The 117,539-nt window shown below is 41.2% G+C and overlaps 1 protein-coding gene across 1 annotated transcript; it reads right to left on the bottom strand.

The window, feature by feature from the left end:
• Positions 1 to 28,221: 28,221 nt before the first annotated feature.
• Positions 28,222 to 113,712, bottom strand: dchs1b (dachsous cadherin-related 1b). Its single transcript, XM_026180996.1, has 29 exons — positions 113,094 to 113,712; positions 99,207 to 100,052; positions 98,925 to 99,122; positions 96,738 to 97,511; positions 51,631 to 51,819; positions 49,652 to 49,883; positions 49,290 to 49,526; positions 47,676 to 48,737; positions 47,275 to 47,462; positions 46,956 to 47,052; positions 46,695 to 46,852; positions 44,083 to 44,523; positions 42,077 to 42,372; positions 41,870 to 41,985; positions 38,862 to 39,101; positions 37,204 to 37,329; positions 36,859 to 37,068; positions 36,106 to 36,362; positions 35,818 to 36,024; positions 35,333 to 35,729; positions 35,103 to 35,216; positions 34,764 to 34,975; positions 34,483 to 34,634; positions 34,176 to 34,306; positions 33,723 to 34,009; positions 33,072 to 33,213; positions 32,792 to 32,963; positions 32,296 to 32,705; positions 28,222 to 32,193 (listed from the first exon to the last, which is right to left on the bottom strand). The coding sequence occupies exons 2-29, from the start codon at positions 100,032 to 100,034 to the stop codon at positions 30,146 to 30,148; spliced, it is 9,921 nt and encodes a 3,306-aa protein (XP_026036781.1). The 5' UTR covers positions 100,035 to 100,052; positions 113,094 to 113,712; the 3' UTR covers positions 28,222 to 30,145.
• Between the last annotated feature and the right edge of the window lie 3,827 nt (positions 113,713 to 117,539).

Below are 117,539 nucleotides of genomic sequence, written 5' to 3'. Positions count from 1 at the left end.
TTTTCATTTAATCTCTAATATTAACTGCCCCTCACTGGATATTTTTCCTTTACTTGATCATTCTCTGTAAACCCCAGAAATGGCTTTGTGGAAAAATCCCAGTAGATCAGCATTTTCTGAAATAGTCAGACCAGCCAGTCTGGCACCAGCAACTGTGACACATTCAAAGTCACTTAAATCACCTTTATTCCCCATTCTGATGCTCAATTTGAACTTCAGCGGGTCATCTTGACTCTGTCTCCAAGCCTAAAAGCACTGAGTTTTCTGTTATGTGATTGGCCGATTAGTTATTTGTGTGAAAAAGCAAACAACCAAGTGTAACTAGCTGAGTAGCCACTGTCGATTAACCCCTCCTGGTTTTCCTCTCATTGGTAGTTAAATCAGTAGGAAAACTTGTCAATATGCAAACAACATGAGGTCAATGAACACATGTGGAAAAATGGAGATGGCGTGAGCACTGGTAGGGTGAATACCACCACGCTTTCCTGCTACCAGAAAAGAAGAATTAGCCATGTGAAACACAGAGGAGGTAAGAACACATTTTTACTGTTGTAGAAAGTGAGAGAGAAAGTTTTGATCTCTTGGTTAGTCAGCGGCCACATGTGAGTGTGAGTCTGGCTGTACCGCCACTGTTTACTGGAATCAGGAGATGTTTTTTACTTACTCATTCATTATTTTGCAGACTCACCTGTTGACTCACATACAGATTCACGCACATTTAAAGTCTATCGTACACAAGATGTTTTTCCCCACTCATACTGCACATAAGAAATTAGAAATCAGCACATTTGACATGTGCGACCTGTGCAAAGTTTGACAAATATCATAAATCGGTTTATCAAACTGAATATCATCACTTCCATGGCAAAATGTTCATTATTTTCATTATGTACAGCACTTTGGTTCAACCCGTGTTGTTTTTAAATGTGCTTATAAATAAATTTGATTCATGATTTGAAAATACTGAATTAGTTTTAACTTTTTGTATACCTGATATGTCCTCATGGTGGCACCAAATCCCAAACCTAACCAAGTTTAATGTTTCCAGTAAAGAATGCGCCACGGCGTTAAAATCACTGACAGGTTACTTGTAGATTATTGATCATCTCATCAACATTGAATGTTCTTGGCTTGGGGGCAAACGATCCAATCCACTGACCTGCTTAATATCAAGCAGGTTTTCATCTTGTTGCTGATCTCTACAAATACACAAAAAAACAGACATCATATAAAAACTTCTGCAAGCTTCCTTTGCTCTCATTACGCTCTTTAAAAACTCCTCAAGTCCTCTTTGATATCATCTCTTCTAAGAGATATGATGAGACCACATGATAATAACCATGGCAGCTTTTATGTTTATTTAATGATCTAAAACCTGCTTGAAATCATCTGCTGACTCCATGTAGTCTCCTCTGCTTATTGCAAACAGGACCTGTAATGAACACGCCAGTCACCACCAAGCCCTGAGCAAATGGCACTGATGTATTTTCTCTAAGAGACCACAGCAGCCTTGATTGCTTTGTTCATCAGCTAATGAGAAACGCTGCTAATAGACTGATGTTCTCTTTGAAGTGTTTACATTGTAGATAGACACCCCACCCTCTTCTTAAACAAAGAGGGTTTGACCTCACAGGGGTTGTTTAACACCCAAGCTGAATGCTCTCCATTAAAAGATACTTGATTAATGTGTTTCCTTTGAAGCAGGCACACGTGCTCACAAATGTCTATTTCTTGTATGCTTTTTGAGATCATGTGAGTTTAATATTTTGATTAACGCCAAAGCGTAGCAGGATAGACCAATCTTCAATTGGAGCTTCTGTCCATTCAAGGGTCAGTTAGAAAAGAATTATGCAATATTTTAGTTCACTATGAATCAATCAATCAATAAATAAATAGAATTAAAAGAAGAAGGTGGTGTTTTTGGATGTTTTTCTAGCATCGTTGTTTAGGAGCCAGTTTAAAATTCCATTAAGACAACTACTTGAGCTGGCCTTCAATTTCTTTAGGTTTAATATCTGTTACCACAACCCTGAACTGGACAAGCAAAAGAAAATGGATGGATTTCATGATTAAATTAATAAATGTCGCTTGCACATTCACAACAATGATAATAATACATTCAAGACCACTTTGCATGGAGTTGCAGAGTTGAAATGGGGTCAACACATGATGTAGGCATGTCAACTGAGCTACCTCAGTGACAACCTGAGCAAAGGTATTCAGAGAGGAATGCTCCGAAATGTGAGTGAATGCTCTGCAAAAGAAAGTGGACCTTGAGTTAAAAAGCTTACAACATAAAGAAGAACATGATGATTTAGATGTCAAAGAAAATTATTTATTCACAAAAAAAGACCAAATAAATGTAAAATAGGTAAAAAATGTAGAGGGAGAAAATTAGTAGACAAACAGAAAACATGTTTATGGGCAGCTGACATCTTTACACAGGTGCCCATGGTCTGTAATGGGAGACCTCAGAACACACAGACCAAACATAGACACACAATGGCACGTAACTTTAGGTTATCCATGTCAAGAGGCTGTCCTTGAGCCTTCAAGCGTTTGACCCCTACTTAAAGTAGCCTACGGGTAACTCTCATTAATTGGCACAAACAGCTATTACCATAGCAACAACAGTCTGGACTCTCATTTTTTTTTAGCTGTAATGTTTTACCTTTGAACCTCAACTGACAGTCTGATAATGCTTCTTACCACCACTGATTCATCACTGATAAGCATTGATGTAGATGCATGTTGAACACAGTATTAAACTCTCCCACTGAAGAATTAGTAATTCCTTGTGAGGCTTTTGCAATGCTGGAAGCATTCAGTGTTCCCCCTGTATGCCAGACATGTTATTAATGCTTCCTAAGTTTATTTTGCTTTTGAAACCAGCTACCTGCACTTGGCAGAGCACACCATAGCTTGTTAAAAACCACACAAATGTACAATGTACACTCGCATAATAGACACAGATGTGGTCAAATAAGAAGGCTGTGGCCAAAAGCATTTGCCTTAGTTGCCAAGACTGGTGTTTTACAGCTGTATTTGTTCCTGAAGCTCCAGGTTTATAGTGCACTCCACGTTACATCTAAACAGCGCCAGAGTATAAAGGGGGCTAGCACATACCCCCTCACCTCAACCATGCCACACACACAGGAGTATGAGGCCTGCCCATACACACTTAGCACGAAACAGCCCACATCAAAGCAAACACACTAATCCAGCCAGGAAACTGTGGATCCATAGATCTAATCACAAAAGTGGAGAAAAATGCAAATTAAATAAAATAAAGAGTTATCTCCTAAACATTTACAACATCTGGTTTTAATCACTTTTTAATATGAGCAATGATTCTTTACCTTAACGTTATTTATAGACCTTTAGGGATATTTCTCTCTAAAAACATTTGCCCAGTGGTACTTGGATTAGTGAGCTCATCGCCGAATTGCTTACAACCTTTCATAGACAGGATTTTAAATTCAAAGTACATTTCATCTCATTATAAATAAAGTTTTGATATGCTATTACAATTGCACAACACTATAAACCGCAGTTAGTTCGGTTCGCAGAGAAGAGCCGAGCAGCCACCTGGTGGGGCTGTGGGAGAGGGGAAGTGGACGGCAATCAAACAAGCAACCACAGAAACACCAAGCATTCATGGGTTTAAGAAGCATTCATATCCAGCCAACCACCACACAATGAAAGGAATAACACTTTTTTTTTCCATAGACATTCCACGCTGTTGTCTTCCAAAATGTGTTTTTAATGTTGGTCTTCTATTATGAAGCTGTAATAAAATGTTAGAATTACTTTTCCTCTCTCATTTGTGACATAAATTGATAGGGCCATATGAATTCAGTGGATTGAATGAGTTAAATGTGGCTTTGAGGCTTCAGAAATTGTATGTATGTAAGCCCAGGATGAGTTAAAACTGCTACACCGTTCAATTCGGTGAATTATACACTTTTGTACACAGTTCCAGCCAGTCTGTTTGGCCTCAGCCTTGTACACCATTTAAACCTTATGGAAGTGTCAGGAAGATTGCACTGTGCATTGACTCCAGTCTGGCTTGGTATGGATCTTTCTATTATACTGGTCAGCTGTCAAACCAAACAGAAGAAGGAGAGGCAGAATTTAGGGCAGATGAGCAGCGGAAAAGATAGGATACTTGGGTTTGAGAGCTGAAGTCCTGTGTGAGTCCCTCTGCAGGACTAGGCATCACAACAAAAGAGATATTCTAAATACTTCACTGACATCTGAAGCAGTTCTCACTGTAAATTCTAAAGTTGAATAATTAAAAAGGTAGAAATCCTTATTTGCCAAATGATTGATTGGAAGCAGAACCAAAAGTCAGCATTTACCACTGTAGAGGTAGTTGAAATATGCCTCTATCAGCCACAACAATAAACTCACTCCATGGATGCATAATAGGCTATGGTTAAAAGGCGGGGTCATTGCTTTGGGCTGTTTGTACTGTAGTTTTTTCATCATAGCAGGATGTATTGTTCTGCTGAATGAGACTGCTGACATGAAGGAGTGCCCTTGTGATGAAGGGGTATGCTTGGTATGCAACAATGCTTTTAGGTGGGTTGTACTTTTTAAAGTAACATCTACATGAATCACAGGACCCAGATTTTGCAAGCAGAATGCTGCATTAGAAGAAACTTATCAGTACTATTCTTTATCCTTCCATAACCCCAATCAGTCGCGGCAGATGGCCAACCCTCACTGAGCCTGGTTCTGCTGGAGGTTTCTTCCTGTTAAAATGGAGTTTTTCCTTCCCAGTGTCACCAAAGCACCTGCTTGTAGGATGTTGAATGATTGTTGGAATTTTCTGTGTCTTCTTTGTATTATTGCAGGGTCTTTACCTTACAATGTGAAGCATCTTGAGGCAATTGGTGTTGTGATTTGGCACTATATAAATAAAGTTGAATTGAAGTGAATTTATTAGCATATCAGCACAATGACTTCATACTAACTTGCAAGTACGGTGGTGGAGGCGTGGTAATTATGGCTTTAGGGCTGAAATTGAGTATGCATGCAGTAGGACAATGACCCCAAGCACACCAGCAAATCTATATCTGAGAGGCTGAAAGAGAAAAGAATCAAGGTGTTGATTCACCCAATTGAAATGCTGTGGCAGGACCTTAAAAGAACTGTGCCTAAAAAATAATACAAACCTCAAAGAACTGAAGCAAATGTGGATCACTGCTATTCTTTTCACCAGGCATTGCTTATAATGGTTTGTCTGATCCATGTATACTCATTCTTTGAAAGCATTTAATGTCATATCCAAATTTATGTCAAACGACCCACTGACAGACCCAGTGTGATTGCAGGCATTACAACTCTTAACAAGCCAGAGATGCAGCTGCACAGATACGCATACACATAAATAAAGACAAGGAATTCTACTTTTTCTTCAGAACGACAGAATGAACCACATAATATGTGCAGCTAAATCTTCAAAAATTTATTAGCTTTTTAGAAAAGCCGCACCGAAGAAAAAGCAAGAAACCACAGAACAGAAGACTCTGTAATGTGTAAGACCCCATCTTTCGCGCCAGAATATAACATCTTACCCTCTCCTCACCTCCCTTACCCCGTTGTACCCCCCAGCCGTAACATAAGAGCAGTAATCCAGATGTGCAAGACATGGAGGTGGAGAAAGAGCCTATCCAGCCCCCCAGAGATTTCCAGGTCTGTTTGGTCCTCAGGTGCCAGGCTCTGCTGACAGAAACCTGGCAGACAACAGATTGCTATCACTGGTCATGCTCAGTGGCAGCTAGTGTAAATGATTTAGAGGCTGATTCTGCCTCCCCCCCCCCTGCTATAATATATAACATATCTTGCACTATGCAACTTTGCACCATCACTTTACTGCATTGGACTCAGCATTGCAATCACACCATAAAAATACACAGTCAACATATTTGGTTTAAATGAACTGAAATCGATTGTGATGATGAAAGTAGCTGCTTGCAGTCTGCCTGCATAAAACATTGTTCCACAGTGTGATGACGCAAAGATATTATCTACAAATATTTCTAAGGTCCAAGCACTGATTTTGTTTCAAAATTTTATTAAAGTTGAAAAATATATTCGCCTAAGCTTCTGATGAGTGCATTAAAATGTAAACTGGTTTCACGGGACTATTAATACGGAGTATATCCCAGTTTGATGTCAACAAAATGGAAATTCCATTGGGATGTTTACTTTAATAATGGTATTTTTCCATGTGTGCTGGGCCATATCTGTTAGATTTCGTGCAATCAGTCACCGGACAGAATTGGTAGATCCCTCCAGGGTCACCTCCCCCCCAAAAGCACACAGAGAAAGATGGATGCTTTCAGTCCTTTTAAGCCATTAAGAAGGTGAGTAAACATCCCCTCGAAACCCTTTAAAATGACAAAACCATCTCCCTCCTCTGCAAAAAAAGCAAATAATCTTTCCTGTGCTCACCTTGTTTTCCTCGTCTTTTGTCTATTCCTATTCTTTCTTCTATCATCACAGTGTTTTGCTTCCTTCCAATAAGATGGAAGGAAGCAAAAGCTAACTGTTGACTGGGTGACTGTTTAATAGAATGAAAATAGATAAATTGACACAGGGTGCTGTGTGTTTTAAAGTCATCCATTTCAAACAATCAACAGTGAACCTGCTGTGAACCTTCCAGACACAATGAAAGCCACACAAGTTCAACTGGAAGTGAATTGCTCAAGGGGGTTAATTTATACAGCTTTACAAGGATCTTGGTTTGCAGGGGGTTGCAGCCACCCAAAACAGCCACTTCCTAAGCTTGTCTAGTATGGGTAAGGCTGCTCATCAAAATGAACTTACCCTTCAAATCTGTTGAAATAAGGCCAACAAAGGGCATACTCAAAAAACCTGCCCTTGCATTCCTGAGATCCTGCACATCCAAAATGCCCTCTGTCACTACTGTCTTGAAAAATACAGTTTTCATTCATGTGCAAAACTAGGCATACACTTACTGCTTCCATGGGAATTAAGAAGGTAAGTAGCAGCCAAGTGCTGCCCATCAAATAGACTTGATTAGCTGATCATCAGCAAGTGTGACCATGTAGTTTGCTGGTCTGAGCATTGAGGTGTGTTGACACAGTGCTGTAATCTGGAAACCCAAAAGGTCAAACTGCAATGTTCAGAGCTCAAATGAAAACAAAACAGAAAACTACATTTCAGACCCAATCCAGTCTTTAAGTGATGCTATGATGAATCCTGCTTCCGGGCCCAAACTACTCTCTGTTTATCAGGGTTGTTGGGTTTTTCACATGTTTTAATCCTTTGTATCTTGTTATATATAATCTCAACAAGGCCCTAAAAACAGTTAGTGATCACTGTTGGCCTCTCTTGGTTTTTATTACCGCTATTTATTTTAAAGTTCAGCTTTTAAAACCGTACGATGTAACTACAGCCCAGGCAATGCAGCAGTTTATTAATAATGACTAACCTTATATTATGGATGGATTATCTTAATTTATATTGGAAGTGATAGCAGAGCTGTACGTCTTAATTTTTTTTTTAGAAATCATTCAGTCAGAACATGGTGTATTATATTTAGATGGGAACTAGTGAGCTAACTCCCTGCTAACTTCTAACTCTGTTAAAGTTCATAAATTCTGTTTTCGTGGATGCCTGGATGTTAAACTTAATTGTTACACCTGGTAGAGCAGTCACACTGATCATTGTATTACAGATGAAAGAATTTAGACAGTTTTTCAACTCTCAGTGATCCCGCAGTGATTGTTTGACTCAGGGACTTGCAGCGTAGTTTGGACGCAGACACAGCTAATGACGTCAGACCGGATAGGCCACCAATAGCATGTTAAATTGAAGATGACTGGCCATACTGGCTACTTGCTTGTGCTGTTGTTGGTCCATCAGGCAGCCACAGAGAAGAACAAAGTGATAACATAGAAACACCTGAAATGAAATCAAGTACAAAAAAAGAGAAGTGTCCACTGCAGCCACTTTCTGTAGTTCTGATACTAATATATATATATATATATATATATATACTAGGGGTGCAACAATACTCGTATCGATATTGAACCGTTCGATACAGTGCTTTCGGTTCGGTACGCATATGTATGAACAATACAAAATGTTTAATTTATTTTATCAACTTTCCTTCTGAGATGCTGTCTGTGTTGAGCGCTCAGTGGATCTGCGCTCGACAGTGCAGCCTAGGCGGAGTAGTCGAACGCTGATTCACTGAGCGCAGCGCAAGCTAGCGAGACAGAAGTTAAGCTCTCCTTGCAGCATGGCAAATTGAACCTCCCCCACCCTAATTCAGATCTGGCGTTTGGAACTATTTTGGTTTTCATGTGAAGTATGACCCTGAAGGTAAGCGACATAAAACAGTATGTCGGATGTGCCACGCAATACTCAATTACATGGGTGGGAACTAGTGCGTTAGCACAGTTTGCTCGTTAACGTGTTGACGCCGTCCAACCCCACGCACGGGGCGATCCGCGGTAGCTCGTTAACGGAGATTTGCCGTGTTGTGGCGTTAAAGTCATTTCAGATTAATGCTGACAGCACTAGTGGGAACACAACGAATATGACTGCACATTTACGCCGACATCATCCTAGTGCAAAGACAAGTGGAAGCAGACAAAAACAAGCGCCCAACAAGCACGCATGCTACAAACTTTACCCGAGTCATTTAGACAGCCGTTAGCACATGATTCTCCTCATGGGGACTTGATATGTTTAATATGCTGCTGAGAATATAGCCCAGAAGAAGCGTATAGTATAGCTTTTATTTTGGAAAGAGCCATTTCTCTGTAATAAACTCTCTTTTCCAAAGATGAGTGATTTCTCGATCAGATTTTTTTATTACTTTGTTGTTTCAGCAACATTAAATTTAAAAACTGTACTTTTGAGTTAAAATATATATTTATAATTTTAATAAACAAATTAAAAAAGCATGAACATTTTTTTGTATCGAAAAAATATCGAACCGTGACACCAAAGTATCGAACCAAACCGAACCGAACCGTGAATTTTGTGTATCGTTGCACCCCTAATATATATGTATATATATATATATATATATTTTTTTGTGCTTCTCCCATTCCCGGTGAACTACACTGTTGCTCCCATCCCTATTGTGGCCCACTTGTCAGCTAGTAAACACTCAATCAGTGCATATATCATCCACATCCAACAACATGCACTTTGATTTTTGGAGGACTCCAGGGGAGCATGTTTACGGTGCTCAGTTGAGTCATGCAACGGGACAATGACCCCAAGCACACCAGCAAATCTACAACAGAAGGGCTGAACAAGAAAAGAATGAAGGTGTTGCAATGGCCCTAAGTCCAGACCTGAACCCAATTAAAACAATGCGGTAGAACTCGGCACAAATGAATGCCTGAAAACCTCAATGAACTGAAGAAATGTTGTAAAGAAGAGTGGGCCAAAATTCTGCTGCAATGATGTGAGAGACTGATAAAGTCAAACGGAAAACAGTTACTTCAAGTTATTGCTTCTAAAGGTGGTTCTGCAAACTATTGAATGGTGCATTGTGCTTGGTTTTTCACAGGATTCCACAGAGCCCTGTGAAAACGTTCTTTTTCACATGGTTTTCTGTGCGAGAGTCTGCCTCTCTCTCACTTTTACATGTGAAAGTGAGGATTGTAGCTCAGACAAGAGGCTCTCCCCACCTACTTGTTTGTCCCCCCAACTTGTAGATTTTAAAATTCAGAGATTTTGTTTACTCGTGTATCCATTCCATTTTGTAACTGGCCCTGTGTTTGATAATGTATCCCTTTTTACTGCGGTTCTTTTTATGCACACAGATGAACACTGAGGATATACCCCAATGTCTGTTTGTGAAGATGAGGCAACCTAGCAACTCGCAAATTGGAAAAAGAAAAAAAAGTTCCTTATTTTTTATTTACAGAGTGAAATACATTGTTTGGATTATTTGGATATGAGATATACCAACATCCAGCTCTGTGTGTATACTCTACTCTGCCAGAAATCAGCAGCTAAACTGCAAAAGAGTACAATCCCAACAAGTTGTAGTTTTCAAAGAAAACAACAAAACAAACACATCACAAAGATACAACACATTGTGTTGAGTTTTACTCTAGAATAACCTTAAATCTCAAGCTTTATTTTACTTCTGAATTTGCCTTCTTAAATAAGTGAATGTCAGGAAAATTGCCCTCACTCTGAAAAACCTGCAGATATAAGAGCTACTTCTAAAGCGTACACTCACACACATGCACACAGGGAGCTGTATTTTGAGATGGTAGATCAGAGACATGTTGACCTTATATGGTCATGGTCTAATTTTTCCTCACTGTGCTGCTGCCTGGACTAAATCTTGGTTTTGTTTAGAGAATATCAAAACCTGTAAACCTGGGTTAGCACTCGCAGGACTCAAAGAGTGATTTTTTTATAGCCGCTATGATGATTGCAAACCAGTGCTGATCTGTTTTTAAACTCACAGTGCGAGCCAACTTATGTCATAAATTTGAGTTGTTTTTATCACAGAGACCCATAATTACAAAACCTCTCTTTGTGGTTTTGCAACCTTTGGTTACAGCTGCTGAATCTCAGTCCATCCAACCATTCTTATGTACCTGCCACAGAGGTTTCGCTGCGACCTGAATTGTGCTTGTTTATGTTCCGCTTTACGGCGAGCAGTGAGTGAGTGAGCTGGTTTTTATGTTCCCAGCAATTTCTATCCTCTGAACATTCGCCGGATCAGCTGTGGAGATTAAACCAGTCGAAACTTGGGGTAAAAGTAAAGCGTGCCCCGCATTCTCGTACGAGTCCTGATCCTCCTAAAGGGGGAGAAAAAGTTCAGGAAAGCGGCGTTAACTTTATTCTTGGTGAGCGCAGCTTAGAACACTGCCCATCATGGCTTCTCAAAGCCTTTCATTGTGGCTTACTCTTAAAGCTGCTCATGTTAACCCCACAATTGCTTCTGATAGCACTAAGACATACATCCTTCACGGTTGAGAAATATGCAGCACAGTAGTTATTGTGCTCCTCACTCACATCCACCTCACATAAGAGTGCATACAGCATATCTAGGGTAAGACAGAAAAGGGTTTTACCATTGTATATTTCTCTGCAGAAGCTTAAGAACCAGTTAAATGCCCCCAGCTGCCTGAATCTCAGCTTGGTTTAGACTGGCAGTTTACAGAGTGTTTTTTTTTTTTAATCGTGCATTATAACTTAGATGTGGAAAGTGAACTTTAATGTCTTCTTTTTGGTAAAAAAAAAACCAAAAAAAAAAAAAAACCAAACCCCCACTATCAACTCTCTTTCTCTCACTTCTTCTACTTTCAAAAATAGGCTGAATGGCAAAAAAGGGGAATGGGGTGGGAGGTGTACTACCTTTCCACAGCTGTTTTTTGTCAGCTGTGGAAAGGTATCAAATAAAAGCATGTTGACTGCAAACGCTGTCGTGTTTCCTCTCATCTCAACAACAAATGCTCCCCTTCCACTTGTTCTTTTATGACATCATCCATCAGGTGACATTCGTTATCGTGCTTTTTGAGCAATCTTTAGTGACAGGGAAGATTTGTAATTCATTGAAATCAGCCAGTGCAAGTTTTTCTTTCCCATCTGACTAGATGTCATAAATCGTAGAAAAGGAAGGAAAAAAAACAGGTTGTGTTTTGAGCCTTCTGAGTTACACTTGCCAAGGAATTTCCTCCCAAAATAGATACACATGTTTCCTCTGATTCCTCTGTTTTTTGCTGTGAATGCACATCAGGATGGGCAGATTTTGTTTTCAGCTTACACTTGTGTCCACGCATGTGCACACACACCCGTACCACACACCAGAGGGATATTCTGAAGCTTTACTACAACTCTGATTTACTACCTCCTGTGTCTGTGACTGTTTGCTCTTTACTTCCTGCCAAGATTTTTTTTGTTGTTGTTTTCTTTTTTTGGCTTGTTCTCAAAAGTGTTTTCCTGCAAAAGTGTTCTGCTGTTAGTCGTTTCATGGAGCTGGATATGTCCAATGACGTGAGGCCAGCAAATGTTTACACAAATAAAGTCGCATAGCAACAAAGCACAACATGACACCAAAGGCAGTGTTACGTCAGCTAATATGAGCACTTTTTCTTATTAAATGAACGGGCCGTAAATAGGTGGTTACAAATACAACAGTAGAATCCGACATAAATCTGATTTTAAGTTCCAAAAATATTCTGCAGGGAGGCAGCAGGATACGTGATGGGAAAAATCAGGTGTCTGAGACCCTTTTAGTCTCACTGCATTCCCCCTTCAAAGGTGATTATTGCTCGTCTGCCCCTTTTTACATGAATTAGTTCCAAGAAGCGTCGGGTTTGTTTTCTTTTCTCTCATAGTCAATCATCCTTGAAGCCTTTCTCAGCAGTCATAAGCACTTTGAATTTTGACCTTTAACCCCTATGCCCAAATCATGCAGATCATGTTCTGCGTGGGGGGTTGGGCCCAAACTCAAGCAGAAAAGACAAACGTTCAATGGGACGCCACCTCAGCGAACAAGCAGAACAAAAATAAGCCAGCAAATCATAAATATTTCGCCTTTGCCTTCTTCTTATCTCGCAGTTACAGACCCATATTCATCATTTTGTGACCTCATCTTACACGTCTCGATGTTTTGCAAAGGGGATTTACTCGTCTGCTCCATCTGAGTGAGTTGGCCAGAGCCGAGCTCGCTGCAGCCAACTGAGAATCCAGCAGAGAAATCACCCTCCCTCACATGGGGGTTAACGTACAAACGAGTAAATCAATAGATGAATAAATTGCCCTCTTCACCACAAGAGGACCCAGAGGAGGAATAGAGGATGGGCGAATAGAAGGGCAAAGCCATATCTTTTCAAGGAAAACTGGCCCTGAAGCTTAGAAGGCTGGTTTTGCTTTAATGAAGAGTCTTTCTTCTGAATATAAATGAGCAATAAGCAAAGAGAAAGAAGGGGATACCAATGAGGAAAGTGGAGCATCACCTAAGATAAAAAAAAGATATTGGTACTTCATGACTTATTTATGTGTCCTGTGTGGCTGGTTAGAGTCCCATGGGAAGAATTAGAGGGATGGGAGGCAGTGCACTCTCGGTGTCTCCAGCACCGGGACGTCACATTTGACCTCACTACTAGGCAAAAGGTCTTGGAGGAAAGTTTGCCCTGCCCCGTGGGACTCCTCATCGGTAAGCAGAATTATCTCTTTAAGATTATATTCTTTTCTAACTTTCTCAGCCGATGCATCTTCAGATCTGTGTGGCTCTTCATTTCAGGAATTATTTATGTTGACAAAGAAGCCTTTGTTCAAGAACCAAATCACTCCTTTTAAACTCGAGACACAAAGAAAAAATGGACAGTTTCTTAAGACAAACAAAAGCAGGGAGTATCCCAGTGACTGCACTGGCTGCAGAGTTTGACAGTCCAAAGCAAACCATGCAGACAGAAGCAGCATGCTGAAATAATATTAACTCTGAATACAGACACTTAAAAGCTGATCCAAATGGCTTTTGGCCTACCTCCAGCAGTACTTGGTATTTTCTTTACTCACTGAGAATTTAATCGCACTCAGAGTCGTGTTGACTCAGTTGGGTCACCTTGGTTTAGAGTGGTAACCATTCATTATGGCGGGACCGCTTTGAGCGCTCAACAGTTCTTTGTTGCCGAATTGATTGGAACATTAAATGCTGCTGTGCTACTCTGTGGGTTTTTTTGAACTGCTGGGAAGAGTGCAAAGTGCAAAACAAATATGTCTTTGATAAATGTTTTCTTGTCTTCAGAGACAAGCCTCTTTATATGACGCAACCTCAGACTAAAGTGTAGAGCATTAGACTTAATCAACTTATGATCTTCAAGGCGTATAAATGAAAGGACTTTAAATCATGCATTGGACTAAAAATGTGTTTTCTTTTTCAGCGTGACTCAGATATCATAAACAAAAATTGATTCCGTTATTCTTTTGCCCATTTCTTTTATTGCTCTTTTTTTCTCATATTCCTTTTATCGAGTCCTCAGTAGGAAGAGAGACCCAGATGGCAAGAGCAAAACACGTATGCACAATGACTAAAAACACATGAAAATGTGTAATATTTATCGTTATCCTGCTACCAGTTATTTAATGAGCAGAATGCCCATTCTTGAAATACAGATACCAATGTTAGCACAGTTAATTTTTCGGATTTGTCAGAGGAATTGGATTTGCTGAGTTGTGACCATAACCATAGATCAAATCAGTATCTGAGTTCCAGAGGGAGGGTGCATCTATGCAGACAGACCTGTCATCCAAATGTGCTAAAATTTGACAGCTTTTTATGATAAAATGACTTTAAAGCTCTTTTTTTGACATTTTTGTGGTGGTTTAAGGTATAAGGCCAACTCCTGTAGTGTACTGGCAACACATTTGTTCCATCTGATAGAAGAACAGCTGAATTAGATATTAGCAGTACAGTTACACATTTCCAGTCGTCCGTAGATTTAGCCAAAAAATGTAAAACATGTCTGCCATCAGGTCATTTGATATAGGCCAATAACAACAAGAAGGCAGGCACAGCCCATGAGACGAAGAAGGTAAAGAAACCTGAGTGTTGCATATGAGATGGTTCAGATCTGGCTTTTACCAAGAACATTTTAACTCGTAACACCAAGGGACAGTTTTATTCACAAGCAGAGAGAAGAAGAGTAAATGTAGCCCGCTCGCACTCGAGTCAACTCTCTAAAGCTCACACAAAGTAACACTAAAGCCAATCTGTCTTAGGAATAGTAGATACAGGGAAAAGACTGGGGCAGAAAGAAGGATGGATAGAAAGCGAAGGGCAATAAAAGCGTTCAGGAGGGATCTTTATTTAGTTTAGAGTCAGACTCTAAAGTGAAAGCAGATGGGACTTCAGTCTGGAATAGTTTCCACTTGAAGTCTTGGACTCTTGTTGTTCTGCTCGTTGTTTCTGACCTCATTCCAGTTTTCTTCAACCTGTGCTCTGAGCCTTCAACGAGAGGTTTCGAACCGCAGATAGGAACACATATGCAAATTCAGCCTGCGCTTACAAGAATGTAGATCTGCATGTTTGTACACAGATGTTTGAGAAATGGCTTTAAAGAGTACACAGGCATGCAGGAAACATATGCTTTGCACCAAGCTGGTTGGCTGTGTGGGGTATTGGCAAGACCCTCCACAATGACAGGGTGAGAGTGAGAGAAACCCCAAAAACAAAAACTGTGAGATGCCTTGTTGAGCGCTGCAGCTAAACAATGCCGAGTGAGGTTCATCGGAGGTTAGCTGACAGTGTTTTTGTAGTGGCACACAATACTTTACAGTAAAAGTTTAGAAAATAGTGAGGCCGTTTATTTTGTCTTCTTCGCAAAAATGTTTGCAACACTTAACTGTAATGTGAGACAAAGGCTAGCAAATAACCAGCCACATTATTTATCCTCATATGAACACACCATCTGCATTGTTCTACACAAAGAGGGTGACCTGACTGCACTGTGCATCCTCCATCCAGACAAACCAAACTGCCACCCATTCAAAAAGCCTGAGACTGAAGAATGTGTGAAAGCTTAAGAGCACGTTAATTGGGGAAAAAAATGGACACACCTATGCATTTATATTTGACATTCACAATAAAGGTGTGTTGAGCTTTCCAAACAAACATGAGCTACCATAAGCAACAGTCCTTCTGTGAAACACATTTATTGTGTGTGTTTTGTAAAGCCAGGTGCAAAGGCAAGCGCACATAAACTATAGATGGTGATTAAGCTGCTTCCATCCCATCATCTCTGGCCGTGCTCTCTGGAGAGTCGCTGCTTTGGCCACCTTCTCCATCACTTAGTGTTGTGCTTTTGCATGTTTTATTTTTAGCAGGTGATTAATGGCAGTAGCTTATTTTGTGAACAGTCTCCCACACACCCATTATTCAATGAAACACAAAAGCATCCACACTGAAGTCATTCTTCCGTTGTGTTCGAGGACTCGCCCTGAAGAGCTGTTTTCACGCTCATTTCAGTTTGCGTGGCTGTGCAGGTTGAACGCAGCCTCTGCATCATCCTAAGGTATGTTTGACAGCTGTCTGGAGGGTTGCAAGTCCTCTAGGTTTTCTAAACCTTTTTAAGGTCCACAATTCAAAAGTATAGTGAAATTCCAGTCCTCTGCAGATGAAGCAATGTGCCTTTATGAAAGAAAAATCAGAAACAATAACTGTAAAATAAGTAAATATTTTTTACTATTAAGGGCAGCGTATGGCTTAGTAGGTAGAGCAGGTTGTCTACCAGTCAGAAAATCAGTGGTTTAATCCCAGTCTGCATGTCGAAGATGCTGAACCCCGAGTTCCCCTTGATGGATCAGAGCAAGTGTGTTTGTGAACTAGGTACAGAAAAAAAGCACTGATATGATTGGGTGAATGAGGCTCATAATAAAAAATACTATGAGTTCTCAGTGTAAAAAGTGCCAAATAAGTACCAGCACATCCATTTATTATGTACATTTAAATTATACTAATTTAATTGATTGTTTGTGCTCACACACGACTTTAATCGAAATGAATTAAAAGGAATTTTCAGCCACTCAGGAAAGCAGAAGTGAATTGCTGTGTTCTAGGTCTGCATTGCAAATTGTTAGAACACTTCTTTGAGACCTCTGGGACAGCACACTGAGGTGTAAGATGCCATGAGATGATGTAATGATACATGCAGTGATAAATTGTCTATTGCTGGCAGCTGTTTCTCTAACTGTGCCTACAAACATTAACATACAAACAAGCTTAAAAGCTCATTGCAGGCCACATTGTGCGTATAATAAGCTTAAGTAAGACCTTATTATTACCACACCTACAGTATCAAAGGCAACAGTGCTCCAAAGTGTCTGTGATTGCAACACCGTTACAACTCTGACCAACTTTGAACCTCTCTCACTTTAAAATTCTTTCACATTGATTATCTTTTGCTTGAGACTACCCAAACCCTCAGTATGTATACCAGGTTTAAAGCATTTGGAGAAAATATTAAGATACAAACGTACAGAACTGTAACTGATGCTCAAATCTTGTCTTTCTATCTTCAAAGTTGAGTGGAGAACAACAAGCAGTGATTCCTGTCAGAAAGTTATTACAGTATATCGTCTACCTCGTAGCCTGTAATTCTTCGGTGCAAAGTATGTTGTCTTTGCAAACCACATCCAACACTGGGTTGATTCAGCTATGCTTTATCAGTGCCACTTGTTTAAAATGCTGGAATCACCTGACGGCACACAGCTGCTGATTTATACCTGCACAATCTGCAGATGTGTAAAATAATTTATATTAAGCAGAAATTTTTTTACACCAAAAGTGTTTTACTCTGTTTGGCTTGAGTAATGTAATGTAATTCTCACCTCATCCATCTTATTCCAACAAACAATCTCTAGGGCTCCCCCCCCCCTCAAACCCCCACACTTTCTCCCGCCTTCAGTGATGGCTTGCTGCCCTTGACATCTTACTGTTTCTCCGAGTGACATGCCACGCTGCCAGGAATTCAGTTCATCTGAGCTATGTACAACCACAAACCGTATCCTTTACAACCTGGAAGGCTCACACAGCGGGGGCCGAGAGAGGCGTGAGAAGGAGGGGATGGAAGTTCTGCTCTAAGAGGGAGTGAACCAGGCAAAGCTAAACATGTCAAAATTAGCTCCTGTGACTCTTCTAAAATCTGAAAGGCAACTTTTTTCTTCTGGTCGACAAAAAGCGAGCTGATGTTGTTATTCTGTGCTGTGAAGCGGAGAAAGCTTGCAGCTGGAGACTAAGATTTCAAATCAGTGACCGTTAGACTAAGCAGCAGAACAGACTATTTTCCTTCTAAAATATATATTTTCACAATTTTGTGGAAGCCCCTTATTTTTTAAGCATTATAAAAATAAATCAAAAACCTGGATAAACCTTTAAATAAAAGATCCGGTAGGTCTTAGGGGGAAAAAATGAATGTTGTTGGGTTTTGGTTTTTTTTACTATATTTATGTATTGTTCCAAATTTCCCCCCATCTCTTCATGACCTAGAATATAGTTTAATTTGGTGTAAAATGGACCTCTGTGCTCTGTGTATACACTCCCCTGGCACTGAATCGTGTCTATGCTTTACTATGAAAGTTTTAGCCAAGCCCACATCCAGATCTGTTTCTTTCCAAGGGAAAAGACTTACTGTGCAGCCATCCTTCACACTGACACAGCTGGAACAGAAACCTTGAAACACAGAGCGGTGCCGTGTTTCATTGTGCAAAGCCTTAAAAATAAAATATGGCCTAGAAGGACCGAGCACTATGCAGTAATTTCACCAAATCAGAAATAGATAATAACGGATCAAAACATCACCAGCAGCACAGTGACTTGCAACAAAATATTTTTCCTTGCTTGAGTCCCCCCCCCCCCCCCCCCCCCCCCTCTCCCCCTGCCGCCATACCCTGCCAGCACTTGTTTTTCCTCAATCAGCAAGTGTTTAAGCCTGTGTTTTTCCACAGGAGATATAATTCAAAATGACAGTGCACTGTGTGATACAAAAGGGATTTTTGGAAAGGTGCAATACCCCAGAGTATCTATCTAAATCTCTATAACTATCAGAGTTTAGGGAGAAGGGAGGTAAAGGGAGTTAGCAGAAGAGGACACAGTAGAGGAGGTGACAGTGATGAGAGTGAACTCTTATGCTCAGGTTACGGGGGGAGTAAACTTACTGGACATGACAGGAAACATGGGAGCCATGGGGGACACCTCGAAGACATCCACAGCACCCCTGTAAATCTTCATCGCTCACAGCTCACTCCGCCTGATATCTCTATTATACAGTCGGTGGCTCTCATCGGTTAAGAAGCCAAACCAATTTTTCCGTTCATTAAAAGAAAACACTCAATTTTATCTCCAGCTACACCACCCACTTTGTCTGAAATAATCCTTTTACGTCTTTTGACCTTTTAAGCACCGCGAATGACTTCAGAATAAGCCCCCCCCCCCCCCAAAAAAAGTAATAAATCCGTGAAAATAATCCAGGTTTTTATTAGTCAGAAAACAATTTTTGGAAGTAGCCAAACCTTGTAAATTTATATGATTTCACATCTCTGCAGTACCACGGCTCTTCTCGCTTTCTAACTCCTTTCCGTGCGAGAGAGAAGAAATGTGGTTTCATTACTCATTTGTCCTTGTTTTCCTGATTTTTCACCACAGAAACAGCCTATGAAAGAGTCCCTGGGAGCGGTGTAGCGCCCATACACACTGGGTTATAATCAAACACAGGAGCCACAGCATCCTGAGTCAGCTACTACTTCTACTGACAGCTGTGATGACTCAGGTTTTTCAAAGACATACTTGAATGTCATTTCCAGTAATGATTTATTATATATTGGGCACACTGGATTAGTCAGTATCCCTGCTGAGTTTTTTTAAAGTTGGTCTGTCTTCATTAGCTATACCTGAATTAAGATTACAATGACATAAAGGCAGGCCCATTGTGTATGGCATACACTCCTAGGTAAGTTTGTAATATCCTGTAATAGTATGTTATTATTTAGTATGGACCCAACTGTACAGTAAGTGTAATCAGTCTGACCAACAGTGGGCAAAATGGGGATCTCCAAGCAGAATTGTATTCTGTCGATCAGACAAACACTTAAATCAGAAGGGAAACAGTCTCGGCTACATTATTTAACATAGAAAAGTTAAGAGGGATAAACAGTCGAGTGTCCCACTTGCAAAAGGGACAGAACAGCCAGCTGTGCTGCAGGTCAGTCACCTTCTCTAGTATGCTGACAACCTCCACAGGGATCTGTGGGTCAGCCCAGCCTCAGCAGGCCAGCTCTGCCTCCAGTCTGCAGCCTGTAGAAGGCCTTGGTCTACACAAAGAAACAGGAAAACAGTATTCAGCTGGATCTTAACTGTACGACTCAGAGGACCACAAATAAGTGTCTGCTATGAAAGTATTGATTTTAATCTGAACAACCAGTCTAAACTGTATAACAGAACTGCAACGGAGAACCAGGAAAACGTGAGGGAAGTGCTCGCCGTGTGGTGCATAAAAAGACCAGCCTGAGCACATCCATTCACTACTAGCAGCTGTGAAATGCATACAAAAGCACTCCAAAAATCAACACTAATTGTCTATAGCCAATGTGAAGGTGAGCTACTGGGCAGATAATGCCAATCTACACTGTTACACCAGTGCATACCTCAAACCCAATTCCAGAAGAGTTGGGAAAATCTCTCAAATGTAATCATTGATCCATATTTTATTCACAACAGAAAATTCATTAAGGTTCAAACTGAGAAAATGGACCATTTTAGGAAAAATATCAGCTAATTTTGAATTTGATGGCAGCAACATGTCTCAAAAGATTTGGGACAGGACCATGTGTACCACTGTGTAGCATCCCCTCTTCGTTTAACAACACTTGTAAATATCTTGGAACTGAGGAGACCAGTTGCCTAGAGAGGAATCTTGTCCCATTCTTTTCTGATGTTGGAATCTAGCGGCTAAACAGTCCTGAGTTTTCTTTGTCATATATTTCATTTTGATACTATGCAAGCTAATGCCATCCATCGATCTGTCCTCTTCCACTTATCAAAGTCAGGGCCACTGGAGGCTGAGAGGCAGGGAAACTGGTGATCTACCATATATTCAACTGATATTTATGTTGTTTGAGTCTCTCTCTTAACTCTAAACTCAGTCATTTTGCAAACATGATGTTGCTGTACATGTGTCTGTCATAATACGCTTTGCTTGACTTGTAGTCAATTTATTTAAGTGCAAATGGTGTGGATATAAGCCCTGCTGCTTAGCAATACGTCCCCCCTTCAGCTTAATCTAAACAAAGCGTTGAGCAAGTTTTTCTGTGCCTAGAGTACTTAAGTGTTCCTGTGCTATAAGCTGAAATGACAGGCAGTTGGCTTGTCTGAGTGATAAGTCTGATCCCCGTCTCTTCTTGGCTAAAATTCCCCCATACAACTGATCTCCCTCTTCCCATATTTTTCCTTAATTCCTTGTTTTTCTTCTCCACTTTGGACAGAATCCTCTAAAATGACATCTTGTATTAAGTGACGAGAGAAAGACGCAACGGCTCTTCTCATTCAGCCATTAAAAAGTTTGCAGTAAGTTGCATTGAATATAAAATATAGCTTTTTCTGGTTCAAGCACAGAAAGGACACTTGTGAGATGAATCTGCTAATAATCATTTTAAATTCTTTAAAAAAAAACCAGCATCTTTGCTTTTCGATTGATACATAGAAATAATTTTATTTTGGAGAAACAAAAAAGGAAGTTTACTAAAATCGTAAGTAACCTGTGTTCTGTGGAGAGAAACTAAACAATGGTCTGTCTTCCATCGAGACATGTCGTTTTGTTTTCATTGTCGAAACATTGCACTCTATTCCAGCATTAAACATAAAAATGCTTCTGCAGAATAGCTGCATATAAATGTAATTAATAGGAAGCATGTTTTGAAGAAAAGCAGGGTATTTGCTCTCACATTTCAACTCAGACTTGAATTGAAAAGAAGCAGAAATGTCAGTGAAGCCACAGCCCTGCGGATGCTTGCACTTGACTGATTGGGGATTTCATTCTATTTTCTCAATTTCAATTTTTGTTGATTAGAATTTTTTTTGTGAAAAAGTAAAGAACAATACAGCATGCAATGATTTATTAAGCAAGCTAACTTTCATTATCTTCAACATGCGTGGATATTTATCACACTTGTTAAATACGAGTACAGGATGGACAGTTCTGGCGAGCTACCTTTTTACTGCTTTTATCTAATTCCACTCATAAAATTCCACTCTGATCAGTCTCTCGGAGAGTGTCTGCTGATGGGCACATGCCCGCCAAGCAGAAAATTTACATGTTCAGAAGGACAGATGTTGTTTACAAATGCCAAGGAATAAAATTTAAATAATTGTAGGAAAGCCATAATAGACCAGGGTGAACAGAAGTTGCCACAAAAGAATTCTGAAGGCCAGTTAACTCAGTGGAAACTAATTATTTATGGCTTAAGTTCCTGAATAAATTTGTGTCAGATAATGGTCATGGGAGATTAGAATGAAAAGAGAATTTATTCAAAAGGGAACTTGCAGAAAACTCTGTGACTCTGTAAAAAAAAAAAACACCTTCTGCAATTGTTTACACCGCATATGGCCAAAATGCAAAACAGCAAATGGGTGCACTGAGATCTGCTGTCCCCACTGATTTGCTCTGCTCTAATTGAATCCATTATGAAGATTTATATGCATGAGGTTTAGCTCAAGAGTTAGTATCGAAAATGCCTGAAAAGAAAAGTTTAAAAATGAAACTAACTGTTTTGGATTTTATGGGGAAAATCTGTGGAGGACAATGCCTGACATTTCATACAAAGAGAGGAATCACTGACTGTTATACCTCCGTGCAAAATCTGGGCTATCACAGAGCAGAATAAATAGCAGGTGTTCACGTGATCTGCAAAGCCGCTGGGAAATAAACCAACAACTGTGATGTTTTAACATGCTCTAGATATTCAATGCAGCAGTATAGACTGAATTTCTCCATGTAAGAAAAGGCTTGACCTGCAGTCTATCAATCTATCAATCATAAATCAGCATACTAGCTTGTAATGTGAAACATATTTTCGCTTCAACTATAATCGCAGTTTTTTCCTTTTATGGGACGGCGCGGGGCCTTTTTTGTTTGCGATACCAGAGAGAAGTGGTTTTGTTGTCCTCTTGCTTTGCCCCGCTGCCTATGGTGTTGATTTAACCTTCATGATTGAGGGCCAAGAGTGTTTTCTTAAGTTCTGTATCTCTGTCAGACCTTTGGCTCACATCTTGCACGCAAAAAAGAAGGCAGAAAATAAATTTGAGCTGTGAGAGAGAACGAGGGAGGAAGAAGGTAGTTTGACAGTGGAATAGATAGAGGAGAAGTAGAGACTGCCACACGACAATAGACTGAATGCAAGAAAAACTTTTGATAGGAAATTATACATGCACATATATGATTTTAAGAAAGCCCTCATGGACGGATGGGGCTGTTAGCAGAAGAGCTAAAACCAGTATCAGTTCCCCTGCTGCTTTTAGGTGCTGTGGAAATATGCAGTCACGGACAGAGTGAAGACAATGAAGAGACAAGGTAGAGAGAGGTACGGAGCCCATTAGACCTTTTGCGAGAAAATAATCCCAGCAATCACTCAGCCAACCTCCCTCCCTTTTCCTCCGTGCTTTCCAACTGGAAGCCATCCACATTACCTTTGAACCCAGTCTAAGCAGATGTGGCCTTTAATTCATGTAAATAAAGAATTACTAACCAAAAATGTACTCCACCCATAATGTCTTGGCCAGTGACACCAAATCATACACATGTTCAAGTGTCCCATTCATGGTCAGACCATGAGATCTTGAATATGTACTTTATTCTTCATAATGAGTAAAAGCAGACAGAAGTCTTGGGGATAGTGTCAAATGATGAGTGTATTTTGACCTTCTGCTGTCTGGTGAGTGTCTTATTCAACCTGCATCACACCTCAGGTGGGAAAACCACAGGGAAATTTGTGAAACGTAAGTCAAAATGCAAAAGACTATTAAAAGGATGGTTATTAGCAAAATATAAAAAGGGAGAATGGTTTGAAATAGCAAATTTATTTGGGTGTATTATCTCATCACTAGGAAGTCTTGCAGTCATGCATAAGAAATGGTCAAAATCTAATTAAGCTCATTTAGGGTTTTGCAGTATGTTACTGTATACTGTAATGTTGCATTTAAATATCCATCCATATGTACAACCAATTTAAAATCACCTAACCCCATGCATATCTTTAGACTGTGGGAGGAAGCCAAAGTGCAAATAGAGAACCAGTGCACAGTCCCAGCCAGCCGATTGATTAAAACCCTGGACCCTTTTTTTGTGAGGCAACAATGCTGATTACTGCACCACCACGCTGTCCTGCTTAACTTCAACTGTGTCTGCCAAATTTTAAATGCTTAATATGTTAGTTTTCCTACTTAAAGGTAAACTTGACATCTGAAACCTTTGATATGAAAAAACATCTTTGTTGAAGTAAAGAAGGGATTTGATTGGTTCAGCTATGATGGCTCATGCTGGCAAACTTTAACTTGGTACAGATATGTGATGGAAATGGTCAATTTGCTGTCTTTATGACTACACTTTATGACGCTTTATGGCTATAAAACACTTTCTATGAGGCACTAAAACACACTGTTACTACTCTTGTGCTTTAATCACGAGAACAGTAAAATTAAAATTGCATAAACTGTAAAAAAAACAAACATCATACATCTCACACATCATACGAGGAAAAAAAAATAGACTGTTAGGTTGTATTGTCACATAAATGTAACAGACATTTGCAAAGATTTCCTAGAACAGCTTGGCATAGTTCATATATTATGCCTTGCTCAAGGTGCTTTCAGTCTTTTGAAAGCCAACAGATTGAATTACTGACCATAAAGGAAATGTTTGGACCCTCACCAGAATGTTTGACACCTGCACACTCTCACAAGGAAACATTCAGTTCAGGAGTTGGGGTGAAATGAGCTTTATTTCTCAGAAGCTCAGTGTATTTTTCATACTTTATACTTTACAGACTGATTGCTCTACACTGCAATCTAGAGAAGAGTTTATTTTTTCAGCATTTAAAATTAATTATTGCTGTGATTTTAACAATGTACAAACAACGTGCATTAAACACTCACTCAAAAATGTATTTAGAAAGGCTTGAACTGAACCCCAGTCTCTGTGGAATCATTCCCTTCAATCCTTGTAATTTCTCGCTAATTAACAGAGTAGCAGAGTTCAATCGCTGGCTTGTTATTCTGACTCTGGAACACAAACTTTCATTTGGTTTTTATGACCAAACAGGTACTGTGAGGTTTTTTGTTTTTTTGGACAGTCTCCCTTGCCATTTCCACAGCGCCCTCTCCTCCCTTCTACTTCACCCTCCTTTTTCCTGCAGTGTGAAGTGTGAGTGACACTAGTGAGGGAGTCCTGTAACACAAGGTCAGCACAAATGAGAACCAGCCTCACACTGACTCAGCTGGCTCATTTCTTCTGTCATTTTTCCTCTGCTTGACACCACAGAAAAAAAAAGTGGAAACTCACTATAAATAGCAATTTGGAGGCCAAGAGCCAAATAGCCCCAGCGACTGTTTTCCCTCCATGGATCCTGTTAGTCATGAAAGTGGCACGACATAAATAGGAGGGAGAAATGAACTCTGCATAGGCAACAGAAATGAGTTCAATGTTGGCAAATTTTGCACTTAAAGTTTCGAGAATTCTGCAACTGTTTGTGGCTAATGAAAACCAGGTGAGGCACAGCAACCGATCAAGCTGATATTTGAAAGTTGATCACATGACAATGTGCTCAGAGATGAAAAACAGGGAGACAAACATCTCAGCCTTTCAACGCATATGGGCAGGACACACATGCACAACGCTCCCTTACAGCAACAAGTGATGAACAGCATGAAACTGGATCTTGGAACCAAAGGAGCTCCTGTGAGGCTTCGAGTCACGAAACGTAGGGATGAGTGTGCGTTTACGGTAATTTCTCCAGGTCAGCCCTGACCTTGGAGTAAAAGCTGATTTAGCCAACTTCCACAAGTCCTCTTTGTAGTTCTGGGACTGTGTTCAAAGAGATCTCTGGTTAGATTGGACAGAATCAATTGAGTTATTCTTATAAAACCTTACATGGGACGATCAAATTGTTGACTCCAGTGAAGTGAAATGGAAAATGATGAGCCGATTTTATTCTGAATGCATCTCTTTCAGTTCTATAAATGTCTTTTTAAACAGGATTTCTTTTAAAGGCCATTCCAATGAGGATGAGAGGTTCCCAGTTTGGATTAAGCAGCAATAACCTTTCCCACAATGCCATTTAAAAAAAGACTGCTTCTTATATAGTGCTTTTCTGCCGTTCACGAGCACTCAAAGTGCTTATGTGCCCATTTACACACATGGGCACATAAGCACATACAAACACTTTATTCTACATCTAAGTACTTTCTATCTAACATAGATACTCTAATGAATTCACTGGCAGAAACTCAGGGCTCAGTATTTGGCCCACGCCCAAGGTACGCACACTGTACCACCAACCATCCTGCTCTACCTCCTGATCCACAGCCACACTGGAAGTGTGAAGTTTGCTTCTTTCAAAACTCATGTTTCCATTTTATAATCTGTATATTTGTAATTTGTAGTGCTAAATTGTCCATGCAGAAAAAATAAAAGCTTTGGCCTTAAAAAAAGCACAACATTACTCATTGAGACCCATGAAAGAAATCATAACTATGGTAAAATGTTTTCATAGTCCGTCTGTTCACACTCGTGTTTCATGTGAAAAGTCGGCACTGTGCTCCTTAAAATATTTGATCACCAAATATGTGCGTTGATTCACAATATAATAGGAAAACACAGTAGTTTGTTAGTTCGGGTCATAGGTTTTCATACTTTGCACTCATTTCCGAGTACAAGACAAAATAATTAATGTCTTTGAACTCTTCTCCCCCTTGGATGCCTACTTGGGGTAACCTGTGTTTTTACTATAATGCTCCAGTTGAGCCACAGATGCCTTGTTTTGGTCTTAATTTTCATTTTTAATCTTTCTTTGGTAAATAATAGTTTATACTGTAAATCCCTGAAAGAACTCAAAGCTAGTTAAAAGTTCCCCCCCCCCCCCCCCTCTCTTTCTCTCTGCACTGACCTACATTAAAGAGTAATGCATCAACTGATAGAGTGCATTTATAGTGTCTCGTACTGTATACAGTACATCATCCTTACCAGCAGCATGCATATCTTATTTTGAGGTACCAGTACATTTAGGTACATGTACCGATTCATCACTTAATGAAACCGAACTGATCAAAGTCAAAATGAGAGAGCACCTGGGTTTTAACTACAGTGTGGGCCAAGTTTAATATGATGTTTACAGGCTTGATTCCCATTGAGTGCAGCTGCAGATTACCCAGACCCACTGGAAGGAAAACAAAGTCTTTAACAGTGTGTACTTTCTTGGAATGTAATGAGTGGAGAGAATAAGATTCATCAAAGTTCCCGTTTGCCAGAGCTTCCAAACACTTGGGATCCCTTATCTGGTAATTACAGTTTTATGTCAAAAAAACAGTCCAAATTTTCCTAAAACTTTTAGGCTTAAGCTAGTCTCATTTTTCATCCATTGAATCTTAGAAGATGAGATTAGGCAAGACTGTCTTTATAGACCATTAACTCACAGCGTGCCCAGTGTTCATTGTATACCTGTGAAGTTCTGAGGGGCCTTAAATCAATTTGAAGAGTAAATGTAAAGGAGGAAGTCAAATGGACATCAGTGATGATTCTGTGCATCTTTTAATTTTTATTTTCACGAGCTACTATTTCAGTTTTGATACTCTGAGATTTCTTGGGTTACAGGGCTTTCTTTTATCTAGTTTAAAGCATATTTAAATGCTGCATGTTGTTACGGCTACAAAAAAGTCTAACAATATTTTATGACACAACAGTACTGTACCATGGATTTCAGACTTGGCTTACGTCTTGTCCTGCACTCGGCTCCGCGTAGATTTCTCCCAGATTTTGCAGCTTGAAGAACCAGCCAAGTATGTGCCTGTCGGAGCTGGATCGTAGCCAATATCAGCTGGGGCAGATTTGTTTTGGGCCATGTGTGTCACTGTGTAGTAGCCTCTAAGTACATGTGTGGTTGTGATTATTTGAAGTTGTGTGGGGTTAGTGAAGGAGTCTTGGGAGAGCAGGCTGTACACACAGCTGTGTGTGGAGGTGAACAGGCAAGCTGGGGCAGCAAGCCCCTTTATTTTTCTGGCAAGGCCACAGTTTGGGTTATATGTTTCATTTGCAAAGCAGCCAGATGAGCTACAGTTGTCTGTTTAATATCAGAAGAATGCATTTATCTGTGTGTAATTGCCCCTGTGATATGTTCAAGTGATCATGTTGAAGTGATCATCATCACCTCTCATTTGAGGCCTTGCATTTCTCTCCTACACTCAGGAGCTTCTGTCTCTGGCTCTTTCTCTTGGGCCTTGTCATAATCCATGACTAGCTCCTTCTGTACATAACAATAACAAAGAAATGCTGCGAGGCTGTGCGTGATGACCAAATGAGGCAGAAATCCCAAGCAGCTATGCAAACATGCCTATGCATCATATGAAATAAACATTTTGCAATTATTCATTCAGATCAGTCGCTTCTCAGTTCTCCTCTCGCTGTCTTGACTCCTGAAAAAGATGAAGTACGACTCCAATTTGTCAAAAGAGATCAGTAGGAATTTATTATTTGCTTTAAAAAAAGAAATACAGCTTCTTCTTTTTTTCTTTCTGTCTTCCATTGCTCCACTGATCAGTCACTGGCAGTCATCTCAAACTGAACTCCAAACTGCGGTTCTCAAACAAAGAAATGTTTCTGAAACAGCCAAAGAGCATGTAGTGCTGGAGCTGGGCTCGTGACATGAGTAACTTTAAGCTGGACCAGTGCCAGCTTTGCATGATGGGGATCTGCACGGTTGAACACAGAACAGAGGTAGAAACCAAATCTTGAAAACATCAGGACATCCAATCACTGCAATTAAAATGATGAGTTTGATGATGAGTATATATAAAGAATGAAAAACAAAAACAACATTTTAAGATTGCTAAAACTGAGTCTGAGCAGTGGGTGTGGGTGGGGGGGCTGGTGTAAAACACCTCATCATGCTACTGACATTCTCGATGTGTAAAGTCACAGACATAAAAAACAGCACTGGTGGCTAAATCCTTGTACAATCATTAGGGCTCATGTATTCAGCCTTTTGGTTGCCACTTGTCTGGCTCGTGTGCTACATCTCTCCGGGTTTTGCCATTTGAGAATCTCATCCTGTTCATCGTTGTTTTCTTTGTACTGAGATGAACAACTTCACAGTAAAACGCATTCAGGTGAATGAGTGATGTAACTGATTTTAGGAAGCACTTTCTTTGAAAGACACAGAGGTGAACAGCAAACCGAGTTGTCCCTGAATAACAAAGGGAATCTTCTGTCACGGCGTGGCGCAAGTGCAAGTGCAAGTGCATGCCACGACAGTGCTGAACAGCTGCAAAGTGGAAATACAGACTGATCACAGATTTTTCTTCATCTGATTTATATGTGTTTGATTTAGGATGATCAACAATTTGACAAAAAAAAAATCTCAACACAGCATAAAGTGAGCTGCTGATGGTTTCCAAAGCTTGTGGTTGAAAGTCCTCTTTTCTTATTATAAATAATGCTAAAAACACAAACGCCTCCCTGTCACTCAATTCTGAACAATCACAAGTCTCTATAAACCTAGGAGACACATACAGTACACATAATGTAGCCCACATACATACAAATACACATATATTCAAATACTCAAAAACAATAACCTCTTCATGTGAAATAATGGATCTGAAATCATAAATTTATATAAAAATATAAAATAAAGGTTAAATCCAAACGAGTGTTGTCCGAAAGGTGAGAAAAATAATAATCTCAATTGTTTTTTCACTATGCGATGCATTGGCAAATCAATGAATCAGTGTCTCTGTGAACACACACCGTTTGTCTGTCCATATGATCCGACGGGTGCGTCCAGAGACCATTCTCAGAGTAGCCACTAGATGGGTTTAATACTGGAGGGTAAAAAAACAGAAGTCCACAGACACAAAGAGAGGAACGAGGTCCTTAGCTCTCTGGCCAGCCAGCGAGGTAACATGAAAACTACACATTTATCTATCTACACACTAAGGGATCTCTGACTGCAGGGCATGGTAAGTGCACATTTTCTATTTGGCTCTTAACCCCGATCAGTTCGTGGAGTCCTGCGTCACTTTGTAGTGGATGGGTGGGCTGCTGCAGTCGAGCCCATCACACATATTCCTGCAAAGCTGCCGACACAATGGCAGTACAAATATTCTACCAGGAGACAGACGCTAAGTATTTTTTGTGGGTATTGCCCACCAAATGTCACTAGCGGGGAATTTGGGAAACCTTGATTTCTTTTTGTGGAATAAGACAAATGTTTTTGAGAATGACAATAAAACTGACACCATCACCGCTTGCTTTCTTTTGATCCATGCAAAAGAACATCCAAATGCTGGTCAGTCATGCTTTGTTCAGGTTGTCCGTCTTAGAGTTTCTCCCTAAATAGTAATGTCATGTTTCAAATGTTTCAATTATATTCTCATCTCATGATCGGGACTCTGTTCCAGTGAGGGCTCCCTGGTGCTGATCATGGACGCTGAGGGCCCTTGGTTGACTCCAAATGGAGAAACAGCTGGCGATCGAGCTGCCAGAGGGGACAGAGACGGGGAGAAGCTCGGTGACATCGCTGCTGATGAAATAGATCCCTCGTGACTGATGGGGGACCTGCGGAGTGAAGCCAAGTGGGGGAATGTCCGCCCAATTACTGGGACTTTGGGAGGAACTGACATGGCTCCTGGGTGGGCCACTGATGTGATGAGAGGTGGAGGGTCAATTCTAGGTTTAGGATCCATTTTGGGCTTGGGCTGGAAGGGCTGGCGAGGGTTCTGACTTTGCTGAGCAGTTTCATCTTTCAGCCTGGCAATCTCTGTGAAGACATTTGCAAGAGGCTGGAACTGAGGGCACCAGTTGAGTAGATAATCCCAGTTATAGCTTCCACGGAGCTCCTCGTCACTGGCAACAATAGCTGTGAGGGAACCATCTACGGAAGGTTTCCCATCCTCGGGAAAGGCATAATCCTTGGGGAGGGAAATATTGAGACCACGGCCCACTCCTAGGTAACCACCTCCCTCATCCCTGTAGACCGGGAGCTGTCCAGAGAGTAAGGTCCCACTGAGGCTGCCACCTAGCTTCTTTCCTTTGAACCAAGTGCTGCCCTCCAAAGCTGCAGGCTCACAGGAAATATCAGAAAGCTGGTCAGCATCCTGCTGGATTCCAGAGTCTGGTCCTCTGGCAGAGATGTGCTCCTGCATTGATGAGGTGATGGATGCAACGCGGGGATACTCATTTATCATCCTGATCTCATCATCCTCTGCTGCTTCAGCTGATCCTCTACCACTGGAGTGAGAAGGATCCAAAGACCCTCCTCTAGTGTAGGGTCCGCCACCAGCACCACCTTGGTCACCAGCATAGCCTGGCAAGGCCTGGTGGTAGATCCTTTCTCCCCCTGGCCCAGGGCTGCAATCATCCAGTTTTTGCAAGGCAGTTCCCGAGGCAACAGTTCTGTTTCCTGTCTCCTGGCCTTTCTTTCTCCTGCGTGACTTGACCAGGAACACAACCACTGCCATGACCACAAGCAATACGATAAAACCAAGAGACACAGCAACTATGCTAATAACCAGGATGTTGACGTCAGCGGCCAGGCCAAAGTTGGTGTTTGTCACATCGATGGAGACCTGGGCTGTAGTAGTGCGAGATGTATCCAGAGGGCTGTGAGCTTGCACGTCTAAAGTCATAACTCTGGTTTCCCGTTTACTCCGACCCGACCCACTGCTGCTACTGCTGCCTGAACTGTCCAGCTTGAGAAAGACCACCCCAGTGGTTTTGTTTACATCAAAATATGGAGAGCTGGCAGTAAGAGAATAAAGAACAATACCATCCACCCCTTCATCCTCATCACTTGCCTGGACCTGGCCAATGCTTTGTCCTTTCTTGGCTCCCTCTGGAACTTCAAAGGAGAAATCAGAGGATGTGAAGAGTGGGTCATACTCATCCTCACCCGTGACAAACACCTGTACAGTCACAGTGGCTGAATGGTTGCCTGAATCCGCTGCCACTGCGACAAAACTGAAGGTGTTGACCTTCTCGAAGTCAAATGGAATTTTGCTTCTGATTTCTCCTGAGTTCTGGTCCACAGCAAAGCTTTCTTTTCCTGCCCCAGACCGTTCCAACATGTAATACTTCAGCTGGCCAAAAACCCCCGTATCGTGGTCTATCGCGTGCAGAACAGTCACCGCTGAGTTGGCTGGCTGGTTTTCTCTGATACTGGCTATCAGGACATCCACAGGGAAGAACGGATGGTTATCATTCACGTCTTTGACCTCAACAATGACTGGAGCTAGGGCGAAGTGACCCTGTCCATCTGTCGCTTGAACAATGACAACATGTGTGGGCTGGTGCTCGCGATCGAGTGCTCGCTGAAGCTTTAAGGCTCCACTCCACGGGTCCACAGTAAATAAGTTCACCTCATTCCCAGAGCTGATAGAATACTGGACTTCAGCATTAGGAGTTGAGTCAGGGTCTGTTAAAAAATACAACAACAGAGTTCAAGTATATAACTGAGAGACCAAACAAGACAGCGAGAAACATTTACAGGTGACTGGATGAAAGAAGGAACACCCACCTGTAGCAGTCAGTCGTATGATCTCAGTCCCAGCGGTAGCACCCTCAATCAGTGACACGGTGTATTCTGCTCTGGTGAATGCTGGAGGATTATCATTCACATCACCGATCGTTATCACCGCAGCAACACTAGAGCTCCTCTGCGGTACGCCGCGGTCTGACACTACCACAGTGAGGTTGTACAGTGACTTGGTTTCAAAGTCAACTCCCTCGGCCAACAGCAGAGTCCCAACCGTCTGAAAGCCCCGTCCCTCCAGGAAGCGCACGCTGCTTTCGATCTGGAATGCGTTTCCTTCATTTCCGCTGGCAATGGCAAAGTCGAAGCCGCAGTTTTCTCGAGAGAGGTCGCTGTCGAAGGCTTCAAAAGTGAGAACTGTCGACCCTGGGATCGTGTCTTCAGAAACCGTAGCCCTGCAAACCAACCAAAGAGTATTATGTGAAGACGGCTGTTCGGGTTGCACCTCAATATGTCCAAATTCTAATGAGCACAGACTGACCTGTACTCCGACTGGTGAAACACAGGAGCGTTGTCGTTGACGTCGGATATTTGAACTTGGACTGTAGTAAGAGAGGAGAGCGGGGGCAGGCCTCTGTCGCGAGCTTCAATGACGATGCTGACTGATGGGCGCTCGGGGTCAAACTCAACTCTGTGATTGATGAACAGAGTTCCTGAAATCAGAAGGAAATGAGATGAACTTACTCATTGTGCCAAAAGTGTTATTAAAAATGAGCGCAGGGAAATAAAATAGAGCAGGAAGCAGCCAAGCTTATCTTTACCATTGCTCGGGTCAATGTAGAAACCCTCCTTGGTTGACGACATCACTTTATAGGTGATCCTGCCGTTCTCGCCGGAGTCCCTGTCAGTCGCTGTTACTGTGATAACTGCACTTCCTGGTGGTGTGTGCTCAGGAAGAGTAACCTAAGAGAAAAAGAGACATTAATTCTAACATTTGGATACAGGAAACAAACACCCCAGCATTGGATCATATAAACCTATAACTCACTGTGTGGAGGGCAACAGGCACTGCCTTCACAGAGGGGAAAATACTTTTTATAATGTAGTTCCTTTATCCTGTGTGTGTTTTTCTTTATACTGAGGTCATTTCCTGAGACAGAGTAGTATATTTTTTACAGGCTCATCTCCACAATGGTCCCCAAGTTAATATTAGGCAGTTAAATTTTATCACACCCACTGTGTGCAAGTCAGAAGTGTACAAATGTGTATTCAATGTGTTTCAAGCCCACAAGTGCATTTAATGTTGTCTACTAGAAATAAACTGTTTCTGAAAATAATTCACTTTCTTTTAAGATCTTATAATTTGTGAATACCTCAGACAAAAACACATTCAAGCAACTTTCTCTTTAGGTGCCTGTTGGGATTTTTAGAAAACAACAACAAACACAATAAAAATAAAATTAACGGCATACCTGATAAAGATCATGTGTAAATGCTGGTGCATTGTCATTAATATCTTCCACCAAAATTGTAATGTTGGCCTCAGTTTGGTGCTGGCTGTCAGTGGCTCTGACAGTCAGGGTGTACCACGTCTTCTCCTCAAAGTCCAGAGGGGCAGTGAGTGACACGCCTCCACTATAGCGGTGAATCCCAAACTTGCCTAGTGCTGTTGGGTCTAGCTGTAAAGAGTAGGAGAGGGCAGGACTGGAGTCGACGTCGTTGCCCGTCACGAGAGTGATTTCAGTGCCTATCAAAGTATCTAACAGAGAAAGAAAGTGGAAATGAACTTATTAGTTGCATTCAAACACACCACATATATTGCACAGGCATGATTTGTTTGATGATGATCCTTACTGTTTGTAAATGTCAGCACTGGGTGTTAACCAGAAACTCCAACAATACCTTTTAAATTCAGCAAAACTTACTCTCTGGGATGCGGATTTCCTGGTGTATGGGAATAGTGGGACTGTTGTCATTCTGGTCAACAATAATGACCGTCAGTGTGGCTGAACCTGCGAGCCGTGGACTTCCTCTGTCAGTTGCTGTAACTACCAGCCTGTGGGTGAGAAGAGAAGGTGATAATCCAAACTGTCCTCTGTTATTACACTTTGGTGCTACATGAATAGAAATGAATTTAACTGGATTGAAAATTATGTGAATTCCGTTTTTTTCCGTTTCAGACTGATCACATTTTGGTTACAAAAGCAAGAAAGTAAAAGTTGAAGTTCTTACTTAGTTTGAGTAAAGATCTCACGGTCCATGATGGCTGCTGTGGTAATGCTTCCTGTCACAGGATCAATCTTGAAGAGGCCACTCATCCTTGATGACTGGATGGAGTAGGTCACCTGACCATTTTGGCCCTGATCCACATCCTCAGCAACAACCTGGAAAGCGAGGACAGAAAGGGAAACAAAGAGGAGGAAATTTATTTGTAGCCTTTGTAGAACTCCAATAGACCAAATATCTCTGTAACTCTGTATTATTATTATTATTATTTTAACATTTATGAGCACCTGTATGATTGGCATTTCATATCCTTGTGCTTCCTTCATGTAGGCCACATAATTCTGCAGCTGGAAGCGAGGAAGGTTGTCATTGACATCCTGCAGGATCAAGTTGAAAGCCATGTAAGATGTAGAGGACACAGTTTCAGCCTTCACAACAAGACGGAGTCTTGGGGTGTCTTCAAAGTCTAGTTCATTGGAGGTCTGCACCCTTATTTCACCTGTGGAACAAACAGTAGGAAGATTTGATTAAAAAATGAAGATCACAATATCCTTATACTAATTAACCATCTTGATAACACATTGCACGAGACATACTTTAAGAAACACTTAAAGGGTGAGTGTTACCTGTCGAAGAGCTGATACTGAAGGCCTGCTTTCTGTTCCCACTGAAGAGGCTATAGCTGATACCGTTACGAGAACCATCTGGGTACTGAGCTTGAGCCTGAGCCACAGTGGTACCTGAATTTTTTCAGTGGAGCAGAGAAAAAAAATGTGTTTGTAATTGTTTTAAAAAAATGATATAGGAGAATTAAAACCTGGTGCACTACTTGCTATTCCTGATAACACTGCCCAACCTTTCTCTGCATTCTCCTGTATGCTGACATCTCTAGCATTCCTCGAGAAACGAATTCCGCTGTATTCCACCTCCTTCACATAAATGATCACAACACCCTGTGTCGACTGAGCTGGGCTGCCTTGGTCCATGGCCTCCACTATCAGGGTCCTTTGTGCCTGGGTGAGGTCCGCCAGTCGCTCAGTGGCCTGTATCTCCCCAGTTAGGGAGTTGATACTGAAGCCTTTCACTGGGGTGGCGAAACGGTAAAACACAGAACCATTTGCTCCAAAGTCCTTGTCCTCTGCTTTCATCGTAGCTAAAACCCGCTGGGAACGCCTGTTGGACACTTCAATGACCAGTGGATCTTGGATGAAGAAGGGGGTGTTGTCGTTGACATCCAGGACAGTTACTGTCACCTGTAAGGAAGATATCATGTCTGAAATTAGATTTCAGATCATAAATTCAAGCCCATTAAACACCTGAAACAGCTAACCCCTCATTTACCTGAGCAGACGAGTTCCTAGGTGCAGCCGGTGAAAGGTCAACAGCAAAAACCTGGAAGCTGTATGACGCCAGTTTTTCGCGATCCAGAGGGGCTGACGTGGTGATGCGACCATTGTGCTCAACTACACTGAATGCGCCATGCGCCTCTTGACTGAGGAAATACAGAACCTTCCCATTAAGGTCTTCATCAGTATCAGTGGCTGAAACCTAGATACATACAAAAAAAAGTCAGATTATTAAAAACATTTTTTCAAGTATTTACAATTTTTGATTTCCATTTCATCCCACCTCAAGAACCTGTGCTCCCTCTATAGCATCCTCTGAAATTTCCACCGAGTAGCTACTTTTGCTGAAGACGGGGTTGTTGTCATTGACGTCCAGCACGTTGACCTCCACTGTGACAGTAGCACTGAGAGCAGGGCTGCCTCGGTCTGTGGCCACCACCTCCAGAGTGTACTTTGCATGTGTCTCCCTGTCGAGCCCGCGAGACGTCGACAGGGCTCCTGTGCTGGCGTGGAGTTGAAAATCTCCATCAGGGTCCCCGGCTAGAAGAAGTGGATAGAAAAAAAACAAAAAACCAACCTGAATTCAATGCTGAAAGACGGAGAGGAATGGAGACATCTGTGCCAGCTCTGCACTTAGTCCAGATTTTCTCTCTAGAGAGGTAGTAGTGCTTTTGATAAGACTATATCAGGAGCAAACATTTGGCCACTCTGTGCAGGTTTTATTTGAGATATGGGAGAAACAGTGTCTAGTAAAACACAATAGGGTAAATTAGTCCAAAATCTCCTAGTCAGGACTAAACTCTTACAATAGAGTAGGTACAATATCAGCAAAAATGGGTCCAGGAGTCAATTTTAGTAACACATTAAAATCTCTAAATTCAAACTTTATGATTTTCTGGCCTCTAAAAAAACAACAAAAATGACAAAAATGTAATGTTTCTCCCAGTAAACAGCAATTACAGCAATTGTGGGAACCTAAATCACTCTTTAAAATCTAATAAAATACTTGGATTGGACACACAATGCAGTTTCTCACCAGCAATTCTGTACTCCAGCTCTCCACCAGGACCTGAGTCAGGGTCTGTGGCCTTGAGGATGCAAAGCTCTACAGGAGCCTGGTTCTCTGGCACTTCAAGTCCATAAAACGGCTTTGCAAAGATTGGAGCGTTGTCATTCACGTCCTGCACCTCCACTCGGACTACAGTCTTGGCAAAGTTAGGAGGGAGGCCTCCATCCCTGGCATATACTGATATGAGACAGAAATAAAAGAGATGTTAGAGTGAGTAAAGCAAGTTAAAATAAACTGTTCATATGAGCTGATATATGCTTAAACTAACACATTAATTAAAGCATTTAAATAAACTCATAAGGGATTTAATACCTGTAAGAGTGTAGTGATCCTGTAGCTCTGTGTCCAGTTCCTTTGTGGTGGTGATGGCTCCTGTCACAGGGTTGATTATAAAGCCTTCCTCTGATACTCCTCCGTATGTTATTTGTCCATTAGAACCTTCATGAAAAAAAACAAGACGCAAATAGAAATAAAGGCACACAATGGACTTGGCTACATTAAATGTAATAAGGCAGTAATTTCAAAGAATTACAGCTGCAAGTGCCGGTGCCGTAAACTTATAAGGCTCTGGATGAAGATTGTGACCACACATTATCGTTAGCATCTGCATGTGATTGATTTAAAAAGATTTGGTTTCTCAAAACCATTTATGTGTGTGGTTTAGTTCTATGGTTTTGGGGGCTGATCGGCTTCCTTCTTACTCATTAAACCAGCACTGAAACTTGGAACCTTTTTTTCCTTCCATATCGTGACTTTCTTGGCATTATTCCTTTGGCCAAAAATAACAACTGTCTTCAATTTGTACAATTTGCTCATCCTGAACTAAACGAGATCTTACTTTTTAAAGACGTTTTTGTCAGAGCCATGTATTAGCAATTGGAAAATGTCTCATTTTTAGGACACATTTATTTAATTTTAAAATACAATGCAAGCTGCTGCTGCACAGGTATCAAGCTACTAGCTTACATAACATTCTGTCATATGTTAGTCACTGGGAACCTTTGTTCCCATAGGTGGTCCCTTCAAATTCGCACCTCAAAGTTTAGAGTAGTTCATTTCAATACAAGCTCACTTAACATAAACACAGAGCACTTAACAAAAGGTATAAAGATACGATACTCATGAAATATAAAGAAGAAGAAAATGAAGAATTTCAGTGAATGTCTTTGTTTAGCAAGTTACTACTTCATGATTTAGTTTAGTGTTTTAAAACATGATGATATAATAACTCATATTTTACACAGTGTGTATATTCTGTCATTAGAAATTGGTTTGTTGTTGTTTTTGAGGTTTATATCAGTAAGGAAGCTGGATAAATACAAACTTATGGAGAAGTGTTGCGATTAAAGAAAACCAATCAGAATAGATGGAGCAATATTGGGTGAATTTTACCTTATTTTTGTAAAGTATTTCTTTCTTTTTTTTTTACTAAATGATTTCTTTTTACTTTTACTAAATAAAACAAACTTTTTGCAGCTAATGCTTATGTTGGCTTATTTTCACATTCCTACTAGTCTAGTTCACTTAAAACATTAAACAGCAGTGAGAAAAATGTCACCCATCAGTCATGTGACTGAGATAAAGTGGTCTTGTCAAGTCATGATTGGTCTATTTTAATCTCTTGCTCTCCAACTCAAGCACTTCTCCCACCTCTCAGCTCAGCAGTCATGACTGAGATTAAGCTGAGTCTCTTAAACTCTCATTCATTTGTTATAGCTTCATATGTTCAGTCCCAATTATTTAAAAGAAAATTCACTTTCATTTTAACCTCATATATCCTACTAGTGTTCACTGGCCATGTTTTTAGATGTCTAGCAAGTTGAGCGGACAAATTGAAGACATAAATTGCAGATATATTCTGCAGCAAACAGAACATATTTCTGCACATCCTCCCTGCCCTTTAAGCTCACTTCTTCTTATTGACTGCACATACTCTAAACTTAAAACTGTAATAAAACATTTAAACCAACCTTGGTCCCGGTCAGTGGCCGTTACTGTCAACACTGAGGCTCCTGGTCCTTGGTTTTCCATCACCTGTGCCTCGAACTCTGCCCGCAGGAACACTGGAGCCTCGTCATTCACGTCAATCACCTGCACGCACAGCACCTGAGAGGTGGAAAGCTGCGGTATTCCATGATCTTCTGCTACAATAGTGAGATTGAAGATTTCTTGCTCTTCACGGTCTAGGGATTTAAGGATGGAGAGAGAGCCTAGGAGGGAAAGAGAAGAATAATCAGAGAGTGCTGCATAACAGCTTTCGAAAACTTTCCCCCAAATACTCAAATTGAAACAGATACTCTAAAACAGATTTTTTTTTTGGCCTTTTTCTGTGTTCCTTGCTGTTTTTGTGTCTAAGTGTGTGTTTGGATTATTTTTGCGAACGTGCAATTTTCTGTACCTGTGATTTTCTGTATCTTTTATGCCTGAAGGACTTGTAAAAGCAAAAACCTTCACAGCTTTGCTTTATGAGATTTTCCACTGAAAGCCCAGAAAGTACAGCTACTTCATACCAGCTATTCAATTCTGGCACTTTGAACATGCATTGAAATGTGTATCTACTTATTATCACTTAACATGTATGATTACTGTAAACACTGTAAAACAGGCACACAGGTAAACACACGCTTCTGTTCGAGCTGCAATCCCAAATCAACTCATGGCCTTGCCTTAGGTCAATATGCTTTTTTTTAATGCAACACGATCATATGTTTGCATTTAAGTCTGCAAGCCATTAACCGAAATGGGTATTTTATGTAAATCATACCAGTTTACACAGCGTCTGTGATTCAGACTCTTACCTAGATGTCACAAACCAGTCATCACCCTGACGTTCAAGGCAAAGTAAGAGGCCATATGAAGTGTGTGTGTGTGTGTGTGTGTGTGTGTGTGTATACTTTTCGCATGAGTCTACAAGCTTAGCCGGCATGCAGAAGCCTGAGAGACGTGTGTAATTTCTAAATGTTACAGCTTGCCAAACATACATTGTGTGTAGAACTTTTTGTGAGGCTGAGGCTCTGATGTTTCTGTGAGGTCTCGCTAGCTGCCCTGTTTTAGTTAAAAGAAAACAGATGCAAACCATCTAGCGAACTATTGCATTACACACTCGAGCCTATTTTGCTTTACTGATACAGTATCGACCATATGATAAAGGCGGTGTTACCCTTTATCATCAAATGCCATATTAAATATAAGAAAATGTACATTAAAGAAAAGGCAGTGCTGTAAAAAAGCCCTCATTTCTTTATATTTTGTTAGGAAAATGTGAAACAGGTGCAGCAATTTATTGAAACGTGTCGCCACACACAGAAACATATTATATAAGTAGGGCAAAAACAGTATATAAGGCAAAGCAGTGTTTTGAACAGTTTTTATAACTCTAACAAACTTGAAAGTTAATATTTGGTCTGACCACCTTTATTCTTCAACATAGCCTGAATTCACTTGGGCAAGCCTTCTTATAATTTCTTCAATTAGTCTTGAATATTAGGCTTATTATTAGGCTTTAGAAAACACTAGTTTGATCAACTGAAGGGTCAGATGCAGGTCCTGTGTCAACTTTTTGTTGGATTTTTTCATATTGCTTTAAGACATGACTTTCATGTATTGTTCATATTCTATAAATAATTTTACAGGCCTGCCACATCTTTTTCACTGCACAGCAGCTCTTCGGGAGTCACATTGTTGTTGCAAAAATCTGATTTTATGTCTGTTAAAGTGTGTTATCTTTGGCATTTTTTGTAGATTCGACTAAAGAAATGGGGAAAAATATGTGTTATGTGACAGGCTGCTGGTAACAAAGCGCCTTAAGTTGTCTCTTATGCTTAGACAAAAAACTACTTCAATCATTCAATCTTTTGTGTGTTTGAATGATTCATAGGTCAGAGTTAAGTGTTTTAACAAAAACATTCCTTCGAAAATGCTCAGGCACAAGACTTGGACTGAAAACGAGGGGGGAAAAAGCAGCCAGTGTCCAAAGATGAACTTTGAAAGACCCTCACAAACCCTGGAGAACTATTCCTCAACGCCACTTTAAAAAGTTAGAAGAAAGTGTTGCTTCTTGGAAGCTAAATATAAACAAATCAGGGGTGGCTCAAAACTTTTGCAAAGTAAGTAAGAATATTTAATCCACAGCGCATAAATCACCCAAGTATCCATTTATCCAAGCATATTACTTAAATGATGCTCTAAATAGTCAGATATAGAACTTTATAGGCAATCAATAAAATGTAAATTGTAGTTCATAAAATAAAGTAATTGAAAATTAGAACAGCTTGCAGAGCAGATATATCACTTATAAGCAATAATAAATCTAGTGATACCCTTCACATTAGCCCAGGGGTTTGGTGCATGTCTTCACAATACATGCTAATGTGTCACTACAGCTATTAATAACCAAAAGCCTAACACCAACACGCCTGAGAAACAAACCAGAGGTGAAATCACTCCCTGTTAAGGAGCCAGACACTTGACAGTAATGGCGTAAAGACTTTCTTCCATCTGGAAGCTACATTAAGTGTCTGTGTCGTAGTTGTTAATCTCATCCCAGAAAGCGCTGAGCACGCCCACACCACCACGCTCCAACAATGAAGAGATCACATATGAAGAAAAAAAATATCAAGAGCTATCCACATCTCGAGCCCAAATAAAGATTGGTTCCCATGAACAAATCCATCAAGAAAAGGACACCAAGTATGATTCCAAAGAAATATTACACAGCAGCACTTCAGTGTCTAATTATGATCTTCTGGAAAGTTTTGTTCATCCAGGCGGCTTCCATCAATCATTAAATCCCAAAGAAAAAGGCCACAGGCTTGTCCTGCTGTGTTAGATCACTTAAAGCACAAGGAACTATGTGGTGAATTTTACTCGTTTTTTGATGGAGTGTAAATTGGATAGTCATGGAAAGTTCCCTACGTCTTGAGATATCGATTTCACATTACAGCATTTTCAAATGGTACGCCCCACCCTCAAAGCTCACCGGTGTCAGGGTTCAGGCTGAAGCGACCAGCACTGTTGCCTGCCTGAATTCTGTATGATACTCTGCCATTTTCTCCTTCGTCTGAATCTCGAGCCATGACGTACAAAATCACAAACCTGTCAACGAAGACACAAACCAAACATCATCACGGAAATGCACTTGAGAATTCCAAAGATATTTTATTACTGACACTGACGTGACACTCACCCTACAGGCTGATCCTCCATGACGCTGACTGCAGATGGAGAGCTGAAGACCGGCGCGTTGTCGTTTTCGTCTGTCACGAACACTCGGGCGGTGACCGAACTCCAGCGTCTCTGAGAGATATCCACTGCCTGGTCTGTGGCTCGCACCACGAGGTAAAGGGAGGGTGTGGACTCACGGTCTAACTTCTGCCCCAGGGTGAGGACTCCGCTTGACGGGTCAAGGATGAGGAAGTCAGGAGTTTCAGGCCAGAAGTGCTCGATGGAATAGCGCAGCTCACTGTTGGGTCCACTGCCATCCTATAAAACAAAAAGAAAGAATAGATAAATTAGACAGGAAGTGGATAGATTATTCTCCTTCTACTTTTCTTCTGCAGAAAATTTAACAACAACAACAATGATAATGAATTGATCATTAAATTAATAAAATACTTTATTAGGATAAAACGATCAATTTGAAGATGTCAGTTCTGTTTAGAGATGGCACGATACCACTTTTTTATGTCCGATACCGATACCGATATCATAAATTTGGATATCTGCCGATACCGATATGAATCCGATATAGTGTTTTTTAATCAACAAAACTGTTTTTTAAATATCTTGCTGCATTTTGTATAAGTTCATACTCAAGTTTAAAACAACAACTACACTAAAGCTATTCTGTTATACCTGTATGCAAAAAAAAATATTTCATAGTTCAGCAATACTGATCAATCTAATAAACTTAAACCTACACCATCCTCCCTATTCTGGTATTTTAAAGAGTACTTAGCGTAAATATTAAGCAACCTAACTAATAGGGTTCCAACTCCCAGCAACAACAAAAATAAATAAATAAAAAATAGGGAACCACCCCTCACGCTCCACCTCATGATGCTTAATCGACGTAATCAACCTTAATTTGATGCAGTGTGAAAAAAAAAAGCACAGAAATCAATTATTTTTCAAGAAATATTAAATAGATTCAACATCTTTCTTCAACAAAATTGCAGACTGCACAGATGGTACCTTCCCAAAGGAAAAAGTACTATAGCTTACTAGGGTATATATATTAGACTTAATAGTTACTATATACAGTAATTGACTTCTATTCATTTTACATCAAATTAAAACTTTGGGTGTCAGATAATTATTTATTAAAAGCTCGACATTTTAAATGAGAATAAGAAAGAAAAGTATGTCTTTGTGCCCCCTTTTCCCTGTTCATGCCCTATCGGCCCCCCTGGCTAAACTTTGCTAGATCCGCCCCTGCACAGTTACCAGCGTCAGCTACGTAGAAAAAGATCCTGTTGTAGAAAGTAATATTAAATAAATTCTAACAACAGCTTATCAAGCTTAAACGTGCTGCTGTTGTTCAGCCGCTGGTTTCCTCTTTCTGGTGCAAAGTGGGCCAAAAACAAACCAGAGAGACGGACTTGCGACAGAAAAGCCGATCAGCTGATCATTAAGCAGTTTCATGATTGAAGAGGCAGCAGGAGAGGCAGTCGCTCCATATATCGTTTGTTAAGCTTAACGCAGGAATGCTTTACAAACATTCAGAGATGGACTTACACACTTGCTTTACTTCTCTCGGGGATAACTTTGTCGGAGATGAAATGCCGGGTTGCTAGCGAAGCTCCACATGCTATCCAGACCACCGACAGGTCCCGCATGCCACAGCTGCTCTATCACGTGATGCATACTGCTCCGCTAATGTTCTGAGGTGAGTTACGGCGTGTTGCAAGTTTTGTGAGGTGCTTTCGTGATATTTAATGGATCGGATTACATTTTTTATTTTTCTCCGATATCCGATCCAGTAATTTAGGTCAGTATCGGACCGATACCGATACGTAATATCGGATCGGTCCATCTCTAGTTCTGTTAACAGATAACAGAATAACTGATATTTTAGGATTAAACAATGACAAAAAACAGTGAATACAAAGCTGAAAAGAACATGAATAACAACATAACTCAGATTAACTGTGCTTTATTGAAAGCATATTGATCCCATACACTCTTTCCTACCTGATCCACAGCTTGGAAGGTGTATATGGAAGCCCCTGGTTCGATGTTCTCGTGGATCACAATGGTAACGGGGTCTTCAGTGAACTGGGGCGCATGGTCATTGCTGTCCTGCACGTTGATATCTAGTTTCACTAGGTGGCTGCTGGGAAATGCCTGAGAGAAGTCCGACACCTCGATGTGCAGGGTGTATCTTGAGCCCTTCTCATAGTCCAGCTCCCGGACCACGTACACATCGCCCTTTAAGTGGTCCACCATAAAGGTCCCATCGCGATCTGTCCCTCCCACGACCAGGTAGGTCACCTGGCCTTCCAATAGAGCAGATTCATGCTGATCAGGTGGACGGACTGAACCAATGACAGAACCTGGAGCTGCCCCTTCGACTGTGTTCAGGGACATAGAGAGAATGTTGGGCTTGGGGCTGGACCTGGAAGAGCTGAGAACCTAAAGAAAAGGAAACTAGTGTCAAACAAACCAATTTCCTGAGTATTTGTGGTAAAGTCTTTCCAATAATAATTGTGATTTAAATTGCAGTGTAATTCATCCTTGGATCTGTCCCAAAACAGACTGAAACAACACTTCTCGGTAACAAAAAGGAGGAAAGCGGCAAGAAGCTGTATACGTGTGTTAAAGGATCTGATTTCCTCTGATATTCTGCAGACAATGCATCTATATGGCTCTCACCCCAACCCATCCCTAAACACAGCCTTGGGCTGTAGTCTGTTTCTGTTTTGTTGTTAATGCTATAATAACCTTCACAGGCACTCTCACTGTGCATGAAGGCATTACGTGTAATCCTTCCAGTAAATATCTTGACACTGCCGCATTCTGGCTTCAACTTGAGAGTCAGGCTTTGTGACCTGTGACAAAATAATGAAGGGTGTGATAGTAGGGAAAACTGTAAGTGTTCCAGTTCAAATAATTCAGAGCAATAAGCAACCTCCACATATGCTACAGGCTGCTCCAATGGGAAACAAATATGAGCCAGAGGGCCTTTGACACTTTGAACCACCTCAGGGTTCAACACTGCTCTGGGACGGATCAAAGAGCTCTGAGGAAATATAAGCAGATTTTCTGGTTTCATCATCATGAAATACACACACGGACACACACACTCCTTTGTCCTCAATACCTATAGCGATTAGTGGAGGTTTTTTTCCTCCATTAATTGGATTCAAACTAAAACTAAAAGAGGAGGGACATGATGTGGTTAAGTCTGACCACTTTTTGCACGTATTTGCAGGTGAAATGCGCTACTATCCACACGTTATCAAGGCCCATTTGTTACTACCTCACCCCCACTCACTCACAACTTGACCCATGAGACCTTTAATAACAACCTTTTAACTCTTACTCGTAAGAGTTAAATTCTTGGGTACTTTCCATCAGTTTTTAGAACTGAAAAAGCCTCTATCCTCTATCCTTGAAGCCTCCAGTTGCTATAACTCAAGTGCCTATAGGACTACATCACTACTTTTGATCACTTTTTATTAAAAAAAAAAAAAAAAAACAGCAGTAGAAGCAGAAGTATGTTGCAGCTTTTCCTCCGTGCTTGATTGTAGTGCCGACACAAACAATAACTGATTGCACTGAAATTCTGGGCTCAAGCTCCAAATGGATGACTACAGCTGGTGAAAGTCTGTTTTTTAAGTAATTTGCTTAAATGCACTTCCTCAGATCACATAATTTAATGAGCTGGCAGCACTAACAAATGTGCTGCACTGCACTACTTTTTCGCCTCATTTGCCTTTTCTCTGTACAGGCTAACTATCATGTGTACTGTAGTACATGTGGTGTACAACGGTATCCGTGTGTCTGATTTTACGCGCAGCTAAGGGAAATGTTATCTCAAAATCATTAACTGGAAACGTTACCTCATGCAAGTGTTTGAACGTGTCATTACAGCAAGCGTGTCTCTGTGCGTGCATGTATCACTGCTTGCTACTGTACTGCAGTGTATTCCCTTTCTCTCTGTGTGATTTGATGCAGCTGGCTTTCATCAGATCTCATCTGGGAGCATTTGATTCCAAGGTGCCTGTTTCCCCTCTGTCTAATCTCAGAGCCGCACAAGCAGTGCACAGGCGAAATCTAAGGCAAGCACTCCCATCGTAATTAGCATCCTTTTCCTTTCTGAAACCACATCGCACAAAAACACTGAGCTCCTAAGCTTTTTTTTTCCCCTGCAGTTGAATTCCTGATATTGTATGTTGATATGGAGGACTGACCCTCCTCCAGAAAGTTCACAGTATTAGCTCAGTCTTTCGCACCATGAGTTCTAGTTACCCCTCTAACCTTTGGATCAGGAAACACCCACTAGATTGGATAGAGCTCTTTGTTTATAAAGGCACAGGTTCAGTTTTTCTCTTTCTCATATTTACCTCTTTTCCAAATTCCTTTGACAGTCAAACTGCTCACTGTTGTCCTCAGATTGAGGAAATTACAGCTTGTGTTACAAAAAGAAACGCAGAAGGACTGAGGTGAAGCACAGATGTTTAGGTTCGCTCACCAGACTTTGTGTCCAATCAGGAGACGTCACAGAATATTTTGGAAATTCACTGCATATGAAGATGTTTGGCAGCTGGATGAGGATATGAAAATGTGCAGATTGTGTTTACTTGTATTCGTAGCTGGCAGGTGGAGCTGAGTGTCGGTGCGCCGTGGTCGGCAGCAGTCACAGTGAAGGCGTACTCGGCTCGCTCTGTCAATCTCAGAGGGGAAGCGCTTCTAAGCTCACCGGTGGTTGGATTGATGGAGAAACGCTCTGCTCTGGAGCCTGAAGTAAATGAAACAAACATTAACGATGTATGTTATGTGGATGCCGTGGCATGTGGAAAAATCTGTAAATTTGTGGCTATAAGATGAATTATGAGGCTCACCTGATAATGAGTAATAGATGGTGCCATTCTCTCCCTCGTCTGGATCTTTAGCTGCCAGCGTCCCTATGACTGTTCCTGATGGAAGCCCCTCAGTCACCTGCAAAGAAGTATTGTTACTCACCGGGAATGAACGCAACTGCAGATCCATTAAATCCTCACTTTTAGGGCAAGTTGCTACGATACCACCTCTCTGTGGGTTTATGTCACACCCCACTAATAAAACCCCAGCATGCATAAAAGAAAATTAGATTCATTGATAGATAAAATTTATCCCCCAAAGCTGCTTGCTGATATAACTAATCTCCCCCTCCCTTCTCACCTGAAGCACCAGCTCCCTGTCAGGTCTGGCATGAATGAAACTGGGGGCGTGGTCATTTTCATCCAGCACAGTGATATGTGCAGTCCCTGTTGCACTGCGAGGGGGCGTACCCCCGTCCTGTACAACCACAATAACCTGATAGCTGGACTGCTGCTCTCTGTCCAGTGCAAGGCGGGTGCTAATCTCACCTAAAGCAAAAAAAAGGACACGAGGGAAGCCGTTGAGTAATTACCGTGTTAATTTAATTTAATTGAGAAAGAGCAAATCATCAACTCCTCAGGGGAAATTATGCTGGTATTATCACTGCTTATGAAGTAACTACATTTCATGCTGTGCAGCACAGTTAAAAAAAAGTGTACTATTATCCCTATTTGTGTTATGGTTACGGTGTTTATTGTTACCTGTTTGCGAGTTTATCTGAAAATGCCTGTCTGTGTGCAGCAGCCTGTAGGTGAGTCGAGCATTTAGTCCTGCGTCTCTGTCCGTTGCAGAAACCCTGCCGAAGCCCGTTCCCGCGTGCAGGTTTTCTCTGACAGCCAGAAACACCCTCTCCTGGCTCAGTCGAGGGGAGTTGTCGTTTTCATCCGTCACTGTTACCCGGACGGTCGCGCTGCCGGTTCTTCCTGCACCTCCTGGGCCCGAGGTGGCAAGAACAGTCAACAGGAACATGTCTTTGACTTCTCGGTCTAAAGAGCTCCGAACAAACAGCCAACCGCTATCTGCCATGATGCCAAAACCTGCGGCATCACCATCAGGTCTGAGGCGGTAGGAAATAGAGGAGGAAGATGATGATGAGGAGGAGCTTCCACCATTTCCAGAAGCTTCTCTGTTAAGTGCACGGACCTGAAGGAAACGCGTGTTTAGAGGGGTGTTTTCACGTAGTTCCACGCGGTACGTAAGGGTATCAAAGTTTGGGCCTTGTGCGTCTTGTGCTTGGATGTGGACCACAAGGGTGAAGGTGGAGCTAAGTTGAGGGGCTCCACCATCCTTGGCAACCACCTGAAGGTCATAGCGAGGGACACTTTCATATGATAAACTCCCAATTAGACGTACCTCCCCACTGCCCCTGTCGACGCCAAATGTCCTCTGGCCACTGCTGCCTGCAGCCCCAGCAGAGACTAGATCGAAGCTGAGCTGACCGTTATGGCCGGAGTCTTTGTCGGTGGCCTGAATACGGTAGATAATCGTCCCCATTTTGGTGATCTCGGGTAAAAGAAGGGACTCTGATGAGGATGGCAGGAAGGTAGGGGCATTGTCGTTGATGTCTGCAATGGTTATGTGTACCCGGCTGATTCCATATGCCGGAGGAGAGCCAAATCGTGCCTGGATCTCCAGGTCAAGACTGGAGCAGGTCTCGTGGTCCAGAGGAAGGGCTGTGCGAATGGTACCAGAGGCGCTGTCCACTGTAAAGTAGCCATGAGGGTCTCCAGATGAAATAGAGTAGAAAATATCCTTAGAGCCACCTGATGGAAGACAGAAGATGTAAGGAAATAGTGAGAAATTATGCCACATGGGATTTTCAAATGAAAATACAATAAAACAGAAAACAACTGAGGTTGAAATATTAAGTGTTTACTAAGAAATAATAATATGAAGACCAAGAATCAGATTCACTGAGAGCCTTGTATACCACCACAGCCATCTGTCAACTACACCACTGATTATTCTGACTCAAAATTACATCCCAATTAAAATCCATCATTAACCGTGAGAGAAAATAGGAGTGCGAGTAGAAAATAATCGCCAGTAAATTGTGCACCGTGAGGCGGATGTGATTTCTTAATGGAGTGTATACAATTGTTGCTTGGTTATTTCTACAACTACTCGAGAGATAAGGCATCATGCTGCAGCCCATTAGTGCATTTTTGTCCTGGTACTTGTCAGGAAGATGAAAATGGGCAAGCCGCACAGAACTGCTTCTCACTAGGGAAGTATGCAAGTGTTAAAAGCAAGCCTGAAATAACCAAAGCAGACCCAGGAATCCAATAAAGCATGTGAGCGTACAAGGGCCTCACCTGTCTTAGCAGAAGCACGAACCACTCCCACTGCCGTCCCCCTGAGAACATCCTCCGACACGGTAAAGAAGTACTGTGCCTGTTCAAACATCGGAGACGCCACTGAGCCCCCGACGACGCTCACGTTCACTCTGGCATTTACCGGTGCTGTAAGACCGCCCCCATCCTCAGCCGATATGACCATGGAGATTACCGTGTTGGCTTTGCCATGGAGTGAGCGGGAGAGAGAGATCACACCTGCAAAAAATAGATACATACAGACAACAAGTTCATTTTTATGTGAGTCATTTTCACATGTCTTGGTTACGGTCGTAACATACATGATTGTGCTGCACATGCAATAATAATAAAACACTACACACCTGTGTCCTTATTAAGGGTAAAGAAACTAGATCCTCCTCCAGGTACAGTGCGGTAGGTTACTCTTCCGTTTTCTCCGACATCAGGGTCATTGGCTGTTACCTTGACGACAGACGTTCCTGGAGCACTATGGGTACTGAGACTGACCGTGTACAGGACTGGATAGAAGATGGGCCGGTTATCATTGATGTCCACCACCGTGACCCTCACACGGGCTACTGAACTTAGACCACCCTGTAAAGGAAATGTTAAAAAATGGTTTGGTCTACTTTATTTGACTACAGAAAACCCTAAAGTATCAGCAAGCTAAGCCACCTTACATGAGGAGGCACAAAGAAGAAAAGGACAGTGCTAGACTGGATCAGCAGGAGGAATACTGTATTGTGCTGTGTAATCTGCTTTTTTAACCTGCTTTGCTGCTATCAACAGCCCAACAGCTCTAAAAGTTTCTGAAAGTTATTTACTGTAGGTTATCAGGATTATCCACACATCAGTTGGTGACATCACAGAAGCTACATCCATGTTTTATGTGCTGTCTTTAGCAGAAACCACAACTCGAATGATATATCAGAGCTCTGCTGACTTGACTATTGACCCATAACTGGATGCTAAACCATAAGAAGTGCTAGTTAAGTTAAACCAACGTCTCCCTCCCTTCTAGCACAATGTAACAAGGAAAACAGCATTCACTCTGTGTATTACCCCCTAGTGAAAAGTAACAATGCAGGGCTTTTAAAGGTATTAGTCAATGAGTTTGCACTCATTACACTATCTCTCTTTATGAGACCATTAAAAACAGAAACAGCTGAGACAAGGGGCAGACGCGAGCTGAGTATTTGGAAATGAGCAGGTAACACTACAGGACCACGATGACTAACAATAACAAATTTACAACAATTCTTGCGTTTCTATTACCTTATGTAAGCCAACAATGATCAAGAGATTCAATGGTTTATTACATGTACTATCGAAATAGGAGTTTCAATTCCTATTTAAGTCAATCCTTTGGGAATAACTGATAGTTTAACCTTATCCCTCTTGGAGTTCCCTCTGATTGTTTTGCCCAGCTGCCGAGGAACTGGATAGTGTCCTCATTAAACGCGTCCTGTCACTTTGATCAGATTTACTCGAGTGCAGCTTTAGACTTCTTTAATTTGCTTTAACCCTGTCACTTTGATCAGAAGAAATATTACATATGCAACAGGCAACGTGTTTTGTCATGAAGCATCTTCAATCAGCTGAAATATCCCTCATCTAGCTACAGAACTAATGCCGTGACTTTCGTTGAAGTTCGAGCCTTTGACTTTTTCCGTCTCCTTCAGAAGTCTATTTCAGTTACAAATAATTAGGTTTTGATTGCAAAAACATGCAAAGCATGAGGGATTACTTCAGCATTTAATGTGCTTTTGCTTTGACTCAAAGAGGTAGCTGAAATGCTCCATATGTAACTGTGGCTGGTTAGCTTAGCTTAGCACGAGGAACACATAAAAGCGCATTTTATTTTCTCTGAAAACAGGAATTTCCAGCAGAATCTCTAAGGCTCACTAATTAACACATATGTCGTTACACTTTTTCCTCACATTTAACATGCAGTTCTCACATCAGGAATGTAATTCTCACCAGTCTTAACGCAGTTCTTAAAACACCTACTGCTTCTTCTTCTTCCATCTGCTCCCTTTAAAGGATTATCTACCTCTGTTTTAACCTATCCCTAAGTCTCACTGCCATCCTATAAACTGATGTGAACATTGCATCAAAGCAATCGAGAAAAACTGGGATCTATCCTAATATAAGAAATACATATTGCAGTTTTGCAGGATGGTGCTACTAGTTTTCCCACATTACACAGAGAGCTTTCAATCCTGTCTCTTTGCAAGAAAGTAATGAAGCATATTCCTCAAATGTCACTTGATGTTTCGAGGAATATTCTGGTAAGATCTCAACCTTGCAGAGCTTACAACGATTTTCTGTAGTTACTTACTCCATCTGTTGCTGTGACAGTCAGGTCAAACTTGTCCAGTCCCTCATCCCGGTCCAGAGCTGTGCTGGTGCAAAGTTGGCCAGTCTCCTTGTTGATGGTAAACTGGGTTGGCAATGTGTTTCCAGAGCTTGAACCCAGGTTGTAGCTTATAGTACCAAAAGAACCACGGTCCTCATCTGTGGCCGATACCTGAGGGGAAAAGAGACCAATGTAAGACAGATGCTTCGCCAGTGCCAACTAGCCTAAGAGACACATAAGGATTTCAAAAACCATCACATCCAGCAGGTCCCACAATCTGCATGAAATAAATCCTACATGTGTCATGACTATTATATACGAGCTAAGGGCCTTTCTGTTATCACAATAATGTCCCATAACACAATCACCTCATAGGCCCATACATCTGCGCTTGTCCAAATATCACACACCATAGCACTACTTGTTATGATTTCCAGACTACTATAAAAACGAGCATCTGTGAGAGCAATTCTTTTTTATATACCGCAGATTGTGGTATGTAAAAAAGTAGATCTCCCCAATGGTGTGTTTGAAAAGCTGGCAAAAGAAACCATGCATATAGAAGGGAAGAGAAGAGAAGAGAAGAGAAGAGAAGAGAAGAGAAGAGAAGAGAAGAGAAGAGAAGAGAAGAGAAGAGAAGAGAAGAGAAGAGAAGAGAAGAGAAGAGAAGAGAAGAGAAGAGAAGAGAAGAGAAGAGTATGTGGATGTTTATGGAGTCCAGCTTATGGCTTCAAACAAGACACTAATGGATGTGAAAAAGTCAAGTGGCACACGATGGCTTTCATATCACACTGAACTATGATTCAGACTGATACACACCCCGACTTGAGAACCACTTAAATACACCTCAGAAAATTTCTCTATTTCTTTCCTCTAAACAGGTCTGCATGGCCCAACCTCAGACCCATTTGCTCATATTTACCTAACATCCTTTTTGTTTTACCACACAAACTGAAAAGCACCCACCACATAAATATACATTAACCCGTATGTGCTGACAAATTCTATTAAAACATTTATAATACCACAAAGATTTCCTTGCAAAACACAAAAAAGGAAACGGCCTGTGTTCTCTGGGGTGCTGCTTCTGACTTAAGTTCTGCACGACTCCATAACTTTGTTTGGTGGCATTTATGGTCCTTGTTAAAAGTAACATTGTTGCTCAGATGTCCAAGCCTTGAAGGTGAGCCAAGATCCAGGAGGCCTCACGACATCGCTCCCTCTCAGTAGTACAGTCGCTTCTCTTACGGTAAATCAACAACAGTAACTTACAACATCTGAAATCTTGGATTTAGGTTTTTATTTTTTTCTGACAAAGGAAGCTTGTCTAAGACACAGTATTATATAGAAAAAAAAACAGCTTTTATTTTCAGACCTGGAGAATATTGGATATTTTTTGTTTAAGAATTAAGCAGTAATTTTATAAGAAAACATTTTAGAAGTTACAGCCCTGGCTAACACCTGGTCTTACCACACTCAGTGCAGCCAGCAGATTTTTGGGCTAACACTTCCTGTTCTAGTCACTGCCTACTGATGAGGACAAAAAGCTATAAGAAAAAGCTAAACCAGTGTCAGATTATAGCTGATAATTTCAAAACTTAATTATGGTGGCTGCTGTCATTCTTTTGTCTCCACACAGATCCAGAACCCAGACTACAAACAGAAAACACACAGGTTATCAAACATGGCTACAATGACCAGTCAATATACATGGTAAATGGATTGGTATTTATATAGTACCTTTCAACTCAATTGCAGCACTCAAAGCACTTTCTACTGCAAGTCCATTTCACCAGGTCCCATACATTCATACGGTGCTTTTATCTTCACCTAAGGACTTTTATCTAACACTCACACACACACAAAACTCAAGAGTTCAGTATCTTGCTCAAGGATACAGCAACACGTGGACAGGAGGATCAATCCACCAAACTTCTGACTGGTGAACAGCCTGCTCTCCCACCTGAGCCACCACCATCCACAGCCATCGATTACAAACTTCATCATATAAACATTTCTGCATTTCTTCAGATATGTATGTTTTTGTGTTGGCACAGGATTTTCCCTCCCTGCTAGCTTCTCAAAAGTCATTTCAAATCATAAAATATGCAAGTAAAAGACACGTTCCTTATGTCTGTGCTTGTTATTTAATGACTTTGTCACACATCTGAATCTTGCATTCTGGCCCAGAACCCCACAGAGGACAGGACCACCGTAGCAGACATCCGGCTCGTCTTCCTTCCAACTCAGCAACACATGTCTTCATCATTACACTTACCTATTAGCTACAGATGAACACTACCACCTTGACTCATACTGTTTCTCATATAGGAAATTAAGACATGGTAATATTAGTAGAGCTCATTTACAGTTGCTGCATTACCATGGCGAGACAGTCGTGGATTTGAGGGGTTATACTGTGCCTCTTTTTTTGGGGCTGTGTTTACACCTAAGGGGGATTTAGATCATCGCTGGGACTTCCTATTGAGTACAATGTTGAGACTATGCTATCTTCAGGATCTAGGTTCATGTCTGAATGTTCATCATATCTTCCCAGCTGTCTGTGATGGATTAGCCACCTGTGGTCACAATATTTGGGCCATTGTCCACGTGCTTGTATATATGATGAGCCCAATTTTTTCACTAATTATAATTAAACATCCATGACCGCCCACTTGGACATGTCTATATTTACCCCAAAAGGTATGTCTCCATAAAGACAGGGCAGAGGATGTTCTACCATAAGTAGGACAACACAGGAGGTGTAATTAAATTTGCTGGGCTTATATGACACACATGGGTTATGAAATACTCTCTCTTTTTTTTTTAATGGACTTGGACTGGAAAAAAACCTGCACAGGGAGTCTGGGAAGAAAAAGAAGAGCAGCACATTGATTCTCCACGCACTAAAATGTAAAAACCTAAACAGTATGGTATGGATTCTTCATGCTGGAAAAATATGCAAGACAAAAACACAAGACTGTGGTAGAAAATGGCTCGAAAGCTCACTTTCACATAAACCACGGGAGCTATAAAAAAAAGACAAAATGATTTGTGCTTTCATGCTGCTACAAACCGTATACAGTACAGTGGCTGTGTTGTTCAAAAGCCAGTGTGTGACCAAAAAAAATGCAGAGTTAAAACTTTAAGAATGGAGCACATGACAATATCTTTAAATGAGATGTGTAGCATCAAATCAACAATCCTGAAAAGACATGAGCTTACAGAGTTATCTCTGTCATCAGTCATTTTTTCCTCTGTCAATCCATCTGACAGTGCAACCCGTATGGCACCGTGTTTAGTTTAGACTGCACAGGCCGACAGGATGGATGCCATAAGATATCAGAAATTCCCCCTCCAATTTGTTGCCATAACCTACAGCTCTTATCTCGACTTACAAAAAAAGTAGCACAGGTTTAAAGCCAATAAGGTAATCTTGTAAACACACACACTCGACATGTCTTCATAAATCAAGGGGTCTGGTAGGCCAGAAAAGGGTTGCTGCCAGGGACGAATCGCTCCAACGAGGGAGCCTGCTCTGTGCTCCATGAACAGCCTGCTTCATCTCTGCTTAACTACTCCTTATCGTACATCCTGGAGGTAAACATGTAGCTACATAGTAACACAAAAACAGACACCCGTCTGTACCTTTTAACATCTAAGTCTCTCTGTGGGTTTGTGCATATTTAAAGTCAAGTTATTAGAGAATCTGTTTTGTAAACAAAAAGTCCAAAAAGATTCATTTCCTTTTTTTGTGAAGCTCTATAGCCAGACACAGAATTAAGAAGCACATATGGTGCTCGATATGACATGAAAGGACAATAATAGTGGTTTTGCAAGTTGATCTTTTACATTTTAGTGGAGCAAAGAGAAACTAATGGCTGCCTGGAAGGTGGTAAATGCCTGAACTGTGGTTCACTTTGGCAGTAATGCTAAGTATACACAATTTGCAGTTAATGGGCTAAATCTTGCAAAACCACTAATGTGGTTACTTTCTTTGGGAACGCTGATATCACACCTGACGTATGAAAAGGCAGAAATTTTTAGAGAAAAGATTGAAAAAATAAGGCAGGAATTTACTGATAGCAGCGGGTTAAGATAACATAAATCAGCCATTAGTACGAGGAACCTCATACCAGGGCTCCGTGTGCAATAAAGCCGTTTGGATGGAAATATTCAACTGAGTGAAAAAAGCAGGCAACATGGCTAAAATGTCATTTTATTGTGACTAACCTCTAGATCTTGTATGTGAAGTCCTAAATGCTTTCCTCTGAAATTCCATATTTATAACTTCCTTTCTGGCCTTTCTGGTACCAAAAGTCTTACAGAGCACTTAGCAGTGAAACACAAAATGACTTAAAAGAAACAAAAGAAACAATGCTTCACTTAAGCATCTGAATTTGAAATGCATCAAACACTGTTACACATAAAAACACAGTTTTGATTTACCTATGGTGCAGTCCATTGACTGACTGTATATCTGTTAAAAGGCACAGCTGAAGTTTGAAGTCAAAGCCTGCCGAGGGCGATGTGAAAAACAGTCGCGAAGAGCGTGCCGAGTATCAGATTCACCCAGGACTGAGGCTGGGAGCTTTTTTGTCCACAGAGAGCCATTCATCCTTGGCTGGGACAGTAGAAGAGCGATCACTCACCGGAGCATTAGCAAAGAGCCAGACCTCATCATTCATTTGCCTCACTCTTCTTCACAACTGTTCCCTTTTTTGTGTCCCTCGTCTCTCTACCTTTCCACTTAGCTTTTCTGTTATGCGCCTACTGTCACTCTAATTCTCTCTGAAAAAGACTGGATGTCTCACCAAGGGTCCACTTAGATGTCAGATACACGCCTCACGCTCTGCCATTCAGCGCAGGTCATGAGTGAAAGAGATTTATCTGTCAGTATTAGTTTGTGATGCAGAGACGGAGCGGTCTCCTGTCTGGGGTGTGGTGTAAGCTAACAGGTAATATTTAATGATACCAGTGGGTCAAAGCCTTTTTCTTTAGAACTGCCCATACTTTACTTTCACACCTCAATAGATACAAGTATTACATCAGCTGACCCCATTTCAGGTTTTATATGCTCTTACTTCTGTACTAGATTATGCTTTTCCTCTTTTCACCTTATTTTATGTCCTTTCTTTCATTATACTCATGACTTTATACCTTTTGCCATACTCTTTTTTTTTTTTTTGCACTCTTTTCCAACCCATCTTTTTTCATCTTCTCCAGATGTGGGCGCAGGTCCAGATAGATCCTGCTGTTCTCTGCAGTTTGTCTCTGTAAAACATCAGCTAATGTCAAAGGGAGCTTGCGCACAGCTTCTCGGACACAGCTGCGGTTCTGCCGCAACTCAGGTTCTTTTACGGCTTCTCATGAGAGAAACAGAGAGGGAGAGAGAGCATCTATAAGCTTTGATGGTAAAACCTGTAAAACACAGAGAGCTGTCCTGATCTAATCTACTTTTTTTCCCTTCTGACTAGTGCCAGGCCTGAATGTTTATAAAGCCATCATCAGTGGTTGAGTCAGACGGGCCAAGAAGAAGCCTAATATCGATGCTCTACGATGATATCACTACTACAGCTACAACTTATTAGCTTTGGCCACCATCTCCGTGGCATTTAACTGCCACTTATTCTTAGTCATGTTTACTTATTCTCTGACAGTTTTTTCCTCAGTTACATAAAAGAAAAACTGTTGTTCTTAGGATTTTTTTTCTAATCTTCATTTTCTAGTTTGGCAAAAGTGAGATTTTATTTATTTGAAAAAAACAAGCGGTTGACTGTTTACCATGACTTTTCATGGTCTTGCTCCTTTCCTCCATTAAACTTGTTTTAAGGATGTCACTGCACTGCCAGATTACAAAATTAGCTTTAATGAGCGCGAGCATATTATAGTCACTTTAAATAATGGCCCCCACAAAAAAAACCCTCTAAAATTATACCCGTGCTTAATAAAATGGAATTTTTCTTTACATGAACAGCAGTGACCATAAAAGAGCATACTGGATCTGGAGCTAGCTAGTGAGCAGAATGCATCACTGCTGGGTAATTGCACATACGCCGAAGCTGTTTGATTTAAAAGTTATTTAAAGGTTACGCCGTGTCAGATGGAGAGAAAGCATTCATTTAACTTGTGTTGCTCTTTTTCCACTCGTACATTCCTTTGCTCTCTAGTGAGCTGCATTCCTCATATTAGGCATTCTCGAGTCTCAGAATCAATCTCTGACTTGCTGTTGCCAATGAGCTAAGGCACTATGGGTACAATTAAGATATATGGAAGGGAAGGAGCGCAGGGAGGGGAAGGTGGGAGAGGGAAATGAAGGAGGGGAAATATCCTGGCAGAAGAACAAAAGGCTGGGCTAACGATAACACGAGACCTTGAAATGGGAAAGAGGAGGATTGAGGCCTCATCTCCCTTCTCCTTCAATATCTATTCCTCCCTTGACCTTTCCTTTTCTTTTATACAGTCTCGACTCTTTTCTGCCCTCTCTCTCGCTCTCCCTCTCTTTCACTCGTTCTTTCAGCACCCTATTACGCCAAGTACTTGTTGTCTTTCATGTGGAGTTCACGGCTGGAAATGATTAGGAACATCAAACCTCTGAAAGAAAGGGAAGGGGAGGGAGGTGAAAGAGACCGAGCAAGAGCGAGAGATTGATTTCTATATTTGGAAGAAAGAATGCTATTACTATTAATGAACATAATAAGGGGTGATGGTCACCAAAAACTCTGTTTTTCCTCTGTCTCCCACAAATGTGCATACATACTTGTATACACGCACACAGCGAGGCACATTTCTAAGATGGTCCACGCTGAAAGCTTAGCAGTAAAGTGTAGCGTGGGTAGAGCTTTAGCCTGTGGAGTTTAACATGCGGACATGTGGTGTTTGTTAGGAAGTTTATCTTTGGGATGCTTCACATGTTAAAGGACACCAGGAACGCTTTACCAGTGTTGGTTTACCAACGTGCTGTCACTCCCTGCTCATATTTAAAGCTTAGTGGCAGATGGGTCGTAGCAGAAATCTGTTCCTCTGAATGGGCGGCTCACTTCAGCACTTTGAAACAACAGAATGGTGATAGGAGTGGCCATTTGGCTTCACTGAAGTGCAATTATACATTGCTTAAAATCGTGGACAAGGCAGCGCAGCCGTAGGGTTCTGCTGACCAAAAGAGATCAAGACCACAATAAATGAAATGAGTTACGATCGAGCATATGATCACACCACTTTGTGGACATGATTACTTCAGATTTTCTTCAACTTCTCTTTCACTTAAGCTAGAAACAAAGACTACTTACTCTGATACATAAATTATCAAAACAATCGGCAGTTATTTCTGACTGCTCCGTTGACTATTTTTATATGAGGTTGTTTTTTCCCCCTAAACACACTCAGAATATTACTTTAGATTTCGATTTTTAGTACCATATGACAACGTCAGCCATCAGAATCAAACTATCAGAACATGAGTCAAGAACAACTTCGCCATCTCTTTTCTGAAAAAAGGGTTGTGAATGGAGGTTAAAAGAGAGGTCAGCAGGAGATAAAAAGCTGTTTACAGGGATGGACAGTGATAGAGGAGCACAATGTGGGATGACATCACTGTACTGGATTCTGTGGAGTGATAAGAAACGCAGGAGATTTAGATGGTAGCGATCCTATCTTGTGCAAAGCCCTGCAATCTGGCTACTCTTGTGCAATTTTACGTGCGCTGTGTACGTGTGTCTCTGTGCCTGCCTCTCCCCCTCCCTTTTTCAAAGTGAATTCGCTGGGCTCTGACTGACAGCTGGCTTTATCAGACCTATTTTTTACTTATTGTTAAATATTTATAGCCGTTTAAACCCCATCTCAGGCCTCAGTGCACCGACTCTGACTGGTGCGGCAGCTGCTAGCAAAAGACCTGCATATCTGCGAAATACCAGACATTTTATTGTGGCTAGCTGCTAACAAGAAAGCTAATGAGGAGACCGAGGTCAGATATTAAGATCAAAGAAGGAATGTTGTGTGTGCCACCCAGAGATAAAAAGTAACTTTAACTTTCAGGGATGTCACAGCCTCACACCAAAAATTCAGTAGTTAGTACCATAGAAAATATAAGAGATGGATGTAGCTACCATGACTTTACTCACTGGTTTCTAAAATCCATTATGAAGCCACTGTCGCCATCTTGGTTGCATTTTTAGCACATTTTTATACCACAGATAATCCTTAATTGTTGTTTGACTGATTGATGTTACTAGTCATTAAATTCATTTTGGCATTAAGGTACCATAACTATGAGTTCTGGTGACATCTGTTTTAACTTGTGGTCATTCAAATGAGCTTATTATGCTTTTTCTTTTTTTGTCATGTTTAAAACTGTGGACAGTGTTTTAAATAAAGAGGCTACCATATATGCAAATAACCCATGTGCGCCAAAGGTTTAGGCTTCACATAGCTCTAAACATTTGATTTCTGATGTTGTCAGGTAGAGGAGATATGCTTAAGCAGCAACCTGCTGTTAAAAAGATTCTCTGTTTTTAGATGGTGAACTGAGGGGATGCACCAATACCCGCAGTAAAGACGAAAAATAAGGATTATTGTGACCTGTGAATCATGCAACGCTACTGTAGTGGAGCCCATGAAGAAAAACATGAAGTTTAAAATAAGCATAATCATTCCTATTTAAATGGTCCTGAGCCTGTGTAGAAGCTGTATGTTCTGTAATTATCAAGAGTTTTCAATATTATAGCTGCTTTTAAGCATAATTAGGGAAATCAATATTGCACCCTTGCAAATGATCCTTATTCCGCAATCAAATTCAGATATTTGTGAACTTAATGAGGCTGAGCGCTGTTGTGCTGCTGATCAACAGTGTAACTGTTCTGTTTTATCTCAAAGTTATCACACTACTGCATGAAAGTAAGTTTTTCAGGGCACCATCTTTGATTTAAGCAGTAAGGTCTGTGATACAAAGCAACCAAAGATTGTCACTTATTGTCTTTCGGTTGCAAGTTTGCTTCAAAGATGAGAAGAAAACAGTAATTAAAAAGTAGAGCACAAAGACGGATAGGCGCTGGACGGGCTCAGATGCGGGACTGTTGTCTGAGACTGCCTGAACTGTTGGGCTTTTGAATGAATGAAAGGATGAATGATTGAGAGTGAGCGGCTCACAGTTGCCTCAGGGACACCAATCTGGGTAATTTTAAATCCTCCAGCGATCAAAAACAGCAGTATGTGTTTAAGAGGATGCATCTGTGTTTCTGCTCCAGCCTTTGTCTCAGAATGGGAGCAGACGTGTGTGTATATATATAAATTTTGGGCATTTCAGCGGTTTATCCAATAAAAACATGACAAAGAGAAAGATCTTGGAATTTCTTTCTTTCTTTTTTTTTTCCTGAATTGCCACACCACAGGATTTTATTTTCTTGGGTGCTGAAGTCAGTGCCTGGAATTTGAGGGTTAGCATCTGCTTGTTGATTACTGTTTCCAATTTGTATTTTATGTTCGTAGCGCATCTGCAAGGAAACGGAGAAATAGACAGAGACACGGTAATAAAATTTGGAACTAGTCATATTACCACTTTCTTTACCCCTTTAGGACATCTGCTATCATGTTAAAGTATATACACAGCAAAAAATAAAATGTATTATCAAGTGAAAACAGTATTTCGGTGCTTTGTGAGACTCAGTAAAATCAGTTGTCTGTTCTGCTGGTCATTATTTCATTGTGTGGTTTTTGCAAACTAGAAGATGTGTATTCCTATATACAGTATTTTTGTGTGCCTGCGTTTTGTGGAAAGGCGCAGTGCACAGTGAGCAGTTCTGATTAAGGCTATTGATTAGTCCATCTGTGACAGCAAAAAGAAAGCACAGAAACGAGAAGATCAATAGGTGTGACTTGATCGATCTATCATGAAGACAGCTGCTGAGGGAGTAGAAAAGGATTTAAATCTTCTCCGGAGATCTAAAAGCATTTCTAAATAAGACTGTCATCAACAAAGTGAAGACAAAAAATCTGAAAAAAAAATGTAGTCCTAAGTCAGCCATGCTCTCTTGGAAGACCCATCTCCATGTTTATGTACTCCTGGTGAGCTTATCCTGACAAAGCTAATGTTTTACAGACTTAAAATAAACGTCTTTACCACCATCTTTTCATTAGTCTCAGATGTTTAGACAAACTTTTCTAATCTCGGGCCAGCAGGAAAAACTCCTGCCCTCTCAATAATACGGTTCAAGTTCATTCACAAATAGATACACACAATGACCTCTAAACACGCGACACAACGGTTCAGGTTTATCCTCGTTGATTGCACAGCTTCGCTCCACTTAACCAAAATAGTGTCTATAAGCCTCTGCAACCCTCCGCCAATTTAGTCCAGCTTCCTGGATGTGATCCCTGTGGCCACTGGACAGATTCATCGTGGCCTCATCAGTCACGTGTCAACAGTCTTTCTGCAACACTAAGGACAATGGAGGTAAATTAATTAAGACCAGATGGCAGCTAAAATAAAGCACAGTTTTGATTATGGCAACTAGATTTTAATCACAAGAGCGCCTTACCGTCAACATTCATCCATCCTAATTCGGGCTGGGCCCTGATTCAATAGTGTCATGATGAATAAAACAATTTCCCATAAGCTTTCTTTACACACTGAAAAGCTTTGTCTGGTGAGAGACATCATTACAAAAGGGTTTTTTGATTGTTTAACGCTGCATGTAACTTTGCATACATCTGACTGATTGTGAGATGAGATATTAAAAAAAACATGGCGTGTTAACATTGTAATTTTTGACCACAGTGCCACAAACTTGCAAAACACTTATTTCAAAAAGTTTTTTTTTTTAAATTTTAGAGCAACTTGGGAATTTTTGGATGTATCAACTGACTGTGACCACCCTATAAAAAAAATTGTGTTGTGAGCTTTTGTTTGAAAAGAGAACCCAAACATGACTCACTGAAACGCCACGCACGTCTTTCCACTACTCCCCACTCTCCACCACAAAAAGAGTCAAAACAAGGCAGATAAAAATGGCTGGCCTCAAACAGCCACAGAGGTAAACTCCAAAAATCATTCATCACTGTCCCAGTGATTCCTAGTGTCACACGCCCACAGTGCCGCCTCATTGTCCCGCTTTGCCAGATGGAAGGCTTTAAAACAAAGGCTTACTACTACGCTATTTATCTATCACTATCTCCTGCCCGTGCGCTACGACTTGCTTAAATCTAGCCAAACTGGAGTTAAAGGATTCTATACTGACATGTTTCCAATTCAAACTAAATTGCGGGTGCGTAAAATAAAACTGATTGAACCCAAGTCCTCCCTTCGGTGGAGCAGCAGTCTTCGAATCCAGTCGAAGCCTGATTTTCTTCACATAAACATTTATGTTTCAGTGTCATTTTATTTCTCAATCTGTAAACCAACACGCAGCTATGTGGGAGGTTCGCTCTAATAAGGCGGAGTGTGTTTATCATTACAAGTGAGATGGGTTTTATTGGGGACAGACTAAACCACCTCTGTTTGCCCTCCAGGAATGGTCGCTCATAGAGCCAATGCTCATTTGACAATATTAGTTTCAGGGACGAGGGTCATTCCAAACTGTGCGCCTGTGCTCAAGTGTACGCTAAGCGCGTCTGTCTGTGATCAAATCAGCGAGCGTCTCAAGGGTCAAAGGTGAGACAGATTTCCAGCTGCGGCTCTCTTTTTTCTCTAACCTCCAGAGACCATGTGCATTCGTGTAACAGGTCAGCCGTAATGAGACTTGAATGTGTCACTGTCAAAACAGGGGAGAGAAACACCTGTTATCTTTGTACAAAAGGGGGAAAAATGGAGACTTGATTATAGGGAATCAAATTGTGTCATATTGGGCAAAATAAGTGTGTAATCAAAAACACAGATGATGTAATTCTGTACAGTTAATCTCACTTTTATTTTTCATTTCTTTCTTTTATATTAGAGCCACACAAATCGCTCAAGAGTGCACATGCGGGTTCACTTTCCCTGAACCCCTCGTCTATGTCTGTGCTTTCTCCAAGTCGCTTCGTGTTTCCCTTGTTCTTCCTGAGGTCGGGCGGTTACTGACCTCCACCTCAGGGAGGTGATAATAGTAAAAGATAGCAGGAGCACCCCCTGAGCTTTGAGCTTACATCTGGTATTGGGTTACTCTGATAGTTGTTGACAGCAGAGAGAGATAGAGAGGGAGAGAAAATCAGAGGGTTTGTGCAAATGCTGTTGTGTGATTTTATACACAATTTTATACCAAGTCTGCATAATTTATGTAGAAATCACAATAGAGAGGAAACACGTCTGTGCACAGGGTGATGTCACGGAACTGGGGACAATAAACATTGTTTAATATTATACAAAACAGCATTTAACAAAGGTGAAATCCAGGCCAGACATCAACTAACACTCCTGTATATGACAGCCACTGTAAAAGCTCACTCATGCTCTTCCTGTCTCTCTTTCACACACACTGTACGTACACCAGTATCCCTGTGCAGCCACATGCAGAAATTAATACAAATCCTTTGATTTTTTTCCCATGTTCACATCAAGTTAAGTCCTGCATGTCATGCATGATAGTAAAAATTATGATTTATAAACCTTTTATAACACTTGTAGTTGCACACTACTAAAATATAAGCAATGTTCTCAGGTCTCATAAAGGCAATCTTGGAAACAACCAACAATAGGACTTTTGGGGGGGGGGGACACTGAAATACAACCAGATGTTCTGTAGTTGACAACATTAGTCACACATTTTACTGCACAGATTAAACCTTGATGCCTTTTGTCCAATTTGGACATTTTCTGGCCACCTGGACCCAAAAACTACAAGTATTACTTCAGTTTTATTGCAATTCATCATTGCTCTTCAGGCTTCAAACAGAAATCACCACATTGTTGAATTCTTACGGTGGTCGCTTGCCCGAAAATGTTTGTATTCTGAGGTCATGCAGACATCTGTTACTTTAGAACTGATATGCAAAGAGGACGAGAACTTCACAAGCTAATAGTAAAATTGTGTAATGTGTGTGCATTCGTGCGGATCATTTCTGCAGCTAGATATCACCCTGACCTCGTGCAGTTACTGCATTTACATTTGCATCATGCTTGTCAAACAACAGGCAGCAAAGATCAACAGGTGTTAATACTGGACCTCAGACTGACAATGGAGCTAAGTTGATTGTGCAGTTAGTAGTAACAGACAGCTAGTATAACTGGATTAGCTTGTCAATGACCTAGCTTGAACCACAGCCAGCATAAGAGATGGGTCACTTGCAGGTTACTATTGAGGGAAACAGAGACGTTCTTCTATCTTTGTTAATGCTCATCAGCATCTGAGTCTAAAGCTGAAACGAATCACGGTCTGCAAATTTAATACTGAGAAGGTAGTCTAACGACTGCAGATGGTGCTTGTTGGTCATTTAGAAAGTTAGACCCACTACACACCCACACGAACACACAAACTGCTGAATGATCACCAAGCTATTACATCTTAATGAATTCTATTGATTAGCTTTTTTCTGCTGAAGGTTCAGGAGACAAACTCTGTCTGCTCTACACACACACCCACACACACAGTTGTGCGTAATTGACCTGCAGAGACACAAGAAGCCTCCATGTGTCTGAGTAGAGAGTATTAGACACCGCGATTACAAATTCATACACAGCCTGGGGGGGTGAAAAACTAGCTTATACTTGTTAAATTAATTTCCTGACTCTGCACATGTGAGGTGAATATGAGGAAGTGGTGAGAAACACAGTCCTGATTCCTAAAGCACCTGTTAAACCACAGTTCGTGCAGAACCAAAGCCTGATCCGGCAGAAATGCCGTGCTTCGATGAGGCAGCCAAGTTACTCTTGGGATAAACTGTTCTGTCCAAAGGTATTTCAGCTGCTTAAATCTTCCTCACTTTCTGTTGTTTTCCCATTGATTCAGTCCTCGTGCTTTTCATCTGTTCTCATGAGTTTCGTGAGAGGGGATTAAAGTTAATTGTTCCTTTGTGTCGGCAACTTTCTCTCTCATTTGTTTCTCTGTCCCTCTGATATTGCCGCTTACTAAAGACAGCCACTGATGACACTGATGGCTCTGTCAAGCAGCAGGGAACCTCGCAGACTGAAGCAAGCAGCAGAGGGCTTTTAATACCCAATCATACTCGGTAAACCAGGTTGTCAGTGCTGTAGAACATCTATCAAATGTGTAGAGGTGCACAAACATGCATGTGGATGATGTTCCCCACAATTATCATTTCATCCTCCACGATCAGCTCAGCCAACTCAAATTTCCAAGAAAAACAGGTTGGCTATGCATGATGCAGCCCTGGGGTCAGAGATGCAGCCAGCTCATGCTGGGAGCAAATCAGGCAAGAAAAATGGGGGGGGGGGGTTAGTACAGTACAGTAAATGGGGCTATTGCTGCAATTCTACAGGCGTGCAGAAAGAAGACTTAAATCAGCTGCCATCCGCACTTCATCAATCAGCTCTCTGGGAAATAACTTCTCAACACAAAGACAGACCTGAAGCACAACACAGCAAAGCAGTAGCTTCAAACAAAAACATTGTGGACAAGAACCGGGGAGACGGAGTCTGAGCCACAGATTACTCCATTGTCTCCAATAAAACGCTAGAAAAGCACACCACAGGTATTCAAAGGAATGCTGAATGCTTAGACAGTTACTTTATCTGAGTGTTGGGAAACTAAAAATCTTAATTGCTTGAACAGAAGTGTGGAAGCAAAGATAAGCGGGAATAAAGATTCATTTAATGCTGACTAGTCTCTATACAGAGACACTTTGGCTTCAAACAAAGAAATAATAAGTCTCCGGCGACTGATAAGTTGAGGGGCTTTGTCTGTCTTCATCACTAAATATTTCCTATTATTTGTATCTCAGCTGCTTTCATCCACAGCGCTAAATCATTTTCACGCCATCTCTGACATCATCATAAAAAAAACTTTGTCCATTACCTCATGTCTCAGGCTGAAAGTTTTAGCTAATTTACCCACACACAAGACGGGAAAAAAAAGTCCTAATCAATTGTAAGGACAATTGACTGCAAATCAAATACAGAGGAAACTAACTAATATGTCCTATGACTACTGATATGTTGTCATCTAAAAATCCCATATATCGGCCAAAAAATTTTTCTTTCAGATACATAAACATAGATTTCCCTACCACTGTTACAAGTAGCTATTTATTTGAGTCCTTAAGAAGAAAACATAACAATACAGTTTAAAAACACTCTTCATTTGTGAACTTCTAGTCTGTTAATCAGCCCTAACTGTCTCTGTATCTTGTATCCTTACAGTTTATGGAAGCAGCTTGCTAACCAAGCTTGTTAGCATTAGCTTATCACTTAGCACTCCGCTAATGCTAACCAAGCTTGTTAGCATTAGCTTATCACTTAGCACTCCTCCTTCTTGTTGACATGTGGCAACTTTTGTCTCTAAAAAGCCAACATTGTGCCGACCAGACTGGGTCATGATTTCTAAAGCAAGACATTGTGTATCTCAGATCTTTTTTGGCCTTTTTTTGGCCTACCACAAAGCGACAGCAAGACTTTTTGTTTTCTTCACACAGACAGTATGCTGTTTGAAACTAGGCGACTCACACCAATCTCAATGAATAAACAGCACTAAATGTCAGAAAAGCATGTGAACTTTTCCTTTGTGACTGTATAGAAAATGGTTTACATGGCTCATGGGTCAGGTAGGAGGGCCTCTACGCAGGAATTTGCTTAGCACTCCAGGGAGTTCGGGACAGGCTGCGATGAAGACCAAACAGAAATGTTGGACATGATCAGTTGCACTGTGCCGTATAAATCATAACACACTCATCATTGCCATCCGAGATAGGAAGAAAGGAGGTGTAAACAGAAGTCAGTCAGGAGTTAAAGGGATGGACGAGCGATTACACTAATGTGTATGATGCTGAGAGATGAGGTGATGACGTGTAGTGAAAGTGTCGGTGTCAGGATGCGTTCAGAGGAGTGGAAATTGTTACACTAAGTGTGCGTGAGGAAAAGTGCATAAGAAGGGAGGGAGAGAGAGAGATGAACTAATGTGGTGTTTTGAAGATATGAGACAGGGGGAAGAAAGACAAAGCAGCGGGGAAAGACCAGAAAGTCAAAAGAAACAGGAGAAAAGTTTGCCTAAGGAAAATGGTGGTAGGATAAACTGTTATCATTGTGTAGACTTTTATTTGAAATGTGCTTACTAAATGGGAAGACTTAACTCTTTCAGTTGTCCATTTCGGCATCAAGTTCACCCACAAAGGAGGCGATGAAGGTTAGGAGGTTTAGCTAAGAGTTAGAGGGGGGATTAGCTTCAAGTCACGGGGTAAACAGACCTCCAACACAGTGAGTCAAGGGGTTCAACGTAGGAGGCGCTGACTAAGATGCACTAAGCCACACAGTAATGGGAAATGACGGGGTCCCAGCTATCACATGGCTGGTCACACTAAAGCTGCCTAGGAGTGGGATGAGAGGGGGTGGCGGACTACGGGTGGCGCAGATTATTACCCAGATCAAAGCAAAGTTAGAGCAAATTTGGGTTTCAGTAATGAGAAAAAAGAGCCAATATGTGAGACGAAGGAAGGATGAAGATGTAGAGATACAGTAAACAAGTTAACAGCTTAAATAATAACAACCTCTAGTCATTGCTCACCTCAGACTCCCACTTTTAGGTAAAGAAAACAGGTTTAAACAGGAAATGTGCATCTGCTGTGACAGATTTGCATCCCACTGCTCCCTACTTTCCCAACCCCCACTATACCATACTCCTGCCAAAAACAGCTTCTGCTCATGCTTCCTCTCTGTTAGCTCACCCTTAAGTGTATTTACTTGACCTCCAAAAGATATCAACATGATGATATTTTTTCTCACTCCTAAACTCCCTCCCTACACACACGGCTCAGATAGCAGTATCGTGCCTTAGCCAGCAAAGCTTACCCTCGCCAGGGTCACATTTAGCTCAGCTCAGCACTTACAAAGGAGAACCACATAGGGACAACTGATACAACTGCAGAAGAGAGACAGTGGCGAGAGCAGAATAAGATATAACAGCAGAAAGGTAAAAAAAAAAAAAAGAGACAGGGATGGAGGGGCGAAGCTTACAACAAGCTAGCTTTGGGGGAAAGGGGGATCTGTGTTATCTTAAAAGGCTTATTGGTTTTTATCCTTTATTACACAGCACGCCCGCTCCCTGTATTAGCTGCAACACCTTAACCAACACATCCATGTATGAGGAATCACTAAGTGCTAGCATGCGCAAATGTATCTTTTTAGCACGTTATGTAGCAGCTACATGTCCATGGGACGTTCTACTCAGCAGCAAAAGTCCAGCATGCAGCTTTATGCCCCCATGTGACAAAAGGCCATCCCTTACAGGTATCAATGAAGCATGAAAGGAGGCTAATTTCAGTGACGGAAACGACGGCAGCTGCTTGAACATGTAGAAACAACATGCCACTGTAAATTTCCATCTCAAACACATTGCTCCCAAAGGGGCCAGTCAAAACAGACCCGTCAAACTCAGTTAGCAAGCCACTATAGACACACAATGGCGCCTTGTGTGGAGGGCCAACCAAAACTTCTCCCAGGTTCCCCCTTTCTGGCCCATCTCTTCACTGACAGGGTATTCACCTTTTAAGCTGCTTCCTTTTATACCTCAGTTTCCCCTGTATTATATCCCACTCTCCTACTCGAGTCCATTTTTCGATCCTGGTCACCCCAGTCTTACTTTCATGGTCTCTCTGTCTTCTGACTCTCTTTTATTGACAGCTTGTCTCCACTGCCTTGAGCTCTAAAGGCAGTGTGTGCAATATTCTTTGCTGCGAGTAAAACCCAGAAAGCCAGGGTAATTGCCTGTTAAACTACAAACTGATTTCTTTTCCTTCACTCCATTCTTAAATCAATTTTATTTAAAGTGAATGCAATCCATCTGTATTTTTAAATCTTTACATTTCTGTCCAAGTCATCTTTATAGAAGTGTTTCAGTTTTAACATTTTGTGCATTTTTTTTATTCTGTTTTCAGTTTTGGTTACAGTGACAGGGTGTGTCGCATTCATTTTTGGGTGTTTTTTTTTTTTTCCACTCTCATTTTGGTTTTGTCTGAGGAAGCGAACCCAAAAATATTTCTGGTTGAGTATTATTATATTTTCAGGGTGCACTGTGTTTCCTCTGCTGTACATTCATCCAGCAGCGGCTGCACCGCACTGCGGGAAAAAGTCAGCCAAGCTGTAAGGAAACCTGACAGATAAGATACTAATCATCATCACTGTCCTCCCACAAACACAGCACTTTTTATGATTTTTTGAACCCCTGTGTAGTTTCATTTTAATAAAACTTTATGTTTCTGTACTGCAACAAGCTCTGAAAGCGAAAATGGGATTGTCATCTCATTTTTTTGTCTTAAACAGACCACAAGCTAAAATTGACTCCAACTCCTGCTGTTCCCAAAGACACAGCACACAACCACCGTGCACACATACTGTAAACAATGTTAGTGATGAACAGATGGGGATGTTCAGTTGTCCCCCCTACAAAACACTAGTTAGAAAAACAGGAAAACAGCTTCAGAATTACAGTTACTTCTGAGAAGAATACTAAAATATTTAAAGCTTCTAACCATTAGATTATTCCCATGATAATTATTTTATTCTCAGGATGGCACTGATATTATCTTTCAATCAATGTCACATTAACGAGGTTGTGAAAAGTCTAAGATTTAGCTTTTATGATGCACACAACTGTGCGCTGATGCCAACACTGATATGAATATTTGCATGTGACATCATCTGGCCCTAACCCACAAAGGGACTGCCAGAAACCCTTAAAAGCAGGAAAAATCTATTAAAGCCTTCCTCGGTCGTAACCTTGCCAGGTCTTTTCAACCCCCGGTAGTTTAAATCTTTGTTTTTGCCTCTTCCATCTTCTGCATCCCACTCCCCTCCTCCTCATTTTCTGCACACTTCAGTCAGTGCCAGCCTCTGCTCCCTTTGTTCTCTACTAGGTGTGGCCGATGACAGAAGGCTAGGGGGCAGTAGACTCAGCCCCTGCTCGAACACCGCTTCACTGATTTGCTGCTTTGAAGCTTTCGCTAATCTCCAGCACTCGCTGTGGCACACACTGGCACAGAGATGTACAGCCCTGAGTACATGCACGCAGGCCTTCAAACATCTTTGTGAACGTCTCTGAACAAAGCATGCAAATGGAGTTATGCTGTGGCGTGTACAATAAGAATAAACACAGAGTTCTAAAGCAGACATCTGGAAAACCAAAATCTGCAGGTGCACAATTAGGATTCATAATTAGGATTACAACAGCTTCCATTAAAGAAATAGCCCCATCATTGTGTTTTAGAAAAATGGCAAACTGAGCAGCGTCAGGTTCAGAAAACAAAGAAGGCTGAGTGGGGTCACACACACACCCAAACTCAGCTGATTACTTCACTTAAAGGTATTCATCATTAACAGTGTCTCTGTGTCTCTGAATGGGCCACAAAAATTAGTCATAATGGTTTGCTAAAGACTTCACTTTTCTCCTACACTTAACAAATCGCATGGATGGTGTAAGAAAGTTTTCTCCCAGATAAGATGAGATTTCAGCAATTTCGAAATGTTTTCTGACAAAATTCTGAATAAAAATCTGAAGAATGGAAACTGACATCTCTTTTACTGGAACATGAGCAGAATTTACCACAGCCGAAAGCAAAATGCCAATCTGAAATAGAAACCATGAGCACCCTGTGAGTCACTGTTTCGGTATCCTTGGACACAAAAAGTGTTGCCTCGTGGCATTCTCACTTCAAAACCCGATGCTCTGATTTGCTCTTTGGCACTCGGCTGATGCAGATATCTGTCTGCAATCATCGCAGCAGTTATATATAAATACTGTTTTTGGCTGTTTTTGTCTATGCTGACAGAAATAGACACATTCAATAAAATTCATACATATTTAGATTTGTGTCATATACAGAGCTATTTTGGTATCCGACCTTCGAGTCTGATGAACCCATCCACGGTGAAGCCAACTGTTGTAATTAGAGTAAAATCATTCTACATTTCTGCTATGCCAGACTTTTTGATTATATATGATAGGAGCTAAAATGAGCCCAAAAAGTTGCACTCAATCAATGCATCATTGCTGCATGGCACTGCACGGATTTTTCCATTACATAAGTTTCCCAGGCTACGTGAAATGTATGACAAAAACAAAGTTCTGCACAACAATGAGCCATTCCAGTTTCCTCCATATCCCTGACATGAATGTGAGTGGGTGTTGCATGAATTAAAGCACTAGATTAACTTGTCACCAATGTGCAAGCAAGATGATAACTGAATCTACAGAAAAATGGCGAAGATAATAGTTTGACAGGCATAAAATTGTAGCTTTTGCATCAACAAGATTGACATTTCTTTGCATGGTGTCCAGTGTATCCTTAAAACAATGAAGCATAACAAATTGGACAAGTGGAGGACAAGAAATAACAGATCTGAAATAAATTATCTACAGCTGATAAACAATATCAGGAAAAATATCTGACACAGGACCTGAGATTCATCTGGAGGTTCAGTCGATCCATCTGCTGTTCACTGAAGCCTCATCAGAAAAGGTCTCAGTGGAAGGTTTGCTGTCAAGAAGCCATACTTAAGCAAGGGAAACAGGCAGAAATGGACTGAAAATCAGTGGCAAACATGTCCTATAGAGTGATGAATTCAAAAATGGCTGAAGATTAGAGAGAGTTCAGGGTATGTTGAACAAGTGATGTTTAGATGTGCTAGATATGCTGACTGTAATGAGCTCATGTTTTCCTGCAGGTTATTGAGTGAACTGAAAAAGAGATTTTTGGTGAATTAAATCACAAATCAAAAAGTTGGACTATCTTTCAAAGACCTTTCAGCTTTTGCCCTGGCCTTGATTCCTTGTTTGGGGTAGTGATGGATTTCCAGTTTCTTGGACCGGACACTGTGGTGTGAGACTGTCTTAGAACTGAGACAGGAAATGATGCGATAACTCAGGAACTCGCCACTATTGTTAGGACCAAAAACCGGAAGCTCTGCTCAGGACGATATGCTCAAGAACTGGACGTCTGTGCTGAAATCACACAAGAAGCACATCCACATGGAGGCACCACAGAAAGAGAACAAACACACACCCTCAAATATTCTATGTGAACATAAAGATATGCTGATGATGATATTTCCTCAAAAAATTATCAAGAATTTAATGTGTTATATTTGAGTATAAATCTGTACATTTGAGAGTCTACATATCTGACAAAGTATTAATAAGAAAGAATAAAAAGCTGTCTGCGCATGCTGAGAAAAAAAAATTGGTTAATCAAGAACCCATGAAAGAACTATTAAAAATCTGATGACGACCCAGGTGAGGTGAACCTGAGTGCATGCTTTGCAAACAGAAAGGAAGAAGTCTTTTGCCAAACTGGATTTTGCACGTTTTCATCCCCCATGCTTTTTCTGAAACCTTGTGATTGAAGACGATAACCCCAGCAGTCACTTACTCACTAGACTGACTCAACAATTGCAGTTTGCTGACATGCATTTCACACCTCTCCTGCACAGAATCAATTAAACCCTCTTACTGTATAGCCCCAGGAGAATATGCACAACCCTCCTTCTCTCATCCTTTCTGTCACACACACAATACGATTTCCAATGTCCAAGTCTCTGTGTTGCACACAGCACTGGTTTACACATCTTAAACTCTTTATCAACATCCCAGATTCTCCAAATTTTCTCATACCAACCGAACATAGACGCGTAGGAAACAGAATTGGTAGACACAGCGTAGAGCCTTGAAATGGCCTCAAGGAAGCCAATGCTTAGCTACGTTGAGCATGCTCTCTTTGTATAGCTTTCTCTTTGCTCGTACAGATCTGCCATCTCCATTCACTCGGCGAGCCTCATTATAAACGAGAACAAAAAGATGCATGTCAGTCAGAACATGATGGAAAAAATGGAATTACTTCATGCTACCCGCAGCTACAGAGACACTGTGCTCAAACGTGCGTGAAAGTATAAATATGTGTACATAATTGAGCACCCAACAGTGACAGCGAGACTATATTAGGCGTTAGGGATTACATGTGAAAACCAATCTCGCCCAGCCATGACCAGTGCTCTGTAAAATAATAAAGAATAAAATCTTTGCAGACAGAAGCTGAGGTGGAATGGACATATCGTTGGTTCATTATGGGAGTACACTCGCAGGAGGACACATCTGGATTCTTCATGCAGTCATATCAAGTGGTCTCTTTGCATTGGGACTTATATGCAGTTTGCAGTTTGTGTGTCAAAATCCATCAACTTTGAGATAGATAATAACTGACAAAGTTTTAATGGCCTTGCTGTGACATTAATAGGAATAATATTGTTATAATATTATTAGCACAAGGATTTAATATACTGCCTCCCATTGTTTGAATTAATCCATCTATCTTAATTAATGCAGCTGTTTTTCTATCCCCCGTTCCATCTTGGTCCTGTTATCCGAGTAAACAGTGGCGACAGCAGATAATATAAACCAAGCTTGTTGTTTGCTTGCGTCTATATCCCCATTGCGAAATGATTTGATTGCTCCCTTGATAAGGTAAAGCATAATATACAACAGCTCGTCGCTGTATGTGATATTCTCAGGCTCTCCAGTCACTGATTCAGAGGAGCTGGAAGGTTGCGCATAAGCTTTGAAAGTAAAACGAAAGAGCCTTGATCAACATGCTGCTCACATATGATGGCATTAGACACAAAACAGAATTGTAAGGAAACTTTGATTTGATTCTGAAATATAAAGACCAGGTTTAGGGTACGGTCTGTTTCTGTTCCATCAATACAACATCTAAAGTGTACCTCCTTCTGTCAGCTCAGGGAATGCACTGCCTGGAAGAAATGAATCGGTTGTCTTGACATTAGAGTGTAGGAGGGGAAAAAAATCTCCGAAGGAATTCAATTCCAGAAAATTATTTTCAGCATGGCAGAGTTCAGAAAGAGGGGGGATAACCCTGGTACTTGGCTTACCAAAGTTAGAGCTAGGCGTGCTGTGATGTCGGTAAAGTCTGAACAGCACAGACAGACCGTACAGCAAGTGGACATGTAGTATAAACATCTAGGGCCAACGTTTTGATGCATTCTGTCTGGTTTTGGGAAAGTGGTCCTCTAAACAGCACCTTCATACCAGCACATGATCAATAGGCCTGTAAATGTTGTAGCACTGACGCTACAAGGGGCATAAAATATTGAGGCGCAAGAGTGAAACACAATCTCCTGGGATATAGCATGGAGCAGGAGGGGGGTAACCCTAGAGAGCCAGGCAGCATTATAAACTACCCTCAGTTACTCTACACCAGCGTTTGAGGGAGGAGACAAAGACAGAGAACAGAGCCTGAGACTCTATCTCGATGATTTGATTGATCTTTAATTCAGTTTGTGATTGTTTCCCTGATATCATTTTCAGCACTTCATCAATAACACTTGTGACTGTCACAGGCAGTCGCTGGTAAAATGATCTGTCCTCACAAGACAAAATACACATAAACAGACTAAAGGAGATTATGTGTAATTTGTTTACATATAAACCATTACATAGCTCGAACACCGGCTTCCCATTCAACAACCGCTGACATGACAAATTACCTTTAAGCACTCCACTTCCACTCACCCGCATTCTTACAAACACTCTTCCCAACCCTGGCTCCACATGATTTACTTGCATGTATATACACCAAATGAAGTCGAACCCAATACGCACTGTATGCACAATACATCTAGAGCATACACTTCAGGTAACTTCAAAATGCGGCCCATTGTGCAGTAGTGGAGCTGAACTCAGGTTACTGCGGGTGTTGAATGACAACTAGGCATGAATGAGCGAAAGTTAGGCCTGAATGCGAGTCCAGCTTTACGACACGAGTAACATGATAGGCTGTATTTACGACAAAGGAAGCTGACCTCTGCTCGGTAGGAAGCTGGGTCGAGGGAGAGGAGGCAATTCAAATATGACTGTTGGAATGAAGGTTCTAGCTTGTTACAGCTTTAATCCAGTGTTTCGTATGTTTATACGACTTTTTTTGGTATGAAATAAGCACAGAAACACTGATACAACAGGCAAGTTTACATTTTTTTTAAATGGTTGAGAAGAGACAAACCCCTTCTGCCGCACATGTTCAACTCCAAATTACACCTTTCCTGATTTACGGACTTTGGAACTGCACTATTAACCCGAATGACCCCGTGAGGATCTCCAGCAAGGACACAGAAAAACATGCTAATGATCACTTTCTCAACGAAAGTGAGACCCTTCAATCAAAGTATCAAAACCTCAAAACCTATTCAACATGAGAATAGTTTACCTTGTTACCTAATTTTAACTATTTTTGCTCTGTTTAGCAATTGACAGGTGTAGCATTTAATTTATCTTCCATTTCGTCCCACTGATGAAAAATAAAAGTCAAAACCTTGTGTCTGTGGCAAATTTCACAGGTGCCAGTGTGTGACGTACTACAAAAGAAGTTTATGCAGGCCATCTAACCCAATCTAACAGTAAATTTTAGCATTATGTGACAGGGGTTTTCGCTCAAGGCTTGAGTAGTTTCACTTCCCCTCTACATCTTCTTGGACATTGTGCGAGAGAGATGGAGCTGACAGATGGCTTAAGGTCCCAACTCACCACCTTGCATGAGCAGCAGGTCCCAGGCTCAGCTCTTATCCCCCTCCCCAATCTTTATATCAGCCCCCACTCTTAACCTAATCAGCGAGATGTATAAACCAGACAAGCATATGTGAATATTTACATACGACTTCTACGTCTATCCCTAATGGTAAAAACGGCTAAGAGAAGGAGGCAGAGACAATAAGAGTGAACTTAGTTGTGTAACACAGACAAAGAAACCGAGATAACAAAGCTCTCAATATTCTACCATCCTTTAGCCTAGTCAAAGTCTTCCTTGTGCCTTCTTTTATGCTACCAAGCCACTGCCATTGCAAATTCAAATCAGCAATTAGACTAATTTCCTCACAGCTGACTCACCCTGGAGGAGGTCAGCATTAAACTGTATGCCAGATGGAGAATACAGAGCTACAGTGCTGAGATCATTGTTGATAATTCACTCTTTCCCACCATTCAATATCTGAGGGGCAACACGAGGCGACGAAACATGTGACAGTGTTCATGTGGCTGTGCCAGATGACTTCCAAGTGTGTGTGAGGGGAGAAAATGAAGAAGATGTGACAAAAGTCAGAAATTAGTTTTCAGTTAAAGAAATAAATCGAGCCTCTGATGCGTAGAAAATGATTTTAATTTAAAGTGTGACGAGTGGAATCTGGATGCTATGCATGAAATACCAAACAGAAAAGTGATCATTGCGAAACCAGTGCACTGCAGATAGGCAGAGCCCCTACTTGATATGCTGCCTGTGTTAGGCTACACTTCTGTCCAGGCCCTCCATCACAGAAAAATTAGGCAAGCAACTGCGCTTTACCATGACTAAAACGATTTAGGCAATGAGGTGAGAAGGGAACATAGTGGAGCTGAGGAAAGGAGGCGCCTCGCGTATAGCTGTAAATGATCAGTACTCTGGAGTTAGACTGAGAGGGTGCTGAAGTTTAAAACTGGGAGGGGTGGGTTACATGAGATTCTGACCTTAACCTCAGAGACCCTTAGGGGAAGTACTAGAGAAACCCATTTGTGTACACACATAGACTCAGAGGTTTATTGAATGTATAAACACGGCACATTCTCTGCTCTATATGGTGGGTTAAGTATTGAACTCCTCCATGTGTGTCTGGCTCACTTCACAAGTAGAAAAAGCCAAAGTGAAGAAGAGCAAAAAAAGAGGAAAAAGAACAGAGCCAAAGACACAGGCGGAGAGCTTGGACTATTTGAGAGCTGTCCACAGTAAATCACCGTAATAGTTCTCTTTGAAAATTCCCATAAGAGCAGACCAGCAGAGCGACGCCACCAGCCAACTTAATAGTGCAGATTAAATCTCTATAGCTGGACTATAAAATGACTTTTCTCTGTTTCCATAGGTCTTCTATAGCCTGCATCTCACATTACCTCTGTCCTGACTCTGTGGTCTGCTGACTAACCAAACCTGACTCCTTACTCCCAAACCTGACTCCTGTCTCTCTCAGGTGTCATTAAGCCTAATGCAGTGGTTTCCAAACTGGAGACAAGGCACCATAAGCTAGCTAGAGGGGCCACTAAGGGTCTAAAGTAATATAAAAATGGTCTGGCACTCAGGTGCTGGAAATCATATTAATGATTCAATATGTCTACAAGAATTACTGTTTCAATTATTGCTTCAGTTTACCTGCGGTTATCTATCCACCTGATTCCCAGCTTTCACATTCAAATCCATGTAAAACTGGCCTAAAAAAAAGTTCTTAGGTGAAGTCATCCTGGGAAACTGAATCTATGTCTCCACGATAGAGTCAATGACCAACACAAAACTGGAAAACAAATACAAAAGTATAGTCGCACTTCCTGTAGATAAATGGACTGGTTCTTACACGGTGCTTTACTTTACTTAAGCACTCAAAGCAGTTTTTGACAATATATCTCATGCACACACACATTCATGCAAGCACTTTTTCTATGTCTAAGTGCTTTCTACCTAACATTTATACACAATCACACTCGGGGTTCCTTATCTTGCCTAGGGATACTTTAGCATGCAGACTGGAGCTGCCAGGGATCAAACCACCAACCTTCCAATTAGTAGATGACGTGCTTTACCTCCTGAACCACAGCTACCTCTCACCCAGCAAAAATGAGTTCAGGTTGTGCACAAATAATCAATAGATGTAAAAGTGTAATTTGAATATTAAAAATCAACCAGTTACCTTGTGCACGCAGAAGGAGCTGAACTTATTTTAGGGCAATAAGCTCTTTAAAGTAGAGCTTTCAGGAGAAGGCTTGAACTGAGAAAATATACAATTTAATCTTTGGCTAATATATTTAAAGCTGTTAACCAAACAGCCAGGATGCTGAATTATCTATTTCAGATAATAAATGCTGTGGATTCCTTCACATATTTCTTTTCACTGCAAAATAACCTTGTTCTTCTAATATGAATATGAATTTGTGTGGCAGTTGTGGTTACGCCCCACAAATGGAACTGCCAGCTGTAATTCTGTCGCAGATGTTAAGAAGTAAATGTGCCTTTGTCTCTCACGCCTGAGAAACCTACAATATCTGACATATCCATCCTGTTCTGCCCAGCTGAGCCCAACCCACTGCTGAGTGTAGCACACAGGCAGAACCCAACATCTCTTCTTCTGTGGTTTCCAAAAAGGAGAAGCGAGCGACTGATGGCTTAACCAGAGAGTGTGTTTACATCTCTGATTCAGGACTGTGATACCTACAGTAGTCTTCCATTGTTCCACCCAACAGTGGAATCCAGACGAGTCTGCCTTGGGCTGGGGACGAACCAGAAGCATGAGCTGTGGAATTTCAGTGTCATACTTACTGTAAGTCACTTCATAAGTTTGCAGTCAGACATGAAATAAGTGTGTGTTTTGTTTTACGCCCATACACTCCAGCCAAGGTGATCTCTGAATGAGCGTGATTATACAAGCCTCTACATTTGTGAGACTGTGTGCTTATGTGTTTCTGTATATGTGTAAATGTGTGTGTACAAGTCAGCAGTGACCAGCTTGGGGAGAGGGTGCACAGTGAGAGCACACATACAAAATGAGTGAATGACTGATTTATTAGGTGTATAATTGCCACAGCTCTCCTCTATCTTGGCTGTAGATTTCTGCGCGATGTCCAATGTGTGTGTGTGTGTGTGTGTGTGTGTGTGTGTGTGTGTGTGTGTGTGTGTGTGTGTGTGTGTGTGTGTGTGTGTGTGTGTGTGTGTGTGTATCGGAGTGGGCAATGTGCAGCAGAGTTGAATTAATGGAACACTCACCACGCTAACTCCATGCAGACCACCAGCATGGTGTTAACCTCATATAATGAGACGGAAAGGCCATGAAATTGTGTGTATAGCTGAATATGAGCCTGTTTGCTCCTCCACCTGCATGCTTGCCCGTTTATTCGGCATCTTCTTTTACTTTTATTTTTAACTCCTCATGCAGAGGCATAATTTTATCTGTAACACTGGTGACTCAGTGGGTCTCATTTAGGATTTCAGCCAAATGGTCTCTGGTGTATGTCATGCCCCAGTGATGTTAAGTCAAAAGAGTGAGAGGGAGAGACGAAAAGCTCACATGCATGCACTCTCAGATGCCCAAAAAGCTGTGCCAGACGAAGTCTTATTCATCAAATTTGACCTTGTGAAAATGAAGACTTGAGTGGAGTTCTCTAAATCACAGAGATGAAATGGCAGAGGGAAGAAGGAGCCAAATCACTTTATTACACAGTGCACAGGCTGGTTTGTATTCAAGCCATGCCTGAAACCAAAACAGATGATGTAAAAAAAAAAAGAAAGAAAGAAAGAAAGAAGGTGGTTAGGAAAAATGTTCCTCCAAAAATAGGAGGACCTGTTTTGCTTTTGGAATAAATATAGATCTAACCAAGGGATACAGATTTCTCACTGACAAATTCTTTGCCAGATAATATGATTATTTGTCTATTTAAACCCAAAATGTCTCCTTAAAGCCCTGCAAAATACTCCCAGTAGGCCCTACCTATGCCTTCATTCAGAAGTACTGAATGAGCCACTGATTGGATTTCAAGCCAAGGTTCAAGTCCTCGCTCTTTTGAATGTTAAACCACTAAAAGAAGCCTCTGAATTCTAAGCTTTAATTATGTGTCTTCAGGGCTGTGCAGCAGGGGGACATTAATTAAGCTAAATGATCCTTCCTCTACAAAACACTTTGCAGCATTCACGATGGAACAAGGAGCAGAATTGCTCCTGCAGCGTGAAATATAGGTGTGCTTTGTATGGAGCTGTGGGCAGCTCCATGGGGTTCACATCCACTCCACTGTGAAAGAGAAGCAGCTGCAAGAAAGGCCAAGCTAATTTGTAAAATGGTGGATGTGTGACTGGTCTGAGGATGGGAAATGAAAAAACACTACGAAACAATCAGCCACAAAAAAAAGGGATAACAGAAAGAGTCCACTCTATCCCATGTTTCAGTTTCCGTTTTCAAAGCCTATCCCTCCTTGCTCCGCCTTCATATTTCTCAGACACGGCTGGGATGGATGAAGCTCTTTAGTGGCACTCTGGGATTAGGCACACACATATAAACACATACAGACACGCATATGCATGCATGTCCTAAAATGTTCGCAAGTGCTACACATGCTCACACACACGCACGGGCAAGATACTGGAGGCAGCTTGTGAGGTGATTGTTACCAGATGAGGCGGGTTGTCCATCCACCCTCGCTCAGAGATAGACAAAAGATTACGCTGACTTTTCCTCATCCCCGCCTGATTGTGCGTCCGTGTGCGCATGTGGATGTACAGATGTGTGTGTGAGACAGAAAAGGGGAATTTTCAAGCACCTTCAAGTTGTTTTTTTAGGGGGAAGGGGCCTTGTATCTTAATGAATGAATGCTAAACCCCCCTTTTTCCAATGGATGAGCTGGCAGCTGGCATATGTATGTCCCATTCAAATAGAGTGACATGTTTAATTTGACAATTAAGAAAACAATGGAATCCATTTAGACACACAGTTGGAACACAGTTGGAGGCTGTGTATACTTCGTGTGTGTGCCTGTGTGTGTCCCTCATCAGTTCTTTACAGAATTGAAAAAGACAGAAGGGGAAGTATTGTGGATGCAGTAGCCTAAAAAGCTGCAGTAAACCTGGACTGTCAGTTTAGATAAGCAAGAAAAGAAAAGAATCCATGAGTAAAAGCAGGCAAGACCAAAAAGCAAATTTATTTTTCTAATTCTAACCACTGGGTCTGAGCTGCTGCTGCTCTACCAGTCAATGGGGTGCATGCATGGACTATTTATTGTTGTGGAAAGCAAAGTACTCATTACCTCAGTTTACCTCAAAGCAGCAGCAGACCACAGCGATTTAAAGGTGATGTAAATAACGCCAGCGCGTGCTGTTTCTTTACAGCTGGCTGAGAATCATTAACCTCACATTATGTCACACTTCAGGTGCTGAGAAAGCAAGCTGGGGTTTTACTCATAGACACACGTAGTCTGCCCAGCAAGTGTGCGGTGAAATTATGTTACCCATAATCGCACACAAAACACAGGAAAAGTCCTACGTAAGTAGTTTCCTACAAGCTAAATAAAAAAGACTTCGCTATTTCTGAAACGGCTCGAGTTAACTGTGAAGATTTAAGTACGTGTTTTTGCATATTCCAGGATATGAGGAACCACTAACTCATCTGAAGTGACCCCCCCATTTTGGCTCGACACCGCTTATCAGAAGATACAGACGGGTACCCCCCCATGCCTAATTCCTTCTGTCTCACCCTCTTTCTCCCCTTCCTCTACCACCTCCTCTCTTTTTCTTCCCTGTGGTCCTGAGAGTCCTGTTACCATGGTTACGGCTGAACGATGGCTCCAACCCTTTGAAAGCCACACACACATGCACACTTGCACATGCTATCTGTATGAAGTAATGGCAACCATCCTTCACGTGGCTGAGTGTTCGTACGAAGTCCGTCTGCCTGCTCCTCTCTGTGCCCAGTTACAATAACATGACCCCCTCTCCCCTTGACAGAGATGAAAAATATCACCGGGCAGAAGATTCATGTACATGCACAAGAGAGCCTATGCTACAGTCATTCTCAGCTAGTTGTTAAAATTTGCAAAGACAAAGTCCTCTGCAGCTATTATCCTCTAATGATAACATCTAGTGCATCCTTGTGCCATTTTGGGATACCACTCTCAGTTCAGAAGTGCAGTGGAAAAGATAATAAAGTGAGTGACAGTCGACTTGAACATGAACAAGACTGAGATTGAAATATTTGTCTTCTTTCACTTTCCCTGCATGGCTCCCCTATCCACTACCCGTCTGCTCCACATCCAATCCTCCACTGCACTGCTCTGCTTCTTGATAAATATGTGCTTAAACGTGTCTGCAAGGAAGGTAGACCACAGACAAATAGCCTCCTTCAAGGGTACTGAGACAGATAGAGGTGAAAGCATGCACACAAACACGCACGCACACACACAGATACGAGCAATGGTGATGAATCGCTTTGGCCCCACCTCCCCTGTCCTCTTTCTACTTCTCTCATTGTCATGGTAACCATCAGCACCTCTACTGCATCCTGCATTCATGCTTTCACACCAGCCATCCTTTTCATCAGATTTTTTTTTCCTTATCCTCACTCCTTGTCTGAAATCTGCTGAGTTGCGTTCCTTTCAAAGCCTTTTATTTCTTTACTATGAATCATCCACCTTTTCATTAGGTGTTCACACAAAAACAGTACATGTGTTGTATATTTCATATAATACTATAATAATGTTCCACAAAGACCTTTTGTGAAGCTTTTCTTGTATGCTTGGACCAACTAGAGTTGTGCAGTGAAAGTGCTCCTTAGGAAACTGGATTTTTTTTTTTTAACTTAATGGCTTTGCCATTGTACCTCTCAGCCATGCTCACACTACATCTGTCTTATGTAGCATCAATCAGCATCAAAGGCAGCTGAGCTGAAATTGTGATGTGACCTATTATGTCAGTTACTCCCTAATTTGCTTCATGATGATTCAATTCAAGGCCCACATTGGGTTCTACAATGACGTATAACCAACCCTCATTGTCAGAGAGGGAAAACAGCTCCATTTTGACATAGGGTGTCTATATCGTGACACACCAGGCCTCCCTCCAAACTTGTCATATATGAGCATTTGTAAAGGAACTTGGCCTTCACATCAAAATGAACTGAGTAAGAATCACTTTTTAGTGTGCTGGGTTAATGCTGTCAAGGGGCACATTTTTATCAAAATCACAAATCTTTTCCAAAACCAACAACAAGCAGCTGTGAGTGCCTGAAGCTAAAGAGCTAGATAAAGGGAAAAGGGAAAAGCAAGTGAACCAGTGCCACCCTTTCAACCTCCAAATGCAAATTTACTCTTTAAAAAAGGACCTTTGACATTTGCTGCCGCATCCAAACAAGGGAAACCAATAAAAAGGTGAAAAGGACAATTAAAAGGCTACAAAGGCTGAAATTTTGAATCTTCTCTTTTAATTTAGATTATTATTCAGCTTCAAGATTTTACACTCACTAATCCAAATGCGTTAACTCCCTTATGTGCACATTAGACACAAATAAAATTATCATATTGTAAGATAAGGTGCCAAATTTTGCATTTTATCAGCAGGCTTCACTGAAATGTTTATATTGTGTTATGTGTTATCGCCAAAATAAACATCACCTGCACTGCACTTCCTGTGATCTTGGACTCTTGATCTGTATGACTTGAAAGAGCTGTTCTTTAGATAAGAAACAAAGCCTTGAGAGAAGAAAATATCCTTTCAATGGATTCGCATTAGCCCTTGTATCCGGTATTAGAGGTGCAGATCTGGCACTCTGAGGTCCTTGCAATCAAGCAGCTCCTCTGTAATCGTCCCCTGGAGCAGGGCACAAAATACTCTTTACAGCCTGCCAGCGGTGTGGATGTTTACCAGAATGCACATGACTGCAGGGAAGCGTGTATGCATGGGTATACATAAAAGTGTGTGAGTCTGTATGTAGTTTGTGTATGTGAACACCACTTGACAGCATCAGAAATCACTTCCAGCTTTCTAAATTGATATTCCCCTACAGAGAGCTGGACGCCGGCCAAGAGACCAGCGTCCCTGACTGCTGGGGACAGAGAAAGAGACTGCATCACCAACAGGAACGCTCTCCCTCTTTTACCAGTCTAGACTGGAAATAGTTTTTTATAATCATATACAAATACAACTGCAGACTTTCTCTATTTTCACACCTTGTATGTTCTACAAACCACATGATTTAAAATATCTGGCTCGCCTGCAGACCATGATTCAGTCCTTGCATTCATTTGCTCTGAATGATGTTTAAAAAGGGCTTTAAAATCTATTTCTTTGCATTTTTTTTTCAAAAGAGATGTACACTATTTCTGACATCTGGCTCTTTCATGGCTACAAACCAAAGCCATTTTTCTTCCTTTCTGTGTGAAAATGAATGAGTGGGATATCGGATTGAATAAAGCTATATCTCATTTCATCTTCCAACCATCCAACTGTTCCTGCCTGCCACAACAGTCCCGCTCTGCTGAGCCGTGATGTGAAAACATTACGCTGCGCTGAGTGACAGCAGCTAAGACACCAGATGTCGACATCTAAAGTCGGCCGGTGCGACTCCTTGTTACTTTTCCTTTTGTCAGTTCCTTTGATCATGAAACAGAAATTTCTTTAGCATATTGTGTAAAAATTCTAACTTTTCTGTCATTTAATTGTTTATCCATTACTTAATTACCCTGGCGTAGTAACGGGTGGGAGTGTTCAAAGTCTTTATGCACTCCTTCACATTTTCCAAAGCAGTCTGGTGTGCCAGAGTCTGTCAGGCCGAATTTGACCCCCAGGCCTAATGTTTGACATCCCTGGTTTACAGTAATACACACCTCATCTACCAGTTTTTTTAGATAGTACAGTTTGGCTTGAAAACATCATCCAGAGGCACTTTTACTGCTAAATTCCATATGACGGACATGTTATTTGAAAAAAGGGGGTGTTTTTTTCCAAGAACCTCCTAAACTGTACAACACATACCAGGGTGTGTTAGGCCAGAGTAAATCTAATCCAAAACCACAAAACTGTATTTTGTCTACATGCAGCAGAAATGTTGGTTATTGTAAATTGACATTAAATCTAACACATCCTTGCTTTAAAAGTGAAATCACTTACAGCAGCGAGACAAAACCTGGGCCAAAGCAGAGGATTTACCTAAGCTCAGCCAGCACCTATCGCCTAAGCCAAACGCCTGTAAATGTACTCGAGGTTAAAACATCACACACCGACTACTGTTTCTTGTCAAAAAGATTCATCTCGGAGTCCTTACGCGATTCCAACACTAACACCTTATGCATCATCTAACTTCTGTCGTGGACTTTGTAATTGCTAGACTTTTAATAAATTGCAACATGGGAATACTGACAGGCAAAGTGACAGGAGAGATGAAGGAACAATAGACCACCCCGAAGCAGCTAAAATGTGGGTTGAATTTTGAAATGCAGCCTGCAGAAGAAGATGTTTAAAGTTTTTAGACAAAGCGTGTCTCAACGAATCCTTCACATGACTTGGTTTCTATCACACAGCTGTTCCATCTGGTTGTTGACGGCCCAAAAACACTTCTGTTGTGTTTTGAGAGATTTTGTTTTTTTCTACTTCCAGTCTTTTCTTTTTTCTATTTCTTTTGTGTTTGATTTCACTTCTGTTGTACTTTTTTCTATTTGCTGTTGCTGTCTTTAGTTTGCAGTTCGTTAGTTTGCACCGTAGTTATGCTGTACAATAAACCCATACATATGGCACAATGAGTTTATATCTGCACGTATGTTTTATATTTGTTAAAAGTATGTAATAACTAAGTAACAAAGTTCAAAGAGGAAGCTTAGTGTACATATATATACTTATCAGTCCCAACTAATCACAAATAGCTAGGAGAAACATCCCAAACAAGAGCTCAGAAGTCTTGTGGGGGTTAAAGATATTTTGTAAATGTTGATATTTGAAGCTTTTTTTTTTAATATTCCATCGAGGGCTTATTCACAACAACACTGATTTGGTCTAAAACTATAAGACCACCATCCATGAGGGATACATTTAGAGAGGGGACATTAAAGTCTGCCATAAGCACACTGTTGCCTTTGAAACAGTTTAATTCATGCCTCAGTACTTTTTTCATTTAAAAGGAAAAACGATAGGGAACATTATTCCTCATCTTAAGGCTGCGATTTGAATTGAGGTTCTGCTTGTCCTACATTGACGGGTTCACAGAGTGCACTAGGCTGCAGTGCAGAAAAACATCACCAACTCTGAACTCTGAAGATGGGACGTCTTCTGCTGATGGAGGAAAATTAATCATCAAACTCCATAAATCAAATTTCCTCGTGTTTACTGATTTTCTCTTCCAACCTTTCTGATCATTCCTCATTGAACCATTAGTCGTCATCACTCTTTCACTCATTCCTGTCCATTCGCGCTCGCAATTGAAGATTTGCACAGTTAATCCAAACAGATCACAGCAGTTGCCCATACAAACAGTAAAGCTATTTCCACTCGTGTAGTGCTTCCAGCCCAGTCTGACAGACCGCAGCCAGCAACCACAAACACTATGCATGTTCACATGTACAGAGGCTGACAGTGGAAATAACTCTTCCACTCACTGTGGTTTCTATCCTTAGAGCCCATGCTTTATGGTTTCATCATATGCTCCTTTTCTTTTTTCTTTTTTTTTGCACATGCATTTTTCACTTAAAAAATAATTATTAGCTCTTTATCTAATTACAGCTATACAAAAGCAGCACAGAGTATGTGCATATAAAGTACCTCATTTCTGTATAGTTCAGGAACACCAGACAGGAGTTGAAAAAGAGGGAGAAAAAGCCAGTAACGGAGGTTAGTGTGGGCAGGTGAGAAATAGTAAAAGATCTCCTGTAAAAGATTCCACTATAGGGGAGTGGAAACTTTTTCCCACTCTTTTTGATGCCGCTCAAACCTTTAATAGTCATCTCATGGTGAGAGCCATTCTTATAAAAACTGAAATCGGATGAAAAGACGATATAAGGTGCATGCATGACAGACGTGATGTGGACCATGCTGGATATAAAACCCATTTTACTGATGAGTGAGATGTCCGTGCTATCACATAGACTAAGCAAAACCAGCCACGTTGTGTAATGTTGGTTTTTCAAAGCACTATATCTGGAATACTAATATTCCCCCTCTCTGCTACTCTGAGCATCTCTCCATATTTGAGCTCCTGAGGTGAGAAGGAAGTAGAAGAGGACAACAAATATCTACATATGTACACTATAACATATACGCAGACAACAAACTGCCCAACTAATGCGAAAAAGACAACAAGGCAAACTGGATTACACAAATTAAATCATCCATATATGACACAAACAAAGCCCTCAGAGAGAAAAATCATGGTCACACCCAACTGGGACTTCAATCTAAAATCTATCCCTCTGTAAAGCCGACAGAAACTGATATACTGGGAAACAAGCACTCATACTGCCCTTCTCCCCTAACTTATTGACCACCTGCTGTTCCAAACTGCAGAACCCCCTCCCAAAGCAAATATGACATAAAGATACACAGGAAGCATGCTAATTTACACCAACTCTACTCAGTGTGTCATGAAATTAGATTAGTGTGACCTAATGAACCTGCTGCTCACGTGCGTTTGTGCCCTTTTCTGTCACTTTGTATATGTGTGTGGCTGGGTTTTTTCCCTTTCCCTCTCAAACTCCACTGTCGGGTAGAGAAAAGGCAGATTCAACCAATAACAGATGTGACAGCAACAAAATGGATGCTCAGAGACAAAGTATGGACAAAAAACATTGCACAAAGGAAACACAAAGCACGAGCTGCCCAGGAGAACTGGAATAAGGAGATAGTCCTAAGAGAGATAAAGAAATCGTGCATCTGAGTGTGAGTGTGGCTGCAGTTTTCTCTGTGTTCTGTATGGAGGATCCAGTGCCTGCAGATGTTTGATATCGGCCTGTTCACCAGACGACGGGAGCTATCTCGACTGTTTTCTTGCTAAAGCTGAATGCCTCTACCTTGTCTGTTTCAGACTGCTGATAGAAACCCTCTGCACTAAAGATAAGCTTCACATTTTACCATTGTGTCATGTATACCCCTTCATCCATTGCAGAGACGATAAAATGGTATATGTTCAAGAACCCCTCTGTCATTTGAAAGACGAGTCAAGTATTGTTGAAATATTTGAAACATTGGAAAACATCATAACAACCAGCTGACAGTGTGAGAGAAGCTGCCCTTTATCACACGTAGCACACAGCAATCGATAGTCTGCTTTAATCTCGTTCTCGTTTCCCTGGAAAATACCCTTGCTGATTTAGGCCGAGACCAAGATAGAGCATGCAGGAGACAGTACACATGACATCCACTCACTAACTGTGAAGTCACCAGAGATATACCTGAGCTGTTCTCACATGAGCAAAACTGGACTTCAGACTGAACTTAGACTGAGAAGCTGACAGGTTAAAGACTGTTTTAACTCCCAGATGGCTAATTCAGGAATTCACATTCTTGCATGCTCCTCTTTCGGGTAACCTCTAGAACAGTTCATGGCAGCAAGATGTGCGTGTTTGTGTGAAAACACCTTTTGGTTAGATCCAGTGTATCCACGCCAGAAAAGAAAAGTGAAAGAAAGTAGTCACTACCAGATGAGATGAATGCAAGAAAGAGAAAGCAGTCAGATTGGAGAGAGACAGAAAAAAGGGGTGAAAGAAGAAAAGCCCTCACTGCCATATGGTACAGAGCATTGGGCTTAATGAGGCGTGAGGCCATCCCCTCCACAGAGGCACTGGCCAGTGAGATCACACATGAATGAATACTCTGATAGGTTTACAACACAGCATATGCCAACAACTTGTGATATGGAATCAAACTAATGCTTGCATAAAAACAAAAAGAGAGAGAAAAATGAAAGCGTTCTGATAAGATTTCAACATTTTCAATCTGATTACAACCGAAAATATTCTAGCAGAAAGAGATACTGTCGAGATCAGAGGAAAATCTGAGGCTCTGAAGCTGTGCCACCATCAAATAGAGAACCACTTTAAATGGGCAGGGTTTACATTGTTAGGTTATATAGTGCAAGTCTTGTTATATGCATCACTTCCACTTCCTCTATATAACAGCAAGAGTGTTTTATATAAACAGCTCCTGAAGTTCTTAGGAGGCTTAGGGTTGTCCATATCAAATCCCAGGAGCAGCATATATGCACTGTGAGGCCTCTCACCTGTAAATGCAAGAGGAGGAAGAAGAAGAACAGCACTTATCCATGTATAGGACCAAATTTATGATGGACTTAAAAATGCTGCCTGCTCAGTTAACTGAAAATAGGGCCTTAAAAAACCCTCACAGCTCACAGATTTGCTTCTGCATGTAGTCCAATGCATCTATGCATTGAAAAGGTTAAATTGGACCATATCCCATCAAAGCTCAGCTCCACTTCCTGACATCCAAATCACACCCTGCTGGAACTGCTGGAGACATTTCCTTCATTACCACAGCACTACCAACTTGCACACATATCTTGAAATCTCCTTTTGGACACAATGTGGTCAGGATTCATTAAAAATGCCTCACCGAGTTGCTGAAAGGTACATAAAATACACAAACGAGGAAAAATGAGATGCTTTCAACAGCAGCATCCTGCTTAGTTACATTTCCTTTATACATCTGAATCAGAAATATCACTAATGCCGGGTAAAAGGAAAGAATATCGTTTTGGGTAATATAATAATAAACTTTATTTATAAAGCACACTTAAAAACCAAGGGTATGCCAAGGTGCTTAACAAGTAAGATAGAGAATAGGAGGAGGATAATAAAAATAGAAATAGGACCAAAGCAAGTACTAAATACGCAAGCAGATAACTGTCACTGATACGAAGCAACAGGTACAGAGCAAACAAGAATTTAAATGAGCATAAAAGTGCATGATATAAAATCATAAAAGAAATATTAACTAGAGGGAAAGGCAAGATTGAATAAGTGGGTTTTTAATCGTGATTTGAACAGTGCAATGGAATCAGATGCGCGGAGGTCGAGAGGAAGGGCATTCCACAGTACCGGGGAAGCCAGAGCAAACGCACGGTCACCCCGGGACTTCAGTCGAGATCTGGGTTGGGTCAGAAGTAGTTGAGTGGCAGATCTGAGTGTTCTAGCAGGAGTATGTGGTTTGAGAAGTTCACTAAGATAACTTGGCGCTAATTTATTAATAGTTTTGAAAGTAAGGAGTAATATTTTAAATTGAATACGGTACTTTATGGGCAGCCAATGCAGGCTAGCTAGGACAGGAGTAATATGGCAAAATTTCCTGGTACCAGTCAAAAGGCGGGCTGCTGCATTTTGGACAGTTTGCAATCTAAGAAGAAGAGAAGAGGGAAGACCATAGTACAAGGAGTTACAATAATCCAACCTGGAGGTCACAAAAGCGTGAATAAGCCGCTCCAGGTCCTCATGCGGAACATAATGCCTAGCCTTAGAGATAAGGTGCAGTTGGTGGAAGCTAGATCTCACTACAGCAGACACTTGCTTATGCTTAATATAATAAAATCACATAGAATCACATTAGATCTACTCTCCATTCGAGAAACAGTCGCTACAAAAAACGTCTGCAGAAATAACACCAGCTAAATAAAACCAGAACTCTTGGATTATGACACAATTTGACACAAATCTTGCCTCTGTACACCACCACAGTGTATTTTAAACTAAACAATCAAAGTGTGATTTAAATTTTTTTGGCAAAAAACAGCATCTAAGAGTGTCAGAACCATAATCAGCTCTTTTAACTCACCCAGAGGCTCTAAGGTGACACAACAGTACTACACAATAAATTCTAACATCAGCAGGCTAGCACCTTCACAAAGGCAATACTAGCATGTCGCTGCTAAACAGGGATCATTTATAACATGATCACCATTCTAGTTTGACATATTGTTTAATTATTATGCTATTACAGCTAAGGTTGGTGTTCAGGTCATTAGATTTGTATGCATGTGGTCAAAAACCAGCGTCCTGGCAATATGAAAGCTTGACCCAGTGATACCACTGTATGAAAATTCAAAACATCAAATCACAAACTGATCCAACAAAGAATATGATTGAGTAGCATCAAATTTCAAATGACATCTATTCCATGTTTTTTCATAGAAATAAATTCTCATTTTTGGGCTATAAAGCAAGCAACACCCACAGTCGTAGGGCTGATCTTTTAAATCACAACAACTAGATGCTTTACATTTTAATTTAAAGACAACCCCAACAATCAGATGGCCCCCTATGAGCAAGCACTGATGACTGATTAGGGATGAGGGGAAGGAGAGGGGACAAAAGACACACTGTGGCAGTAATCAATCTAATATATTCTGCAAAAAGGTGTCCAACAAAAGAAACCCTTGGGGGTAGCATATAACATTTATAAAACCAGAGAACCTCCCCTGAGTTCAGACCTTAGAAAGTTATTACTACAATAATTTTAAGAAATAAAGCCCACCTCTTTATGCCAACAGTTTACAGGCACAAGTCGAAAACCAAAATGGATTTTCTTCATGGTATCTGAGCCTCCAGTAGCAAACAGGTGACGAATTCCGAGTGAGTGTTGATGGATGTTATGAGAATAGTTCACATAGCAGACACACCATCCTGATCCCTCGTCACACACATCCTGTCAACAACGCCGGCAGCTGAGAGACGTGTGACTCGGAGAGAGAGAGGCCGAAAGAGGCAGAAATACTGTACCAGACAAAAAGCATATGAGAAGAGGGGCCAGCTGTTAACAGCATGAAACGATTCACCAACTTTTCAGTCTCGCTCGCGTCTTTGTGCAAAACCCTGCATTTGTTGTCGACTATCACCTGTTAAATGCAAATTGTGGCATGTGATGACAGCGAGCGCTGAAAACTCTTCTCTTTTTCCATTCAGCTATTGATCCAAGTAAATTCATCACACTGACAGATTAATCAAAACGCGCAAGTCACGGGCGAGAGTTTCAACAGGCGCGGGCCTTATTAAAGACCAGCTACTGCTGTGCAAGAGCAAGAGTGAGGGAAGACGTCAAGCGGACAATAAATTTCATCTTCCTCACACTTTTTCAAGCTAAATAAAAAACTATAGTGTGTTTTGAGACTGGGCTGGAAAAGGGGAATGGGCTCCAAGTGGAAGCTGTGGTTTGTTCTGGCTCTGGTTTCCATGGGGGTTAGATTCAGCGCAACACCAGCAGGAGACTGGGAGACTGGTTTGGTGTTACAGGAAGCTTATGCTGAATACCTTCCTGCCTTCAGTGAGTCACAATGTATCTCTGGAGCTATTGCTATTGGTTTATCAAATGTGATTAGTCTCAGTGTGGATGTGTGTAAGTGTTCCTTATAGAGGCTGAATAGAATTTAGCTGTGGGATCTCTGACTTTGGACTTCACAACAAAAGGGCTGATTGCTCTGACAGATAGACACACTGTGTTTGCTTAAGTGGTTTTCTGGTAGGTTCAGAAAGACTAACTCCATCTGTTAAAAGAAACCTCCCCCACCTATATGTTTTTCACTTAGTTTCGGTTACCTTCAAAGGCATGCCCATATGTGCTTGTGTGAGTTGCTGTGACAGCACAGAAAAAAGACTCCTGCCAGCTGATGGATTTGAACTCAAGAACTTCTTGGTTTCAGGTGATGGTGCAACTACCGCACAACTATGCCTCAAACAATGACCCAAACTTCTCAAGCGTGATAGGGCAATATTAAACGACAGTCACAGAGTCATATGGTGGCAACATTCAAATTACATTTTTAACAGTTTGGGGTACTGGATCCACCTGACTGACCTGAGACATCTAAAATTTATTCGGGAAAGCCTTAAGGAGTTGGTGTTACATTATTTTGTAAACTAAGTTTTCATCACAGGGCGTTACCCTACCAGCGTGTTAAATTTCGATGCTTTGTCATGAAGCACGCAATTGCTGTAATTCAAAGATATATTGTCCAGTCTGCACAAAACTTAACAGGTTTGATGAGAGTCGTGCGTCAAACACATAGTAGTAAGAAACTTTTAGAGCGCCTCAAAGTGGAAACAGGAAATGTTTTATATTGTACTGTACTGTATGCACCTCAAAGTGGTCTGAATGAACTTCAGAATATTTTGGTGTCTAAGCCTAACAAAAAGTGTCCACTTAGGAGTGACAGCGTTTTGGATTAGTGAGACTGTCATAAAATCATCATGTTCTCAGTTGCCTGAAGCCAGCAGCTCTAATTTTATAACTCGAGTTTACTAAGCAGATTTGTGTATTTGGGCTGTGGTACTAGAGCGCTTCACTGCTTTTGTAGAGCAATGCCAACAAGCCATTTCCCATCTCTTCATATAGTACATTTCCCAGAAGAGCACATCTGTGTCTGTCTGGATGAGTGTTTTTCAACAGCCCTGACCAGGAAACCACATGCTGAACATCACAGGGGAGATCACCTGCTGAAAATGAGGTCACATACACATACACAGACATACTGGATGACATACGGACATGCGCATACTCGTATATACACGCACAAAAAAAACTTGTGCTTTCCGCTTTGTTGTTTTGTTTTTAACTATCGAAGCTAATTTATCTTTTTGTTTTGAAATCATCATTTCACTTTTATTTAATTTGGACTTGATTTGCTTTATTCTTTAATCAAAGCAAAGCATCAATTCGCTGATGTCAGTTGAGGCTGTTTTGGAGCTACGACCAGAGTGTGCGTGCTACTGCTTGTGAGATTAACAGTGCCTTTCCAGCAGTCAGGTTATGCTGGAACTCAGCATGTCATTGGATTTGACAGAGGCTCTGCAAGGAACAACCCACACAGATGGGAAAAATGCTTTAACTCTGAAAAACACAAATTTTAAACGAGTAAGAAATCTGAAAGTAATCATATGCACTCAGTAGAAGTAGCAGTCATTCAGAAAGAATGATGACATGAGATCAGATGATTTCAGCGACCTTCACATGCAAATTTTTAGTTTTTAAGGACTAACTTTGCTTGCTTTTCACCACCAGCTACAATCTCCAATGTTCTCATGACCTTTACCTTCTCCGGTTGTGAACCCGATTCCGGCGAATGTGTATGCTACACACTCGCACACACACAAACACACACAGCCACTTTTTAACCTCACCAGCCTGGGAAATACTTTAAGGAAGCGGAAGAAAAGGAAAGCGAGGAAACTGAGAAATAAATAACCCCTTTGTGTCGTGGCCATATAAACAGTGCAGCACATTACAGATTACTAGAGTGGCCAAACTGATAAGAAGCTTCCTACACACTGCATGTACTATATGTGTGTATGTGTAGGTGAAGAGTGAGCGAAAGCAAAATCAACCTATGGAGAAAGATGTAACGAGACAGAAACAAGGGAAAAACTGGGGGAAAACAAATGACAATGAAAATAAAGATATGACAAAACAAAAAGCAAATTGTGGGACTCAGGAAAGACTGGAAGAAAAGCAGCATATAGAACGTTCTTCATACATGTCTACTGATAACACATTTCCTTGTTTAGATATTAAACATTAGTTGATTTCCCCCCATTTTTAAGTGTCCGAAATCCAAACTTAGCCAGCCGGGCCAGCGTAGTAATTCCAAACTCCAAACAGTGATTGCTAAATATTGTAAATATTTGTACAATTCTGCCATTGTCTTGACTGTGCGGAGCGTGACAAATCTCACAAACGGCTAATCTGTGCCAAATAACACCGCAAGAAAATATGTAAACTGAATCCAAGCAGGCCAGCTGACCCAAATCTCGACTTTCCCACTAGCTGACAGTGTAAAAAAAATGATGCTAGTAAATCACAATAATTAAATGATCAGTTCAAAACAAATCTGGAACAGGATTCATTAAGCTATGATGTCAGGTCTCAGATTATTTCGTGCGCTTGTGTGTCCATGTTGCACTGGCCAAGAAAAAAGTTAACACCAGCTGCCATTATACTGAAAAACTGCAGCTCTTGTGGGGAGACTCTCGCCTGGAGTTTCTCGGCACAGATGAAGCAAGCATTGAGGAACGTGCCGGAATGACTAAATCAAACCTTATTCAATCTCTCTGGCACACTGGAAAACTACCCGTGATGTCTGGCATGGGATTAGCCTGCACCTAGTGCCAGAATAACTGCCGGCTAGGATTAGAAAGAAAAAAATCAGTAACAGTTGATTACAACTGTTGCAACAACTGGAATGAGGGTCTAGAGGGTTCATTTAGTTGGTTAAGGGATGTAATAATGCAAAAGGGCAAGCTAACTGAGGACAAAGTACAGGGTTCAGACAAAATCACCGCCTGGATCTGACTGTGAAAACATTTAAAGGTTCCATCTGTGCATTTCTTGTTCTTTCTACATATCAATCCCTCTCTCCTCTGCTGTTTTACTTCATTTACATCTTATAGTCCTCATTACATTTCGTCACGTCTCATGTCTTCCCAAAGGAGCCAGCCCATATGCCAGCTTTTCCAATGCATGGTAAGTGAACCTACAAGAACATGAAACTCTACTAGTCTTTCTGGTTTTAATACGGCACCAGAGCCTTTTATTAGAATCTCAGTGGTGTTTTAGGCCCAGCAGTGAGCTATCTTAAAATTTTTGAAAAAGGGTTGGGGGGGGGGGGGTTCTGCCTCATGTCAAAGCGTTTAAAACTGGCTTGTAAAATCTGCTGGTCTGATCTGTGCACGATGCCATGTTAAGACCTTTCTGGAAGACAATCTAGCTCTCCTTTTTAATCAGGCGAGGTCCGCCTCATATATGAAAGCTGCTGAAATCGTGACGAAAACAAGACAGTTAAGCCGAAGCGAGGTACTGCACCGATACCAAGGGCTCACCCCACATTTCTGGCTAAGTTACCATGGCAATCCTACGAGGTGAGAGAGAGGACACACCAGAAGAGAGTAAATCTCCTCAAAGGAGCTTCAGGAATTCAGGTAAAGACTCCCTCCCTGCTTTTCTTTTTCTTCTTTCTGTTAGATATAGTTTCCCTTTAAATGAGATCATTGAATATCCCAGACTTTATGAATCACATCACAATGTGTCAGTGCTTCCAAGTGCCCCATCCATTGTGAAGCAGGATTTTGAGACTGCTTTTCACTTCAGACGTGACTTTGATTTCCAGACCACTTTATATTGATGTATAAATCAGGCCTTTGCCAGGGGAGTAATCATAGTGGGTTTTACGGGGAGTGTGTTTGTGAAAAGAGAGAGGGAATAAAGAGATGAGAGGACTGGGAAGACAGTGAATACTAGGTTTTGGCTGCGTAAGTAGGACAATAGTTTTGTGTTCAACACACTGCAAGATAGAGCTCTCAAAGAATTAAAAATGTCAGTTCCTCTACAAAATGAAGACAAGTAGAGAGAAAAATAGATAAAAGATTTATAAGTTAGAAGGAGAAGCAAAAGGCTGAAGAGAAAACTTTCTCTGTCAGGGTTTCTCCTACCTCTAGGAAGCAAGTCCCCGCTGGGGTGTTTTCCTTGATGGAGGTATTGTAGAAGTTGCTGGAGAACACCGGCGTGTTGTCATTAACATCCTGCAGCACAATGTCCACTTTCGCTGTCGATGACAGCGGCGGGCGTCCGCTATCCATCGCAACCACAGTCACACTAGGCGCTGGCTCTGATTCAAAATCCAGAGCAGTTGCTGTGGTAATGATCCCAGTAACTGGATCGATCGAAAACCAATCAGAGTGAGAGTTTTTGCCCTTTAGCAGGCTATATCGCACATCCCCATTGGGGCCCTGGTCCTTGTCCCTGGCAGTAACCTGAAGAACAAAGGATCCAGGATACACAACCTCAGGAATGGTTTGTCTGTACGCCTGCTGGTCAAACAGAGGGGGGTTGTCATTGACATCAGTCACCTGGATGGTGAAAGAGGACTCTGCTCTGAGCGGGGGTGTGCCAGAATCTGTGGCCATCACCCTCAGGTCATACGAATCCCGCTCTTCTCTGTCCAAGACCTGGTCAACATATATAAGGTAAATGATACTGTCCTTGGTTGTAAGAGCAAACTTCCCATCACCACCCTCAAGAGACACATTGACGTTGGCGTACTCTCCATAATCTGGGTCGGTGACAGATATCCGAGCTACATATTGGCCAGGCTGGGCTCCTTCTGAGATTCTTGGAGAACCATCCTCACTGAGGAAGATGATGGTCATAGTAGGCTGATTATCATTGTAGTCACGGACATGAATAGTCACAAATGCATTGGTCACCTGTGAAAACAAGTTATAGGATTTAGATAATTCTTCTACTGGGAATTCATCAGCGCAGCACAAGTTCTTCACATTCATTATATTAGTTTGTACTGTTGGTATGCTTAAATCGACTATTTAAGACTAATTTAGGCTAAACATGTTAGTGGTCAGGAAAACAAGCTCCAGCAACACTTCATCATGTCACCACGTGTTGACACTGATGAAGGCTACAGACTGAAATGTGTTGGTCAAGCAATAAAGTTGTTCTTCATACTAGAGGTGCTACTAGGCCTACAGTCACTCTTCTAAACCAAAGTGATGGAAAAACAAATTAGCTTTGACCTGATGTGTCATGGTCCTGGGTCTTTTGACCCAGTGTTTTAAGTTTGAGTTTATTTTGTTCATTAGGTTATGTAAGTTCATTTGGTTATTAGACTCCTTGTGTTTTCTTCCCCTGTATTTAAGCTTCCCCTCACCCTTCGTGTTTCATGCTGCGTGTCTTATGTTATCAAGTTTGTATTATTATGCCTAAGTGTTTCTAGTTCTTATTATTTCCCCCTCCGTTTCCGACCATGTTAAATCTCCCCTGCTCTTCATGCGTTTCATGTCTGTGTCTTACGTTGTCAAGTTCTGGTTGTCGTGTCTACGTCTGCATGTTTCCTGTTTTATTTTGAAAAGGGGTCTTGTGTTCTGTGCTCATGCGGTTAGTTTTACTCTTGCCTGTGCATCATTATGTTTATCCTAGTCAGCTGTTTCCTCATGTGTCTCCACTTCCCCTAATCACCTCCTGTGTATTTAAGTCCTCTGTTTTCAGTGTGTGATTGTCAGGTCGTCTGTTGTCCACGCCATGTTTCCTATGCCATGCTTCCAAGTTTCTTGTCTAGGTTTTTCTTATTGTTTGTTTAGATTTCCCAGTTTAGGTTTGTGTTAATTTTGCTTCAGTTTGCCTTGCCCTTTGTTTGTACCTTTTCTACCAGCCATATTAAACGGCTCGCCTTTGTTAACATTTCAAGTTCTGTTCCCTGTTCCTTGGAGTCTGCGTTTTGGGTCCTTTTCTCAATTCATACAGTCTGCCCTCGCCAGACTGTGACATGATGATGGTGATAGAGGAAACTCAGGGGATCACAAATCCTGAAACAGACTAGATAGCAATGCCATACAATATTTGTCTTAAAAAAGGTGAAACCAACCACAATGTGTCACTAACATTCATCGTCTGGGAACCACAAAATTGAATGGAACCAGCGAGGAATCCATGTCTAGATAATAATGAATTTGGACCATCAGTATCAATCAATAGGATTCGTGCTCTTTGCGGCTCATTAGCAATTTCTATCTAATATAAGTATATAATACGATATGCTACAACCTATTAAACACACTGCACGGCTTTGTTAATGCACTATAATGAAGGGGCCACAATGCAGTTACCTCAGGGTGGCTGGCATTATCCCTGGCCTGGACCACCAGTTCATGAACCCTCTTAAGCTCATAGTCCAGGGGTTTATTCAGAGTGATGACCCCAGACTTTACATCAATGACAAAGTAGCATTCAGGGTCACTCTGACGTCGGTTGATTTCATAAAGCACCAACCCATTATCACCTTCATCCTCATCTGTGGCAAACACCTGCACAGACAGCAAAAACAAAATCCTGATGAATGTGGAGTCAAAAACATTATTTTAGAACCAAATTAGAGCACAAAAACTAACCTGAAGGATACTGCTTCCCTGCGGGAGACTTTCAGAGATAATAGAGTGGTATCTGCTTTGATTGAAGACTGGCGCGTGGTCATTTATGTCAGTCACAGTCACCTCCAGGGTCATAGATCCCATCTTCCTAGGTGAGCCCCCGTCAAAAGCCTCTATTACCAGGGTGTACGATGAGCGTTTTTCCCTGTCAAGCAGTCCATTGACTACCAGGTCTAGATATAGCACCTTGTTAGCACCTCTCTTGGTCTCAAGTTTGAATGTCTGGCCTACATTGCCCTCACGAATAGCATAGCCTTGGGTGGTCAGCTGGTCCTTGTCTGCATCGGTCGCTGGCTCCAGAGAAAACCTTGTGCCCACAGCTGTGTGCTCAGGGATCTTAAGAACAGCACTCTTTTTTGGGAACACAGGTGCGTGGTCATTGATGTCGTTGACAGTGATTGACACTTCAATAGTGACCCCGGTCATTGTAACAGCAATGAAGCTATAGTGGTCCCTCTGTTCACGATCCAGACGGCGTGCAGTGGTAATGATGCCTGTGGTCTCGTCAATATTGAGGTCATTGCTGACACCTGTGCTTTCGTGGTCCGAGATGAAATAAAGACTTGCAGTTTCACCAGGCGGTAACCCAGCACTGATGTCCCCAACAATGGTCCCTGCCGGTTGCTCTTCATCCAGCTGGAGTTCTAGTGCACCGAGAACAGTTGTTGTCTGGACCAGAACAAGGATGACACAGAAATAAAAATAGACCTTCTGATGCCAAAGACGTGAGCGCACACAGGGTTCACTGACCCAAAACCTCCCTCTTGACCCTTTACTTGTTATCGGCATGGCTGGGTTCTAAAACTCCTGGAAGAAAAGAAGAGAGGGAAGACAATATTAGCCACAAAAATATGACTTTTTAAAAGTGCAGGTATATTTTATGAAACCTGAATTGAGCAAGTGTACAGCGCTTTTCATTCGCTATTGAAAATTCCCTCTTGAAAATTCGCTGTTTTGCATGAAACAAAAAGAGAATGTTCATCTCTTTTTTATTTTCACTGAGTATGTATCTTAAATCCCCGCATGACAAGGTGCTAACACATTTATAGTGGTATAGAACAGATATTAAAGACACTGCCTGATGAATTTCAGCTTTTTCCCCATAAAATAGATATATATAACATTTTAGACAGAAGTTTCCAGCTGGATCTGGAAGCACTGAAAGAGCATGACAATGGACGTCTGAGTCTGTCCAGGATCCACAGTGGGTGGACCAAACTGAGGACAGTCATAACTTATAATTATCCACAGGATAACAACTTTTATCCACTCTATGACAATATCTTAAAGTGGGCAGAACATAACACACTGGGAATTAAGATCTGTTTGTCAAATATTTTATAGATAACACAGATCAGAACAGCAAATGCTTACAATAACGCAGAAAGCCTGGGAAAGTATGCCTATAGCTTAGCCTCTTAGCCTCTCTGGTTCCCCAAACTTTAAATCATGCACGCTTCCATAAAGTATCCTCCTCATGCTAATGCCAAATCAATGGAAGTAATGATGAACAACTGTCCACAAACCCCTGCAGAGTCACACGCTTCTTGCTAGCAACTGTTTATGCTTAGCCTCTTGTGCCAGAAAGCGGTATGGTGACATGTCGACAGCAGGAACCTTAATCACAAGATTTTCGAAGTCAAACTAAAACTCACCTGACAGTGTTTTAAGCTAACCTGCGGCATAACCACCATCTGGTTCTTCCAGCAAGTTAAAACAAACACCAATAATTATCTGCAAATGGAAACTGACCCAGTTTTGACACATACTTTTGCATACTAGCATAAAATCCTGGAAATACGCTCATAAATGTTCTGGCAAGTTTAACCGAACAAGTTTAACTGGACTCTCACGAGATAGATGCACGTTTTACCCCTTGGCGAAGTCTACAAATATTTAGATTACTTTCAAAATGAGACCAATTGTTTATGCACGTTTCACTCGTATTTATAAGGGAAGATTTATTGAGCATATAACTCTTCAAAACATCCTGCAATGAGGAGAACCGTCCAGCCCTGACACAACTCATTCATCACACTTTTAAAACCAGAGAGATGATGCTTTAACAATATTCTACGGCGATCTGAACATTAATGCCTAAACTCTCTGCAATGTGAATGATTCCTGCCCCTGTTGCTGTTAAATTATCAAAACTATAAATGTGCGATGCAGGCAAAAGGCCAGTAGCAAACTAGAGACAAGTTTTCAATGGCGGGCGGTGGCCCTTGCTGGATGGCCATATTCACCAAAAAAAATCACTCCCATAGTGCATGTATAATCTGGACAGTTAACTTTAGGAATGTCTTTCACCTCTAGAGAAAAAGCCAGCCTGCTGCTGGCTGCAGATTTCGCACATACATTAAACTAAAGAATTCATAGTCTCACACACAAAAGGACCATACACTTACCCTTTTGAATGACTGCTATCTCATATACAATAATCAGAAGGAAATGAGTTTCTTGCTAGTAGTTTAGATTTACAAGTCTCCTTAAAAACTTTTAAGTATGCATATGACACAAATAAAACATAAAACAATATTTTATGTGATGAATCCTCGTGCTATCATCCACTTTACCAGTCTTTCTACTGACTCTGACCTGCGGTCATTTATGAGGCCTCTGAGGAGGAAAGATTAATAAAGGCTATAGCTCCACGGGGACTGGGGAAGGGGACACTGATACTGGCCCCTCTGACTGACCCCTACATCTGGTACAGACGGCTGCTCTGGACAGTTGCTGCACTCCTACACAATGCTCAGGCTGAGCACATGTCTCCACACAAAGCCCTTCTTTTGTTGTCTCTGTGTTTCAAAGTAGTTGTCAGTGTTTGTGTCTGTCTGAAACAAGACGAAAAGAGAGGAGAGAGAGAAGTTGAAAGAGGCCTGGGAGACAATTAGGGGTGTGATGATAAAACAAAGCCTTTTAACTGCAGTGAGGGAAACTCAGAGTCATAGCTTGGGCCTTTTGAGACGTCGCTCTGATGAAATTAACTCAGTACCATAACACAGCCATTGAGCAGACCAAGGAGAACAGCATGAAAAGAACAAAGCAGAGACGTGGAAAAAGCAGATTTGGAACACAATAGCAAAAGTAACATTCATTGCAGTTTGCTTTGGCTTGGCAGGCCTGTTGCCTTTAGAGACCACTGGACTGTGCAGGCAGAACTTATGATGTCAGAAAGGGTGTATTCCAGTCTTTTTACGTCTTTTCTCTCTCACTGCTTCAGTTGAGTGTCAGTGAAAGGTAATATTGATGAACTGATCGCATGGCTGCAATCTGTCACTGTCAATGAGCAGTCTGTCCATGACATCATCTCCACCTTTGACATGGGCTGCAATACACTTGTGTTTGCTTTGGACAACACGAGCCGACGAGGGATGGAGAGTGCAGGGGCTAAAATAGAGCTCGTATTGAAAGTACTCTGGCTTTAACAAAGAGTCAGCGGAGTAAAAGATAATCACCTGATACACTCCCTCTAGTGGCTCTCTTTAAAATTATGATGAATTATGCACGGCCAATTTAAAGAGGTTTGGAATTTCTCCTAATCTTAAAAAAAAACAGAAAAGTAAGACATAAAGGGGTTCAAGCAGCACAACAAGCAAGATTCAACCTGTCTGCAGGCTTTCATGTGTGCATGACATGTGCATGCAAGCAGTGACATCATCTGTGTGCGACCACATTGACAGACAGGGCAGACCCTTAGGGCTCCACGCAGTCTCAGCCACATTATATCTGGCATTGCACCCCCATAATCTCCTTCTGCTGTGTGCAGCCCTCAAAGCCTCAAATACATGGGCCTCCGCTCTTAAGCGCTGCAGCCAAATAATAGAAAACCATAGCGTTTTCTATATGTGACCATTTAAAGCAGTACGGTATGTGCGCGAGGATGTGTGTAAATGTGTTTATACTATCGAAACTCAGTTGTCAGGAATAGCTTCTCCACGTGCGGTGCCATCTCCCAATCCCTTGCATGTTCTACTACTCCTCCTCCTTCCCTCTGTCCGTTCCCTCTAATGTATTTAGCAGATCTGGCTGGGCACGCCATAGTTACGCTCAGCCAAGCCAAACAGGACTCAAAGTCACAAAGTTCCAAGTAAAAACAGGCTGCTCTGTATCACCGATATCTATGCCATCTTGTGCTTTGATGGAACAGCAAAAGGGTTGCATTAAGCTGGTTTCTCAGTGGTTAAAGGGTAGGGCTTTGCCTATAGATACTTGTCACTTCTGGAACTGCTTCCGTGTCACTCAGAACACTGGCCAAACTTTGTGATTGACAGTAAAGACAGAAAGAGAAGAGAATAAAAGGAAAAGGTTTCATGCTGTGTCAAAAGTCAACAATAAAATGTGCCACAAAGACAGAACACTGAATACAACCATCTTTTTGCATTTTTAAAACCCCATCTGTTAAAATCTAGTGTATCATCAGGCACAAGACCTGCATGCTTGATAACCCCAACATGGCAATGCTCTGGTTTATAAAAGTATGACAAAGCATTTTCTATGCAAGTATACGGTTACATTTAAATGACTGAGAATGAAAGGTTAGGTCAGTTTGTAGTGAAACAGGCTGCAGCGGTCTGCAGTGCCAAAAAAGCTTTGTGGGACAAGGGAAGGAGGGCTGAGTCTTGCAGGGGGTATAGGATGGAGGAAAGCTTTGTTCTTCAGTTTTCATGTCACTTGGGTTGTGTGTATGTGTGCGCGTGTGTGTGTTTAGGAGCACAAAAACAATGACTGCTGTGTCCCCTTGAGTTGCCTTGCCATGCATATCTGGATATAGACGTCCTATTTCTAACCCCAGTTGTCACCAGCAGTAGGCACATGTGCGTGTGAGCCGTCTGTGTGTCTTTGTGCATATTACGTGTAATTCCCTGGCTCTGCTTTTACTTTTCCTCAATTTAAGAACCTACACTAAAGGTGAATATCAATTTCAATTCATTTCCACAACTGAATCAACCCCCACCCAGTGATTCTGAAGGATAACAGCACCAGGCTCTAAGACAGCCAGACGGCCACTGTCTGGAAAGTTGCACACACACTGAAATATACATGTTTGTGCTACACCAAAACACAATCAATATTAATACTACTACTCATAGAGCGAGTTCATGACTGTGTCATATGACTGGAGTACATCACCCAAGGGATGCATGTAATTGTAAAAGCGCTCACAACCAGTGAAACGCAGCCTAATTCCAGTGTGAAGACTGGTAAGCCCTTAGTAAGTACATTTGAATTAATTATGCTGGAATAAGAACCAGTTCCTTGGCACTCCTCTGCTTTAGACGTCAGTCCTAATCCATCCACAACCAGATAGTGTAAAAAAAGTGAAAGAGAACGTGCTAAAACTGGTCGGGCGTTGGTCTCCTGTGGATAGTGTCATAATTCATCTCACATATCTTATTATAATTTGAATAAAATTTCTGACTTTTAATTCTCTTCCTATCAAATTGTTACTAAGAGCTAAAAGCTCAATTACAAACTCTCTTATAAGGACTCATTTATTACACATTTATCTCAACTTTATGAAAGGTTTTGGTTTGTTTTTTAAATTTTGTCCATAAAACGTTGCTCTGGAGTTTGATTTTATCACCTTTTTCCTATGTCGAGTGACATGAGCACGGCTGCAGAGGGTGGGCAAGGGGAAGTGAGTTCACAGAGAGCACAGCGGTCTGTGCCAGGAACCTACTGAGAATAAGAATGAAGTCCATAATCTGTTTTCATTTGTGGCTTTCATGCCAAATCAAATAGAAAATGAAAAAAGTTCAAACAATAGGCTTTCTGATTGAGGATGTAAATATAAGAGAAAAAAAACTGTCTAATCCAAAGGTATTTGGAAAGTTAGTTATTTGCCTCCACACTCTTATTTGGATATAAAACCATGTCATGACTTATTTAAAGATGCAATCTGTAAGAACTTTAAAATAGATTTTGAAAAATGAAAACACAGTTATTGTTATCGCCAGAATGTGAAGACTTAACAGCTACGAAGTTATGACAAACATGTGCAGTGCTGCAGAGATTTCTACTGAAGTTAGCATGTCAACCAGTTAGCGCTGGTCCAGGTGGGCTAATGAGTCAATGTAGCACTTGGTCTGCTTTCAGTCCAAAATGAGAGAAAGGAGCACCTTCAGACAAGGAGACTGCATTTCCCTTTGCTAACACATGAATGTTTAAAAGGAGGCTACCCAGTCTGGCTTTTATACTTTGTCTTTCTTGAGTCTCACAGTGCACAGCCTACATTTGAGCCAGGAGAGAAAACAGCTCCATTCACACGAGAGATTGTCTGGTTGTTGGCGATTTTTCTGTGTTATTGTAGACTTTTCACCTTACATTATCAAGTGCAATTTGGCGTGATATAAATAAAATTGAATTTAATAAAATTCACAGGTGACACTGGTGGATCGGAGATAGCAGTACTCAAAAAATGATTGCTTATTCTCTTTACCAAATAGTAATAGTATCCAAATCTTAAAACATTTGGATCTGGCTCTACATATATATACTTTCTATTTTGCTTTGTTGTCAATGTATCAGGTCACATCCCAAAAATACACTCACACACACATTCTTCTATGAGCTGGGGCAGAATAAAACCAATAACAGCTCTTGGGAATCACTGCCTAGCTACATATTCTGAGCATTACTTAGACTTACTTATCTGTAATTGTGCTAAATTCCTAGAAGTCATTACTGGCTAAAGTTACGAGTCCATTTCAATTTAGTATGCTGCTCCAAAAATAGACAAGTTACGCTTTAATTTTTGCACATTACTACTCAAATTCTTACTTCAATGGGGATACTAGCTGAAGCAAAAAAAAAAAGACTGCAAAAGACATAGAACTCTGCAGCACCAAGATGACAATTCAAAGCTAGTGTGATGACTCAAGATTTGTTTATTTACTCTCACAGAGGCTGTCAAGCCAGAATGCAGACACACGCAGTTACAAACTACACCAGGTCCCCAGTGACAAAACGTCCTAGATTTTACCGGCCGACAGAGAACGGCGCCGTGCAGATGGAAAGAGCAGAGAAAGAAAAGAAAATAGAGATGCAGCAGAAGAAAAGTTTGATTCAGAATAGGATTTCTTTAAAGAAAACTAAACAAAAAGGTTAGTGTGAGCGAACGCACAAATGCAGACTGACATGTACACACATAAATAATGTGTACCCTGTGGACCATCTGTGAAGCCATGGAGCAAGCGAAAACACAGCCGGAGCTGCTTCGCTCACCTCTTAACCTTCAAGGCCAAGTGAACGTGCAGTGAGCTTAGCTCTTCTGATGAATATGTGTGTTTTTTCTCAAGGTTTTAAAGGTTTTATGAAAAGTTTTTTCAAAAAAGAGCAGCATAAGAGAGAATTCAGTATGAAAATAAGACAAAAGACAGAGGGGGAAGAAAGCAAACAAAAAAGATTATGTGGTGAAACGTTTAATAAAGTGAAGCAGCAGCTGCCACCTACATCACTCGCTGCCCCTCACCAGCAGAGCATGTTTAATATCCCATATGGGCAAGCTGTCGAGCTGAACCTTATCCATGACTATGTCAAACAATATTACACTGCAGGTGAAATGAAAAAAAAATACCATGACAGGAGCTCATGCATTCCTTTTTTTTATTCATGGTTTGCATTTTGAGCTCTGTACGTGAGAAGAACATCTATTTTGTCCAGTGAAAAGAAAACAGCGACTGGAAGCAATTAAACATCAGGAATTATTGTTGAATGTGGAAGACATTAAAATGTAACAACAGCTACTTAATGAGTCCATTTGGTTGCATAATGCTCTAAACCATAGTGCTCGGTTACAGAAATATTGTTACACTGGAAGTTTTTATTCATAGTTTGTATGTTTTATTCATTATTTCTGGATGTTATTATTAAGTAAATCCATATAATTACCAATCACTGTACACTTTATTATGTTTAAATGAAAACCTGAACAAATAAATTCCATTGTTGATTTATATATATCTGTGTCTATCACTAACACCCACACATACTTGTGAGAACACTTCATTGACTTACTTTAATTCTCTAGAGGCTTATCCTAACCTTAAATGCCTAACCCCGACCTTTAACCCCTCTTCAACCCAGTCGTAATTCTCGGCCTAAAACTTTAAAATGAATCTTAAACCTTCTGAGGATTAAACCTGGTCCCTGTAAGGGAGGTGTACGAGGCAGACTTTTGTCCCAACAAGTGATGAAGCGCAGAGTGTTATATCAGAAGACTCACAGAATCAGCTAATGAAGAAAAGATGAAGAAAAAGAGGAAAAGTCCAAAGACAAAACACCCAGCTGGTAGCCAAAACATGGTTAGTAAAAGGGAAACGGCACACTGTCTTGCAACTTAAACATACACAATGAGATACACAAGTGTGCGAGCGCACACTTTAATCTCCTTCTGTATTCCATCCAATGAAATCATCAGAGACATGGCCTAACGGCAAGCCAGGCACAAAGTCGTATCAGGTCATGTTATTGTTTCAGAAAACACATAAATACTAATCATGGTGATAAAAATGTTTTGTTGAAAACCTTGCCAGCTATCAGAGCAATTTCTTAGGGTGAAGAAAGGTCAGTATCTTTGTTAAAAATAAAAAAAAACAACCTAAAGAGAGACATTGAACTTTCTTTTCTGGCGACTTATCTGGGAAACTATCAAAATGTGTAATTACTCATCTGTAGCTGAGGACAGCGCCTTGGCCTATAAGTTATTAATTTCTCCATCAACTCTTGGGCTGGTGGTGCGCCGGCAGCTGTTCTCCAAAGAAAATGCCTTTGTATCATGTTTCTCCATTATATTTCTTGTGGTAAGCCTGGGAATTAAAACTGTCTATCTTTTGTTTTCAATTTGTTCAACACAGTTGAACAGACATCCAAACACATCAATTATATGACGCTAATACGACAAAATTAAACACTGACAAAAAAAAATCTGATGAGATAGACAGCTTGAGGCTTCAATAGAAAGCTTAATGCATGAAGCTCACTCTTTGACATAAAAGTTAACAACAGACAACATTTTTCACAACCTTCAAGGCTGCTTTTCAAATTTTTCAAACTTCATCAAATTCTCATTAACTGAGCTCAAAATCTTGTAAATGGTAAATGGACTGGTACTTATAAAGTGCTTTTCTAATTTAATTGAGCCCTCAAAGCACTTTATGCTACCCTTTATTCACCCAATCACACACAGATTTGTGAAAGGTCCTTTTTCAGAGGTGTGTAAGTGTGTGCAAACGTCTAAAATTTGCACATGCACTCACACAGATGCTTCAGGGGCCGCTCGGGGTTCAGTATCTTGTCTATGGATGCGTTGATGCACAGACTAGACTAGACAGGGATCAAACCCCCGACCTGGTAGATGCCCCACTCTACCTCCACTCCCACACTCCTGCACCTTCTACCTAGGAACCGTCTACTGATGTGGATCCAGATTCCTTTTCACATAGTTCACATATAAAAAGTGTCTAAGTTATCAAGAGCCCCAAAAACTTTCTTCCCAGCCAACTTTTTTTTCTTCCCTCCTTTTTGTTCCAAACCGCCCACACACACATCCAGCAATGAATCCCTTAGCTTGCATAACACATTGCTTCACCTGAGCTGCGATGCCCTATACAGCTCTCAGCTCGCCGCAAGTGTTTGAAGTTACCAGAAGCTCAGATCATCTCACTTACTTCATTAAAAACACATGAGACGCTACACAGACAGCTTCTCTCTTCTTCCCCGCTCGGCGTGCTTGACTCTGAGCGCAGACACTCCTTATCCATAAAGCGCTCACATGGGCAGGAGCCAGTTACCGCATTTCATTCATCTTTGTTCAGTGCCTAAATTCATCCCTTCGTGTGTCTAATGAAATGAATACATCACTTCATTCCAATACATGTGAGTAGAAGTGGAGCATTTGCCAGTACTAATCATCTCCTCACTGAGGGAGAATCAATAAAACAATCTCAGCAGAAATCTTTCTGCTATTATCTAAGGCTACAGTGCTGCAAAGATAACAAATTACGTAACTGCCACTAATAGTGTTATACACATATGTACATGAACGAAGTTTAAGTTTTGGACTGTTGAGTATTAGAATATTGGAAATTATAGAAGGGTTTTCTAGTAGTTTCTGACAGATTAAATGGTTACTGTGTTAGTTAAGAAAACAGCTGAGAGATTAATTGCTAATTGCAAATAGTGATTAGTTGCTCCCCTAATGAGAGATCTCAGCTATAGCCACACACTTACTTTCGTGCACACACGCATGCATTTACCCATTCATCTGCTACAACAACAAGGCACTCACATTTCCAGTGGTCTGGCCACACTTCTGGAAGTCAGTGTCACACCAACTTGAAACTTGAGACAACATAAAGCTTTAGAGGTTTCCATCTGCAGCTTCAATCAGGAATATAGCAACCCATTCAAAGCAGTCAGTCTTCTAGGTCTTAATCATGAATCAGCTAAAAGCCACTCAGTTTATGGGATAATGTTTGATGTTGAATTTTAAGATGAGAGTGTAGCAAGGTAATGCATTTCAAGCTTAGCGCTTTGGTAAAGTAGGGAAACTGGTCCAAAAGCCATGCAGAAAGCCTCTTCTTTTTTTCTCCCCATTTGTCTGTAATCTTTCATGTTCGGTTTATCATTACAGTAGGATCCCCACTGCCAGGACAAAGACCATGAATGAAGACAGCAGTTCAAAATATGGGTTTCAGAACAAACCAAAAGCTCAGCGTCTGACAGGAGAGTCAAGCCATTTCCTTTGAATGGTTGAGACTGTCCTACAGTAATATCTTCTCCAGTGCCACAGATAAATGGATTTTCATTCCATACATTGAAAGGTAAGATCTGTATTTCCCAAAGAGGGACAGACTACAGAGAACTCTGAAAATAGTTTTCAGTGTGAGCTCAAAGATGAGGCAAGACTTTGGATGACTGACTAACGGGGGTTTGATGAAGTTTGCTAGTATATTCATAAGATAAGCAAGTCTATGACCACACAGTGGGAAGAATAATCTTGTACTTCATAACTCAAAAATGATCTTCCGCAGTTGCAGCAGCAAGAATGCGGCTGTTCTACACAGAACTGTGATTTTCATTTTGGGTAATCCATGCACATGTAAGCCAGGATTTAAAGTGGGAAAACTTCACAAATCATAATGATAACAAGATGACCAACTTGGCGATTGTAGCTGTTAATCAAGACGTGGGATTATAACAAAGAACAATCGAGGAGTAGTTAGCAGATGAGACTCCTGATCAGCAGAAATCTTGCTTCTAACTCTACTAGTAAAGCTATTAATAACAGTCTGGCCTTCCTGTGTGGATGGTGATGCAAACAAGAAGTGACTTTCCAGGAAAACAGAGCTACTCCCTCACACAGCACTGCAGCCTACAACTGCTTATGGTCTACACCCTCCGTAATAAATTAAGATGGCATTAAAGTCCCAAAATATTGGGTCTTTGGCTTATGTTATGTCTACGATGGCAGACTGAGAGGTAAATAAAAACACCGACACAGTCTCGAGGCAGCAGCAGCATGCAGTGAGTAAAAAGATGGAGGGTAAATATTTAACACACGAGCTACTCATCGTGGAGCCAGAGAGAATGGAAACAACCTTTGCTGTTTATGTTTGTGTTTGTGTTTTGCTGGCTGGTAGTGCGTCTGCATCATATTTGCATACCTGAGAGAACACGAGTCTAACTTGGCATTTATCACGTGTTAGGGTTTGTTGTGTATTTGTGTGTGAGTGTGCGTGCAAGAGGAAGAGTTAGATGGAGAGGAGTCTGTGAGTCACTTTCCGATATTTGTGCTCAGACACTGATTTCACATGCTTGAGAAACAAAAACCCAGGAAAAAACAGTTCTGGGATACAATTAGATTTTTTTTTTTGCTTCAGAGGCATCATTTGGATGGGGAAGATATTTTCAGTTTTTCTCACTTCGCTCTCCCTCATTGGCAGCACTTGGTGGTTTGAGATGATGAGCTGAAACACAAAAGATTTTACCCGCTACAGTTTTCTCTGCAATACTGTATGTGTATTGTTTTCGCAATCTTTTTTTTTTTTTAAATCAGACAGTGAGAAAAGAGTTATGGGATTATATCACGCAAGTAATGAAACCTGACTGGGAAAAGAGCTATTTTTCTTTCTTATGTGGCTTTTGTGGGAGTTGCAAAGAGGACAATGGTGTATACAGTACTAACAGAATTTCAGTGTCAATGTGGGTGGCAAATGCACAATTTGATTACCCTGTGTATTTCAGGGTAAACTCCCAAACATTGCTTGAGATTTGCAAAAAAGGAATAAAGCGGTAGCTTGGACAATCCCTTAAGGAAGAGCATTAGAATGAACAAGGAAAAAGAAATTGATGACAGCTCAAAAACTGAAATAGAACAATATTTGGCTGTATGTCAGTGTGATTCAGATGTAGGATTTCAAGATTGAAGAAACAGAATGAGCCCCACCCAGCATCAAATTAAAAGCTAATCCAGCCTCCAGATATACTCCTCTTGCATCAGGGAGCATGAATTTACCAGGACGAGATAAAAACAACTGTGAAAATAACCCGGGTTGTTTAAAATCCTTCTCCTGCGAAGAAGGATCTGTTCTGCCGAGCAGCTGATGTGAATAATTATAAGTTGTTAGTATAAACTGAGGCTCTGCTCAGTTGTAGCTACTAGTGGCACTAGATATGCATATGGTTCCTGTTAGAAAAATGTCTTGCTGCACGCCTCATCACTCTGCAAGAAACCAAACTCTTGCTGTTTTTATGCAGACCAGAGGCTGTCTCTGAGGTCAGTGTACTGCAAGGCTGGAGCACATGGGACGATGTAAGTGGATAGTGCAATAATGCAAACATCAGTATCCCCTGCATGCAGCAGAAAACCAAGTGCCGAGGAGCTCAGTGGACACCAGATATGACTGGAATAAGTATTGTGGTTAGGAGTTCAAATATGCCTGTGGGTTCCCATTTTTAGCTTTTGGCCATGTAAACATATACAGACAGAAATGGCTGAAATAACAACACTTTTATGTTAGAGGGGGGAAAAGTTAGATTGAGTCAAAATCTGTTTGCCGCATAACAAAACTGCCATGAGCAGTCCAAACTAAACTAAAGTATACAGTCCATGTCTACTGAGAGAGTCCAGCTCCAGTCTGAGGTTCTGTTTTCATAATCAGAAAAGCAGAAATGAGGAGCTACAGCAGCATTTGCAGAGCAGACCCTATGTGTAAGGCACACATAGGGTCTGCTGCTCAGTGGTACACAGCAATATTTAAAATTCTTTCCGCTAGTGATGCCTTGCGGGCATTTTTCATTGTCACACCAGTTGGTCTCCCTGAGAAATACTTTTAACAAACGCTGACCCACTTTGTGCACTTCATGGTGTTTCCCATTAAGTGGTTCTGTCGTCCCTCCAAAATAAAAAGAGTAGCTACTCTGAGCCTGCCAACACTGTGGAAGAAACCACTGACTTGCCGTTACCAGCTCCATAAAGCGTAATTAGCTTGTGTGGTAGTCGACCGGATTGGCCGCTTTTTCATTTCAAATGGGGATGAATCACTCTTTTTTTCCATCCTCTCTGATTGGGAATCAATAATCAATATTAAGTTACAGTGCATCACTGTGATGCGCTGATCTTGTGCTACTTTTGAGTCTCTCTAGTATAGCCTTCCACAGCACAGTACAGAGATCAGCTATCAGCCCATGCACGCAAGGTGCAGATGCAGGGTGCATACCCCTCTGCATGGGAAACCACCAGCCTCCTCCCAGTAAGAGACTGTCTGCCTGCATTTATTCTTTATTCTTATTCCGTGAATGAGACACCACTGTTTAGATAAGTAAAAAGCGATCACTTACACTCATCGGACCCCCGCTGCTCTGGATGTGCACCCTGGATATCCCCTTCACAACCTGATTAGTATGCAAACGGGTTTCCAGTCCCTCACAAACGACAGACAATCCGCCAGGACAGAATCTTGAATGGAACCTTGCTGGCCAGCTGGACTAGGCTTTTTGATGTTCCATAATATCAACAGAAAACGCCAGTAGTGCTAATTCCACAGATGCTCTAATCCCGCTGACCGACAGGTTGGGTATTCCACAGGGAAGGGTTTTTATGCGTCTCCGTCCCCGAGAGTCAGGTGAGCGCGTTTGGATCAGCTGGGAAGCTGCACGGCTTCTTCACTATCTGCAGCAGAAAGGAGACGCTTGTGGTCCTCTGCACAGTCTCTCGTTGATCTTCAGTGTTTCACTTTTCGCTTCTCTCTCGCTCCCTCTCTCTCTCTCTCAGCATCCAGTCATTGAGACACGGTGCTTTTTGGATGTGTGTCTGTGCGTGTTGAGACAGAGTCGCTTCAGGGTACAGTGCACCTCACCAACCGAAAGCCGAATCGTCCGCCACAAGGCCCAGCCCCCTACTCAGCTCCATACCCTCCTCCACCTCTTCCTTCCTCCTTCACTTACTTGGATTGCTAATTTATTCGGGTAGCTACACAAAAGGGGGGACAGACGTGAGGGAGGCTGTGAAATACAGTAGGGAGGAAGACTGGAGAGCAGACTTTGGTGCCCCCCAGCTCCGTTCAGTGGAAGTGGCCAAGTCTTTGAAACAAAGAAGCGCACCATGCGCCATCAAAGCACTAGTCATTATGCAGGTCCCTGTATATATTTTTCCATTTTAACCTTTCTGATCCTTTTTATTAATGACGAAAAATTAGAATCATAGCCCATGTGATAGTGATTCGGGAATGCGGCGTTCTCATGAATATCTAATTGTACTAGCATTTAAATTCCAAGTTTAAATGGTAATAATAAAATTATTATAGTTTACAGTTAAATAAAATGACCAATTACTTATATTTATGCAATTGAATGACACTTTTACACTTCACAACAATGCCTTAAATCCTTTTTTTTCATATGGGAGGAAATACTGTTACATATGTAACCAAATTTATTTTTTGAAGTTGTGTTTAGGGTAATTGATGAGATTTTACAGGCATCTTAAAGCTTGTGACTATAACCTGCAGCAGATCAGGCTGGGCTGAGGTTCAGACACATATAGACCACACAACCATCACCCATGCATGTACACGCACACACACACTACTAGAATCAGCAAGATGAGAGTCATTCATCACCCCAGATTTTAGGTCAAGCCTCTACCTGCATCACTGAAGCAGAGCAATGGAGGAGAGGTAGATGAGGGAGAGCTGTGTCGCAGGAGAATGTGTGAAAAGGGGGCTCGTGGGAGTGGTGGTGGTGTCAAGGACAGCAATCAGTCAGTCCCCTCTTGGTTTAGGAGTCCACCAGAGATAGATGTGTTGTTGCAGTCAGTATAGGGGAAGTGGTACTTTAACATTTTTACCACTAAGTGCTATATTTAACCACAGCGAGTGGGACATGATGGCCAGACACCATGGACTCAAACCCAGTGAACTCTACAACAGACCCAATTTACACTAAAAACTGTTTGGTTAATGGCTAAAGCAGGCAACAGTGATTTATGAAACACAAACAAGCATAATCTCCCCATATTATGATGTTTGTCACTTTGTGATTGAACCATAAGTCATGACAGTAGTGCAGTGTGCTAACGTTAAAGTATTATCTTATACCAGAGGGAAGGAGAAGAGGACGAGAACATAAGAAATTCACCTATCACATTTTATGATGTTGTTTGAGTGTTAGGTAAAAGAACCAGTTGATCCCGTGCAAAAAAGAAATGTATTTTTACCTCCTGGCTGAATCCGAGGCCACAAAATCACTTGAACTGGATATGACACGGGATATAAAAATCTATAAAAACAGGCACAATTGTTGCCTGGAAGTTATGAGCTCAGTACTTACCATGCTGGGTTTGAAAAGCATTACCTGGCAGAAAAGCTCTGACAAGTTTAAAAGGTGCAAAGTCGTGAACGGATCAGACAAAGGTTTGCTCGCTGAGAATTAACTTGAAACTGTTAGGAAAATGATACTGGTGGCTACTGGGCAACATATATGTGGACACAAATATGTGGGTTATAAACCACTATTGACCAACCAAAGTCCAACTCTACTCTAACCATATTCTAGGTGTTTGTGAGTGAATTCATTTAGCCTTGATTCTGCTGCATGAACACTTGCCTCAGCCTAACAATTACACAGCTTTAACCAAGAGCAGATGGTTTGGGTGTGACACTTTTGGTGGGACTCACCACCATGGTGGAGACCACTGCGAGATTTACGTCATTGCCACACACGTTCATAAATGTAATATCTCAGTCAAATACTGACACCCACGTACGCACAGACACATACTCCTACATGCAAACATACATCGTGACCATGGAATATCGTGAAAGGATTTATTTGGCTCCTGTGTCTATCCTGTCTGTCATTTCCTCCCTCTAACCACAAAATCGACATCCTGACTATGATAACCCCAATCAGCTGGAGTTCATCAATTTGGGGGTTATCAATTTATAGAACGTCAACACTTAGATAAGCTTTGTATTCATTCCAAGTCTGTACATCCATAGCAAAACGGATTAAACCAGCATCCACAGAAAGGAATAAATTCATATTTCTGTTATGTCTACTAATTTTCATTATCTGGGAATAAAAAACCCCAATCTATAAGCACACTACAGAAATACATATAATGTGGTGGTTAGCTTATAACTACTTACTAGCTGTGAGGTCTTGCATCGTTAGGAGCTAATGGAGGGGCCTGTCTATATTGGCTGTACCACTGGGCTCATTGGCAGGGTACCTCTATCCTATACAAACACTCATGCACAGTTGACTGCAGCTCACTTAGTTTCTTTGAAACTTACTGGAACAAGCTGATGCTATCAGTAAGTAACGGATAACATAAATGTAACAACTTCAACACTATAAATTATTATTTTTCCCTTTGTTTTGAGGTATGAGGTAAATGTGTCTGTTTCCATTTTATGTTATTCCCACTTTCACACACATCAAAATGTTTTCATTGCAGTCCTTATGTTGGTACCTAATATCGTCTGTGCACAAGTTCACAAGTTCTTGTTTTTTGGCACTTCTCTCTGTGAGTCTCTCAGTCACACACACTGTGTCTCTGCAGGTGCCGACCCCGGCTATCTGATCCACCTTTCCTGTGCAACAGGATGGGATGAGGTCACCGCGTCACTCTGTGACTCTGTGCCAAAAGAGGAAAGAGCAGTGCTTTACTCAGACCTTCCTTTCCCATGGCCAAAACACCACTGATCCCCTTAATGGGGGACTTCTGTAATTCAAAAAGTTCACTTTGGAGTATTTTTGATTTCTTTAAAAAAAAGGCATAAAAATCTTATATCTTATATATAAAACTTTGTCGACAAAGTCTATAAGATTAAAAAAAAATCATATGTTTCTTTTATTTTAAATAGATTCAGGGATTTCAACTGATTGTCTGTTTCTGCTCATAATTTGTCTGGACATCGCATATGACTAGGAATTTAAGGGAAACTACTTTTTGATTCAATTTCACAATAAAAATACTTCGAATCTCTTTTTTTTCTAATGACATACATAGCGGAGATGACAACGTTTACTTTGGCTTTGACTATATGGCTTTGTTTGGGCCAGTTTATGTATTTTAGATGTATTTTAGATATCAGTGCCTAGACATCATAAAACGTCTTGCAGTCAGTAACGGTTAAACAAATGTACCGCTTACTCCCATCAGTTAAAGTCTGGTACCCGGTTGTTTTCAAAAATGACTCTCAATTCTTCTTACAGATGAATGAAAGTTCTATGACAAGGCTCAAAATAAATCAGATTGGAATCAGCGCTACAGATAACGCCGAGAAGTAGTGAATCATTGAGAAATGGCCAGTCTTTTCTTCATTTTGGGCTTTGTATTTGTCGAAAATTGGAAAAGAAATACAGACTAATGCTAGTGTTATCCTTTAAAATCTTTAATTAGCTTCCCAGCAAAATGTAGCCAGACTTTTAAAATCCTGGACATTAAAAAATGTTACAGAATAAGTGCCCTTTCTTTTAACTCCAGCAAGACTTTCACTAATACTGTCTTTCTTCTGTTTTCCAAAGTACACCGTCTAAAGTTGTCTTTGTCCACATCTGTGCCTCTAGGGTATTCTTAGAGAGATTTTTATAGCTTACTTTGCTTTGAGGCCATTCTCCAAACCATGCAACCACACACCAGGCCGGTGGATTTCACTCTTCTTTCAAAACTTCTACATTGTCCATTTGTGCTGATCCCACTTAAAAGGAAGTAAAAGTTGAATTGAATATAAATTTAGTGGAGATGCTTTGTTTTTGAAGTTTTGCCATTTTGCTGGG

This window comes from Astatotilapia calliptera, chromosome 10 (assembly GCF_900246225.1).
Source record: "Astatotilapia calliptera chromosome 10, fAstCal1.2, whole genome shotgun sequence".
NCBI lineage: Eukaryota > Metazoa > Chordata > Actinopteri > Cichliformes > Cichlidae > Astatotilapia > Astatotilapia calliptera.
The sequence above is the reverse complement of the archived record's forward strand: the minus strand, read 5'-3'. Positions and strand labels throughout refer to the sequence as shown.

Bases quoted from the DNA above. Each gene is read 5' to 3' on its own strand.
- dchs1b (XM_026180996.1), bottom strand. From the start codon at position 100,034: ATGCCGATAACAAGTAAAGGGTCAAGAGGGAGGTTTTGGGTCAGTGAA. The intron at 34,976-35,102 runs GTAACACTCACC...TTTGTTCCACAG, and splicing joins CAGTATCAGCTCTTCGACAG to GTGAAATAAGGGTGCAGACC. The intron at 32,194-32,295 runs GTGGGTGTTCCT...ATTTTTTAACAG, and splicing joins CATACGACTGACTGCTACAG to ACCCTGACTCAACTCCTAAT.